Below are 138,140 nucleotides of genomic sequence, written 5' to 3' on the forward strand. Positions count from 1 at the left end.
CCGGTGTGGTCTTCTGCTGCTGTAGCCCATCTGCCTCAAGGTTCGACGTGTTGTGCGTTCAGAGATGCTCTTCTGCATACCTCGGTTGTAATGAGTGGTTATTTGAGTTACTGTTGCCTTTCTATCAGCTCGAACCAGTCTGGCCATTCTCCTCTGACCTCTGGCATCAACAAGGCATTTTCGCCCACAGAACTGCCGCTCACTGGATATTTTCTCTTTTTCGGACCATTCTCTGTAAACCCTAGAGATGGTTGTGCGTGAAAATCCCAGTAGATCAGCAGTTTCTGAAATATTCAGACCAGCCCGTCTGGCACCAACAACCATGCCACGTTCAAAGTCACTTAAATCACCTTTCTTCCCCATTCTGATGCTCGGTTTGAACTGCAGCAGATCGTCTTGACCATGTCTACATGCCTAAATGCATTGAGTTGCTGCCATGTGATTGGCTGATTAGAAATTTGCGTTAACGAGCAGTTGGACAGGTGTGCCTAATAAAGTGGCCGGTGAGTGTATATGGATGGGATTTAATAACAAAGAAGTGTGAAATGAAAATAAAGATACAGAAAAGCATACATCAGTATACAATACAAAATAGCTTACTCAAACTAGAGTTACATGATAACTAATCCTCAATTATTCAGGAAACAACGGTAAGTAAAAAACTAACAAACATTTTTCTTTGCATGAATAAAATGTAAGTTGTAACTAATCAGGAGTTGCATCAGACACTGTATTTACACTAGCATCAAACGTATAGTGTGAATGTCGTCATTAAAATGTGCTGTCATACATGTTACCAAAATTATATAAACTGTACCAAATATGTAAAAATACTTCAAAACAAACATTCTAGCAATGATGGATAATACTTTTACTTAAAGATATTGCCACTCAAAGGGGTAGAAACTAGGTGATGGCTAATGATGGAGCATAAATATTGCTACACTGAAGACACACCATTTTCTTTGTTGTCACAGGAAAAGGAAATGGCTGAAACTGCAGTACTTAACTATGCCACTAGAAGGCAAAAGACTCTAAAGCTAATGGAACTATGCTCCTAGTGGCAGGGAGGTTCTAAAAATAAAGGAAACCATTCAATTGCATGCTGAGTTTTTATCCAGCATAGTTTCTGCCAGCACAACAGCAGCAGGGAGTAGCAAGTCTTCAGCTAATCTAAATGCCTTTTTGGCTTTAGCTACGAACAAAGAGATCGCATAAGATAACTTGAGTGCTTTTCTCATTGTTTCCTGTGATGAACTGAAGTCAGAAAGTTTTCTCTTGAAAAAAATCTGGTTGCTTACCAACATGACATGGATGCTTTGTGATGAGGTGTCGTTGGAGGTGGGCTGGCTTCATGGAACTGTTGGCTAATTTCTCCCCGCAAAAAAAGCACAACGCTTGGGGAGGATTTGAGCTCGTGTTGGTGAAGCCCATAGAAATGTATTGTTCTTGATACTGATGATATTTTTTAGGGTCCGTTTTCTCTTTTTTGTGGGTTCTTCATCTGTTTGCTCACGATTTTCAGCTGCATTACAGCTGCTAAGTTTCAACCACCTATCCATGTTCTTTGCTTGCTAACGTTAATTCGAAAACTCTCATTCCAAGATTCAAAGTGAACGGCGTCAATCGACGTAACGTTAGCCTACTGATAACGTGATCGCATTCGCTGCTCTTGGAAACAACATTGTTCACATCAATGTTGCAGAAAGGTGATTATTGAACTTTAAAATATGGAACTTAATTGCATTTATTATATTGGTATATTCATTTTTGAATTATTCATGACTATGATAAAGACTCACACATTTAGAACGTTTCTTGCGTACCCCCACATACCCCAGGGGTCCGCGTACCCCCATTTGAGAATCACTGCTCAAAGGGCCTGTCATCGATCCAGATAGACAGTGTCCTCTCCACACACAAAAAAAGCCATTCTCTTAGGAAATGTTGAGGTTTTTGAGAAAAGTCACTCACTGATCAAAGGCGCTTACTGACAAGAGTACTCCATATGTTTTAAATGTTGTGCTTCGACAACACACCCGGCTAAGGAGTGTAAAGCCATCACCAATTGCTCAGAATACACCCGTGACCGACACACCTCAGCACTTCATGCAGGACCAGCACCTTTTGCTGCGAGTTCCAATGCGCCTGCTGCAGAACATGGTTGGAAGCCGACTGAACACACTCCAGATGTAGCAACTTCCTCATGCACAGGGATCTGTGGTAAGAGTCTTCAAGGCAAATCCTGTTCGAAAATATGTCTGCTCAGTGTCTATCCGAAGAGGCACCCTGAGCAAAAGATGAGGACATACGTGATACTAGATGATCAAAGCAATGTGTCACTAGCAAGATCAGCATTTTTGACGTTTGATATCCAGAGTGACACTAGTCCCTTCACTCTCAAAACGTGCTCAGTAACTACAGACACTGCTTGAAGGAGGGCCACTGGAGTCACGATGGAGTCAGTTGATGGGCAACTTCACCTACCACTGCCAATCCTTACTGAGTGCAACTTAATTCCCAATAATGAGGATGAAATCCCTACACCAGAGGCTGTACGTGTCACATACATCTCAAGCCTATAGCTGACAAGATTTCTCCTCTTGACTCTGCAGCTGAGATCCTTCTATTACTTGACAGAGACATCATTCATGTACACAAAGTGTGCAGCCCGTGCAATGGTCATCACAGTGCACCCTACGCCCAACGACTGGATCTAGGCTGGGTCATTGACCACTGACCAATTCTCAATACATTCAAGACCTATGTCCTGGACAATGGACGTCCCAGTTACTTCAGGCCTTGTGAAAGCAGAATCTTCCTAAAAGAGAAGATAGTAAGTGAGTGGTACAAACCTCCTAGCCCACTGGCTTCTGCCCAACCAGGCTTGGGCAAGCTGGTCTTCAGCCACTCTCAAGATGATGTCAAGCCACCACTCTCCATCAAAGATTAAATCTTCCTTCAGATCATCAACAGGGAGTTCATGAAAGATGATTCCAACAGCTGGGTGGCTCCTCTTCCATTTCTTACTCCGCTACCACATTCACCAAATAATAGCGAGCAAGCCCTCAGCCGACTGATGTCACTCCGCCGTACCCTGAATAGAAAACAGGAGATGAAACCCAATTTTGTGGACGTTATGGAGGACATCTTCAGAAATGAACATGCTGAGCCAGCTCCTCCACCAGAGATCGGCAAAGAGTATTGGTACCAAGCTTTGGTGTTTACCCACACCCAGAAACCCGGGAAAATAAGGACTGTCTTTGACTCAAGTGCACAGTTCAAGGGCATAGCATTGAATGATGTGCTCTTACAAGGTCCAGAACACCCACCAGATGCCTCACCTGAGGTCTCTGTCATTACCACTCTGGTCAGCGAGAGAGTAACTGCTCCTGAAGGAGTTCCTGAACACTTTCCGTACTGACAGGCCGCCAGATGTGAGAGCAGAGCCTCCACCTGCACTATGACGCTCTGTGAGGACAAGACAGGCTCCTGCTCATCTGAAAGACTAAGATAGTAGTGAGACCCCTCAAGAAAGAGCAAGACTATGCTCTGGGGCTCGCTGGAAGGCTGGAAATTGAGCTAGCTTCCTCGTTTCTAGTTTTTTGAGTTCACAGACTTGATATTTAAAAAAAATGTTTTACTATTCAATGCTTCGTTTTTTTTTAGTTAAGTGCCTTGGAGAGTTAAAGAAGGAAAGTTGTTGCCATTGCAGTAATCTAAGTTTGTTAAATGTAATGTCAAAGATGGTGTACCAAAACTGTTCTCAAGGCCAGTCTCTGAAGTTATCCTTCTATTACAAAGGGACTCAGTCAAGTGACTCAATAGGGGGTATAAACTATCTAGCTTACCTTTCAGTTTGACATCCTAAAGACGCCAAGTGGGAACTGTGATGGAACCAGATGTTTTTTTTTGTTTTTAAATGTATTAGCCACCCCCTGGTGGTTGTTCTGAGTAGTTCCTTTTGTTAACCCCGGGAACAGGAAGTGATCCACTTCCTCTCGAGATGGCGCTAGAAACGGCTGCATGTTACTGCCGGCTACAATGCAACGCAATATTTTCCTTCATAGCCTATACATGGCATCATCTGTAAGTTGATTTTTTTTTATTGGTATAAAAGTAACATGTATGCGTCATTATTTGTTCTTTGTTGTTTAGTACAGTAGTGTGACCTTTTCATTTGTATATCCTCGTTCTTTGTCCACATGTTCACACTTAACCTGATTAAACTGCCAGTTTCAACACATCTGTCCATTCCTTGGAGCTTGATTAGGAGAATAGTTAGTTGTCTGTAGTATAGCTGAGTATACTGGGGACAACACTTAGTGAGGACAGAACAACACTAAAACCCCATGTAATGCTAGAGAACAGTGGGATCTCCCTGTAGATCTAAGTCACCTGAGCGAAGATCAGAGGCAGGTAGTCAGACAGATACTTAGAGAGGTAATTCCTTCTCAAGATCAGACAATGACATTAGCTGTATTGAAAGGCTGCAAATAACCATCTCTCTAAAAGACCCTGTTGTACTGATAGCTATACTCCTTCTTCATGCTATTGTTCAGCGTCATGGCATTAACAGAGCTTCCTGGATTCCCACTCAGCAAGACTAAGGCCACCATTCCAGATCCCTGCCAAGACACCTTATCTATGCCTGGCAGTCTCCAGACAGGATGGGGGAGTGAACAGAGAGTATGGTGGGTGGGAGAGAGGGTGACGGCTATGGGATGGGATAGAGGAAAGAAAAGAGGGGGGTGAAGAGGAGAGAAAGGGATTTTTTTTAATTTTTTTTTTTATGGAAGTTAACAAGTGTAGTGCAGAAGTTTTGAATGAAGAAAGTGAATCAGTTCAGTTACAGTTAAACTTACTTTCCTCCCTGTTGGTAGCCCACCCAAGTATGACAAATGTTTTCCACCCAATAAGAGGTTCTGGATCCGTTGCCTTGCCGGGGTAACAGGAAAATGAATAGGAGTATACAATTATTACCTTGAACTTTTCATATGAACTTTTGTATTTGTTAAGGTGGGTGTGATCAAATTTTAAAAACACAATGAAAATAGTCGCTAGCATCAACTAGCTTAGCATTTAGAAATTTGATGCAGTTGTGGCTGTATGCAGTGAGAGAAATGGCAGCTTTGTGGGGGGTCAGCCCTATGTTCCCTCAGCCCTATGGTCCCTCAGCCCTATGTTCCCTCGGCCCCATATTCCCTCGGCCCTATGTTCCCTCGGCCCCATGTTCCCTCAGCCCAATATTCCCTCAGCCCAATATTCCCTTAGCCCTGTGTTCGCTCAGCTCTATGTTCCCTCATAAATTGATATAGTTAGGTTAGGGTTAGGTTAAGGTTAGGGTATGGGTTAGGATGAGGGAACATAAACATGCCCCCATTTTGTGGCATACAGCCACACTTAGTATGTTAGCAAATATGTATATTGAATTAAATTGTGTTGATAAAACGTATAAGGAATTCACCCTATGGTATTTCTAATGTCTCGGTTTCACATATTTAAAGGGGGAAAAATGATTTGTAAATGGGAAACAAAAAAAACCATCCTAATCTTTTTCACAATTAGCAAAAAAAAAAAGAAAAAAGAAAGATAAATAATGGATCCAGAAGTAATTCAGAAGCCATGAAATGACGACAACACTTTGGTGGTCTGTGATGAGAGGGCGTATGCATGTGTGTGTGTGTGTGTGTGTGTGTGTGTGTGTGTGTGTGTGTGTGTGTGTGTGTGTGTGTGTTTTTAGGAGCGATAGAGAGATAATATGATTAAAGTATGATATTATCCACCCACACTCAAAAGAGGAATTGTCCCATCTGTGGGCTTGCTCTTGCAACACCCCCTACTTCACAACACTACCAAACTGTAGTCTCAGCCCAAGTAAGACCTAGAGAAGGAGAAGACAGCAGGTGAGAAGAATGAAAGGAGGGAAGTAAACAAGTGGGGAGAATAGGAGCAGTTGTGGGTCAACAGGATGGCTGGAAAGGCCACTGAGGCCCAGCAGTGGGCCCTTGACATATCAGCGTTGCTTCTACATGCTCCTATTCTTCAGCATGATGAGGAAGTGAGGACCTGACCCATCCTTTGCCAGCTTTAGTTGCAACATCTAAGGACAGTATTCTGCTGTTTTTTGTTTTGGTTTTTTTCGTGCCTTCTCCAAGCCCATGTAGCAGTCTCCCATGTGACTTTTATGAAACGAATGTCTAAATAAGGGCACAAAGATATGCTGTTGTTTGTAGGTAACATGATTCATTTGTTCCATCTGCTTGAAAGTTGATTGATACAGTCAATTTTACTTCTCTTTACTTCAAGTCCAGACTGATCTGTGTTTGTTGTTTGTTTTGATAATGAGACATAACTTTTATGTGAAATTGATTTTTCTAGGTTCAAATGAAATGAAACCAAAACCTCTCTTTCAGCTCCTCATTTACATGCAACTTAAACTTTAGATTGACTCGATGTGTGTTTATTTGTGCCGAGGTGTTTGCACCTGGACTGTATGTCTATGTGTGAGGGAGACACACAGCAAGAGTCAGATAGACAGATAGACAGATACAGACAGCTAATCGACAGAGACAGACATGACAGAGATACAGACAGACAGAGACACAGACAGACAGTCAGAGACAGACAGACAGACAGACAGACAGACAGACAGACAGACAGACGGATAGAGACAGACAGAGACAGACAGGCAGACAGATGGACAGAGAAAGAGACAGCTAGACAGACACAGACAGAAAGAAACAGACAGACAGAGACAGACAGACAGACAGACAGACCGCTAAACAGACTGAATCAGACAGATAGGCAGACACATATAGACAGACAGAGACAGACAGACGGACAGAGATCGACAGACAGTTAAACAGGCAGACAGAGACAGATGGACAGATTCACAGACAGGGACACAGACAGACAGACAGACAGACAGACAGAAAAGATCTTCGCAAAGCCCTAAAAAAAGCTCTGAGGAGGACTTTATTTTCTTTCTTTGGGGTTTGGGGACAAGAAGTCAAATTCAAACAAGCTTGGCATGGCTTGAATCAGGAGCAGTGAGGACCGGCAGCCTCTTGAGTCCCTGGGTTTATATTGGTCTCGGGGATGAAAAATGGGGGCTGTCTATAGGTTGGAGTTTCAAGTGTGCCATAGTTTATGAATTTTTCAGCATTCCCAATGTTCTAAAAAACAGGCATACCATTCCCTTCCATGTTTTTCAAATGAATTTATTATGATGATGTTTTCATGATCCAAAATGCAGTTTACAGAATTTCTGCATTTGAAAAAAAATGTTTTAATGACCTGTGTGTGTATACTTTTTTTTTGTGCTTTTATTGTTTTCTCTGAAGAGCTCTACTACGGTGATGTAAAAACAATGGGCTTCCTCGAAAATCACAATGCAGTGTTGAAAACGATTTGTTATGGAATAGTCAGTGTTTAAAAAGTACAACTGGATTCATAAAATAAATTGCAATTGATATAGCAGATGCTAATGCTGCTGAAGTATAGTAAATGTTCTTGGCTGGAAATACAAAATCGCAGAACTGGTATTACTCTTTCTGAAATGGCACTGGACACTAATAGGCCAAAGTACTGTCATTCTTTTGTAAAAACCAAACTAATACTTACACTAGTCACCCACTGATCCTAAGAAGAACACAACTCTTTCTCATGAGAGAACGGGACTAGATGCTTATAGCTGTGGGTTCACAGAAGTTGGCCAAGAGGTTGTGTGTTGTGTAGTTAATTAACCATCTACACTCAAAATGCCGCAATGATGAGATGTATAAAATGAGAAACAGAGATGCCTAAAATGTGTGTCTGTGTGTGCGTGCGTGTGTGCGTGCGTGTGTGTGTGTTGATGAGGAATAGACAGAGCACTTTAAACACTGCTCTAAACACTGTCAAATCATTAGGCTGAGCTCTTAGCACCTGCTGAAACCAGCACATTTCACACACTCAGGCGTGGTAATGCACCACAGCCTGTCTCAACAAGCCGTGTGAATGCCGAGAAATCAAAATTAGCAACCCCTACAATTTGAACCCAGTTGGAGGTAGCATGCAGTTACAAAATGTGTCCAGTAGAGAGCAGTCAAGCTCCTCGTATATGTTTAAATTCCCACACTTGTACTCTGTTAGCAAAAAAAAAAAAAACAACTAAAAAAATAAAACTAACCTGGTAAAAAAAAACCAGCAAATAAATAAATAAATAAAATGCATATCGTTGAGAAATGTTTGTATGCCTATTTGAATTTGGTCGTCTTTGCTGTAATATGCAGATGGAGCAATTCAAGAAAAGTATGTGCGTGCACATAATTTCCGAATGACTTCAACAGATGCTGCTTTCATTCCATCTCTCGCTCTCTTTTTCTCTCTCTTTCTCTCTCTCTCTCTGACTGTCGGCCTGACAATTTGTGTTGTGTATCATGAAACATTATCAAAGACCGAATACAATGTTGAGACATGAAACTGATTCCCAGGGGTGAGATGTCCGCAATGTTTTGTATTCAGACTAGAAAGGAAAAGGAGAAAAGAGCCACATGGGGAAACTTTGAGAACATGGTGTGGCCTAATGTCACCAGCCTGTGTGTGTGTGTGGGGGGGGGGGGTTACACTTTGCTTTGGCTGAAGAGGTTTCTATGGCCTGAACAAATCAAATGCTTCTGGTCAAATCCAACCCAAAGCGGTGTTGAAAAATAAACCCTAATATTCAAATCTGCAGCTTATACTTTATTGAACTCAAGTTTTACTTGAAATTTATATATACTTTACCCTTTTTCATTATGTATCGATGGCAAATCATGTATGCATCATCATCATCACTCATGCCAGACTTCTAGATTCAATATTGCGGCTTACAGTGCACTTATGAGATGAAACAGATAAGTTGATTTCTGCTTTAAAAAGGGTTGTGGTCTCTATAAAAACTCTAACTCTTAGAAGTTTGTCTTAACATATACACATTTATATCGAGTATGAACGAACATTGAATTAATACATTTTCGTTTTTTGACTGTAATGCATGAAGTGAAATGGTAGAAACTCTCTCAAATGTCCCTTTATCAGACAGTATGGACCAAAGACTAGACAACAGTACGGTGTCTCTGATTTCTCTCTGTCCCATTCTGCCTCCATTTCGATCTCCATTCCTTCCTTCCTTCCTTCCTTCCTTCCTTCCTTCCTTCCATTTTCCCATCCCTTCCTTTCTTTCCTTCCTCCTGTTCTATTCATCCTCATCTTCCTCCTCTCAGGGGGAGCTCGTGTTAACACCACCCAAACACTGCTCTCTTGTTTAGGGTTGGGTGAGCTCTCCGTCTGGACACTCCCTGAGCCTAATCGCCACAAAGTTCTTTCCAAATTACAATTACTGATAAACAGAGCTTGGCTGATGGGGACGAGTGATTGCGGAGGCCATAGCGAGACAATATCTGGCATCAGCTTAATTGTCACAAACAACCTGCCTCATTCCTTTGCCCTCCCTAACTTGGAGTGATTGTGCTGAGCACACATGAGGGGCAAACCATTTATGTGCCTGCTCATTTGGGACCACTTTGAAGTGAGCTCCAGCATTTCTCAACCATTTCTATTCCCTGCCCCATCATCAACAACCTACATTTTAGGTTTGTCTCTAAACAGTTGTTTTAGTTCAACCCTGGAGATAAACAGCTCTCATTTAGGACTGTTTTGATTTGTCATCAGAGATGGAGGGGAAAATATTCAGACAGCGTGTCCTGAAATTCAGTGTTTGATGTGAAAACTAAATGGGTGCCCTGAAAAAGTCATCTTCAGAGTGGTACCCCTCTTCATCTGAACTCACTACTAGCTGCTCTATTCAGCAACACAGTGCTTAGCAGTCAACCAGTTATATGTGGGAATAAATGCCTACGTGGTAGATGGCTAGAACTCCATAGACATCTAGTTATGGCCTCTGAACTGGGACGTCTCTGGGTAGAACAGAAACTCATTTGCTGAGAAAGACTTAGGACACAAGGTAAAGTTCATAAAGGCAAAGTTATTACTGGAAAGCCAGGTGGTCATACACAGGTGATCAGTCTGAATGAAACAAACAAAGCCAGGCAGGGAGTAGGCAAAAAAAATCCAAAAAACAGAGTCAAACACCATGGAGACTCACATTAGGAAAGAATACAGGAAAACAATGAACACACGAGGATGATCGAAGACAATATGGCACGAGAACAGGGATGGGCAACATGATCCAGAAAGGGCCGGTGTGGGTGCAGGTCTTTGTTCCAACCAAGCAGTTACACACCTCAGTCTACAAATCAAGGTCCTTAGCAAAGACTATTGGTTGGCTGATAGGCTCAGGTGTATAACTGATCCTGTGTGTTACACGGAACATCAGGTGAAACGGAACAAGCTGAAAGAAGAAGAAGAAGAAGAAGATGTTACATGGAACATCAGAAAGTGCCTGGCTCAAGGGTACACTTTCATTAGCTATTCACAGGCACGAAAGCAGTACTCATCCCTTTTTTTCTTAAGTTCTGTGGAGCAATTCAAAACCAGGAGCCTTCCCATCACAAGCCTGTTCCTCTAACCTGTGTGCTGCTGCCATGCCCAAATTAAGGTTGTATGACTGCCATAATTTCACACGGCTTGATTCTGTCTAGACGTGTTGTAACAGAAACATGCTACATGGGACATGCATGTGGGGGGGGGGGACAACTTGGAAACTGAAACACTGGTTTGCTTTGTCTTTCTGTGAGAAGAGAAAGGGAGAGGGATGGAGGTTACAGGGTGGAGGTAATGAGACAGAGAATGAAAGAGAAAAGGAAGAGGGGTGATTGTGTTGGTGAGAGCGAAGGGAAGGGAGAGAAACACAGGAGGAGGTGGATAGAGTCCACTCCTCATCCCTACTGTTCTTCAGGCATAGTTGAAGCCTAAACCTTTGCCCCTTACCAAGGCGAGAGGAAACAGGAAATGGCTCTTTTCCAACAGGAAGTGCTGCAAGGTGACAAGTAGCGGAGCAATGTGCATTCTTTGCGCTTGTGTGTTCAGGAGGGAGACTTTGGTTTGTGTTGGCCCAACCCTGGCCCCACTACACCACTGTTTCAGCAGTTTGCGGGCAGGAAACAGCTGTGAAAAGGGAGGCAGGGGTAAAAGTCTGCAGACAGCCGTTGAGAGTTACAACAGTTTGCTGCTAGCCAATATCAATCAAGTAGCACAAAACCTGGACTTTATTGTGCATAAAACACCACACCGATGGTGCACATTCACACACAGTCTCACTGGAAAATACGGTTTACCACTGAATCAGTAATGACTTAATTGACAAAAGCTTCCATAGGGTCTCACATTATTTTAATGTCCACTCATTTTTACTTTGCATGTCAACGTGTGAAATATTATGCCTAACTGCAAATTTACAGAATAACTATTTTACAGAGCAGCAGTGGTATTTTTTGTTTTTGTCCATTTAGAATTACTTCACCCTTTAGAGATTGACAAATAGTGCTACAAACGTACATATAAGTATAAAGCAAATAAGGAGACAAGGAGAAATGAAGAAGTTTAAATTGATGAAATGCTGTGGCGCTTTACATCTGGCTTTGAGGACGTGTCACTCTCCGAGTCCTTCAGCCAGATCCCTCACCCAACACGCCACATCACCACAACCAGGCCCCGTGGCTGGGTGGCGTCTATGTGGCTTTTTAGCCTCAACAGTTAACATGTCCCTCACTAATGAAAACCATAACACTGCAATCTGATGGAAAACATTGTGTGTGTGTGTGCGTGTGTGAGCGTGTGCGCGCACGTGCGTGTGTGCATGTGTGGGTGGGTGCAAATAGTTGAATGTATATATGCACATAGTATATATGTGTGTGCTTATGCATGTGTGAGTCTGTGCATATTTATTCTGGCAACAAAGATATTTAAAAATAAAATCCAAATCCAGTCTTTTTGTTTGGTTATTAAAGTGAAGCCTGAGGAGAATATTAATTTTCCATCCCTGTGTTTTTGGCACCGTTCCACTGCTGCTAGTTCCTGCCACATCAATGGTATTTTGAGAATGTGAGTCCCAAGAGCCTGTTGTCAGTTCTGTCAATCAGAGGTGCCGCGAACATCAAGGCTGCACTCGGCTCATCTACTCAGAGGTGAAATATTTATGCAGTTCTTAATCCCAAGTCCCAAGTCCAAAACTGTTGACTGTTTTGCCGTTAAAATCAAAGAAAATGTGGCCCGCTGCCACATATTATGAGTGTTAAGTTATGTGAAAAGGAACAAAAACCTGGTTTGGGCCATAATTGTTGACTGAATAAACTTAAAGTATTTATGGTCTGCTGCCTGGTTTCAAAAGGTTTAATTGTGTCAATAAAACAAAACCTCAAATATGAAGGAATTATCAATTAAAAAGAGTATTTCTAAAGAATAATTATTTTTAAAAAATCCCTTTTATGAATCCTATGCATTGCCTTTGTGCACTGCCTGTTGACATGTCCTTTCAGACTTTAACCTAGTTTTTTGGTACTTACTTGCGTTGTCGCCTCCTGACTAGATCCTTGCTTGTGTTGTAGTAACTGCAGATGTACGTCGCTTTAGATAAAAGTGTCCGCTTAATGAAATTGTAACTCTGTAACTTTGTAACAATTGCAGCATTTCTATAATCACCACCTTCACCTTTTCAAAGTTTGTGTTGAGTATGATCACGACTGCACCGAGATCGAATTTTACACAAGACTTCTTCTGCTCATGTCGCTTTATGTGGTAAGTGTCTGAGATGCTTGCTTGTCTTGTCTGTCAAGGTAAGAAGGATGGACAGCAAGTGAGAGAGCAAAAAAAGAAAAGAAAATTGAAATCCTAAACCTTTCAATGTTTGGTTGAACCCCACAAATGAAGGAGCGCTGGTCCAGAAGGGAGGTGGGAGGCGGGAGGCGTTAGCACGGTAACAGGAGGAGGCCCTCTGGGAGCAGGGAGGGAGCTCATGGGCAGACCAATGAAAGATGCTGTCAGCTTCCACATCCATGACCTCAGCGTATTATTCCTCGTAAAACTCCACATAAAGCAACACAACAAGACAGACTCCGCAAAAACAAAAGCTGGGTCCCCTAGGAACCCCTTGAGTGGGCCAGGCAAAATACCTTGCAATCCGTTTCTTGTCAGATCAGTTTAAAATGCACATACATCACCACGGACCCCTCTTTGTCACCCTGTGCCCCCCGGTTCACTTTTAATGACTGCCTCGTCCAGAGAAAGGTAATTAATTACCCAGCGCCTGATAAGAAATGGCTAGTCAGTGGCATGGTTTAGTGATAATCTGAAGTTAATTGGAAGCAGTAGGCAGCAATATTTATAGAATGATCTAAAATTTCATTGTATCTGTCGTCCAACTGCCATGAGCGCATCTGGCAAGCAGCCTGTTACATCTTGGAAGACTGCTACACTTCTATTTCTCTTTCTCTACAATTCTCTCACTCTGTCTGCTTGCTTTTCTCTCTGCGTCTTTCCCTCATTCCCTTTAGTTGTTCATTTAAAAAGAAAAAAAAGAAAAGAAATTTAATTTTTGGAATGAATGCAATCTAAAGGTTCTGCCGATATTGGTACGTTTGTGCAACAATCACCAACTAGTTGAAATGCAAACTGTTTTATCTTGTCTTTTGCGCTTCCTCCGGTTGTTGAGGACAAATCAGAATCGGAATCAGAATCAGAACCATGTTTACTGGCCATGTAGATTTGCACATACATGGAATTTGACTTGGGTTGCGTGGCTCTCTCAGTGTACTTAACATAGAATAACAACACTACAACACAACAATCTTCAGTTATATACACAAGGATTGACTATATATTATATACAAAGGGAGTAAACAATAAAATGATTTGACTGAGCTAAAAACACAGCAGGCACACATATACATTGTACAGTTAGTGTTGTATTGGTGAAATAAGACCACTTCACTCTTCAGTGTCTATTATAATTATATGTGAATGTACTAAATAGCTGTAAGATACCAATAAATGTGATCCCTCCAGATATAAATGGCACATTATGTGTCTCATACATCATTATTTTCTCCAGTCAGAACATCTTAAGAGCAGACACTGGGGTGCTATTTTTATGTCCCAGCAGTAAATCGTGCTGCCAGTGTGTGGGTTTACTTGGATGCTGTCTTATGGCCCTCTGTCATGGTTTTATGGAACTGAGTTAAAATGGAAATGCATGCAGAAACCATATTCAAATATATTGCACCCGGCTAATCCTTGATCAGCGAACATGAAAAGGTCTCTCAGGCCGAAATGCAGAAATAGCTGGTGTTCTTATCCTCCATGTAATCAAGACATTGACGATGCATCAGGGTTGGACTCCCTGTAGACTGCTATTACCCACAGCCAGTTTGGAGGGATACGAGCACATTTTCATATTCAAAACCTAAGCACCCTTTTTAAATGTGGGTTTTTTGTTTTTTTGGGTTTTTTTTGTTTTTTTGGGTGGGGTGTAAAAGCTCAACAAAAATACTGTGTTCATGAGCTCAATCTGCCATTTATTGTCAACTGAATAGCTCTAATTGAACATCGTCCCATTTTATTCCCTATCAGTTTTTAGACGACATCGCAGACTGCGGTTGAGGTCATCTAGTCTCCAGTTATGGGAGAGCTGTCAGGAACTGAATGGTGCATGATTATGGAAAATATAGCACAATACAAATTCTGTATTAGGGTGGATTTTCCTTTCACAGCCTGTCCATTTGTCTAACTTGATTTTCTCTTTCCACAAGCTGTAAACAAGTAGGATGTAAGAACAAACATAAAATCTGTTTCTGGAGGGATAATGTATTACCTCCCAACACACACACACACACACACATACACACATACACACATACACACACACACACATAGTTGTGGATCAGGATACAAACACAGCATACTAAATGTGTCTAATATGTACCGACTGCCTGTTTGGTGAATCCGGCCAACCAGATTTGTTTGAATCCTCTTGGTGGTTGACAGAGTCACGCTCATCCTGGCCTCCCTCCCCCATAATGTCTTCTACTGGACAAGACTATCTTATACTTGTCCAATGACTTACACAAAGGCATGATAATTTATTTGTCCCTAATGGTGCAATTTACTTTCAACAGTATGTATGTACCTTTCACAGAATAAACAGTAAATAATACCAACCTTTTATAAAAGGAAAGAAAACAGGTGATTGGTTTGCCTTGTCTGACTCCTTTTCCTGCAATAAAAGATACAGTGGTTTGCTTTTCGCCAAGCATAAGTACTGAAGACGAGGCTCATGCCTACAATATGCTCTCCATATGAGTCCATCAGCAACTTTCCCATTTCAATAGTGAACTAGTATACTTTTATTTTGCAGTGTGTGTCTGCACTTCAGAATATTTTTGTTAAATGTGCCTCACATACCAACTATTACATGGATCATGTTATTATCTAGTTTTTACAAAAACTCATGCTGTACTTCTAGTATATGACTTGGGTGGTGGTTTCCGTTAAAGGAATTAGAATTGTTACCTCCAGCTTGGTCGGGCGTCCCTACAGACACAATTGTCCGTGTGTGCGGGTGGGAAGCTGGATGTGGGTATGTGTCCTGGTCATTGCACTAGCGCCTCCTCTGGTCGGTCGGGGCGCCTGTTCGGGGGAGAGGGGGAACTGGGGGGAATAGCATGATCCTCCCATGCGCTACGTCCCCCGAGTGAAACTCCTCACTGTCAGGTGAAAAGAAGCGGCTAGCGAACCCACATGTATCGGAGGAGGCATGTGGTAGTCTGCAGCCCTCCCCGGATCGGCAGAGGGGGTGGAGCAGCGACCGGGACAGCTCGGAAGAGTGGGGTAATTGGCCAAGTACAATTGGGAAGAAAAAGGGGTAGGAAAAAAAAGGAATTAGAATAATTGCAAGAAGATTTACAGGGGAAAAACTAATTGAGAAATTTTTTTATTTTTTATTTATTTTATTTTTTTGCCATTAACAAATTTCCTGAAAATATGAAGGAATTGTCCTGACCCAGATAGCAAAATTGCTGTGGCCTGAACCCGTCCCACACCCAGACACTTCATCTGGCTAACATACTACATGGAATGATGGCACTTGGGCGGTCCACTCCTGTTGGCCAGATCTGGGCCAGAACCAAGCCATAGCAATGCCACATGTGCCACGTATTTGCCAAATGTGGCCCATATTTGTTTTGTGATATTTGGGCCATATTCACCATTTACCACACAGCCCACTTCAGGGTCACATCCAGATTACATGTTGCCGAGAGCGCCATATCTTTGCCAAAAAAGGCCCACAATTGATTTGACATATTTGGGCCATATTTGCTATTATACATGTGGGCCAGTTCAGGCTCACATCCATTTTGTCAGGGCCAGAAGGCCATCAGTGCCGCATCATTGCCTGAAGTGGCCCACATCCGGATGTTATCTGGGGATGCAGCAAAGACAACCTATTTGGTTTCATTGTAGGTTAAAATTACTGTTGAGAATCACTTACAAGCGCACAACAGACTTCTATTTTGAACAGCCAGTATTTGTGTTGGCGTGAGTCAGAGCAACTTCACTGTGATTTTATTACATACAGATATTTTAATTCAGACACAACACTCCTTTTGTAATTCTCTGATTTGTGGTTCTCTGAGTCTGTGTACGTTTTTGCAATTAGATTTAGTCCAACATGAATGCTTTTTTTTCTGTCTTTCTTTCTTTCTTTCTTTAGGCTTTCAATAATGATTTACCACAGACTCATCCGTATAGTACTGTGACAGAGCTTCTGAAGAATGTGTGTTAGATTTTCGAACACGTGGCCCTGTCTGACTTAGTTTGGTGTCACGGAGGCGCGATCCACTGAGGTGCACATTAGGACCTGACTGGGGTACAATCTGTTTCTGTTGGACTGCTGGGCTGCATATTTGAGCCACATGTGTGTTTGAGACAGAGGGCCCAAATGAAACACACATTGGGACAAAGAAGTGCTGCGTCTGCAGTTGCATTCCTGGAAACACATTGCCAGGCTGACAAAGAAGGGATGACTGTCACGGATGACCATGAAATGGTATTCCTGGAATTGTGCCGTGGACTTCTCGTCGTTATATTTAAGCTTTTTTTTTTTCGACTCCTCAATGCCTGGCTGGTGTTTCTTTTCTTTTTTCTTCCCCCCCCCCCTTTTTTTAATTTCAGTTTCCTGTAATAACTGTTATTCTTGGATAGAGGGCAGCAGTGAGCCGTTTAAGCGCTGTGTGCCTTTTTTTCAGTGCGGTTCTCAAACTGCAGTCACATGCCAAAGTAGAAGCCATGAACTTGAGTGGATCACACTCCCAATTTGTCCAATTTACGTTTGTTTGATTCATCAGTGAAACATCATCTCTCAGAGAGGAGCCAAACCTCCATTTGCTCCATCTCCGAGCATATTTGACTGTCTGCCAGCCATATTTGGGGTTGCATGCACAGTACTGCAGCGAAACAATATGTCAGATTTGAGCACAACTTAACTTGAGCAATAAAGTATGTCACTTGAGTCATCTTGAAGTTGTGCAACGAGTCCCGTGTCACTGACATACAGCGTATCCAGTGTTAAAAGGCACTATATTCATAATTCTTTATGAAGTTTTTCTTTTTCTTTTTTTTTTTCATTAAATTGTTAGGATTTTTTGCATTGGCCTCTTGAGGCCTTTTCTTCTTTCCACAACCATCCATGTAGGAGAGTCCAGCAGTCTTAATATGTCCACAGGGCCACCTGTAGAGCTTATATCACGCCACAGACAAAAGCTGTGAAAGGTGATCCCATATATGGCAGGTAATAAAAACAGTCATTCACAGTGCTAGTTTTTATCTCAATGTATTTTGCTTGTAGCTCGGGAGTTTTCATTGCTGTTGGAGCTCAAGTGCAATTCACCAGAAATGTAGACCGCAAAAACTTGCTGTTTCAGATGAAAACCACACCACCTCAATTGACTGATTATCATATTTCCCCCCTGAAACCAAAGCTTACTTTAACAGCATGTTTGTGCGTGTAACGCATCTGAAACACGCTACATTCATACCCACTTTCATATACACATGTGTCAGACGTCTGATTTAACTGTTTACTGAAGCGCCGCTTTTCACGGATGCAAGTCTTTCATCAGACAAAAAAGGTTGGTCTATTATCAGCCAAGTATAATATATCTATCAGGAATCGAGAACCTAACTATTACAAGTAAATTTGATAGCTTTAAGAATTCATAATGGAAAAATATACACTCACTGGCCACTTTATTAGGTACACCTTGCTAGTACCGGGTTGGACCCCCCTTTTGCCTTCAGAACTGCCTTAATCCTTCGTGGCATAGATTCAACAAGGTACTGGAAACATTCCTCAGAGAGTTTGGTCCATATTGACATGATAGCATCACGCAGTTGCTGCAGATTTGTCTGCTGCACATCCATGATGCGAATCTCCCGGTCCACCACATCCCAAAGGTGCTCTATTGGATTGAGATCTGGTGACTGTGGAGGCCATTTGAGTACAGTGAACTCATTGTCATGTTCAAGAAACCAGTCTGAGATGATTCGAGCTTTATGACATGGCGCGTTATCCTGCTGGAAGTAGCCATCAGAAGATGGGAACACTGTGGTCATAAAGGGATGGACATGGTCAGCAACAATACTCAGGTAGGCTGTGGCGTTGACACGGTGCTCAATTGGTACTAAGGGGCCCAAAGTGTGCCAAGAAAATATCCCCCACACCATTACATCACCACCACCAGCCTGAACCGTTGATACAAGGCAGGATGGATCCATGCTTTCATGTTGTTGACGCCAAATTCTGACCCTACCATCCGAATGTCGCAGCAGAAATCGAGACTCATCAGACCAGGCAACGTTTTTCCAATCTTCTCTTCTCCAATTTTGGTGAGCCTGTGCGAATTGTAGCCTCCGTTTCCTGTTCTTAGCTGACAGGAGTGACACCCGGTGTGGTCTTCTGCTGCTGTAGCCCATCTGCCTCAAGGTTAGACGTGTTGTGCGTTCAGAGATGCTCTTCTGCATACCTCGGTTGTAATGAGTGGTTATTTGAGTTACTGTTGCCTTTCTATCAGCTCGAACCAGTCTGGCCATTCTCCTCTGACCTCTGGCATCAACAAGGCATTTTCGCCCACAGAACTGCCGCTCACTGGATATTTTCTCTTTTTCGGACCATTCTCTGTAAACCCTAGAGATGGTTGTGCGTGAAAATCCCAGTAGATCAGCAATTTCTGAAATACTCAGACCAGCCCGTCTGGCACCAACAACCATGCCACGTTCAAAGTCACTTAAATCACCTTTCTTCCCCATTCTGATGCTCGGTTTGAACTGCAGCAGATCGTCTTGACCATGTCTACATGCCTAAATGCATTGAGTTGCTGCCATGTGATTGGCTGATTAGAAATTTGCGTTAACGAGCAGTTGGACAGGTGTGCCTAATAAAGTGGCCGATGAGTGTATATATGTGTGTGTTTGTGCTGTGGTTTCTCTATGGCCTGACATCCAATCCTCAAGTCAAAGTGTCTAACAAGCACAGCTATCTGAGTGATCCATAGGCCCATCCATCACATCCTCCAGCTAATATGCATGTTATACTGTTTTTGGCTAAGCCCTACTTGAAGTGCTTGCACTCCTCTTCCCTTACCTCCCCTCTTTTGAACGGAGGAAGATGGATGCCGTGCTCCCTGTGCACCAAAATGGAAAAACAAAAAAAAAGAGGAGAGGAGAGGGAGGGCAAACGATTAAAATACTTGGGGAATCGGTCATTCTCGTCCAGGGCACAAAGTGGGGTTCCTACAGGCAAGGCCTCATGTTATTGACTGTCATTTTTCATTCTAACATTCCTAGATGGTCTCGGCAGATCCGTTTATCATACCCTCCAAATGTTTGTTTATGTCTTCATCATCTCCACAATTGCTTTTTCTCTCTCTCTCTCTCTTTCTCTCTCTCTCTCTCTCTCTCTCTCTCTCTCTCTCTCTCTCTCTCTCTCTCTCTCTCTCTCTCTCTCTCTCCACCCCCCATGTCTCTTTTGCAAGATGTATTCCACTCCGTGGCCTAAATTCAGAGATCCTCCAAGCAGAAAAACACTTTATAATATGTTTGTGTTTTAGCATCTGCACCTTACATTTTGACAAAGTGGCATTTCAGATACGCCGACTGAAGGGACGTGCACGACTACATGTGATGATGAGCAACTGGTTAAGACAGCATTACAAATGTTTTATAAAAAAAAAAAGAGGGGGGAAAAAAATGTAGCAGGCTGTTACGTCTCTGCAGGTACCCAAGACAGAAAGCAGATCTTGTGAGATTGCAACAGCACTTCAGTTCGCCTGACAAAGCTGTAAAAAGAAAAAAAGAAGAAAGAGAAAAAAAAGCCCCGAAATTTAGAAGCAGATCAATTTCCACCACGTTCAGTTTACTTTTAACTGTTTCAGCCGTCTGCCCCACACCTGGTATGTGCGTGTGTGTGTGTGTGTGTGTGTGTGTGTGTGTGTGTGTGTGTGTGTGTGTGTGTGTGTGTGTGTGTGTGTGTGTGTGAGCAGGCCACCGAACAGAGCACAGTCTGTTCTGCCCCCAGACAAAAACTGCAGAGCCGCGCGGAAAATAAATCAGCTCCACGTTGATTAAAAAAAAAAAGCTGTGGGCCGATTTATTTCCATTATTATTGGGTCTCTCTCATTTCCAATGTCCACTTAGCATTTTTTCACCTCTTTGTTCTGTCATTTCTAAAGTGGAGTGAACTCCTGAGAGAAATCCTCCATCTTCTCATTGCATAAAATGTTTGAAACATGCTTCTGCAGAGACATGTTCAAAGGGAAACTGTGTTTTGGTTTCATTGTTTATCTTTCTCTATTCTATGTCTCATGCTGTTTTTTTCTTTTTCTTCTTCTTCTTCTTTGGGCGGAGGGTGGGTAGGTTCTCTGTGAAAAACGATGACTGAGCCTACCAAGTTGCTGCATAATGTTCCTGAGAGATACCTCACCAGGGGTACCAGGGCTCTGATCAACACAGACCTGCAGTGAGGAACCAAAGCCCTCATGGAAATAATCAGCCTTTCAGAGTCACATATCTCAAAGTCTTGTTTTTTTCTTTTTTTTTCTTTTTGGGGTTGGTTGGTTGTTTGTTTTACCCCCTCTCATAATAATCTTTGATACAGTTTCCATTCCATGTCCCCCAGTAGCTCTCTGTCTCTCTCCATCTTTCACTCACTGCTGCACGGTGCATTGATGAATAGGGCAGATCTGTTAGTATGGTGTCTCTGTTATGCTGGTGCAGAGTTGAGGTCACCCAACACAGAAAACTGTGAAACCAAAACTGCTGAAACCTGCCATCAGTTCGAAAGTAAATATCATGGAGTTCCGGTTTTGATTCTCCCTCCTATTTCCCTCTTAAAACTACATCCAGTGCATTCACACAATCAGTTTGATTGATGAAAGCCAACATCCGATGGAACCAAATAGTCAGAGGGGTATTGAGTATAATTGTTACCGATGTGTAAGCAGATCACTGGAAGCCTCTGGACACATCACCTGTTTTCTTTGAGCCCCGCAGCGTTTTACTGCGCAGCGCCACTCGTCTAGCGTGCCGTCATTACAGCTAACTTGAGCCACTATCAGCACCACAGCGTCCTCTTAGGAAGGAAACAGGCAGCATTAGTGCCCCACTAGCTTTACACCACCATCTCCTGCAGGGACAGTGGTATATTTTTAGACCAAGGGCAGATCACATTACAACGATGAGAAGACCCCTCAGACAGGAAATCCCTCCAGCGCAACAACCAGCAGCTCCTGCATTCTTGGCCCTCAGCCTGGCGCACTGATGGCTGCTCGGTGATTCAGCCCCCATGCAGGCCGCTTCAAAGGGAGGAAAGCCCAGCAGAATGAGAGAGACAGCCATCTTTGCCTCAACTCCACACGACCTGCACCCCGCAGTAATCTCCACACCACCACCACACAGCCTCGTGTGACATGAGCCCATAACCACACCCAGCAGCCCAAGGCACAGTGTGGCCTGCTGCACTGGGCTGATTGATCTCACACACCAGCTGATACATATGCACACGCCATCGTCTCCATAGTTGATGTAATATCAATTAATACAACAAATGTTGCTTCTTTTTTTCATTTTTATTATCATTGTTGTTATTACTTTGTATTAACGCTGGTGAACACATTTAAGCCTAGAGACGACAGTCGTAGTACAACTCAGTGGGACACGTGCTTCACCTCTGCTTCTGCTGTCAGGCGTCCATAGGACAGTCTACGTTGCTATGACATTGAAAGTAAGATTATATCGGGCCTCTGCATGGCTGAAATATTTCCTGAATCGTTATAGCGTGGTGGCAAGACAGCATAAGGCCATGTGTTGTGCTATTTGTTTGGCATGAACATTCCTGGGGTTAGCTAGAAAAACCACATAGTTACTATGTGGGAAATATAAAAGGCGGAGCGGCCACCGGGGCTGAAGTGGAGAGCGTGGGAGGTTTGTGACAAACCCCTAATTCCTCTCCTTCAAACATACTGACACACATGCACACACACACACACACACACACACACACACGCTTGCTGTATGTATGTGTGTGTGTGTGTGTGTGTGTGTGCGCGTGCATGTTCAACTGCGAGAGTGAGAGGGAAATCTCTGTGCCCCTCACCTAAGGAGCCTGTTTAGCTGTTTAGTGGTGGACCTCCGCCCAATTTCAGTGAGGCTTCATCGCAACACCAGCCAGACACTTCCCAGAGGAAATCCTCAGAGCGGCCAGACACAACATGTACAGCACAGTCACAATCACAATGGACAATCTGGCCTTGCCTATTCAGACAGATGAATAAGTTTGTTCTAAAATGGGACACCTGCTGTCTCACTAAGCGTTATACTGAAACTGGTTGATATCACTTTCTCCAATAATGCCATCTGGTAGTTCACAAAAGTCCTAGGCTGACTATCTATCTATCTATCTATCTATCTATCTATCTATCTATCTATCTATCTATCTATCTATCTATCTATCTATCTATCTATCTATCTATCTATCTATCTATCTATCTATCTATCTATCTATCTATCTATCTATCTATCTATCTATCTATCTGTCTGTCTGTCTGTCTGTCTGTCTATCTATTGATTTGCTTATTCGTTCTCCCCATATTGGCTTGCAAGTGGGAATAACCCAACAGGATTCTCAGTCATTCATGGTGTGCAAAAGTCCTAGGCATCTATCTATCTATCTATCTATCTATCTATCTATCTATCTATCTATCTATCTATCTATCTATCTATCTATCTATCTATCTATCTATCTGTCTATCTGTCTGTCTGTCTGTCTGTCTGTCTGTCTATCTATCTCTCTGTCTCTATCTATCTATCTATCTATCTATCTATCTATCTATCTATCTATCTATCTATCTATCTATCTATCTATCTATCTATCTATCTATCTATCTATCTATCTATTGATTTGCTTATTCATTCTCCCCATATTGGCTTGAAAGTGGGAATAACCCAACAGGATTCTCAGTCATTCATGGTGTGCTTTTTCATCTGTGCCTCTGTGTGTGTGTGTGTGTGTGTGTGTGTGTGTGTGTGTGTGTGTGTGTGTGTGTGTGTGTGTGTGTGTGTATACGAGACAGAGAGAACTGGCATGTGCACTGGTGCTGCCATGATCCTTGTTTGTTGGTCTATCTGACCTCGGGGTGCGAAGGCTGTTTCTCCTTTGCTACATCACCAGCTCGGGTTACAACAACACCCATCTTCCTTCTGAGCAAGCAAGACAGAAGTGATCAGTCTGTGGAGCAGTCGCTCTCGCTAACATGTGTGCACATGCTTGCACATAAAAAAATACCAAATATCCACCACACAATACAGCATTTGGCTTCCATTACGGATTGTTATGTATGAGCACATAAAAAAAAGCCGATTTCAATTTTACTCTTTGCCCAAGACCCCCACCCCCACTACCACACACACACACACACACACACACACACACACACACACACACACACACACACACACTTCTCTGCCCAGACCAGATGCAGAAATGCAGGGGCCATTTGGGTAGGCTTAGGCGACACTTAAAATCAGCTCACTTTCTGAAAGGCTGCAGGGCAGAGTGTTAACAGCAAAACACTAAAGCACCACCGTCAACTCCTGTCCAACAGGGCTTAAAGCCACTAGAAGAACGCTTACAAAAAAGGCATGTTTTATGAATCGAGATCAAATACCGTCGCTTATCAAGTGGAGAGGAGGGATGTGTGACACATTGGTAAACGCCATGTATATGTCCTTATACAGCCCCAGTCGTCGAAAATGTATTCCCTGGTGTGGGATTTCATCTTAACAATGAAAGGGTCAACGAATGTTACCGTAACACATACTTCCAACAATGTATAGGTCTAGCTGAAGACTCAAACCACAATTCCCTCCCCCTCCTCAGTAATGTATGGGGGGGTACAGCTAACGTGCCAGCTATACCCATGGACTTTCTTTACACTCATTAGCTTAAACAAGGTTGTTGAGTTTTAATATTTTTGCAATCAATGGAAATCACATGCAGCCAAAAAATTAACAATGGCATGAAAAATTATGCATGAAATCAGATGGTAATACATAAGCAGAGAGTCAGCGTTTAACCCCAAAATTGTGCGGCATCCTTCTTTTCCCCTCCCCGTTTCATTTTGGTCTGCAGTGTTGTGTAATTTCCAACCATCTTGTCCAGAAGAGAGCAGGTGGAGTAATGGGCACACTTTGAACGAAGGCTGTAAATAGATGGATGAACGTCAGACTTATTGCCCATATAGAGGCTCAGGTATATAGTCGTGGCTCACGGGGTAGAGAGTGAGGAAGAGGGAGTCAACCCTATCTCCCTTTCATCACTTCCCCACTCCCACCACGCTGCTGCCCCAGAACCCACCTTCATTAAAACTCACTGGAGGGTTATGAATGGGCCTGTCTGGACCACTGCATGGCCTTGAAAGCCCAGCTGGTTCCCATTACTGACTCTCACAGCATGTGTGTGTGTGTGTGTGTGTGTGTGTGAGTGAGAGAGAGAGAGAGAGAGAGAGAGAGAGAGAGAGAGAGAGAGAGAGAGAGAGAGAGAGAGAGAGAGAGAGAGAGAGAGAGAGAGAGAGAGAGAGAGGGTGAAAGAGAAATAGAGAGCAAGAGTAATGTAAGAGAGCGAGCTGAGGGGTAACAGGTCCCAGTTAATCCCTGGCAGGTAACTATGATGAGACCCAGAATTCAAGTGCTGCCATGCAGGAGTGAGGAGCTTGGGGTGGGGGTGGGGGTGGGGGTTGGGAGGGACGCGGGGTGGTTTGAAGGAAGGACAGGAGAGAAATGTAACCCTCATTTCCGGCCCTTTAGGGTGTCCATCTCGACTTCCAAAACTCCACTCTCCACTCCTCTGCATCCACATTATCCACCTTCTTCCCCCTCTCCTCCCTGACCATTCACCTCCTCCTCCTCCTCCCTCTCTCTCTTCTATTCACATCACTCACCTCTTTCATTGGCTTTCCGCTCTTCTTCCTTCACCTGCCTGGCCTTTGTAATTTATAGTAATAAATGAAACGCGTTGTCTTTTCTTGCAGGACATTATTTTCCTGGCGGAGGTCCAAACATGCGGATGGGAGATTGGGCCCTAAGCCAGACATTTCTGGCCTGTTTTTATGAAAGCATATAAATCTGAGCATGCCATAGAGGGGAGGTGTATACACCGAGTCCCTTGGCTTTTTGTTCTCAAGTTGGTCCCTTATTGCACTGAGCGGTCGAGAAATAAAATAAAACTGTTATAACGAAAAAGCCATTTTACAGCGGTGTCATTTATCATCCAGATGAGGACGATACCTATTTCATGCATGTTTGAGATGTCATTGTAGATTTGTTGGGGGAGAGTAACGGGATTTACTAGATAACTATCATTATGAAAGATAATTGTGACATAAATCCATGTTATCCTATCATCTCTAAATTATATTCCCTAACAGCCTTTAATACTGTACATGGGAAGAACCATAAATGTGCAATGCAGCAAATTACCCAAATGAAAACCATGGTGGCTGGCCATTAAAAGGGACCATGAGTGGTGAATGGGCCGTGTTCAGACCATCTGCATGCATTTACCAATGTCAAGTTGCTTTGAGTGAAGGACGCTGCATATCAGTACATCACTGGATCATTGTGGTCATGGTGAACTGAGAGAGAGAGAGAGAGGGAGAGAGATTGTGTCTTTATTTATGGACTTATGTTAGCATATTGTTTATTGGACAATATGGTTTTCATTGAGTCCACTCACACATGCCCCCCCTCACTCTCTCGTGCATTCCCAGGGCTGAGTAAATCGCTTGACTTACATAGAGGTTTACGTTCTCATGCCCTCCCAGTCAACAGAGCCCCACCCCCCTCTCCACCCACTCCAACCAAACAGTTTTTTTTCCGTTTCTTTCTCTCATCTGTAACACCCTCATTCACAATAGTACCCCACACCCCCTCCACCCTCTCATACACATGCACACGCGCGCACACACACACACACACACACACACACCTCCATCCCACCCCCTCAGCCAAACTGCTGCACAGCGTAACACATGTGCTTCCAATTAGGTTTTCATTTGTGAAGAAGTGAGGGCCCCCCCCCCCATTATATTCGCACACCCCCACGTTAGTTCACATGCAGACATGATGGGTACAAAACATTGGGAACACCTTCCTAAAACTGAGCTCACCCCATTTGACATAAATCATGTTTCAGCTGTGTGTTGATCCGTATGTATGTCCCTCTCATGATCAATGATCAACATGGATTTCTATGGGTGAAATCAGAAAAGCAACATCAGTTTTGTTTTCAACCACATGATTTGTCGAGTTCAGCTAAATTGAGAGAGTAAATGTTCTCATTGTAGTAACAGTTGGTAAAAAAAAAAGATGTTCATAATCTCAATGTGCACAGTCTGTTGTACAGTTGGGTGTTGTGTTACACATATAAAGCATCTTAAAAACACCAGTAATACATCCATGGGAACTGTGACTAACATTGTTGGTCATAAAATAGGATGCATTGCATGAACATCTCAGAATGCACTGCAAATAGGACATGAAATTATTTTCACTGCCGGAGACACGCTGCCTAGAAAATAAAAATGTATCAAATTATGTATCAGACGTGTCGTTATCAGTGATGTCACGGCCATCATCTGATTTAATTTTGTGCTAAGAACAAGTTATTATTCAACAGCAAACCACTAAGAGGTGGTTTTAGTAACCGCACTTAAAATATGCAGTTTCCAATGTAGCCACTAGAGGAGCCCCTGCATCACCAGACTTCCACGGCGTGTTCACCGCTGAACATAAAAATCAAGTTTCACTGAGTAGATGGAAGAAATAACCTGTCATTCTTTCAAAGACGCGTTTTGTTTGGCACATTCTCACTTGATTTCAATCATTACTACAATCATCTCTTATTTACCCACGGATGTTTAATGTGGTCTCAGTGGGGCTCATCTTTACCTCAACAACAAATAGGTACAACAATTGCAAAAAAAATTTTTTTAAAGAATATATATATATATATATATATATATATATATATATACACTACCGTTCAAAAGTTTGGGATCACCCAAACAATTTTGTGTTTTCCATGAAAAGTCACACTTATTCACCACCATATGTTGTGAAATGAATAGAAAATAGAGTCAAGACATTGACAAGGTTAGAAATAATGATTTGTATTTGAAATAAGATTTTTTTTACATCAAACTTTGCTTTCGTCAAAGAATCCTCCATTTGCAGCAATTACAGCATTGCAGACCTTTGGCATTCTAGCTGTTAATTTGTTGAGGTAATCTGGAGAAATTGCACCCCACGCTTCCAGAAGCAGCTCCCACAAGTTGGATTGGTTGGATGGGCACTTCTTTGAGCAGATTGAGTTTCTGGAGCATCACATTTGTGGGGTCAATTAAACGCTCAAAATGGCCAGAAAAAGAGAACTTTCATCTGAAACTCGACAGTCTATTCTTGTTCTTAGAAATGAAGGCTATTCCATGCGAGAAATTGCTAAGAAATTGAAGATTTCCTACACCGGTGTGTACTACTCCCTTCAGAGGACAGCACAAACAGGCTCTAACCAGAGTAGAAAAAGAAGTGGGAGGCCGCGTTGCACAACTGAGCAAGAAGATAAGTACACTAGAGTCTCTAGTTTGAGAAACAGACGCCTCACAGGTCCCCAACTGGCATCTTCATTAAATAGTACCTGCAAAACACCAGTGTCAACATCTACAGTGAAGAGGCGGCTGCGGGATTCTGGGCTTCAGGGCAGAGTGGCAAAGAAAAAGCCATATCTGAGACTGACCAATAAAAGAAAAAGATTAAGATGGGCAAAAGAACACAGACATTGGACAGAGGAAGACTGGAAAAAAGTGTTGTGGACGGATGAATCCAAGTTTGAGGTGTTTGGATCACAAAGAAGAACGTTTGTGAGACGCAGAACAAATGAAAAGATGCTGGAAGAATGCCTGACGCCATCTGTTAAGCATGGTGGAGGTAATGTGATGGTCTGGGGTTGCTTTGGTGCTGGTAAGGTGGGAGATTTGTACAGGGTAAAAGGGATTCTGAATAAGGAAGGCTATCACTCCATTTTGCAACGCCATGCCATACCCAGTGGACAGCGCTTGATTGGAGCCAATTTCATCCTACAACAGGACAATGACCCTAAACACACCTCCAAATTGTGCAAGAACTATTTAGAGCGGAAGCAGGCAGCTGGTATTCTATCGGTAATGGAGTGGCCAGCGCAGTCACCAGATCTGAACCCCATTGAGCTGTTGTGGGAGCAGCTTGACCGTATGGTACGCAAGAAGTGCCCATCCAACCAATCCAACTTGTGGGAGCTGCTTCTGGAAGCGTGGGGTGCAATTTCTCCAGATTACCTCAACAAATTAACAGCTAGAATGCCAAAGGTCTGCAATGCTGTAATTGCTGCAAATGGAGGATTCTTTGACGAAAGCAAAGTTTGATGTAAAAAAAATCTTATTTCAAATACAAATCATTATTTCTAACCTTGTCAATGTCTTGACTCTATTTTCTATTCATTTCACAACATATGGTGGTGAATAAGTGTGACTTTTCATGGAAAACACAAAATTGTTTGGGTGATCCCAAACTTTTGAACGGTAGTGTATATATATATGTGTGTGTGTGTGTGTGTGTGTGTGTGTGTGTGTGTGTGTGTGTGTGTGTGTGTGTGTGTGTGTGTGTATGTCTTCACAGCTGCCCTGGATTTCTTTCATCAGACATTATTCAATATTAGACGTTTGCATTCAGTTTTGCAAAGGGAGCTACGTAAGTGTTTGCAAACATGCGTTTTCACATACTAGTATATACTCAAACATTCGCATACCCCACCCACCCAAACACACACGTACACATACACAGACACACCCACGCGGCAACACACACAGCTAGATACATGTAGATCATTGTTTATTCATATTTCAAATAACAGCATTGTTGTCTGAGTGACGTTATGTTGACTGTGCTGGTGACTGAAATTGCTGTTGCCTGGGTAGCACTCTAATTTGGTTTCATTGTACACATTGCGGTTTCAGCAACAGATGCTTTTTATTTTTGGTTGCTTTGTTGCAGAGTGCCATGTGTTCAAGTACCTGTTTGAGTGTGTATTGGCTTGTATGAGTGTGCGCACGCGCGTGTGTGTGTGTGTGTGTGTGTGTGTATGTGTGTCCCTGTGCATACCTGCATCTTTATGCGTGCAATCTTGTGTGCTGGTGTGTGTCCTAGCATGCTACCTTTGCATCTTCAGAGGGACAGAAATACACACCTGCAGCCTTAGACAAGAAGGCAAGGAGCAAATTAGGCTCTGCGGTTCACTGAGTATTTGTTTACCAGCTCTCCTTGAAGGTGTGAGATTAAAAAAAGAAAAGAAAAAAGTCTGAAAAACCTCCCTTCAGCTTACACAAGTATGTTAGGATGAAAAAGTATCGGGTAACTGGTGTTGTTGTGTGCTCTGAATCAACCGCCACACAAGTCAAGCTTTCAGTTTTTCCATTGCCCTGTAAAACTAAACTGACTTCTTTAGATAAGCCAGCTAGACTATGAATTTACACAAACATACATATATTTCTTATCCTATTTTCTTGACTTTATCACATTGGGAGACTATAACATATATTTCAAATCGTCAGCCAGAGATTAAAAGTACTTTATTTCATACTTTAAACATGAATTTGCAAAGTCAAAATAGCTACAATGATCTGTTGCATGTCAAGAGTTATTGCATGGAAAAGAATTTAATAATCTTTAATGCAGAACTACAAGGATTCTCATGGTTCTTGAGGAGAGCCTGTAATCTGCTTCCTGATTGCAGAGACTGGCACTGTGTCAGACATGCTCACTTAACCACAATGTTAAGATGGGTTCAGTTTTGTGTCTGCTGAAAAAAAAATGCCTTTACAGTTCAGTCTTTGCAGTGTTCTCAAATAGAAAGGACCAGCTAAATATATATATATGTATATATATGTGTGTGTGTGTGTGTGTGTGTGTGTGTGTGTGTGTGTGTGTGTGTGTGTGTGTGTGTGTGTGTGTGTGTGTGTGACGCCAGTGAGAGCCTGGCCGGCTTTTAATGCTATATAACCTTTGAATGCATATTGTTGAAAATGCTCAGGTCTCTTGGCTCAAGTTGAAAATATAAATGTCACACTGCAGTAGCTGGAGCTGCAATCACATGCCTGTTGACTGAGAAGATGAGCCTGAAGAGAAGGAGTGTGTTGTAGGGGCCCAGCAGCACCGGTTACACAGTTACAGCCCGGTTTTTGTGCTACTTTGGACACGGTTCTGCTCATGTAGTTAGGAACTTGTGTGTGTCCACCTTTTAACCTCTGTTGTCTTCCTCAAGGCCTGACATGTGCCTGTAACTCACACACACACACACACACACACACAAACACACACACACACACACACACACACACACACACACACACACACACACACACACACACACACACACACACACACACACACACACACACACACACACACACACACACACACACACACACACACACATACAAGTTCCCTTGCTTATCCAACACATCCAGTGATACGTCTTTCACAAAGGGAACTCTTTTGACCCAAGCCATCTTGTCCATCTTTTCTTGACCGCAGGGGGGCCTCTCTGGCTTGAATTGAAAGAGGGACAGGAAAATAGATAGAGAGAGAGAGAGAGAGAGAGAGAGAGAGAGAGAGAGAGAGAGAGAGAGAGAGAGAGAGAGAGAGGGTATTTTCCCCATGACCTCTCCCCAGGCTGAATAGGGAGCAGGTTTGGGCCCTCGCCACATGAGGCTGTGCTTGTGCTCTGTTATTCTAACTCTCTGGTTACAGTCCTAAACCCAAGGGGGTCTTTAATGGGGGCTTTGGGATCACGACCCTGACTGTTAACAGCTCCAAGGTGAAAGGCCTTGGACACTACCCTAAGCTTTCCATGTTACAGACTCACTCCCCGGACTTTGTCAATTCCTCAGAGATATAGCCTACTCCTTGGGATTCACTCCTTTGTGAGCATCGTCCCATTTGTGTTTCTTTAAAATCTGTGTCATTTGTGTTGCAGGATAACGCAAGGGAGCAACTTGACCAATGAATTCTATATCTGTCCCAACTATACGGATGTTTATGAACATCACAAGTTTGCTGTCTATGTAGAGAATAGAAGACAATCACACATTTTGGACATATTAATACCCAATGAGGTCCAAAGAACACAACATAAACACATGACAACGCATGTCAGTCATAAAGTGATGCTAACATAATAGCACAGAATCTCTCTTGTGTGTTTACATGACATTGTGATATTGCATTTTGAAGGCTGATCGCGTCAAAAGCATTAAGTAAGTAGTGATTAGCATTGTTGTTGCTAAATATATGAATAACATTGACCTTAAGGCTAGTCAACAAGTCATCTTACCAGGGAGTCCCTGTTTGTGACCATACCACATAAATCACCAAAACCACCATGAACTGTCAGTGTGGTTTCTCTTCAAATGATTGATTGCAGACGAGAAACTGAACTTATAATCATTCAAATATATGCATAGTTGTCAAGTAAATATTCAGCTTTTGTTTCGGACCCATCCCTGATCCTCCAATTTATCTTTTTGACAGTGCAGCAGGATTCAATTCAATAAAATTTCCATTATCTCGCAAGCCATTATCCTCTTATGTACCACATTTGAACTTGTCGCAGTCGATTGAAGTGCAATAATTGATGTTTGATCCGTTGCAGGCCTAAAGACCCTCTGCTCTTTGTGTCAAAATTACACCTGTCATTTTCTATCTCCAAACATGCCTCTCAAGACAACAATTGTGCTTTTCCCTCAGGCAGTGGGACATTTTCATTTTCATGTGAATCTTCTCCTAAGCCTTCCTCTTTGTATGGGAGTTGGCAGATTAGCTTTAATGCATTCAGAAAAATTAATTAAAACACCTTGAAGAAGTGCAACCTGTCTAAGAGATAGATGCATTAGGACTTGAAATAATTGATACACATAATATCAAAAATATAGATGGAACAATAACTGAAGCACATTTGTGAAATGTCCCTTTTTACTAAGTAGAGTTTGCCCAGTGCTTTTAAGTTCAGATGTCTAGCAGTGGTAGATAAAATAAAGGTGTTTGGAGAGAGTAAAATTACCTCAAATAGATTTGATTGATTTATTGATAACCACAGTCAAATTGGCTTGTCAACAAGTTAGGGTTAACCATAGAGATAATTCAGTCATAGCACGCGGCTTCTTGCAGCAACATGAGCTACACCCTGGCGGTTAGTATCATAACAATGTGGTTACCAACCTATGCAAAGGTACCAAGTAAGCAAAGATACAAGGGCTGCTGATCAGTGACTTCTACACGCTGCCTTCAGTTCTTCACTAAAAGGAATTCTACATCTGCCGTTATGTGCAACACTGAAGCTGGTCCAAAACGGACCACAAACACTTAACCTGTGTTCTCATCTAAAATGAGAGCCCCTTACTTATTTTCCAACTTGAGCAGTACACCCTAGATAGTACATTGTGCCGCTTATTGTTCTGTACATTTTGAATTGCATTCTGTCCACAGTATTATCCCACCTTGCACCCAATGCCTGCTGGGAAAGACTACAGACCCCACTGTGACCTGGAACTGGATTAGTTTGGGTATATAGAACATGAATGAATGAGCAAATGTATTTCATCTGGGCCAACAGAGAATTTCCTTCTAGAAGTATCTAAGTAGGAAAGGCTAAAAGGCAGTTAGCTACCTTAGTCATGAACCTGACTGTTTTCCCTCTGTCAGAGTCAAGCACACATGAAAACATATACAGATTTACATCGAAACTCATATGTGCACATGTTTTTTTTTTTCAAATATAGAGACATAACCACCTAATAATTTAAATTATTCACAGGGCTCGATATTATGAAACCTGCTTACTAACTCATTCATCAAAATGACTGTTCATGCTCATCACTGACTGATAACCTGCATGCAAAGAAAGCGCAAAGAAAGCAAAAAAAAGTGTTTTTGACAAGGCTTATTTGCAATTGATCATTAAGAAATAGACATCTCTCTGTGGGTGCAAACAGATGTTAAATGAGTAACCTGAAAAAACATCACGCTTGTTACGGGCCATCTCAAAGCTTTTTCTCCTTTTCTGGTGTTTGGACCTTTTTTTTTTTAATTGTCATTGCAGACACTTATGTCATCATATGCTACAGTCTAGTTGTACAATTGGCTCCTCACATCTGGTTTGACCCATGACCATCTACTATCTCCCTCACACAGACACGTCACACCTACAGTACAGTGTCCAGCCAGTGGCCTTGCTCTCCCATTGTCTCCCGTCCTTCAGCTGTGACCCTTTACACCACAACTGCAGGGATCTGTTCCTATTTGTGATGAGGGAGGTGGCAGGGGAGGAGGCGGGGGCAGGGATGGGGGGGGGATTTCCTCCTCTTGTATTGTCACCATTCTCCTCTCTCTGCACACCCCACTTCTTATTTTCATTCATTGTCCTTTTCTCTACTTCCTGTTTGTGTGGCGGGCTGGTGGTCATCTCGGGGTTTGTTTGGTTTAATTCTCCTTGTTACTTAGGGCTTCAAACCAGGGTTGGGTTGAAACAGCACAAAGTGAAGGAGCGTTTAGTCACTACTGGGTTTGCTACGATGTGTCCAAATGGAGACATGCGGCTTTCTCTTGGGACAAAATGAAGTCGCACAGCTAGGACTCAACACACCAAGCATAGGATGTAGTATGCTGCCATTTATTTATGCAGCAATCACAGAAAATTACGAGTGTCCTGTCTCAGTTTGTTGTGGATTACTACTGTAAACTTTCATTATTTCCGATAACTTTATTGCAAATGCTATTTGTGTTGAGTCTAGAAAATGTTCATGTTTAGGTAAGTGTAGCTTTAAGACTAAAATCACTGGCAGTCTTTTTTTTTTTTTTTGAGGGTTGGGGCAAATCATCCCAAACCTAATCATTTTCAAAGTTTAATTATTTCATAGCAGTCTCAATTAATGTTCTCTTCTATGTTGTTACCTTCATTATTTGGATTATGCATTTGCAAGCTTAATTGGGCAATTTTCTGTTTGAATAAATCTAAAAAAACTTCCCAGTAACTTTTTTTTAAATGTAATTTTATTTTATTTTTTTATGTCACCAAAGGCCTATTTTTTATCACTGCATCAAAATTCAGGGTATGGTTATGTAGTCGTCTCTGATTACAGAAGTCTGCATGAGTTCCACTTCAGATCTCATGTCCCAAGAGAGACCTTTTTATAGTTCAACAGGAACCAACCCTCCCCTGTGGCTTCTGTCTCATCTGTGTGGATGGCATACTTTTCTTTATATTTCATCTCTATTATGCTTCCCACAGTTTTGGGCTACTCACGCAAGCTAATCAACAGTCATTTGAGAAAAATAAGGGTTATTTCTTTATTGTGGTGACGATGGGAATAGCGTTAAAAAGTAGCAGGTAGTTTTATGGGTTTGACTGCAAGAAAGGGTCACATTAAAACAAGGAATGTTGTTTTCTTTTTTCATCACAAACTAAGGTTGCAAGCATGTAGATGAGCGATTGAAAATAAAGACTGCAAAGTTGACAATGAACTTCGGCACAGAACAGCCAGCAATACAACAATGAGCTTACGAATGGGCTGCATGTGTGAATGGCTGACTACTGATGTATATTTCACTTTGTCACCCGGCTGACAGTAAAACTATCACCGGAAATGATGTAAATGGTGACCTGGAGAGGCAAAACATTGTCTCAAGTTGGCCTCTTGAGAGTCTGGCTGACAATGGATCAAAATGAGACCAGGGACAATGGAAGCCATGTTACTAAAAACATTCACAGTCTCCAACCAGATGCTAGTGTGAGAAAAATAACTATGGTTTGATTATTTGGACCTTTGAGCTGCTGGAGCCAAGGCTACAGCCCACCTGGATGTTAAAAAAGTCCAATCAGAGAGAGATGGGCCGCTGAACTCCAACTCAGTCCTCTTATCTCATTCCGACATCTGTTAGTGTTGGGTCCCCCCCAGATGTTTCCTGCTTGGCTTCTGCTCATTCCTAGTTGGGCCTGAAGCCTGCACACTTGCCTGTCCTCCCAGCCCAGCAAGGGCGCTAGGCCTCCGGGTCCCATCAAATGTGTTTACCTAAGGCCTCACACTAATAATAACTTGGCGACGTAGTTGAACAAAATTCCAAATGTCATCATCCGTGAGTGGGAGAGATGGGTTATTTTTGATGTAAGGCAAGCATTGAGGCCACTGAGAGACACAAACAGGAGCAAAACCATTTTTCTTTGAGACACTTTCTTATTCATAGGACTTTATGCATTCACGCTCTCTGTATCTGATATACTAAGATTCAACGATGTATTCAATCAAAACTGATAATCTGCCAACTTCATTTTAGTCATGTGTTGCCTACGTGACTTCATACACTACACATTGCTCATACTGATAATGGCCTTTGTTATGTTTCATTCTGGGTGATAGCCAAGGTCACCTTGTCATTAAGTACACTTCCAGAGCTAGATGCAAATGGTGACTTATTTACTTGTATGTTTCATACAAATGAAGATGAACATTCTTATATCTGGTTTATTAAGCAGTGTCTGGACCCGAGCACACAACCTTATGAAAATGAGACACTATCATCATGTTTTCAAACCAACCATCTTCACAAAAACCAACGAAAGCTGCAAGCAACATTTGATCTTAACTCAATGGAGAGAGCACCAACAGTGTTAAGGTTTGGGGTTCAAATCCCACTTGGCTAACGTACCGAAAATGTGCACATACACAGTACTTTACGGATACAAATTTGGATAAAAACATTTACAAAATGGTGCATATTATGTCAGCATGCAGTAGATAACAAATTTGTCAAGTGCTTGTTTTTGGTTCATGTACTATTAAGAAAGCTGGATCATTTCAACTCTTACATTTGCATAATAGTGTGTGACATCTCATCACTCTTCTCTTGAATTCGCAGCCACTATTAATGGCAAACCAGTTCAAGTGTCATTAAGTACAGTTAGACTGTGTGAGGCTTTGAACTTTTGGTCATTCCCGTAACTGTTAGAGAACTGCTGGGTATGTCTCTGAGCAAGGCAGAGATTAGTTTTTTTACTGCTGTCTGATGATAGTGGGAGACGGGCTGAGGCGATATGCTGAGTCACTCTATCATCTCTGACAGCAGTGGAGCCTCACCGTCTATCTCCTATCTTGTTGTCCTTCTCCCAGCTCTCCATCACATCCTTCTCCTCCTTTTCATCTCATCCTCCATCTCTTTGTCACCCCTCTCCTTCTCTGTTTGGGTTCCTCCTATTTTTCCTACTTCCTCGCTTTCCTCCTTTCATTCCTCTCATCTGCTGTCTTCTCCTCCTCTAGGTCTTGCTTGGGCTGAGACTACAGTTTGGTAGTGTTGTGAAGCAGGAGGTGTTGAAGGGGCAAGGCCACAGACGGTACCATTCCTCTTTGGTATTCACTTTAATTCCTCATATTAACTAACCAGCAATGGGTTACATGCAAAACTAACCTAATGATTTACATGGTGATTTATCATACCAATGATTCACTTATGATTTGTGTTTTAAAATGTGCTGCCCCATGTTCTTTTCTCCACAAAAAAGACAAACATATTTTAAGTTTGTCTGGCTACCCTGCAGAAGACAGTCATTGCCGACTCCTACAGCTAGGCCATGTTCGTTTGCATGTACAAACATCATGCACTTTGTCTGTTCTACTTTTGAAAAACAACACCTGTTTGAATGCACAGCACAAGGTGGCTGTCACGCTAGGCTGCAGGGCTGCAAAGCGCGACAAAGTCAGGAGACAAGAGGCTCCGGCGCACATCACGTCTTGAAAAGAGCCTTTGCAACCTGTAGGCAGGTCGCCTTGTTTTGATGGTTTGGTGGATGTGCAGACATCATTTCTCCTCACCCACTCATGCACCAATGAACTCAAAACCCTCTACACCCCAAACAGACAGTGGTTCATGGTAATTTCCCCCCACCCCCACCCCAATTGCAGAACTCAGGAAATGTTGTGAGTGAGTCCAAAAGGTTATTGACCTGATATCCATGACAAGGAGAGATGTGGATGAATTCTCAACAACTAGAAACATCTCAACGGGCCATTGTTTGGCAGTGTTTTGTCATACTTATCCAGGCAGAGGTTTCTTTGAATCTTAACTTCACTGCAGTGCTTCAGTTGCATAATTTGTGCTTTTTTTCTCTTGACAACATTCCCAGGTACAGCCAATAGTGAACATGATTGCACTGAAGAGCAGCTGAGAAAGGCACTGACAAATGTGAATTATCCTGTCACTAACCTGCATTACCAATTGAAAGAACAAGACTGAATTTGTGCAAATGAAATGAATGCTTTGAGCTATCTTGGGTAGTTTTCCCTCATGGCTGAAAATAGTAACCTCTCTGGATCAGTATCTCTGCTGTCCATATAAATCTGTGATGGATTTTGAGTGATTTCAAGCAAGCATCTATTCCTGGTGAGTTACTGTACGTTCACACTGGCATTGATATGTATTGGCTTGCAGGGAATGGGATCTATTTAATATCCTCCCACGTTTCATTTGAATTATAAGGATCAGAGGATATTTATAGTCTGTACTGCCAAGACATGTGATTCTTTCCAGACAGTTTGGCACAAGGCTTACGGGAGTGCCCTGCAGATGGTTCCTTTATTCACCTTATCTGTCTTTCCCCCCCCTTTTTCTTTCATAAAATGCCTCTGCTTGGTCTTTTTTCTTCTTCTTTTTTTCATAGGGAATGAAAGCGGAAATCCAGCAGGTCTGCAGTGGTGCATCATGTCTCTTGGCTCATAAATTGTAGATGCCTCAAAGTGGCAGGAAGTACAGGCCTAATAGGGTGTATCCTCCAGGTTTCCTGTTAGGCTAACCCAATGGGCCTGGGGTATTCTACCCTGCCACTGGATCATAACCCATGACCCCTTGGCCCAACACTTAACCCACATGGGTCCATAATGTGGTCAGGCTGCCAAGTCACCATTTTGTCAGTCTCGACAACTATGTTTGTCCTATTGTGTTGTCCTGTTACTCTAGTGACACATGTCTGTGTCTAGTGACACAGGACAACTAAACAAAGGTCTCAGTGGGCCTGTGTGGTGAAAGTGCCATAGGTTTCCTAGCGGTTTTAGTCCTGTTATAGCCTAGTACCCTTGCTGGTGCTGGAAAGTGGGCAAGACTAGAGTCCATGCTATCTAAATCACCAGGCAGGCAGACCTTGATGGCACTGTTGATATCGTCTTGTGCACAATAAGAAAAAAATTGTGAAATGGCACCGGTGGAGTTTTAACTGGATTTCCATATCATAAAAGGGATCATACATGCACGCACGCACGCATACACACACACACACACACACACACACACACACACACACACACTTCTTCCCTTCTTCCACCCTTTGATTCAATTCACACCACTTCCCTCACTCTCCAGGGACTGTTGGCTGGCAGTGTAAGTGTTCAGTCTTACAGCTGGAAACTCCAACCCAGAACAGATAGCTAGATAGATAGAGAGAGAGAGAGAGAGAGAGAGAGAGAGAGAGAGAGAGAGAGAGAGAGAGAGAGAGAGAGAGAGAGAGAGAGAGGGAGGGAGAGAGAGAGGGGGAGAGAGGGAGAGAGGGGGAGCGGTGATCAGGTGCCCCATCTGGATCCAATCCCACCTGGGCCCAGATAAAAATAGAGCGGGGTGATGAGCCATAGCTAAGACAGGCCAGTGCTTCTTCTTCAGAGGTCCCTGGTTGGACGTAGAGGTGGATTTGGACTGATGATAGCAGGAGTTCATTGTGTTATGAGGTGATGGTTTGGAGCGCTACCTTTGTCCTTGTCCACAGCTTGCCTTTCTTCATGCTCCTTCAAACCATCTCACTGGATGGGTTGCTTTTCATTCTTTTGCACTCAGCCTAGCGGAGCTCGCTGGTGAGAAGGCGAGGAGTCTGCCACAGTTTCAGGGCTGAATTGAGTCAGGTCGTTTGAACTGTCGGGGTCAAACCCCGCCCCTGCCCCCACCACCACCAACCCTCTCACCTCGCCCCTTTCGCCCCTTTCAAGGATAAGACACGCAGATTAGACATGTTGAAAGAATATGTTTCCAATTTGACTCGTGCCACCTTTATCCCTCTCATCCCCTTCTACTCATCATTCTTCCTTTCTCCCTCCCTCTGTCTGCCTCCCCGTCTGCCCGGTGCATGTGTCCGACAGCTCTGATTAATTCCCTATAGGGAGAAGCGAGGGAGCGAGGGAGAAAGGGGAAGACAGGAGGTGCATCAATATATCATTTCTTTATTCATCCACAGGTAAATAAAAAAACATGGCCGTGCTTAAAATTACATGGATCTACTCCCTGACACCACACAGATGCTCTGCATTAATGTCTTCCTGGCCTTAGTGGAGCACTGTAATTCATAAACTGCTTTTACATGCAGACCCCAGGGACGGGTCTTATCTCTACCGTGTGTGTGTGTGTGTGTGTGTGTGTGTGTGTGTGTGTTCAGACCAGGGGATAGTGTTGTTATACCAAACCCTAGCCCAGTTCTGCTGATCATGCTGTTTTTTGGTTTTGTTTTGGGGTTTTTTTGGGTTTTTTTAAGCTACCTTGATGAATTGAGACTGGATACAACCCAACGACAACAAAAAGTTCCAGCAAGACATAATTGGGCCAAATAGTATTTGAAAATATTTCTCAGCGTTTGTTTCAACCGTCTTAGAATTCCAGGTGGATGGGGTCCATCACATCAGCTAAGATATAAATCACAGCGAAGCACTTTCTGTTGACTTTCCAATACATACAGTATCTATGAAAGTCTAGAGTTTCTGGCGTAATATCGCATCGCAAAGTGTGACAAACCCCATCTGGGTTTATTTAAGCGCTATTAGAAGCAAACCTTTTAAAATATTTGCACGCACTATTTGCTGCAAGTGTAGTTTTAGCTGTACAGTTTGTTTAAGTGTAACCCCCCCCCCGTATGACATGTTTCCTGTCTCTTTGTCGCTATCTTTGAATAATTATTCTTGGAGGTAACAAATGCATTTTTTGGCTTCTTTTTCCTGTAAACCTTTTACTAATTTCATTAAGCAAGAGCTGAAATGTGCAGCAGTGTGAGATCTGTGTTACGTCAACTCAGTGAGTTTTGATATCATATTCAGAGAAATGATTCATTTCTGGTGACAGGCATGGGTGCAAGTCCATGAGTACTGGATGGCATCCGGCGCTGTACCTGTGCCCCCGCCCATAGGGTTAGTGGTTGTGTCAGGAAGGGCATCTGACGTAATATTTTGCCAAATCAGTACGCCGATTGACGAGACCATACTGGATCAGTCAAGGCCCGGGATAACAACAACCGCCATTGGTGTGGTGCCCTCACATGGTACCGATGGAAACTATAAAATCCACCATTGGTACCATGTGAGGTATGTAATGGTGTGCACAGTCATAGTGAAAGTGATCAGTAACAGTAAGTTAATGAATACAAACGGTTTTTGTGAGGGGACGGGGGGGTTGAGACATTGTGTTTACACAACCAATGTACCATGCAATGTTCTTGCAGCAAATGAATGTGCAGCTCTTTGAACTTTAATAGTGTTGTTGGGAAAGAGTTGCTTCGAAGTTGCCTTATTTCTGCAAAACAATTCATCTTCAGTAAAAAGATCTTTTGACCGACCAAGTCAGAAATAAAAAAAAAATAAAACGCAGAAATCCCGAAATGCTGCCTGACATTTTCAAATGATTGCTGGCATATGGGTGAAAGGCTATGATGCTACTAATAGAGCAAGTCATCAAAAGAGCCTGGCTTACAAAATGCGTTTGCAAGTATTTGTTATGGAGTCTAACTTGGTGCCCCCCTCCACACCTCCATCCCCCGAACGCGAGTTCAAGGTTTTCAAATAAACCACTTTGTTTATGAACTCAGAAAACAATCAGTGGTAGTGATTTTCTTCACAGCCAGAAATGGTTTTAATCAAAATAAAAGTCTTCTTGGTTTGTGTTTTGCTGAACAAGTGTTAGGAGGAGCATTGTGGTTTAGGTCCCACACAGTGCTGCTGTCATAGTTCGACCTGGGCGATAACACTCAGATAGCTCTGCGGGCGCAGCAAAAGTGACTAGGGTGGAGATTGTGATAAAGGTGGTTTCCTGTCTGTGCTCTACTTAGAGAGAGAGAGAGAGAGAGAGAGAGAGAGAGAGAGAGGGGGGGGGGGGAGGGAGAGAGGGAGAGGGAGAGAAAGATAGAAAGATCACACAAGGGCAATCAGAACTAAAATGAAAGTTACTGAGGATGGCTTTTCAGATCACCGGAGCATGTCCTCTTTGCCATCCCAAAGTGAGCATATATTTGTGTGTTTACGTGTATGTGTGTGTGTGTGTGTGTGTGTGTGTGTGTGTGTGTGTGTGTGTGTGTGTGTGTGTGTGTGTGTGTGTGTGTGTGTGTGTGTCCACACCACGTTGACTGCTTTGTGTTTACAACATGAGAGTTGTAAGATAGTTGCTAATGGTTGCCTGGTCAGTGACCCCCAAAACAGACCCTTTGTCCCCCTTACAACAGCTCCTTCTGCACACTCTCACATTATCTCTGCTGCCACGGCCCTCGCTCTGTCTTGCAGGGAAGGATGATGGCGTACGTCTGCAGTTTTTTTTTTTTATCTGCTAGCTGTGGGTTTAACTACCACACAGGAGGTGTTTTCTTTTCCTGTATTCATTATCACCCTCAATTCAACTTTTGTATTCTATGCCAAGGTATTGCCACTAATATACCCAAATCTAACACAATTAAAACAGCGGACGGACACTAACTAAAAGCTGGCAATGAATCAGTAGTTTTTTGGAAGGCCTGTGCCAAACCACTAAAGAAAATTGAGTGCTGAGGTATTTTAATCTCTACATAAATATATCTTTTCTTGGATAATCATCCAGCTAAATGTTATAGCGCGCAGAAAAACAGAGATACCTCTGTTTCCCGGACAATTAGTCCAAGAAGAGGTATGTCTCATATACTATATATCACCAGACCACAAGCAGCTGACTACAGGGAGAGCAAGGTTCAAAACGAAACATCATCACACTGCAAGGTAGGAAATAAAAATGTTGGCAAAATACAAAAAAAACAAAAACAACAACACACACCGAGATTAATAATACAGACTAAGAGGTATAGAAGAAAGTTGTGAAAAAGGAGCAAGACTGGGTGTTAGTAGAAACAAAAGTGAAGGGAGAGGTGAAGAACACCGACATCAGTATCGTCTACTTGAGTTAAACCATTCACTTCCTTCTAATCTGCATAAAACTTTCTCTCCAAACGTCCATGAATGAAAACGACGCACTGATTGATTGATTTATTTATTTTTGCAAATTCAAGTCCACTGACAGTGGGTTTGTCTGGTTACTAGATTTTACTTTGTGACAGTCTGTTGACAATTGACAATGAGTCCTCTTCCATCATGCCGCAACTCTCCTCTGACTCAATACACTGGACACTGAGCTCTGGGTCACTTCCCATACCACAAATCTGCCTCGGGCATCTCTCTCTCTCTCTCTCTCTCTCTCTCTCTCTCTCTCTCTCTCTCTCTCTCTCTCTCTCTCTCTCTCTCTCTCCCTCTCTCTCTCTCTCTCTCTCTCTCTGCTTGGTTAGTAGTTACAAGGGAAGAGGGTGAGAACAGAGGACCCTAGCCTTTCCCAGCCACAGCCCAGGAGATCGCTGTGGAGCATAGAGCCCACCTCTCTCACTTCAGCCCCCGTCCCCCACGATGTGGGAAATGCCTGGGAGGGTGTCCCACTGAGCGTGCTCAGACAGCCGTCCCAGCTCCACTGCTATCCCAGCAGCCACAGCCATGACCAGACCAGACCAGACCAGCTAGGTGAAGATGGCTTGCCCCATGTGTGCTTTGTTTGTGCTGTTTCACTGCACCTCAAAAAAAGAAGAAAAAAAGAAAGAAAAAGAGGCACACAAAGTGGAGGCAGAAGTCGCCAAGGTTGAGCTGCTTACCACTTGAAAATATCTGTCTAAACATATGTTAGCACATTGTATCAGGAGAGGAATTATTGATTGACAATGCTGAGACGTTTGTTTTCCAGCCTTGACTCTCTGGTCTCTGTTTTCTTGTCCTTTTTTTTTTCCTCGTCTTGTCACTAGGGTTTGGTTTTGTCTGTTGCTGTTTTACAATAAACAACTGTCTGAATTATTATCCCAATGACAATCACTTCCACACCGTTTTGATCCCAAAACAACGGCCGGGATAACGATTAAGCATTGTGGATTACACCAGTGTTGTGTGAGACCACAGGGACTCCATGGTGGCTCAGTGAGTAATCTCTGGCTAGTCCCACTGTGTTACACTGATAGAGAACAGGAAGGTCTGTATAGTGTCAGATGCAAACACACACACACACACACACACACACACACACACACACACACACACACACACACACACACACACACTCACTCACTCACTCACACACAAACAAATGCACACACACATGCACGTGCACACACACACACACACATGCTAATGCATCTACAAAAATACATGGCAAAAGACCAAGACCATATACATACAAATGTGCATACACTTGTATACACACACCACCCTGATTTGTACCCTTGCAGAGATGGCTTGTGCCTTTTCTGACAAACTATAATAAGAGGATAAAAGGAAATGACTGGGGAGAGAGAGAGAGAGAGAGAGAGAGAGAGAGAGAGAGAGAGAGAGAGAGAGAGAGAGAGAGAGAGAGAGAGAGAGAGAGAGAGAGAAATGAAGAGGGATTATTGACCCTCATCTACGATTAGGGAGTAGGACTTTCAGATGCCTTGCATGTCTCCATCAGTACATCTTGCCATGGGAATGTGGACACTTCCAGTGCTTACACCTCTTCTGTCACAAAGCTGTCACGACAGGAACAGATCAAGATGAAGTAGAGCCAAACTGCTCTGGAGCTCCAACTTTAATGAATCCTCACTCAGGCATTCACATATCATACTATATATATAGATCAATGACTGCTGGGATAGGCTCCAGCATCCCCGCGACCCTGAGCAGGATAAGTGGTTTGGATATTAGATGGATATATACATATACATTCATATACTTATATACACACATACACACACACACACACACACACACACACACACACACACACACACACACACACACACACACACATACACACACACACACACACACACACACACACTTATGACCTCTACCAAAACGGCCAGTCTTATGCAAGGGAGGAACAGCTTTTGTATGTGTGGGAAACTATACGACCTGAGGTGAGCTCATCGCCTATGTGCCGTGTGAACATCCACTGCCCCCCCCAACACCCAACCCCATTGCCTCTGATGCTGAAGTGCAACATCTTGTCATCTTTAGGTTTCACTGACTCAATGTGGTGGTGCTCAATTTGGCACCAGGCCACCGTGTGTCTGCCTTACATTAACACTGAGTCACCACGAGGGCCCTGTCAAGCATGCTCGGGAAGAAAGCTGTGAGAGACTTGTCCTCCCTCAACATTTATTTTCTTCATTCTTTTTTTTCTTTTTGTATAATTTTGTGAGATAGTGTTGGCGTTTGTGTACTGTGCACACTGTGGTATGTTTGTGTTTGTGAAGGGAGTTGCTTTGTGGTTGACTTGAGTAGCAGCCACTCGGTGTTGTATGACTTGAATTTTTTCCTCACATGATGAGATGAGGATGTGAATATGTAGAGATTTGTTTTATGGTGGAAAAATGTTGCAGTATAAACAAATGACTGCACAGTGATTATTTGATTGTTTATTCTTTGCAAGTTTTTTTTGTGTGGATGTAGTTGAGGTACTGTGGACAGTGGTTTTGCTGTTTGGCACTCGTTAAAAGTAAAGGACAAAAACGCAGGACGTCATGTTTTTATTTTCTAGTGTCATCATGATTAAGGGAAATGTATTCTGCTGACTGACTGGATTGTATCCTCAACTGAAGTGTGGGAATTTCGATTCCAAAATTAGACTTGTAAACTTTTCCTTTTACAGGCCAGCAAGTCTACATTGTTAAACTTACCTGCCCACCAAGTCATTCACAATTTCAACATCATTACCAGAGGCCATTAGGCATAATTATTGTCAAAGGAAACCATATTGTTCCTATGGAGATTCCAACTTACAAAACATTCCAGACATCCATTTGTCATTACACAGCTGCTATCCATCCATCCATCCATTATCTGAACTGCTTATCCTGCTCTCAGGGTCGCGGGGATACTGGAGCCTATACAGTGCATCCGGAAAGTATTCACACCCCTTCACTTTCCCCACATTTTGTTATGTTACAGCCTTATTCCAAAATGGATTAAATTCCTTTTTTCTCTCATCAATCTACACACAATACCCCATAATGACAAAGTGAAAAAGGTTTTGTAAAAAATGTTTGCAAATTTATTAAAAATAAAAAACTGGAATATTGCATGTATATAAGTATTCACACACTTTGCTATGACACTCAAAATTGAGCACAGATTCATCCTGTTTCCACTGATCATCCTTGAGATGTTTCTACATCTTGATTGGAGTCCACCTGTAGTAAATTCAATTGATTGGACATGATTTGGAAAGGCACACACCTGTCTATATAAGGTCCCACTGTTGACAGTGCATGTCAGAGCAGAAACCAAGTCAGGAAGTCAAAGGAATTGTCTGTGGACCTCAGAGACAGGATTGTATCGAGGCACAGATCTGGGGAAGGGTACAAAAAAACGTCTACAGCTTTGAAGGTCCCGAAAAGCACAGTGGTCTCCATCATTCGTAAATGGAAGAAGTTTGGATCCACCAGGACTCTTCCTAGAGCTGGCCGCCCAACCAAACTGAGCAATCGGGGGAGAAGGGCCTTGGTCAGGGAGGTGACCAAGAACCCGATGGTCACTATGACAGAGCGCCAGCGTTCCTCTGTGGAGATGGGAGAACCATCTCTGCGGCACTCCACCAATCAGGCCTTTATGATAGAGTGGCCAGACGGAAGCCTCTGCTCAGTAAAAGGCACATGACAGCCCGCTTGGAGTTTGCCAGAAAGCACCTAAAAGACTCTCGGATCATGAGAAACAAGATTCTCTGGTCTGGTGAAACCAAGATCGAACTCTTTGGCCTGAATGCCAAACATCACATCTGGAAGAAACCAGGCACCTCTCATCACCTTGCTAATACCATCCCTACAGTGAAGCATGGTGGTGGCAGCCTCACGCTGTGGGGATGTTCTTCAGCGGCAGGAACTGGGAGACTAGTCAGGATCGAGGGAAAGATGAATGGAGCAAAGTACAGAGAGATCCTTGATGAAAACCTGCTCCAGAGTGCTCAGGACCTCAGACTGGGGCGAAGGTTTACCTTTCAACATGACAACGACCCTAAGCACACAGCCAAGACAACGAAGGAGTGGCTTCGCGACAAGTCTGTGAATGTCTTTGAGTGGCCCAGACTTGAACCCCATTGAGCATCTCTGGAAAGACCTGAAAATAGCTGTGCAGCAACGCTCCCCATCTAACCTTACAGAGCTCGAGAGGATCAGCAGAGAAGAATGGGAAAAATACCCCAAATATAGCTGTGCCAAGCTTGTAGCTTCATACTCAAGAGGACTTGAGGCTGTAATTGCTGCCAAGGGTGCCTCAACCAAGTACTCAGTAAAGGGTGTGAATACTTATGTACATGCAATATTTCAGTTTTTTATTTTTAATAAATTTGCAAAAATTTCTACAAAACCTTTTTCACATTGTCATTATGGGGTATTGTGTGTATATTGATGAGAAAAAAAAGGAATTTAATCCATTTTGGAATAAGACTGTAACATAACAAAATGTGGGGAAAGTGAAGGGGTGTGAATATTTTCTGGATGCACTGTATGTGGCCAAATTAGGGTAAGGACCACACAGGCCAGTGTTTCTTTAATGCCAGCACAGTTAGAGATAGCAACTAAACCAAAATGAAGTCTTGTAGTCCAATGTCCATTTTCTGTAAGAAAAGAAATTCAGAATCAGAATCATCTTTATTGGCTATGTGGATTTGCACATACATGGAAATTGACTCCTGCTTCGTGGTTCTCTCAGTGTACTCAACATAGAATAACAACACTACAACACAACAATCTTCAGATACACAAGGATTGACTTACATAGGCAAAATAAGAGGTGATAAAGTGCAATGGTGCAGAGAATATATCAGAGATGCTGAAATAGATGTTAGCCAGTTACAACAGTTCAACAGTTTTGCAACCCCATCAAGTACTACAGTTGTACTATGGTAGGTACTACTTACTGTATTACAAGTTATGTTTGTAAGCATCTGCTAATGGTGGCCCAGAGTGGCTCTGACAATGGTGCTGGATAGGTAAAGCATCGTGTCTGATGTCACCTGGCTCCTTTACCATGTGCAAGAGTCCCACAGTCACATGCTGCTTCCCACAATCTGGTCCTTATCCTTGCATCTAACAGTACAGAGGTGTTCTATACTAGTCCATCACTCACACATAGTGATGCAAAGTGGGTTGGAATATGTTAGCCCTGTATTACATTAAATCTCTACTGAAATAAAAGTAATTTTTCTAGAAACAAATTATAAAGTTAAAAGCAAAATGTTGTTTTATTCGCAAACTCCAATGACATATTAGAATTGGAGCAGATGGGGCGTCTGGGTGGCATGGCTGTCTATTCCGTTGCCTACCAACACGGGGATCTCCGGCTTGGTCAGGCATCCCTACAGTCTGTAGGACAGCTGCTGACCAAAAAATTATTGAAGCAACTAAATTAAAAAAAACAAAACAAAACAAAAAAAAGGCGCAGTGGCAATCTCACTTTTTATCTCCTGAATGGTAGCAGCAATGGCTTCAATCAGATCATTTTGGATGGTCTTAGACATCCCAGAAAACACAGTGAATGATTTCAGATGAGCAGCCAGAACATCACCATTGTGGGAAAACACTTATACTGTCTATGTAGTTTCCTTTACTTTTGGGCTTTTCCCTCTCATCATGCCACCTAAATGCCTGCTCCTGATGACCCAATAATGATACTGAATCATTCAACCTTTTCAGAATGTCACAGGTTTTTCCGGACCGTGTCGTTATGTTTTGCAAGTATCAATCCTCACATTTCCCAACAGATTTGATTGCACGGCTTCACCGACATGCTCCTTTGATTTTTCATGAAGCTTAACAGATCTGTCAAAATTTTGTAGATCCTCAAATCCATCTCTTGCAAACTTCGAAGAACACACATCTCCTGCAGCAAGCAGCACACTTAAACATCACGCAAGGCCAGCAATACAAGCAATTTGTTAGCAAACTCCCCATTAGCCACTCCACCTTGTCACACCTAGAACACTTAAACCTCCGACTTACCGAGCCCACTCTTTGCACCAACTTGATGGGGGTCTTTGGTCTCTTCTGTGCCTTCACTCCTAGTTTTTCCTCATAGGAGAAAGTGTGAAAAGATTCCCGTAGGATCCAGTCTATGATGTTTGCATCCATCATAATTCTTCATTACAAAAATTATGAAAGACAGGACAGGAGCTAGCTAGGCTAGTAGCTAGCTAGCAAGCTAAGCTAGTTAGAACAACGAATGTTAGCCTACAGTACAAGGCTACTACATGAGGTCAAGATCAAAAATGCAAATATAAAGATGAACAATAAAGTTGAACAATAAAGCTCTGAACAGATTAATTATTATAATATTTACAATATATACACAAGAACCACCAAAAACAACTATAGTAACCAATAATGTATCTCAGGCTAATCTCTTTTTCTTATCTTTCTTATCTAATTTTTCACCGTGCTTTGAATACCAAAAGGTATGATGAAGATTGAAGAACAAGTCAAGGATCGGAAAGGTTGAACTGGTGTCCTCTGATTGGTTAGATGGCTGTCAATCATTTTCAGGTCGAGGAAAGACCAGAGCCCTAGAAAGACAGAGTTACGTCAATGAGGGGTCAGAACGCGAGAGGGTCACGTGGTTCATGTAGCCGCTGAATAGTTCCAAACGAAGCTTGGCGGGTCATTTAAATGAACTGCTTAGCCGCGATTTCTGGTAACTACTAACCAATATTTTCAGACTTTTACATTTATATATAGATATAGATATATTCCAACGTGACACATATTCTATGCGCATGTGTAGGAATTGACGAGCTGTCAAGCTTTAAATTACATCGTTAATTTGATTCAAACGTGCTTGTAAAATGGTCATCATTAAAATGTCAACTGTAGCTTCTTACCTGTAAATTAACCTTTGATTAATGCGAGAAACATACCTTCGCCATAGAAATCCTATTGCCCCGGGTCGCACTGTTTGGAACTATCCGGGGCTCCCATGATCCGCCATTGCTGTTAATTGGCCCATTGAGGTCTACGGAGTTGACGTAACTCTCTCTTTCTAGGGCTCTGGGAAAGACTAGGTGAAGCAGCTTCACTAGGTGGGCATTAAAACGCGTCATAGACCATAACTGTCCAATCAACAACGTGTAGGTACTTTTTCAACTCACATTCACTTACATTGGGTTAGTGAAGAAGAACACTCCCTTGTGTCACCTGAAGAGGGCACTGTGTTGTACAATAACCACAACACTTTTTTTTTTAACAGCGACACTTTTTTTGATTCACAGGGGAAATAGTCATTCTAATGAAATGTTGGCATCTAAAAAAAGAGGTTTAATGTGTTATGTGTTTTGTTTGTTTGTTTTTTGGTGAAGCACTGCTTCACCTGTTGTCTTATTGAAACCTCCCCTGCTAGACACAATTGGCCATGTCTGTGGGTGGGAAGCCAGACGCAGATATGTGTCCTGGTCGCTGCACTAGCGCCTCCTCTGGTCGGTCGGGGCGCCTGTTCGGGGGGGGAGGGGGAACTGAGGGGAATAGCGTGATCCTCCCACACGCTACACCCCTCTGGCGAAACTCCTCACTGTCAGGTGAAAAGAAGCGGCTAGCGACTCCACATGTATCGGAGGAAGCATGTGGTAGTCTGCTGCCCTCCCTGGATCAGCAGAGGGGGTGAAGCAGAGACCGGGACAGCTCGGGGGAGTGGGGTAATTAAGCAAGTACAATTGGGTAGAAAATCGGAGAAAAATCCAAAAAAGAAAAAAAGAATTGGAGCAGAGGTAATTTGTGATGATTCTGCTCATAGCTTCTGTTCAGCTGTTCATTTCTGATGTTGCCATTTCTCCAAAGACGTCCCCCATGGTCCCAGTGGCCTTCACCCTGTGTGCCAGGGGAGCTGATCTCATCACTGGTCAGGCCAGCAGCCAACCGGCTGATAGGGTAGTCAGTGTTCTTCTCTAGCTTCCATGGTTTAAGGCTCAACGCCAACTGAGGATATTTACTGAGTGATTACATCCAAGTAGTTCATTCATGTTGTATACACATGGATTCAAACAAACCCTGGGTTTTAGTGTATTTTCCCACAAAACTTTAACCTCTAAAATGCCAAAGGTTGTAGCAGCTTATTTCACTCATGGTGGCCATTGGTGAAGAGTGGGTGGGCGTGTATTCTTCGTACACACATGATATTTTGCAATTGCTGTAAGTGTTTCTAATCACAAGCAGTTTCAGCTATCAGTATTTTTTTCATGTCATGTAGTATGTTATATCTGGTTAGGTAGTGTTATTCCCGAGTCTGACTTGTATGGTTAAGCTCTGGCAGTTACTGTGCCTTTAAGAAGGGCAGGGGGCAGTGTGAATTACGGTAAGGTGAAAAGTGTCATAAGTTGATGTTGGGGATGTAAAAGTTATAAACGTGGCTCCCGGTGTGGTCATTGACTGAACATAATAGTTGGCTAACGGGGATAGCTGGCTTCGTTCTATCGCCACCGCCACCTTTCCTACCCGTTCCCGGCGATCCAGCTGTTCCCTGGGACCGATGGATATCGTCGTTTGATGAATATTTACTGGCTCTGGGGCATTCGGATTTAGCAGCAGCTAGAAAGTGTGCGCTCCTGCGGCACTGCCTCGGTCAGGAGGGGCAACGTATTTTCGCCTCACTCTCGGTGGCGGATGACACCTACGCTGCGACTACCAACGCACTACAGTCCCATTTCAGCTCAGAAAGGAGCCGACGCATGCACCGGTTTGAGTTTCGTCAGAAAGCCCAGAAGTCTGGTGAGTCAGTGGGCCAGTCCGTCTCTGCCTTATGTGGGCTAGCAAAGCATTGTGACTTCGGGGCTTTGGAGGATGGACTTATAGTTGATCAGCTAACAGAGAAAATGTCTTGTGCCCGGGTAAGGGAAAGACTGTTACTCGAACCAGACTCCATGTTACTCCTGTGACTGTTACTCGAACCAGACTCCATGACATTATCTGACGCTATAGTGATTGGGAAGCAGTTGCAACCGGCTCTGCTGGAAGCGCACAAGTTCTCTCGCGCTGTGCAGGAGCCCGTGACGTCACTGCTACTTGCAGTTCACTGCTTAAACGCGTCTCCGCTTAAAGTACCTGCTGTTGCCCAGGAGATGGCAGGGGCGGCTGATATGGACAGTGACAGGTTTGATGTGCAAAGAGTGGCAGACAGGGGGTCTAGGGAGAGTGGACCCAAGCGTTGTACTAACTGTGGCTCCACAAAGCATGTATCTTGGGACAAATCATGTCCTGCCCTGGGCAAGCGCTGTCATAACTGCAACAAGATGAATCAATTTGCACGCTGGTGCCGCTCCCCCCCTGCAGACTCGCAGGCTGCTGTAGTTCCTATCAACACAATTCAGAGCCAGCGGGCCTCATTCAGCCACTGCGCATGCCTTGTGGGCGGAGCCTACATACTGCTCCTTGTTGACACGGGGGCAAAGGTGTCACTCCTGAACAAACCCACATATGACCGGCTCTTCCGTCACGTGCCCCTGGAAGTGACAGCCACTTTGGGAGTAGTCTGCCTTCCTGTGGAGTATTATCACCAGTACGTCCCTGAAACCAGGTTCTACATCACACAGAAAGAGGCTAGACTTGTTCCATGCTCTGGGCTTTATACTGACTGACTGACGCTGTGGGCCTGCATGTCCTGCAGGTCTCCACCTCCTGGCCCGAACGTTACCCAGAACTGTTCGGAGGACTGGGCTGCATGTCTGGGCTTGTGCACCAGCCCACTGTGGACTCATTGGTCCGCCCGGTAATCCAGCCACTACGACGCATTCCCCTGGCCCTCCAGGATGGTGTGGAAGAGAGATACACCGCCTGGTGAAAGAGGACATCATCGAACCAGTCAATGCCTCACCCAGGATTTTCAACCTGGTGATAGCCAAGAAGCGGGGTGGTGGACTGCGCCTCTGCGTGGATCTGACAGACACCAACAAAGCCATCATCCCCAACAGATACCCCCTCCCCACAGCTGAGGAGCTGAGTAGCCATTTCCATGGCTCCACAGTTTTCAGCAAAATGGATTTATGCCACGGATACCTGCAGGTTCCCCTGGCACCGGCCAGCATGGACCTCACAGCTTTCATCTCACATGTGGGGGTGTTCAGATACAAGCACATGGCTTTCAGGCTGTCATCAACCCTAAGCTCTTTTCAGAAAATAATGTCACTCATCCTAGCTGGCATTCAGGGGGTTGCCATCTACCTGGACGACATGGTGGTACACGCACCCTCCACCACACTGCTCGCCTGAAACAGGTCTTCCAGCGCTTCAAGCAACACGGGGTCACACTGAACACTGAAAAGTCTGTGTTAAGTGCCAAGAAGGTCGAGTTCCTGGGTTTCCGGCTCTCCAAGGGGGATATCAACCGAATCATGTCCCACACGGAGGCCGTTCTGTCCCTGCCGGACCCACAGCTGTCCTTTTTTCTGGGGATGGCTGCCTACTATCTTCATTTCATGCCACACTACTCTGACTCAACGCCCCCCCCTGCGCCAGCTGCTACGGAAAGATGCTGTATGGGATTGGACCCCAGCATGCCGGGAGGCTGTGGGCATCATCAAACAGCAGCTCAGATCCCCGCCCACTTTGGCCCATTTCAGCCTGACTGTGCCCCTATGGTCACCAGTGACGCGTCCGGGGTGGCACTTGGTGCAGTGCTTCCCAGGTCCATGAGGGGGTAGAGCATCCAGTGGCTTTCACCTCGCGGGCACTCACTCTGGCGGAGCAGAAGTACTCAGTGGGGGAGAGGGAAGCTCTTGCCTGCCTGTGGGCATGCGAGTGCCGGCATGTCTACCTGTATGGCAGGGCTTTCACTATCTGCACAGATCATCAGGCGCTGATGGCTCTGCTGGTGACCCGAGGTTCGGGGCACAGGCCCATGAGACTACTGAGATGGGTGGATAGGCTGAATCAGTACAACTTCAGACTCGAGTTTATGGCCAGGGCGTACCAATACAGTGGCAGACCTCCTGTCCCGAGTCATCTCTCTGGCCAAAGAGGTAAGAGGGGCGACGCAAGAGGATGACGATGATGACGGTGTCCACATGCTGCATGCCCCCCTGCTGTCAGTTGGCAGCCCAGACCGGAGGCAAACCGGGTGGGTGGTAACCCACCGCCATTGCCAGGCCCTGCTCCCCAGCCTGCTCGCCCTCAGAGGGTGAGGGTTCCGCCTGTCTGGCACAGGGACTATGTTACTTTCTCAAGAGGGATGGGGGGAGAAAATGTTATAGCTGGTTAGGTAGTGTTATGCCTAAGTCTGACTTGAGTGGTTAAGCACTAGCAGTTACTGTGCCTTTAAGAAGGGCAGGGGGTAGTGTGAATTACGGCAAGGTGAAAAGTGTCGTGAGTTGATGTTGGGGAAGTAAAACTTACAAACGTTGCTCCGGTGTGGTCATTGACTGAACATAATAATGTATATAAATAGTTTTTATTTTCCTGTATTACAATACAAAAGTCCTAAACTTAAACACAACTGTGTAGGCCAGGGTAGACTCACAAGTCAGTCTCTAAACGTTTCGCTCAACTAGAGACTGAGGACATTCTCCCAGTTTTCGTTGCTAAAACTGGGTGGAAACAATTAGAGTTAACAAAAAAACGTTAATTGCAGAACCAATCCAAAGTCTTTAGGGCGGGGCCGTCACACTGGGGCGGTGACATGCAGAAGTCGTGTGCTTGTAAACGCTCGTACCAGCAACACTTGCGTTATAGGATGGTTCAGGCGCAGTCACCGAAGAAAACTAGACAAACAATACACAGTCAGCGAGCTAACATTAATTATGGTTTCAAACTCACCATTGCACTACAGTGTGTAGCTCGTCAACAGCCACTCCCGAAATAACGATGTTTGTAGAAGCCGTCTCCACCTTGATTGGCCAACAAAAGTTTCTGGTGTGCCAAACACAAGGGCGGAAGCACCGGCGGCGATCTGGTCACCGATGTCCTCGCTTTGTCCCGCGTATGCGGCAGGAAGCCTTTTGCTTTCAGAAACTGCACCTGCTCCTCCATTATCGACAGCAAAGGGCACATGACCAGCACCATAGATTAATGTCCCTGTGCGGACAACAAGTCGCAGACAGTTGGCCAGGCTTGGTAGACCAAGATTCTCCCCGTAACCAGTTGGTAAACAAACAAACACGTCTTTCTTGTCCTGGGTAAAACGTTTTAAACAAAGCCGCTGTAAATCCTTAATTGCACCAATCTTGTGGACTGAGCACACATTCGGTAAAACTGAATCAAATGATCTAACGTTACTCGGGACATCCATGTTCAGTGTTTTAAAAAGCTCTCTCCGCGTTACAGTGATTCGCTATATTGCCAGTTTGTTTCACTTCGGAGGAAGATGGGGAGAGAGCTTAGTTTCCGGTAAGGCGTGTCCTTGACAAACTGTAAGGGGCGTAGCAGTAGGCGTAGGCTTGTTAGCGGCCGTTCTCGCCGCCGTTCTAGCAACCATCTTGCATTTCGAAATCCCCAGACGATTGGTAGGCGGAGATCTCCGATTCTCTGGTATCGCGAGACTAAGGCCAGGGTACCTTTTCTACTGACCACCTCCAGTTACACCTACAGCCTCGAGTCCAGTTCAGTCTTACAGAGTGCAGATATCTACAGAGTGCAGATATCTATTGCACTAGGTAAGGATAGATCATGAACCTGCAACAAGTCCCCAGGACAAGTCTTTTCCACTGACTCAAAGAAAATAGCAGGACCGAAGATGTTGGGTTCCTGCTTTTCTTTCTTTCTTGTATTTTTTTTCTCCTGCATTTGGAGTTCGCTTTGCAGGCTTTAAGTCAGGTAATTCAGTAGGTATGAAGCAGCAGAAGAGGATTAAAGCTGGGTGTCAAGAAGAACCATAGTGCAGAGTAGACAGACCATAGAGGTGAGATTCAATTACGGTATACACAAGACTTGTTTTTTATTTTTTATTTTTAGTCATCCCATTGTGTTAAAGGAAAAAAAACACGCACATTAGCATGAGGGTCCGGGTAGCGTAGCAGTCTATTCCGTTGCCTACCTGCGGGTGGAAGCCGGATATGGGTATGTGTCTTGGTCGCTGCACTAGCGCCTCCTCTGGTTGGTCGGGGCACCTTTTCGGGGGAGGGGGAACTGTGGGGAATAGCGTGATCCTCCCACGCGCTACGTCCCCCTGACAAAACTCCTTACTGTCAGGTGAAAAGAAGTAGCTAGCGACTCCACATGTGTCGGAGGAAGCGTGTGGTAGTCTGCAGCCCTCCCAGAATAGGCAGTGGGGCTGGAGCAGAGACCGGGATGGCTCCTAAGAGTGGGGTAATTGGCCAAGTACAATTGGGGAGAAAACAGGGAAAATTCCTATATATATATATATATTAGCATATATTAGCATATATATTAGCATATATATTAGCATAAAGCACCTTAATGGGAATCTTGGCGTTAAACTTTTTTGCATGTTGCATTGTTGCTCTGGTGTCTCAGATTTTCTCTCTATTTCAATATATTTTAATGATATCTAGTAAAGTTCTTAAAATGGATCTAAGCGTTACAAGCTTTGCAGTAGCAGCTATATGCAAACAAGCCCCTAGAAGCCTCTCCCGATTTGCCCTAATTTTACTCAAACACAACCTAACCTTAAAAAAAATGCAAAAATCTAAATATTGGTGGATACCAACAGCGTAGGCAGAAATCACAGTGTGGGTGGGCACGGAGAAAATCAGGTGGGCCTAGCCTCGTCCATACGTAATAGGTTCTGAGACGAACATGTTAACCAAAATAGGCCGTTACAACTATATCTGCCTGAATGCCACACAGTTTAATCACACAATGCTTATCAGAGATAATGCACCAAGCTCCGAGATGAACATTAACAGCATCACATAGGCTGGCACGGTAGCCACACACACACACACACACTCGTTTCACTATCCTTATGAGGAACCCTCATTGACTACATTCATTTCCTAGCCCTTAACCCTAACCTCAACCACGCAAACTACATGCCTAACCCTAACCCTTACCCTAACCCTAGTTCTAACCTTAACCCTAAAACCAAGTCCTAACCCTAAAATAGACCCTTTTACTTGCGAGGACCTCTAAAATGTCCACACAAGGTAGGTGGTTTCTATTTTTTCTATCCTAATGAGGACATTTGGTCCACATTAGGATAGTTAAACATGTACACACACACACACACACACACACACACACACACACACACACACACACACACACACACACACACACACACACACACAGCTGACAGACGCAACAGCATCAGTAATCATTATCTATGGATAGAGGTACCCCAGCACCAACATCCTCAGTAACGTTAAAGATGACACTTGAACATAGCTTGGCTCGGGGGCCACATAAACCGCATGTGTGCACAGCAACACCAGCATAAAATCCAAGTGTACACCCAACAAAAACTTTACCCAATAAACGATAATATTGAAATTGGCAATAGGCCACTACAGTCCAAAATTGTAAATTAGCTTACTTTAGAAATAATTACAGCAGGAGGCAATGGGGCTTTGTGTTGAACGCTGAAATTATTTCATTATAGTCCAACGATTCAGTCAGTTCCCTGTCAAAGGACAGCAGGGACAAAGAGTTCAGTCTGTTGCCATCGCTGATACTCTGGTACCGGTTTTTATCTGACCCACAGTGGGAAAAAGAGTCTTTCAAGAGTACAGCTGCTGACGGGGAAAGGCCTGAATTAGCAGCCACATACATGTCGTTACTGCTTGGCACTTGAGGGGAAACTGTTTATCTTGATCTACATTAAAGGCAGCTTAGCAATCAGAAAGTAGGCATCTGTTCCGCTGCAATGCGCGGCCTGTACACCTAGTGAACGAGGAGGGGCTGCTCACAGCCTGACATTAGGGAAACACTGCCATTTTTCTTTTAAAATTAATTTCAATAGTATGATAAATAATAAATAATACTAACATTTTTTTTTTATTTGCAGCTAACTCATACATTTTCTTATGATTATGCTAGGCCGGGTGTGCCGGCTTGAGATTCAGATGGCACAGGCACATCCGGGCACACCCGTGGCTATGCGGTTGGTGGATTCACGTAACAAAATGTAAACCATGTACAAATATTTATGCACTTTGTATCGTGAGGAAATATAACCTTTAACTGTTTGTCATTCATTCCTATCCATTGTTGAAGCAAGGGTACCTGCTTAAAGAACAATTTACAGCCTGGGTCTTGTTTTCATAGTTTTTGCAAATTTGCATGTATTTTATGATATGATTTTATCCACTGGCTTAATTATGGAGATTTTGGACGCGGGACCACTGCTAGACACAGCTGTCCAACTGTGTCTTATGGGACATTGAAAGACGAGTCTTAGACCCATCCTTTTAAATAAAAGCCGGTGTCTCAGTCAGACTGTCCATGACTGTCCATTATCTATGACTTCTCTATGGTGCTGGCCGGCTAGTTTATGGATGGTTATTACTACCTATGGTAGGCTGCTACATCCTGGTCCTGCAGGTTGAACCAGGAAGTAGATCAGCGATTTGGTTGACCATTGATAATATTGGACATTTCAGGTAATAACTTTTAACTTTCAATTTAATTTTGACTTCATGATATATACGTTTTAAATAAGTGGTTGAACTGAACTTGTTTAAACATGTCTGATGCTTGTGAGCCAATGCCCCTTAAGAAATGCCATGTCCCATAAAGATGTGACTATAGCCGTGGTCCCATGTCCAAAATCCTCAAAATAGCACGGGTAAGTAAAATGATATGTATGATGGGAAAAACTACAAAAATAAGACCCAGGTAGTAGTGACTACCAGCATCTGACTGTACAATTTAGCTTAATGACAATAAGATGAGCAAAAAGAAAAAAATATATAATAATATTTTTTCTGAAGAAAAAAAAAGTTTTCGCTTCTATTCACATACAATAAATATGAGTTAAGTTTCTTAAATTTTTCAGCTTGTCAGGAAAATGAAAATATGTATGTAGGGGCTCTAAACATTTCTCTGAACTCTCTGAATCATCTGTAAATAGTTGATGGTGCTGAGTCTTCGCCACAGTAAAGTTTAGCTTAGTTGTGACCCTCTCCGGGAGTGGTATGCTATAGATTTATTAGCCTGGTCTGACCTAGGATTACTGTGGAAGGCCAGTCAGCACTACTGGGCTGTAAATCAGGCCTTCCTCAGCAGGAACAGGACCAGAGAGCTGACTGTGTTAAAGGTCAAAGGTCAATGGGAAGGAAGCTCAACATCAGGCCTCCGCTATCACTACGATTATCTTTATCTACTCCAGAGGTTTCTGTTCTTTCATTAGTTAGACACTTACTACCTGGTTTCGACTGCTTGGGAAAATTCATTGTTAGAAGATGTGGTAATTATTTGCTGAGTATCGTACAAATTATGATATGCTGGATGATCACCTGTTTCTCATTACAATGAATTTTGCTGTGTGGTACATATTATACACGTCAGATGTGGCCTCTGTGTATCAGATTTGAGAGAACAATATTAGCGATGTGATCGTGAGGGATGTCCGAAATAGTCCATGAACGTTTTTACCCTCCAAAGATCTCTCTCCCATGATTGTTTAACTGCGGGGGCCCCAAGCCTTTAAAGCGGTTTGTTGGCAGAAACAACACGGTCAGCCGAACTGCTAAAAGTATGTTCGGGCTACGAACCGAAGTAAAAGCTGCTTACTTTGCCTGTTTCCTTTTGACTACAGTGATTCAGTGCTCTTATTTCAGAATATCTGTGGAAAGTACCTGCTATTATAAATAAGTAGGGTTTCTGCTGTTTGTTGACTTGTTGCAGTTGAAAGTCATGCAGGAGGAGCCATGTCGATGACCACACAGGAGGCTGAAGCTGCATAATGACGAATGAAGCGTTAAAAGATGAAAGACAAGAAAGAAAGAAAGAAAGAAAGAAAGAAAGAAAGAAAGAAAGAAAGAAAGAAAGAAAGAAAGAAAGAAAGAAAGAAAGAAAGAAAGGAACACTGGTCACACAGTCTTGATGTGTATGTGAGATTGGTTGCCTTCGTGTCTGTATAAGCAGAATGTAAGGGATTTAGTTTCACCTCCTCGCTCTTTCTTCCTGTCCATCCCAATGCCACCCATTTGATTCAGTCAAGATCAGGTGTGTTCCTCACTGTTCATAATCAACATGGCCTCTTTGGATTCATGGCTGAGGAAGAATAATGATAATCTGAACCTATCCACTTGCACACAAATCTGTATGTAGTACACTACTGCATATGTGGGAAACAGCACTGAAATAAGCTTTGGGAGTCAGTCACAGATAAGACATTACATGTACACCACATGTTAAAAGTTCCCCTTGATGATGTAAAACCTCTTAAGGCTGTTTTGTTAAGAGTGTAAAGGACAGTAACAAGAGGCCATCCATAGGAAAAATAAAGTAAAATCTGAAATTGTGAGGCTACAGGCCTTGGAGGGTTTGAGGGGGTGGTCTGCTGTGGGTGTGTATTGGTGTGCTGTTCTGTGTGTGTGTGTGTGTGTGTGTGTGTGTGTGTGTGTGTGTGGCTGCATATTCCAGACAGCAGGGAGAAGGAGAAGGGGTCTGTTCACTAACAGTGATTGGAAGCAGATGCTGGCGAGAGCCAAGACAGAGAAGAAATTTTTTCGGAAAGTTCTCAGGCCTCAGCCTTCCCTTTCTGGGCTTTGGCCTGGACAGCCAATCAGTGCGCAGCACCCTCTGGTCTGAGAGGTGACTGAGGCTTTCTTATTGGCCGCGCATTCAAACGTGGGCGTTTGGAGCAGATGTCCTGGGAAAGTTGCTGAATCCCAGTCGACTCACAGTAAAAGAGAACTGAAAACATTTGCTTGTACAACTGGACAGTGACCAAAACCTGTTTTAATCCAGCTGCTCTCCCCCATCCCCCCATCTCTTTGTCTCTCTACCGCTCTCTGCTTGTACATACAGAAGAGCATATGCGCGAACCTGCTTCTGAGTCCTACAACAGCACATATGGACCTATAAATATCAAATGCAACATCCTCGAACTGTTAAGTCGTAGAGTTGCCTCACAAAAAGAAAGCCTGGAAATACTGCAACTTTTGGTAAGAAGAGAAAGACTTATCATTCTCCAGTCTTCGTTCACATGGTCTGGAGAAGACATTTGAAATGAATGCAGCTGAGGGTCCCTGCACCATGCTACCCCTTGCCATCGCTCTAGCCAGCCCTCCACACCTCTTAACCTCTCATGTCTTCTATGCCGCTTTTCATCCTCTAACCTTTGCTCTCCATACGTTTGTACTTTTATTCCACTTCTCCTCATCGCTACTACCCCTCCCCCATCATGAACCACCCTCACCCCTTACTCCCTGTGACCACTGCCCTGATCCAGTCACACACCACCTCACATGCAGTTTCACCCTCACACAAAGCCCCATCTCACCATTTTATTGTGCCAGTCCATTGCCTATTCACAGCAGCACCACAACCCAAATCAATCATCTTTCCTAATGGAAAGTCCACATTAGCATGAGAGGACACCCCATTTCCGTCCCAGAATGCCAGGTCGACCGGTACATGGGTTATGTTCAATGCAGATTCAGCGGCCGGCAGGCGCTCTCGTTTCAGGTGGGATAGCAAGGTGACGCCATTAGGTCCAGGGGTGGCCCTGGAAGTCAATGGTGTATTAACTGGGGATGTGACAACAGCAATAAAAATGCAAATTGCCATCCAAAGCTGGTGATGGCTTGGGTCAGCCCCTCACAATACTGAATAAAACAGTCGCCGCACCAACCAAGACATGTGGGTCAGCACATCTCAGTCTCAATGATATGATGAATGAGAAGAGAAACAGAAAAGGTAAGATTGAGCAGCGGGCAAACCTTCAGGATGCAGGGGGTGTCAGTAAGACGCATTCTTCATCACAGTGACATTTTATCAATTTGCTCTGTGTTAAGTAGTCACTATATGAGTTCAGCTGGTTATGATTTAAGTACATTTGCAAGTTAATGTATGGCCTTAAGAAAAACGGAATTATACTTGTTTGCCAACAAATGTAGAAGCCGTGAATACTAAAAAGACAGTTAGCAAGGAGCTCTGGCAACTTCCCTGATCAGTATAAGGCAGCTTAACCCCAACAAGTTTGCATCCTCGATCTCTTTATTTCTCTCTTCCTCTGACTCTGCAGGATCCATGAGAAGGGTCAGGTTTGAGAAGACACTGTAAATGCAACTGCATTTATGTTACTCCCTGGACACCACTATTGCCTGGAGTCCATATTGACCCAACCAGGCTCAGCTATAAAGAACAATAAGACCAGAATAGATCCCAAGTCGATTGTCTCTCTCTAACAGTTGGACCATCAGGGACTTGAGGGACGTATTGGTCATATTTCACATCTTGTCTGCGTAATGGAACCAGTGAGTGTGACTCTTGTGCGTCATAAGTATTCTCCATCTGTGAGGAGGGGGATCATTTCAAGTGAAGAGCAGGGATGTAGTGACAGTAAAAACTAAAATGAATATACCCATATTAAGCAAAATCAAAATCATGCACCTCTTTGAGAGAATAGGAGTATTTCATAATGTAAAATGACAAGATCATTTACATAAATGATCAGATGATGCAGTTAAATGAAAATAATATATCACACAAAAATGTAAATACATAAAAAACGTTCTTTTTTCTGTTTGCATGTGTTGTTGTTTTTTTTTTGTAGTTGTTGCGGTTGTGGCCTAATGTGAGACATTTACTGCGGTTTCCACACTTTTTTGTTCACTACCGAAGCAAGCAAGACTTCAGACCATTCACTGATGGATGCTCTGTTGTGATTAAAGTCCAGCTGAAATGACATTCTTTTTTTTCTTTTTTTAGCTGAAATAGCATTCAGAGTATCTGGTTTCTGTATTGTGATGTATTTCCAAGTGAAATGGGATAGATGGGTTAAATATTATGTTGGGAGGAATTTGATTTGAACCTTGAAACGTGTGTGTTGCTAGCTAGCTAACTAATGAATCTAAGCTCCATGCTGCTAAAAGTTGAAGACTGATTGATTGGTGGGTGCCATGATATTATTGGTTGAAATATGTTTGTTCAAGCCTACAGAGGCACAAGTCCTATTTTATTTTACAGGAAGAAAACATGATTAGATTGTGATATTAAAATACAAAGAAATTTATTATTTTGTTTTTTTTGGCATATATTTTTAAATAGGGTGGCACAGTGGTTAACACAGTTGTCTCACAGTAAGAAGGTCCTGGGTTCGAGCCCCGGGGTAGTCCAATCTTGATGGGTTGCCCTGGGTTGTCCTCTGTGTGGAGTTTGCATGTTCTCCTTGTGTCTGCGTGAGTTTCCTCTGGGGGTGCCGGTTTCCTCCCACAATCCAAAGACATGTAGGTCAGGTGAATTGGCCTTACTAAATAGTCCCTAGATATGAATGTGTGTGTGTGTGGGGGTTCTGTGATGGCCTGTTGGCCTGTCCAGTGTGTCTCCCCACCCACCGACTGCTGGGATAGGCTCCAGCATCCCCGCGGCCCTGAGAGCAGGATAAGTGGTTCGGATAATGGATGGATGGATATTGTTAAATAGGTGCAAAATATGACTGGGGATGTGATATAAAAGGGTTAAAAAAGTATTTTTTTTCATTTCATCTTGGCTTTAAGTTAACATCTTTTAGTTTTGTAGTATGTTTCAAAAAACAAATTTACAAAGTGCTTCACCGTAAAGCACAACAAAAAGGTAGAAATAGGTTTATGCCAGGACACAGCAACAGTAGACACTGATTGGATCAGCCGGTGTTCCTCACTGAGGACATTCAGAAGAGAGACGGGCCCTGACCGCAAAGCCTTGACCTCTCCAAGACTTAAAAGTAGATTTAGGGATGACATGAAAGCCCATGCTCAGAGGTCTGAGGGGGCACACTGGCCCCTAAGTGGTTAAGATATCAGAAAAAAAAATCAACGCGGGGGACAAAACTACCCATGCTTTAAAACTAATCTTTACGCAGATCTAAAAATGGTGAACAGATTTGAGATAGTGGTGTTTGGTGATTTCTTCAGCTGGCAACATCTCCATCTAATTCTAGTTAAATGTCCACCGTTGCATGCTATAAAAATCCACTTAATGTTGGAAAAAAGTAAAGAAAGCATTTTTTTTTTAATGAAACAGACTTGCCAGGTGAATCCACGTGACAGTTGATTGTTTCTGTTTAATTCACTCCATTCATGAAAGGCAGTCAAGAAGTAGAGATGTTGATGAAAGGACACTTTAAAGTAAGGGTTTGTATGACTTGGAACAATTGAGGCAAGTATTGGAGGAAAAGAGGTACAAGTCAATATTGGATAAGTGCTCCTAATGTCTTGCACCATGAGTTTACATCGGCCTCAATGCCACGCCACTTCATCCAACAATCTCCTCCGCACTGTCTTAGCTATGTTAAGACTACATGCAGAAGACAGATGTAGCTTGGTAAAACCACTTAGATAAATATTTAGGCTTGAAGTCTGACAAATGAGTCTCTCTCTGGTGTCAGAGGTGCTGTGAGCTGCAGATGAGAGGCGGCTCTGCAAAATGCAGAAATCCTCTGACATCTTTCTGCGACTGCCAGGAGTGACATTTCTCATTTTCCATAAGGTTTTTCTCTTTTCTTAATCTCACTCTCCCTCTTTCAGTTTCCAAACATGGCTTAAAGAGAGTGGAAACCTTTTTTGAATGAGACCAACAAAAAAAGAGAACCTTGGGTGAAATGGGTGAGCCAGCTTTGTGTCTGGGTTTGGATGTGAAATAAGCAGGTATGAGTGGTATCATAATGGTTTTGGATTTTGTTCCAGGTTTGTTGGAACTCATAGCGTCGGGCAGGTTTTTTTTTTCTTTTTTCTTTTTTTTTATACACGTTGGACGGCAATCATGTCTGGCCTGGATCATAGAGCTAGTATGAGGGGATCGAGGGAGGTGGAATGGGAGAAGAACCACCTGTGTAACCTCGGCCTACTCTCTGCCAAAAGCACCATTACTAACTCCAGTGGCAGAATGCAGGCTTGATTTTCACTCAAAACTGCTATACAGAGTAAGAGGTCGGCTCACGCGTGTGCATGCTTGCTTGCTTGCACATTTTTGTGTGTATAGGGCAGTGTTTATGTATGTGCAGGTGTGCAAATTAAATTCGTATGTATTCTATTAATGGAGCATTTCAAGGTGAAGCAGAATTGGTGTTCACATCCTATTTATTCTTGACTGCAGTAGCTGATTGTTCTTGATGGGGTTTGATTTTGTAAATACAAAATTAACTCGTACGTGAATACGATTTCATTTGATAAATGATTACTTCTCAATTCCTATTTTCTGTAACTATAAATCTCTAGAACATTCCATATCAGACTAGCTTCGTCTAGTCAGAAAGGCACAAACTGAGTAAGCCTCTTGGATGAGAGGCGAAATGTCTTCATGGATATATACCAAGTCCAGTTGCACTTGATTCAACTCCTTTGGATAACCATGACCTGGAAGAATGAGAACATTCACAGACATTCCATATCAATGCTGTTTTTATTGTCTATCTGGACTTGTAAGTAAATTACTGATCTATAGCATTGGTTTGCATTGGCCTTATGTTTTGGCCTTTTGAGCAGACTGCTGCTGCAATGGGGCCTAACAGCTGTGCTGTGTGGGGCAGCAGGCCATGCTCCTGTATGTTTCCTATCTACAGTGGAATTTATATGAGCCTATACAAGCACATGAATGAGGCCCAGTGTGCTTGTTGTGCTTAGACGTCATCCCAACACTGCACAAGGGACATGTTCATTTAAAAATGAACACTGCAACAATTCCCAGCATGCATTTCAAAAGGGGGACGGTCGTCATCCTTGAGCAGTAGAAGCAAGGTAAGCCAACTTGAACAAGGGTCTGGGGAGGTGTAGGCTTTTTCATTAATCACCATGAACTAGGGATGAACATAGCACCAGGCAACCAATACATCAATCAACAAACATCAGTCGATGCCTTGATCAGCTGATTGGTAGTTCCATCAAGGCTATTTTGATGTAGAAGCTCGCCCTCATAGTTTAAAAAGGGAAGCTTGAGCTCTGAAAAGACCACTACATCTAGATGAAGGGTGTGTGAACATTCTTTGGCTTCCCATAGAAAAATAACTTGATGTTGTACTGCACATTCTCCATGTCTTTTGTGTCGTGTTGTAGTGCTTATCATGGACTAATATAGATGAGTTAACATCATAACTCTGATGATAATGATGATGGCCACGTACTGCAGGGACAAAGCTGTGTACACTACTGACTCATCATCTAATGATGGGAAAGACTCTGGAAGAACAGAAGAATAATTTGCAGTACAAGAATATGTTAATCAATGCTATTCAGTTATTAATAAACACTGACACAACAGACGGCAACACTTATGAAATCTTTGTTCACATATATTTTATGACATAACATTTTGAAGTACAATAAGTACATTTTTAGAAATAGAAGCTACAGTTTATAAAACTTTCCAGCAGAAATCATTGATGGGCCAGCATCAGCCTTTTTTCTCTAGCAGACAGGTCTATTTTCTGTATATAAAAAAAAGAAAACAAAGAAAAAAACAAACAAAACAAAAAAAAAACCGCTACATTTTGTTGCCCTGCGCTACCTTTTCAGTTTCCCATGAAAGCACCAGCTGTCTGCATCTGTCTTTTATAAAATATAAATTATTGAAAAATATTCAAATGTTTGTGAACTAAATACATTAGAAATGATCTCAATAACAAAAATACAGAGACACTATAAAATATACAAAAAAACAACATCCAAAAAAAAAAAAGTTTTCCTACTGTGTCCATTCTGAGAAATGCATATGTCACAAAGTATTGGTATGTATATATTTGTCCAAGTAAGGTTCACTAGTAAGACCTGTGCAATTAACTGTTTACTGTAATCTATTACATTTATCAACAGGATTTTATCTTAACAATTACGCAGAATTCACTTTCAAATTTCTTATCAATACAGGCTATAGATGGTCCACTTTCAGCACACTGAGCCCACAGTATTAACATTCTGACCTTAGGACAACAGGAAGTGGCTTCCCGGCAGGATCAGCAACGACAAACCATGAAGAATATGTTTGAATACATATGAAGTCTGCTCTACTGTAAAACATTGTCTGACATTTGAAAATAAACACCTGAATGTTACAAAAAAAACACAAACAAACAATCAAACAAACAGCGTTTTTGAGTTCAACATGTGAATGCATCCAACAGCTGGTTCAGACAGAATGGGTCGTTGAGCTGTTGAAGTGTCTTCAGTTCCCTGTGTAGGAGGACTAGGATGGGTGTGTAGGAGGACCAGGATGGTTGCCTGCTTGTTAGTACTATGGTAGATGACCAAGCTTATTGCCCATTAAAAAAAATATATAAAAACGTGTACATTATCTATTTTCTACAGATGAGAAACAGACAAGCAATGCATTCTCATCCGCCCTAAAGCTGCATGAGTCCCATCCATCAAACCCATGATGAAAATCAACACTTTTTGAAAACCACTGTGAGAGAATCTGGTCTGTCTTCCAACGTTGTGGACGGCACTCAAAGCAACCGTGGCTGACGACCTCACAGGATTTTTTGGTTATTTTTCCTGCTTTGTCTCTTGCTTATTTGTTTAGTTTGGATTTCAATAAAGCATTATGAAATACAATCTGTATAAATAGACATTTGGAAAGCTATTCTCATTTTTATGGGTAACATTCAGCCACTGTAAACAATAACATTTGTATTTTATGAAGATATTTCTTGACTTTGGCTTTTCCCATAAGACCAGTGTACAGCCACTGTTCCCACTGATAACTTAGGAGGAAAATGTTGTCATTTTGCTCAAATTGAAACCAGTGGGGTTAAAAAAAAATTGAATCATACAAAAGATTCTGTTACCCATTACTCAGTGAGACGAGTACTATCTTTGTATAAGAATAAGAAATGCACATATTTAAGAAGTAAATACAGATATCGACCACAAGTCCTGTATACCTTACCATTTGTGATAATGCTGCTGCTGAATGTTGCAAAAATCACCGATCGCAGTGGCACATAAGCCCTCCACATACAAGCCACATAATGCAAACCTTCAAGTGCTGAGAAATCCAATAGAACTACAGCTGCATGCTTTCTATTTTCCTCTGCCAGTAACCGTTCACCTTCAGTATCCATGTCATACTTGTTTTTTTTTAATATAACCCATCTTATACAGCTTTCCATCCACCTTCAGCTTATCTTTATTCCTTCCCCATTCCTCTAAACTGTACCTCTTTAGCTTCCAACAAATAAATGCCCTGCATGACAAAATGACAAAAAAAACCTCTAAAAACATTCTTAGGCATTCATAAAGTCATTTCCCTCAACTACTCTACTGCGTTCCTCTTTGAAGTGATTAATGGATAACAAAACACTCCAATGAAGTGTGTTCGAAACCAATGCTAAAAGTGTCTAGAAATGATCTATGCAATAAATTGTGCTCACTGGTCTGTATATCAGGCAACTCATGGTCAAACACTCAAAATGTTAACTATAGAGATTGTCAATAGTTTGCTTTTACTTTCTGGTAAGCACTCTATACACAAAAGCCAACATTATAGTAACAAGACATTTTCTCCAACGAGATGGCAGCGCTATGCTAAGGTGAAACATGTCGGTTTCAAAAGCAACGGTTACTTTCAGTTGTCTGTCTTTCAGACATTCTCGGTATGAGCAAGTGGCAGGCACTTAAACCCTAATATATGGAAATTGCCTATAGTGTTGTCTGATAAAGAAATCAGCACATTTCAGTTACTGGTCTCTGAACAGAGGGGAGAAAGAAAAACCGAAAAGCATCTTGACATTTAGTTTCACCGTAATACCTTCATTGACAAAAAAAAACAGTTGAACTTTCCAATGTATGCTTGATATGCTTTCACTGGGAGTTCTTAACAAAAATAATACTGCTGCAAGCGTATGAACATATGCTTCTCAAACAATCGATTAAAAAAAAAAAAAGACATTTTTTGGTCCAAGCTGTGAACTCTGCCTTTGTCTATGGTGTGCAGCGAGGCAGAGAAACAGTGAGCATGTAAATGTGACATTATTTTCTCCTTGGTTCCATTTTTAATCATGGCAACAGTTTTCATAGCAGGAACTTTCCACCCATGCTCTGTTCACCCAACTAGGAATCGTTCTTTTGCGCTCTCTTCCTCCCGTCTTCCTCCTCTCTTACACTCTTTTCCCCCATGCTCATGGATTCTTACGCTACTTGGGCAGCATGGAACCTCTACTTTACCAGATCGCGTTCCAGCTCCCTTAAGCTGTAAAGTAATACCTGTACATAACACACACAATACTGTCTCCATCACTCTCTCCCTCGCTTTCTCTCTCTCTCCCACACACACACACTCACTCCACACACACACACACACACACACACACACACACACACACACACACACACACACACACACACACACACACACACACACACACACACACACACACACACACACACACACACACACCTCCAATGCAACAGAGAACAGAGTATGAATTTGCACTTATGGCATGTGCTTCCTTTTAAAACGCTGTCTGATGGATGAGAGCTTGAAAATTACAAAGACCACAGTAAGTGGTTAGAAACATTTTGGTCACCAAAAAAAAAAAAAAAACGGTTACCCATTCTACCAGACAGTTAAGACCACTTTATGAGCCCCCAGTCCCCACAACTCCTTCACTCTCCACTTCCTTTCTCTCAGCTCTCCGTTTTCACTCATCTGTATCAGGCTTAACGTCCAGCATGGTGTGCAGCTCCTCGGGGGTGTACCCCAGCAGGCTTTTTAAGTCACAGACAAAGCGGTAGACGTAGCGTTTCCCTGACGTCTTATGAATGATGTTCTTGTCATAGTAGTAGCGCAGGCCACGGCTCAGCTTCTCATAGTTCATCTTGGGCTTGTTTTTCCTTTTTCCCCACCTTCGAGCAACCTGTTATGACATATAAGAAGAGGCTATGGTCACACTGTACTATTCACTCTAGAATAAAAACAACAGATGTGCAACAAATTAAAAGCTTAATTTCCACACCAGACTTTAGGTTGTAAGCTCTTGTAAGCCCCTCACTGAAGAATCCATGACATCTGAGATCATTTAACATCAGCATCTCCTAAATTTTGTTTATGAACTTGATATATAGAACTTTGAGATGAGATTTACAAAATGTTTAACAAACACGGAGTTAAGCCCCATAAAATGTTGCAAGTGGCCAAAAATGTGTGTAAATATTTTGAAGAGGTAGAGAGACATCAAGCTCATCTGACTAACCAATTAAGACCTCACATCACATGGACCCATGGCCAGTGTGCGTTTGACCTCTCACCTCATCTGGGTCAGAAAGCTTGAACTCCCAACCGTCGCCTGTCCAGCTGATGAAGGACTGGCAGGACTTGTCAGTCAGGAGCTCCAAAAGGAACTGCCAGAGCTGGATGGGGCCGCTGCCTGTGAAACAGATGGAAAAATACAATTTAACAATGGGCTTCATTGTTTTGTTCAATGATGCTTTGATATGACACATTATTATCGACATGTGTTAGCAGACAATGGTTTTTTGTGAGATTGCACCTTTGACCATTGAGTAAAGGATTGTTCTGTCAAACCCTTGGGCCACCCTGATACCCTTCAAAAGTGGTTGGGTAATTCGTAAAAATTTTGACTGCACAACTAAGCTTACAGAGAAAGGTTTAAGAAAATGACAGGGTCAAGAAATAAAATGAAGGCGAAACTACTCTGGTCAAGTTATTGAATGGGTATAATACTCTACTTCCATGCATCTTAGAAAGTTAACACTGCCAAGCACTTCCAAAGCTAAGGGCAAAACGGCCAATCCAAGAGCTTGAAAAGTGATTGATATACAATCCCTTTCTTCTCAGGGAGAACAAAAGGAGGTGCATGTCAAATATGCTTACATCTAATGTAGCACAAGGATAATGGGACCGGATACATTTTATAGCAGTGAGACGAGACCATGTGATGTACATTTCAGGTCAACAAGAGAAATGCATTACATGAGTGTATATTATTTTACAAGGTCCAAAACCTTTGGACTTTCATCTTAGATATTCGGAGTTCAAAAGAGAGACAAAGTAATCCTTCTAATCTGGGTCAGACTGAAGGAAAGCAGTGGAACTAAATGTCCTCCCCAAAACAAGAGTCCCATTCATCAACATACTTCTTTGTCTGCCATTCTCTCTGTGCAACATGCAATGGTTATAGAGGATATCTATGTGCCTGTACGAGATCCATACTGATGAAATCACTGGCTGAAAATAAGATGGGTTGCCTTCGGACTTTGAGAAACAGACCTCGGAGTCTTGTGTGTTCAACAATATCCTAAATCAGTCCAGTCGAAGCTAACCCTCCAAAACAAGTCAAACTTTACCTTCCAAACTGTATGTGCCGTGGTATGTAACTATCATTAGCTTATTAGAAATTGCATTTACTTCAAGTGAGAGAAAGTAGCTGCTTAGTACAATATTGTGGAGCGTATTTAACTAAAAACAAAGAGCACAGATTCATCGACTGTGCTGCTTGTTGGTAAACTAAGCAAGTAAGTGCACTACCATTCAACTAATTTTAAGTTATTGCATAACAATAAATGTTTATTACATATGGTAGAAAAGGAGCACAGCCACCACCAGAAAAAAGGCGGTTTACTCTCTGCACTACTTCGCTGGTTCTTAACACTTTGATCTTGTGGCTTTCAGTAAGCACAGACCTACCCAGTCTTTAGGCTTGCATGCTGAAGTCACACCTGCCTGTACAGCATGCTGCCTTAGCAAAACCGGAGCTAGCAAAAGTCTCATCTCTGATTTACCTATAAATGCAAGATGTAACCTTGCACAACCCAAATATGACATTTTAGGAAAACAGATAGGTTGGCTGTACATTTAAAAGGGAGAAAGTCATTTCTGAGACCTCTGTACTCTTTCAAAAGCACAGAACAAAGTAAAGGAGAAGGCATATGTCAAACAGCCACACCAATGATTTACAAGAGGCTGTGCAACACTGGGTCCTCTTCATATTGAAAGTTTTGACTTGCATTCCAAAAAGTCTGCTACTGTAACAGTAGGCCCACATAAGGGAAATACAGTACCCATTTATCAGCCCCCCGAGCTCTCACACCAGGATGTAGGCGACCCCTCCCCAAGAAGTTTCCAAAAATATGTTGAGAGCCCCCATACACAATGGGCCTCATTGAAAAGGCATACAGTGTAGCAGAAGAGTGGGGCACTCACATTTGTGGCACTGTTAGAGCCTTGACCTGAGCATGTGCAGGGTGCTACAGTGAATGAGAGGGGTGGCAAAAAGTGCATCTCCTTACAGTATATTTGTGTATGTCCACGAGAGATCAACAGAGAACAGAGAGAGAGAGAGAGAGAGAGAGAGAGAGAGAGAGAGAGAGAGAGAGAGAGAGAGAGAGAGAGAGAGAGAGAGAGAGAGAGAGAGAGAGAGAGAGAGAGAGAGAGAGAGATAGAGAGAGAGAGAGAGACGGATGGATGGCGAGAACACTGAGAAAGCAAAAAGACAGTGACAGGTAAAGATGAACTGAGATACGGGATACATGGTCATACAAATGGAGATATGCTCTGTAGCTAGCGGTTGTTAGTCACAACACAGCACACTAGACAGAGGTGTGGATGGTTAAGAGACACCTCAGAAATGACAGTGAAGAGCTTCACTTATCTCTCAGTAACCTTATCAGGCTCCTGTCTTCATTTCAAGTGTCTGCCTTTCAGCCTATGACTATGACAGGAAACCAAGTGGAGCAGGCTGCAAAGCTGTCATAACTTTGGGATGTTACAAAAAGCTGTTTTTCTATTTTGAGGTTGGGTTTTCTCATCATTTCTCTCTCTCTCTCTCTCTCTGTCAATCTTTGCCTGTCAATCTTTCTCTCTCTTTCAGTCTATCGCTTGCTGTCTATCTCTGCCCAAGTCTTTCTTTGTCTGACACGCTTACACACTCGCACAACAAAAAGAGAAACTACTGTGACACACTGAACAAAAATGCAACCATCATTGAGGGGGCTAATGGTTCATTGAGGGGGCTAATGGCTCTGGTGCAAACCATTTACAATAACAGCTAAAGCCGCTGGAAAATTGGGGTCTTTTAGTCTACTTTTTCTTTCTTCCACTTTTCTATTGTGCAATAGCTTCAAGAAAACACATTATTGGGCATTAAGTCTGAGAAATACATCAGGCTTTCACAACTTAAGCCCTCATTCTTTCTGGAGACTTCTGTCACATCATGACAACTGGTGCTTGCATTTCTGATTCAAGCTCTGCCTTGTTTCTGATCACTTTCATGTTGGAACTTATGTGTATTTGTACTAGGGCTGCACTGACACAATACTGACATGAGATACCAGGACATTACCAGGCTAACATGGAGTAGCAGTATCGGAGAGGTTACCCAAGACTAAAATCCATCACCAACAATGTCATAAATAAATCCACAATAGCTTGATTTACTGCATTTTTTTGGCCCATGGAAGCTTGTATTTTTTAAAGGGAAGGAAAAAAAAAACTGATTCTATCTCAATTATTTTGCACGTTGACCCCAAACTAATGGTTGAAGTCGGCACTGCTCAGCAAAAGTAATATATGGGATCAGTTCTCAGTATCAGCCCATACTTAAAGATTAGTACTCAGAACCGGTATTGGCAGTGAAAAAGTGATATTGGTGCTTCCCTTGTTTGTACTACTAAATATACTGGAGATTTGCTAAGGAAGTGGTGGGAAACGTTAAGGCCATAAATATCCTTGCACGCACGCACGCACGCACGCACGCACGCACGCACGCACGCACGCACGCACGCACACACACACACACACACACACACACACACACACACACACACACACACACACACACACACACACACACACACACCTTATCCTTGATTGCTTTGTTGGAAATCAAAACTGCATTAAAAAGGAAAACTGCATGCAGCAAGAAGCATTTTGAATGGATGAAGGTCTGACATAAACCTTTGTTCACACAAGTCCTGGTTAATGGCAGACAATATAAACTTAAAACCATATAAATTACTTTCATATGATATTCATTCATTACTTCCTATCAACATCCTTGTTGATCAATGCTAACGTATGATGTATGCTATGTATGGATATGAGGCCACAGCAAAGACTTCACAAATGAATGACCAATTGTTCAATAGGCATCTTTTGAACTGAAAACTGTACAGATGAACAATTAACTTGTGTATGCCAACTTTGGGTCACAGTGTGTTGACATCTGAGGTATGCATACTTTGCGAACGGGAGAAATTTATTTGGAATTTCCCTTTTACCATTTTAACAGTCTTGCAACCTTGTGACTGCAATTTAACAAAGGGGTGGGGGTTGGAGGGGTTAAAATGCTTATATTTGAAGAGGCAATAAAATAATGTGATTTTGTTTTTCCTCAGGGAAGGCATTTATGTTATTAATGTCCACCAGCTAGCACTTGTCCTCCACTTGGCTACAAACAATGAATGCTCCATTCAGCAGTGAATGAAGTTGAAAATGAATTTCCTTAACCAACCTATGACTTGATAGGTATTTCAAGATAATGTGAAATGATATTCAAAGTGTACCTTGCTCCTGTAATGTGACGTATTTCCAAGAAAGACAGGATATTAGGGCTGGACTCTGGGTGTAAAAAAAAAAAAGGTAGGGAGGGAAGTGATTTGATCCTTCACGATTGAATGGATTGTGCAATTTTGCTCAATGCAAGTTTTATATGATGCTGGAAGGGGGAGAGAAAACATTTAATTGTATTATTGGTCAGGATGTTGCTCTCACACACGCTTTGACTTGGTGACAACCAAACTTGTCTATTTTAGCAAGAAGTTAAGGGGATTAGATTTTGATGTAAAAGAAGTTAAAACTTGAATTTTTGTTTGGGGTTTTTTTGGTGCAAGTTGTTGAATAAGTGCATCACATGACTAGGAAATGAGTTAAGGTAAAAAAGTCAATTTTGATTTCACATTGTCTTTAATTCAAGAGGGAAAGTGAGCAATATTTAAAATTAGAAGAATGACCACTCAAAGACCATATCACACAATATAAATGCATTACAAATAGCACAATTTAGATTGGTGTGCTATGTGGCTACACAGATTAATATGTTTGTAATGTTATTCCTTGAGGGTGAGTGTCAATATATCTTGAACCAAATAGCAAGTAGAAAACATTCAAATTCAAATTTCTCCCCATTTAAAACCACCATTTGAAAGGAAACATCTTGACACTACAATCATTTTTGCACTAATTTTGCTTGGCTTATAGATGTATATACTTCTTGTTAAACATAGGGAAGATAAACAAATGTGCTTTTCAGGATGTACCAAAACGGAGGCCTAGTGAGATGAAGAGATAATGTTAATGTGAGGTTATATGCAGGCCCTATGTCCTATGTTGTAGCAGCGTTGCTAAGACAACCTGGAAAATATAGGTTGAGATGTGGGCTGCAGATAACAAGGGGGTAGATGAGAAATGAAGATGGAACAAAAATGCAAAGAAAAGAACCAACGTACAAAATCTAGTTTGCTTCCTGTACTGAACACAAGCCGAGCACATAGGTACATGACTTTTGTTTTTGTGCCAGCTCTAGAAGCAGTGCACCCCTACAAATGTGGCTTTTGAACAGCATCAAAAAAGGTGTGCCATGGCCACATTTTTCACAACTTTTTCTCAAACTGGTGATAAGAACAAAATCCCATGTGAGATTATTTCACAGGAACATGAAATACAGACAATTAGATGAGTTTGTTAGCAAAGACATTTTCTAATAGGCAATTCCATCTTAAGCTGGTTTCAAAGCAGTGCTGAGTGATAAGTGTTGTTTTGAGTTCAGCTCGATTTTCCATTCAATTTTGGAAATAAAGGTTGATTATGATTTTTTTTCCCCCTCCCATTTATTTTGACTATGACTATGCATCAATTGGAAAGCCCTTTGGGACTACATTGTGATTCTGGGCTATAAAAATGGGCTATAAAAATAAACTTGACTTGACTAGAACTGCAAACACTGCGCCAACTGTTTAATTTAAAAGGACATTTAAAAGCTCAAAATACCATGAAAATACCATAAATTTTAGCCAATAATTATAAACTTGATGAATGTAAACAAAACTTCAAACATCAAAAAGAATGAACAGATTAAGGTTTGGGCAGCAGTCGGTACCTACTATTGCCAAGAGCTCACTCATGCCGATTTGAGAATGGCAAAATAAAATCTTAAAACCCAGTATTTGGCTTTCATTGGTGGGGTGACTAGTTTGTTTCCATTTGGATTACAGATTGTACCTTTAACAACAATACCGACGCTGCCACATCTCTTCCTCTTTGACTCTGCTCCTCTCTCTCCTCTCCCTACTTACGTCATCTCTTTCTCTCATCTCTCCCTCAGCCGACAGGTCCGCTACCTCCTGCAGATTCTCCATTTACCAAAACTAAGATATGAAACAGTCACATATTACAGACATGGACCCGTGAAGTAAAAACTGGAACATGCCGGTGTGTACAATGGAATGTAGTTTGTGTTGCTATTGCAGTGCCGAACTGTATTGAATATCTCCCTTTTGAAACTAAAACTTCCAGCGTGCTAGACACCGCATCGTGTATTGCAGCACTCCACAGACAACAGTATGCACTGTGCGTAATTTTCATCATTTGCATCAAGTTCAGAAAAAAAAAAACACAAACCCAGTTTCAGTGTCACTAATAACTGAACTTGATCAGTTAGTTTTTTTAAATATCGAAAATAAACCAACATTTTGATTAATCACTCTGGACTATTTAAGATACATTTAAATTTGTTTTTGACCAATTTATCGAATATATATTTTTTCTGTTTAGTTATTTAGGTATAGGTCATAGGATGTGCCTGTAAATTTCCATCTACAGACAGCTTTTTGGGGAAAATGTTAATTAATGATTGGTAAGTTTTAATCATGCTAATTTAGCATATCTACCATCCAAGACTATGGATTTCTGCCCATTCCATATTAAATCATAATCAGAGTCAAAACTCCCCCAATCTTTGTTCTTGGACCTTCAAATCAAAAGAATAGATACCTCAAGAGTCAACATTTGTTTGTTACGAAAGTCTGCCGGACAACCAACCTGTGTATCCTGCAAGTGCAGCAGCAGGAATGACGGGTTTGTCCTTGCTGAGGTCCGAGCGCTCCCTAACGTAGTCTTTGAAGGTGCCCTTGGGTTTGTGCCCATGCAGGGCAGTAGAGTACTCCTCGGATTCAAAGCTGTCATATGAGGGTACCCGCTGCAGGCTGTTGAATGAGGACTGGCTGCTCCATGACTGGGTCAGTCGGTCACAGCTCTCAAAACTCTCAATGCTCTCAAAGGAGTCCTGGCCACCAAGCTTACCTGGATGGGATGGTGGAACAGACAAAGGGGGAAAAGGTCAGATGGAAAGGAGAAAGGGTTAAATGGAAGGACATAAGTAGAGGTATAAAGTAGTGGTTACGATAACTGCTACTGCATGCTGTAATTTTAAAAAGTTAAAGCAAAAGAACTTTTTAACACCTGATCCAATTAGAGATCTGTGCAGAGAAACATGTTTATCACTCAGAATGGAGCAGTGATTTCTCATTGTAAAAATATATCACAATCAAACATTATTCCTAGTTTGTAAATGTGCTTAATGCACCTATGTATAGTTCATGTCAACTGTTTGAAGTTGTCCATACCCTCCAACAGTGTTATAGTTACACATATCAGTCTCAAGTGTTGTACAAAGTGCATCTCAGACAGGCTGTCTAGACAACATTGGTTTGTACAGGTATGTTGGTAGGCCCCACAAAGACAGGTAAGTAACATCTGCTAGCAATACAGGAAAATAACCTGCGCATTTGCCTACTACTTGACATTTAATTCTGTAATTTTGTAGCAAAGCTTTTGAAATACAGCTAATATTGATAAGAAATGCAGTCCTTTAGCATGATATCGAGTTTGTTAAATCAATGCAATATGTGATTTTTGTGCTGAAGTTGGGTAAACAAGTAGTGATTACCACAGCAAGACATATGAACTATGCAGTTAGCTAGCTAACTAGCTGCTTTGTGTGTTGCATCAGCTTTTCACAAAACAGACATGGGCATGTGGACTTGAATAGCTTGTACCTTTATAATGCAACATTTCTCAATGACTAAAATAACCTAATCCATCTTACAAATTGATTAATTTTTCAACACAAAAGATATTCAAAAGGAAAAATTAAATTGTGGCTAACTTAGCCAAAAAATACTAAATCCTTAATTTAACAAATACATTAAGAGGAATATATACAATTCAAAAAATAAACGATACATTACTTGATTTATGTATTTTTTCCATGCAAATGTAAATGTATTTATATAAAAATATATTTTGTTTTATGTTGCACTTTGATAATTGATAAAGTACCACTCATCGCCTCCCCTAACCCTTTGTGGTTTCTCAGAAAACACTTGGTGAATTCCAATTGGGGCTGTCTAGTAAACGGACTATGTACTCCCTTTAAACTCTTTCCCACAACGTCATGTTCACGTCATTTGGTATTAGGGGATTGTCACAGTGACAGTCAGTTTGTCAACACAGGCCAATCAATACTTGAATGACTGTAGCTCCAGTAATGCGGCAAAATAGTGTGTGAATGTTTATGTGAGTGCCATAATGGATTTTGTGAATATATGCAGAAATAGCATGTATATTTCCAAATGTTGGGTATCCATAAATGATACACAAAAACATTTTTGTTATCAGATATTCTTGATTTATTCACTGGGCTAAGTATGGAACTAGTGCTTCTGTGTGAAGCTACTTTCAGCTGCTTATAATACAATTTTGGTTTTGTTTTGTTCTCCACCCCACATGTTCTGTTAACATAAATTAGGAAACATTACTGTGAACTCCTTTTAGCCCATTTCAAGGGGGAGGGATATAGATCAACAATGATCAAATGTTTCATATTGCATATATGGAAAGAACAATAAAATACCACATACACAAGAATAGCTCAATAAAACTGATCAAAAAAGAAAAATAAAGTGACATCCTTAACCATTCAAATATGTAGACATATGCATACTACTTTGTTCACTGTTTTTTTTAATAAATTAATATTTACATATGGAAATCTCAATTAGGCAAGAGATGATCAACACAACTGTTTAGAAAAAATATATATAAAAATCCCGATATAAAGATAATTATTCCAGACAATATTTGTCTCCAGTGACCCTGAATTTGATTAAGTGAGTGTATATAATGGATGTATAGATAACAATATTTCTCATAAGTGTGAATCCTGCCATAGTAAGACCTCATTTTAAGTGGAATGTACATTAACATTAGTGCGTTTAACTCTGATATAAATATAATATATACCTATACCTATAATATAAAAGACTGTAAATTATAATTGGACTTGAACTTTGTAATGGTCTTGTCTTGGTCTCGACTGAGATGGTTTTGAGTACAAGCCTGCCCAGTGACAAAGAAGCAATGTGTATGACTGTAATTTCCATTACACAGTTTGTTTCATTTGTATAACTGCTATTTGTTTTTGGCTTCAAATGGAAGACGTTCACACAAATTGCCTTGCTATTTTCAGACTCTGGAAAGATAAGGAGTCTTTCAATTGAGACTTATTAACAAATGACAGATAAAACTGCAATTTGATTGATAGTGAAATCTTCAATTGCTGAAATTGAAGCCACATGTGGGTTTGAGCAGTGCCACATAAACTTTCCCACGTTAGGGGAGAATAACACGATGCCAAGAGGCCTGGAATGGATGATGCACAAGGATTGGACCTTGGACCTTGCAAAGAAATGCTCATGACATTGGTAGGAGGTCTATGTAGTTTAACAACATGATATCCACTGTTCATTTGCGCAGCTGGGGGATTCTGAGAAGAAAATCCTTGCTTTATGGTTAGAAATGTAAACATTACCCCTAATTCTATGGTAAACTATCAGCGGTAGAGCAAACAATCCTGTGCGTTTTGCAAAGCAAACAAGAGTTTCATGAGAAAGGCCCGCACTGGTTGAGTAGAGCTGACACCTCTATGTCCTTACCAAGAACCTCAAGGTTCAGTGCAGAAAGATGGGGCTGTGTGACAAAGAAGAAAAAAAAAGGACTTTTTTTTTAAGAAGGTTACACCACATCAGCTGTTTTACATAGAAGCTAGGAGGGCAAAGTGCGAGAGGAGAAGACTGTGGCTTTGTTCGCATTTCACTCTGACAAAAACAAGTGAATTTTCTTTTCTTTCCCTAACCAACTCTACAGAATGTGAAGCGGACATTTTGAACCGCAACCCAACCATAAGCCCTGCTTTTCTTCTCTTCTTCTCGCAAAATTATGTGGCATGACAGGATTTTTAGTAGCATCAGCAAAATCTCACTCACTCACAGACACATTCATACATGGGGGCAAACACAAAAACATGCCGATGGCAGTCCACATACACATGGATTTTTCGCAACGACTCAATTCAAACAATCAAATTACTGCTAAGGATCATAAGAGAAATATTGTCTGTGAATGTTCTCATTCATCCAGGTCATGGTTATCCAAAGGAGTTGAATCAAGTGCAACTGGACTTGGTATATACACTACCGTTCAAAAGTTTGGGATCACCCAAACAATTTTGTGTTTTCCATGAAAAGTCACACTTATTCACCACCATATGTTGTGAAATGAATAGAAAATAGAGTCAAGATATTGACAAGGTTAGAAATAATGATTTGTATTTGAAATAAGATTTTTTTTACATCAAACTTTGCTTTCGTCAAAGAATCCTCCATTTGCAGCAATTACAGCATTGCAGACCTTTGGCATTCTAGCTGTTAATTTGTTGAGGTAATCTGGAGAAATTGCACCCCACGCTTCCAGAAGCAGCTCCCACAAGTTGGATTGGTTGGATGGGCACTTCTTTGAGCAGATTGAGTTTCTGGAGCATCACATTTGTGGGGTCAATTAAACGCTCAAAATGGCCAGAAAAAGAGAACTTTCATCTGAAACTCGACAGTCTATTCTTGTTCTTAGAAATGAAGGCTATTCCATGCGAGAAATTGCGAAGAAATTGAAGATTTCCTACACCGGTGTGTACTACTCCCTTCAGAGGACAGCACAAACAGGCTCTAACCAGAGTAGAAAAAGAAGTGGGAGGCCGCGTTGCACAACTGAGCAAGAAGATAAGTACATTAGAGTCTCTAGTTTGAGAAACAGACGCCTCACAGGTCCCCAACTGGCATCTTCATTAAATAGTACCTGTTAGAGCCTGTTTGTGCTGTCCTCTGAAGGGAGTAGTACACACCGGTGTAGGAAATCTTCAATTTCTTCGCAATTTCTCGCATGGAATAGCCTTCATTTCTAAGAACAAGAATAGACTGTCGAGTTTCAGATGAAAGTTCTCTTTTTCTGGCCATTTTGAGCGTTTAATTGACCCCACAAATGTGATGCTCCAGAAACTCAATCTGCTCAAAGAAGTGCCCATCCAACCAATCCAACTTGTGGGAGCTGCTTCTGGAAGCGTGGGGTGCAATTTCTCCAGATTACCTCAACAAATTAACAGCTAGAATGCCAAAGGTCTGCAATGCTGTAATTGCTGCAAATGGAGGATTCTTTGACGAAAGCAAAGTTTGATGTAAAAAAAATCTTATTTCAAATACAAATCATTATTTCTAACCTTGTCAATGTCTTGACTCTATTTTCTATTCATTTCACAACATATGGTGGTGAATAAGTGTGACTTTTCATGGAAAACACAAAATTGTTTGGGTGATCCCAAACTTTTGAACGGTAGTGTATCCGTGAAGACGTTTCGCCTCTCATCCAAGAGGCTTCCTCAGTTCGTGCCTTTCTGACTAGACCAAGCTAGTCTGACTGGCTGGTGATGAGACTCAGAATTTATCCTCTTTGGAGTCATTGTCAGAGCTATAGAGTCGTTGTCAGAGCTATAGATGTCCATGGCCATCGCCATCTATAGCTCTGACAACAACTCCAAAGAGGATAAATTCTGAGTCTCATCACCAGCCAGTCAGACTAGCTTGGTCTAGTCAGAAAGGCACGAACTGAGGAAGCCTCTTGGATGAGAGGCGAAACATCTTCATGGATATATACCAAGTCCAGTTGCACTTGATTCAACTCCTTTGGATAAGAGAAATATAGTACTCTCCACCTGAGAGTGCTACTACATGCGATTGTTCCTCTGACCTCTGCTCATCCTGTACATTTTGACTGATGTCCACTCAAATCTTCTCTCAAAAAGAACTTAATAATTAAGATTGTGTGACCCCTCACCTCTGCTGATGCGTCCCACACACATGTTGTCAGGGGACACCACCTCCTGCTTAACAGAGAAGTAGTCCCCTTGCAGAGGATTTAGGGGTGCGTCCCGTAGAATAACGTTAGGGTATTCATTCTCATACTTGAGCGACAGCAGGTCCTCTGAGCTGATTGGGTGAAGTGTCTGATAAGACTCTGTGATGAAGCCAGGCTCTGAGTATTCAGATGGGGGCACACACTGGGCATGCTCAATGCCATAGCCTAGAAAAACAGGGGGTAAGGAGCACAGAAAATGGGGGGCAAAATAAAAATTAATAAAAGAAAAAAGAGCTTGAATAGTGTGATGATGACAGGAATGTAATGCCTTTGATGCAATATGCTTTTATGTCATAACATTAAAGTGATACTGACATCAAAATCTGAAAATTCCTATTGATAGGCTATGTTCCGAGTTGGAATGTGACCACGGAGAAATTCAGTGGCCAAAAGAGAGCGTCTGCAGCCACTCGAAAGAGATTTGTGATTGACTGTAGATGGTGTCCAATGACAAATTGTGCCGGTGGATACATAGACACCAGTCAATTTGCATATAGGGTGTGTCTGTACTACGTATGAGAGCTGTGGGATAACTGGATCCATGTCAAATGTCACCGTGTTACCGCTCATGTTTAAAACCCTAAAATAAAAACGTTATAACCACGTACCTGTGTGTTATTGCTGTTTGTAACAGATTTTGAGTTATGAAGTCAAAATACTCACCGAACTGTGATATTAATCGACGTTTATCGGTCAGTTATCATGTCGGCAGACATGAGCGGTAGTGCAATGACGTTTGACATGGATCCAGAAAGACAGTAGCCAATAGCTTTGAATTCATAAAACCACGCCTATTTTCGGTTATGATTCAAACTCCCAATGTTAAAAAATGTGTTCAGAAAGGGCATGGCAGTCTCTCTTTAAGATCAAATAAATGCAACCTAAATGAGCCTATAGGAATAATTGATTACATGCATAACATGGCCATGTGCATTCGATTAACTCTGTACATTCTGGTTACATTTTTTTATCTTAAAAAAAGGCACATATGTAATAAAGAAAATCTTAAAAATCAATCAATTTTGATACCTATATAGAGCCAATATACACTACACATGATCTATGAAGAATATTCATTACACATGCATAGGAAATCATGTTTTTCAAGCTGTGCAGAGGAGCCATGTCAAAAAAAAAAAATGCCGTCAAATGAAATTTATAAGGTTTTAGGTCCAACTTGTATAGATTGCTCCGATCTGCATTTAAATTCACATTTTTAGATTATAAGTTGATGTTTTTACGCACGGCAATTTAAAAAGAGTACTTACTGACAAAGTAGTCTGAGGTATAACGGGATTCCTGGAAGTTGGAGGTTAGTCCGTTGATGGGGAAATGCTTCGTGTCTTCTTCATGAAAAATAAATAAGAATGAGCATCAGAGACTTCATGATTGATTTTATGTATCAGGTAACTGCATCCAGCGTTATAAAAAATTAATGATCTCCTCTTTGGCTCCTATTACTATCGCAACTGCTAAAAATGTTCTAAATTGGGCCTTTTGCAATCAACAGAGAGACAGATGCTGTGACTGCACCATGGAGCGTGTCTGTGATTTGTCAACTGTTGTATGTCTCTGAAGGTTAAGTAAGCACATAGTTTACATCATTAAATCCACCATGGTGTCTTGGTGGCTCAGAGAGCGAAGGTATAAACTCTATACAGCCAGCATCACTGGTTTAGAATCGGCTTCACACCTGGTTGTACCCTCTCTCACACGCTTTCACTTAACCCAGAGAAGTCAGAAGAAATGAACAGTCTCTCGACTTCTCGTCAGACCAATGTGACCTCACCTTTCTGAAGCATCTCTAAATGTTCCCAGAGAATGTCACCCACAAAGTCAGGTGCTAAATCCAAGAAGCGTTCCTTCCCCAGTGCACACAAACTGGCCCCATTCATACGGAACTTGTGGAAGTCCACGTTCTTCAGGCTGAACTCATTCACGGTCCACATTAGCCACTCAGCCACATGGTTTTCTGTCCACTGCCTGGGGTCTTAAAGGAATCAAAAGTGACAATGATTATGAGCATAATTCTTTAAATACCATTTGGATGCTGTTAAGCGTCTTACTGCCATAAGCACACATATTTGTAGTCTGCAGAGCCCTATTTGGAACTAAAACAGTACTTCTAGATAGATAGATAGATAAGACTTTGTCCTACAAGAGGAGATTTGTTTTCACCCTTGTAGAGAGCCTCACATACAGTGACTACATGGACACAAATACATACCACACAATATCCATAGAGAACAGGGAGATAACAATACATTAACACAAGAGGGTCTTCCGTATCCTATTCAGGAGCACATAGGGTATGTTGCCAGAATGCAGTCAGTTTTATTTTTTACACCAAGCCTTTGTGTGTTTTTGAGTGCATCAAGGAATACTCACAAGTATAACAATACACTTTGGTCATTCCTCTTGTACTACACAGTATGACCTTCAGCACACATCATGCTTTTTTACCATTGGAGAAAACTTCAAATTCTTCAGTTATGCCACCAACTTTCAAACTTGCAAGCACGCTCACACATTGTCTGCAGTCAAAGCAACTGTCCTTAAAATGCTGTCAGAGGCAAGCAGGCAGCTAGAGATGAATGTAAAAATAAGAGACCAACTAAAGTCAGAACCAAATTATTGTACTGCTACTACATGAAGTAAAAATCCTGATATTTCTAACAGCCCACGCAGGGAGGCTCTGTGGGCATCCTCAATTTAGGAAAATGTATTACTATCACTGTCTGCCTCTGCGCCTACATTCTGTGGATCAGACAGACCGCCTGTCTTGACTTAAATGTATGTCATATAAGGTCATTTTTAAAATTAGTGGGTGTCTCTCAGTTATGAGTGAATCCTCCTCAGAAACAGAATTCTACACAGCAGGCTGCAATGTAAATGTAAACCAATGACTGGAAGTAGAACAGGTGACAACTTAGGGCTACTTTGAGGGCTCACGAAATGTAATACAAAGTTGTTTTTTTTGCTAACAGAAGAATTTATAAGTATACTGAGGGAAGCAGCTACTAGACTTACCTTTTGGAATACCAAGCCGCTGCTGCTCCTTTGTGAAGCCGCTGAAGGTGGCCTTCAGGGCCTGGGACATCATTTCTTTACTTCCCGGAGTGAGCAGGGGTACATCTCCGCACTCCAGATCTGTCCATCACACAGAAGAAAAGAAGGCAAGAGTAATTAGTTGCTTTGGAAATACAACAAAATGCCAATGAGGATGAGCGAATGGATTTTTTTTTTTGAGGGGGGGGGCATGACTCTCCTTTTCCTCCTAATTTTTGGCATGTCCATTTGCCTGTTCTCCTAAGGTCTTGCTATTGCACAACGCCTATGGTGGGGGTGGAAGGTCATCTACCATGTCCATATTGCAATCCACATGGAGTCACCAGCCTTGTCTTCTCACCTGCCAACTGTAGGTTTCTCTGAGGGAATGTAAACATGTGGGGAGATCCAAGCCATTTCCGCCAGATCTGAACTGCAGCTATACGGGCGTCCTACCAACTGTAGGAGTTGCTAATTGCAACAGTGGGACACATTTCCCCCTCAGAGGCATCCCACCCAGAAAAAGGACATGCTGATAGTGTGCCCTGGGACACCTGGCCGAGCTGGACCTAGTTTGAATCTCAGTATTAAAACACTAGCCTATTAATCCGCCGCACCACATGAACACCCCGCAAATGGAACTCTAGCCAAGAGAGAAAGTAAATCTGTATCTGACCTGATCACAATTTCCGCTCAACAATTACATGCTGTCAAGACAGACAACATTTTGATGTTTGATCCAATCTCTAGCATGTATAAACAGAAGCGTTATCACTCTCTCACCAAAAGTTTTCAATGCAACGGTTATATACACATACTCCAGCTTCCTTATTGTTTTCCAGCAGGTAATATTTAACATAAAGGTTTAATTTTTTTCTAAATCCCATTTAATGCTAGGTAAGTGGGGTGTGCTGCATCTGGACAATTCAGATGGTGTCATGTTAAATTGTGTTATTAGGAAAAGTTACATAGTTGACTTCCAGCTTTTCCCCTTTTCTTTTTTTGAACCATTTCTATACAGCCTGGTGTTTACTCAGCTATCCCAAATCTCATCCTTGTGGTAATCCAATTAGATCACAATAAATCCTAAGATTTATATGCAAATACTATTCAACCCTAGGAATTACATCCCCTGCAGAATATGTCCTGGGTGGGAGACCTGGATCTGCTGCCCATCAGTGACACTGTGACCCCTACCAACTCTCCTAATAGGCTGCCCCTACATATAGTGGGCCCACTGTCACCGGACCCAGCATGGGGTCAAACACTCCAGGGTTCAAGGGTCAAGGGATGAGGTGATGATGTCACCAGGGCTGTTGGCAAGAGGGTTGGCTAAATGGGGGGCAGACTGTCTTGAGGGTCCTTAACACACACTAGACTGACTGTTCTCTGCTTACAGCCAGTGGGCACCCAGCGGGAAACAGAACACCCTTTGTTGACTTTAAACAGTGCCTGATGACTTGCACTGATCTAATTAGATTGACTAGGGTATGGGAGGGGTTGGATAAGGAGGTAAAGCAGGGGCGATCAGTAAGGGAGGAGGGTAACAGCCCCCAGGCTAGTTGCACTGGAATAGATTGCTAAAATGTACTCTGAGGAAGACTCAGAAATAAAAAAATAAAAAAGACATGTAAATAGAGACAAAGAAGGGCTGGGGAATCCCAACGAACTGACCCTCTTATTACTGGAAAGTGGCCACATTGATTTAGAATTGAAAAGACCGACACAGATCATAAATCTGTTAGCATTCCCAAAATGACAGTGTGACATCATACAGCCAAATCAGTTTGTGAGGGTTAAAACTTCAACATTCAACACACCATAGCTGGTGTTTTGCAGCTTAGTGGGCTGACGGACATACCGTCTACTGACAAAGGCATGGGTTTAATTCAGCCATAAGACCTTCGTCACCCCACCACATCCCACCCCCCAACCCCACGGGGTGCATGAGGTAGCCCAATGAGACCAGTTGGTCTCGGTACTATATGTGCTTAAGAAGATTTAGTTGGGTCTTGGTACACTTAATATCACTGCCATTTAGTTGCACTTCCATTTAGGTGTGTTGATAAAGTTTTTTAGATAATGATGCCTTCTGACCATGCACATTACTGAATTATAAAATTATTAGTAGTGAGAATTTTAGGCCAACAGAAATGGAGTAAGGATATATCACTACCGTCCCAAGCACCTACTCCATTAGTTCATACAAATGATGACAAGAAGTCATGTCTCCAGCAATTTTTCCAAATATTAAAACAAATGCTAAGTGAATGTTTAAAAAATATGACTCAAATAGTTGGGTTCAAAAGATCAAACAATCATCCTGTGTGCAGGCATGACAAGATGGCAAGGCAGGGCTATTAAAAACATTTGATTAAAAATTAGAGAAGGGTGTTTAAAAATCACTTGCCATCAGAAAAACTCAATCCATCGCTTCTATAGATCATTTCTGCCTATCTTTTTTTCCCTTTTATTGAGGAATCTTCAAAATTTACCTGTCCATACAAATCTCAATAGTCACTTTATAATTGGCATGAAAATTGACACATAGCTTCTCCTAGGGCCACTTTTTAAACCCAAATGTCTTCCTTACTGTTGGTAGGGTTCATCGGCCAGCAGTACAGTCAGGGAATATAAAGTTTATGCCCATTTTCACTTTTCACTGATGTCTCGACCTCGTCTGGAATGCACAGCAGCTGTCCCTCCTTGGCCTGAGTAAATCAATGTCTGGCCGGCTGCCTGCAAAATTAGATCTTTTGATTTCTTTTTTTTTTTGTCTTCCAGTCTCGTTCTCCCCCTCTTTAAGAGAGAGCCCAATTTGAAGTGCAAAGTAACTCTTTGCTTTTCTATGTGGTTCAATTAGGTCTATGCAAGTCTGGTATCTTTATCTGTCACTCTATCCCATTTTGTAGATTACATATGATTATGCACAAATCCCTATTAAGTCTGGCACATAGCAAAATCAAAAGGTAGGAAAAGATGAAAGTGATTTCTATGATATATCAATCAGTATTTCTTCTACTCCTCTAACACAGGGTTGTCTTGGTGCATAGCCTTTGACCCTAACGGGGGGGGGGGGTGTCTTAGTTTCCACTGCATGCTCACATCTGTTAAGCTGCATTCAGAGCTCAAAAACTTAAATGCTGCGATTGGTTGCAAACTGAGAAAGGGCTGGAGCTCAGACAGTCTGGGCTTTGATGTGAAAGCACCGGCAAAGTGCAGCGGTTTTCGTTGACACTTCTCAACCATTTAGGCTCCTACCTCCCTGACTCTTTCATCAACCATGCCACACCTTGTAATCGCCCACGCAGACTTGAACTTGCTTTAGCACTAAATTCCTTATCAGACACTAAAACCCTGTGGCCTCACACCTACAACCAGCATAAAGTAAAAGCAGCAATATAGTTTAAGCTTTGCTTGCACAGTGTTGATGTAACCTTTTGTTTTCACTCCAAATCCCTTTCTGCGATGCAAAAAGCACAGTGTCTTTGATCATTTGACGTGTTTGGTTTTGCCAATGTTATATCTTACAAGACATTTGTCAAATCAATAAAAATGTCAATGCTGTTGATTCCTGCAAAGATAGCATAAGCAAAATAGTTAATGCTACCTTATTGAGATGTAAACCCTGTCAGATAAACGTCCTGTATAAACAAAGAGCAGATCTGAACACCACATTGTGATAATTATTGTGGCAAAATATCACAACAAAAGTTACACTATGTCACATTTGAACTATAGACTAAAGAATAAACCAAAACCAACATTCAGTAGATGACTACCATGTAAAATTATTTTTATTATTGCAAGAAGTTTATGTGCCTTATAATAATATAGCTGCTATGCACAGAAAAATAATTGTGGTAACATCTGTAAGAGAGCCAACGTACAATGTGCATCCATTATTGAGAGAGGCTTGCCTGGATCTTGACAATCTCTCATCTCTCTAAATGATGAACTCCTGATAGAATTTCAATGCCTGTGAGTCCCATTAGCTATAGCAAGGTCAGTATATAATGACTCAGAACATCCGCAAGCCATCATCTTCCAAATTAGAGATGGTGTAGGTCTATCCACAAAGTGATGACCATCCATTTAGCTCACAGAGTGGGACTGGCTATAAATTACAAGGAAGATTACGGTATTTACATTTCAATAACAAGGTTTAGAATAAAAAAGAACACCTTTAGTGAAAATTTGAAATGACCCTAGTTCCTCCTAATGATTTATAGTGTAATTAATCAATCCATCTATTCTAAGAACTCCTGATGAAGTGGGAATGATGTGTAGCCTAGGTGTACAGTAAAAGCTATTGATTAGCCACTACCTGATGTCATCACATGAGTAATGGACATGAGTGGTGCTGAGTACCATGATGATATCTGTCCCTCGGGACCCTCATTGAGACACTGTATGCCTGAACTGCCACCATCCCCCACCCGAGAAACCGGCCCACCAACCCAAAATTAACAACGTAGCTTATTCTCTGCACCTTGGTCATCCAGGAGGGGGTTGCTAAACTGACACACGTACCCACCCAAACACCCGCACACACATGAATCAAACTAGCAGCCTTCTTCGCCTGTGTGCCGGAGCGAGGGCGTGAAATTGGGATTTTCGTGGCTGAGGTCTGTAGGAGGAGTGGAGCCAGGTCAGGCAGGGTTGGGTAGGACAGGGAAGGGCTGGGTTAGGTTAGCAAGGGAGTGTGTGCATGGTGGGTGAGGGGTGATTGAATTTGGGGGATGGGGTGGGTGGTGGGGCTGGGTGGAGATGAGTCATCAGGCTGTAACATGATCCCAAAACAGGGCAAGAGAATTGGTGAGAAAAAGAGTGGGAGATATGGGAGAGTGAAAGAGTGAGCGAGAGATATGGATGAATGGGACTCTCATAGAGCTTCCTCTCCTCTCCCTGTCACTGGAGTGACATCACACTGGGATCTGTGCCATCTCTCAGCCTCTGGCCAAGGACTCTGTTCATTCATAAAGCCTGAGCTGCTGCCTCCACTCTGAATGATGCAATGACACAAGCAGAACAGGCAACCAGACCCAATAAATAGGAGACAATATGCTTTCTATCGGACCATCCAGCTATAAATAGTCCTATAGAATCTAGTCTGTGTGTGGGTCTGTGCGGGCATGGGGAAAGGGTGTTTGTGATTTAAATGAGCACTGCAGCTATGGGGCTATTGAATAAGAGGTAGTTGAAAAGTGAAATAGTTTTGGGTCATTACATGCTGATTTATGTCTATCTGAATGCCAGCACAACTGATAGTTCCTTATATTACTCTCCGTCTCTGTGTAGCACAGCGCTTGGGGAGGGGTTTATTTATCGACGCAAGAGTCCATTTCCTGTGGCTAAGTTGCCACTTCCTTTTGGGAAGTGAAGCGAGTTGTGGGTTGAGGTAAGAGTCAGGTATGTCAAACCACCCTTGTTGGGCATCAAAATCTTGCTAAACATCCCTACGTGTTTACAGGTACACATCAGTGGGGTCACAACAAGCTGTTTAGAAGAAAAGAAGGGAGGGGGATCTTGGGTAGCTGCCAGGGAGTTATAATTGGCTCTTTAAACCAGACCAGTCCACCCACGATGGACCAGAGGTGACGGTAGTATCTGAGAAAGCCTTTGATGGAGATCGCTATCTGACCCCCCCCCCAATCCCACCCCAACCCAGTCTGAGAACGCAAGGTCATAAACTCTACCAACATGAAGGCAGACCATTCACCACCACGGGGTGATAAAGTGGTGGCAGGGGGCTGCAGCGAATGAGAGGGAAGAGGAGGGGAAGGAGGAGGAGTGGGTAGTAGACTGGTTTTGAGAGGACCACTTGTTCAGCCTGCCCTTCTGCTGTTTGGATTTCCATTTCAATGCCTCGGACTAGGAATAGAAGAAGTGGACATGCTCAAATAAGACCGGCTGACCGTGGGCTGAGGTTGGACCAGACCCGACCAGTTCCAATAGTGTTAATTCGTAGATACTTCAGCGCACAGGCCGCGGCCATCCCACCATCCTACACAGCAGTGCTGAAAACACTGGCGCTATTCTTAGGTCTCCGCCAATGTCTTTTGGCTGCCCTCTTGAAGCGCAAGCCTGTGGTGGTGTAAGAGGCTGCATGGGGCTAGGCAACTGCTGCTGACAACCGCCATAAAAATGGTTCTCCAGGAGCCCCACCACAGACACACAGGCTACTAAGGTAGACATTAAGTGAGACTAATGCCCCATAGCTGCCTTTTCTCTGTCTTTTCCCCCCTCCCTCTATCTCTGAAATCACATTAGCATATGATGTGAAAGTGAATTATATCTCCTCTATATTGTTTATGCCAAAGTTTCAGTTCTTGTGATGACATTACCTGTGAGTTTGAATTGATCTCCAGGCTTCGTGAATGATGCTGAATGGCCTTCTGCTGAGAGCTTGGTGGAAATTCCCTCCTTTAAAGAGGAATGACGAGAAATTTAAGAAAAAGAGCCTTCTGGAGAATTTGGCTCTTTTTTTTTTTGGAGAGTGACGATCTTGTATACTTATTGTGTACAGATTTAAAAATCCCATTTTTATTAGGTTTGCTACAGGGAAGACTGGGCAACAACAATGCATTGCTGATAAATGTTCATTATGCAACGTACAAGTTCTCTAGAACCACAATCACGATGTTCGAATCAAGGTGACCACGGCCACCTCAGACAACCATTGCACAACTTCTAGATTTGTCAGCGAACCTTTTTTTTTTATTATCGTAAGCAGTCTTGATGCCACAGATTTGAATCTCTTGTCATCTCAGGACTGGGAACTGATGAGTGTGCAGGTGGTGTTAGCTCAGCGATGTGTTTGCTAGCTGCCCTCCAAGGCGCTATCTGTTTTGTAAACAAAAATGAGATGATCCGGGGGAACTGTTTAGGCATTAAACCAAACAACCGACATATCTGACAAACAGTTTACTCTCTCCATTGCATTTTTTCCACAAAACATGGTGCCTGCCCCACTTTTTTAGTCCAAACTGCAACATTCCACAACCGCAGGTTCTAGAAATGAGTGTCAATTATTTGGGATGGAGTAGAGGATTCATAGACACTGATGAGTCACGTATCGTTCATCATTTGCTAATCTTTTCACTTACAAGCATTTAAGGCTAGTAATCCGTGAATTTAATTAGACATTACACATCTTAATGCCCAACACTTGTTTGAAGGCAAGCTATGGCCTACAGATGTATGCCTGATAAATAAATTCCCTCCTGACCACAATGTTTTTTTATGTTGCATGCCTCACATTCCAGTTCTGTTTTACAATCACTAATGTGTTTCTTGCAAGGTTTTTTCACCCCTTTTTGTTTTCTTCTAATGTGACCAAAATTTACTTGTGGTCCAAGTGGTGAAATAGTTTCAACTCAAGATGATGAATTACTATTCTATTTTAAGTGCAGCGTTCTCTGTTCATAGGCACTATGTGTTGTCGCTGAAAACACTAAACATCTGTGTTCGGATTTTTTTTTCTTTATCTCAATTCAAGATGTGTGTGATTTTTTTTTTAACAGAAAGTAACACTTTAGTATTGGCTGTATCTGTAGAGCCAAAAGATGTAACAGTAGACTGATAACAACTGTGGAAAAATTTAACTCAGCTCAGCTCTTTTTCAATAAGAGATAGAGGATATTTCACAAATGTGCACACAGCAAGTGTATACAAACACGTACTTGGCCAGCGTGCTCATGCATACCCAGACATGCATACGCGGGTCATAAACGTGCACACACGCACGGACAACTGTAACATGCACATGAAACTGCTGTGACTCACTCCATCAAAGAATGACTGGACGTTCAGAGCTGTTTGACATGTGACTCTTCATGACGTAAGCAAAAGGCCCATCTTGAAAAATTCCAGCTCATTTACTCAACATTTGTCATTCTTGCGTTCTAATGAAAAAAACATGGTTCTGAGACATCATTGTAAGGCCTCTGTCAAAAAGGCATTTATGAGTAACGGGTAGATAAAAGCACTGTCCCACTAGTACTCTGGTGAAATATATAGTATTTAAAGTCAAGTTCTGATTAGATCCCGGCATGTAGTAGGCCATATGTTGACAACATAACTAACTTAATTTGGTAAAATGTCACTCTTCTATGTTGCAAATATGCAGACACTGGGAAAGATAGGCCAAGCAGGCAAAGCTGAAGAATCCAACTGCTCTGCCTATCACAGCTCCAACTTTTGTGACAGCCTTAACTCAAAGGCCAATATCCCAGACCTCAACCTCCCTTATGGCAGCCAGAACACATGTGCCTCCCATTTGACTGCACATCACGGAGCCCCAGCTTGTCATGAGGGAGCCACAGACAGAGTCGCTACAACACAGCACAGCTCACCTCCCACGCTTTACAAAGGCATTATTGCTTATTGATCTCTGCTCTGGTGGGGCCAATCTGCCAAATATGTCAATAAAACTCAGACGTAGTAGCTTTGACATGCATAAAGCCTGATCCTGTAGGGTAGACGTTAAGCAGATTAAAAAAGCAGCACACCAAGCATGCTGACTCCAAAAACAGGTGTTCTGCTGAAAACAGTTTCAAAAGGAAAAGGGAAAGAAATCTGGTGCATGCACTGAGAGAAAGACTAATGCCGATCTCATTCTAGGGGGCTGAACATCAGAGCTGGAACAAAACCACCATCATTCAGGCAAGTAGACTGATTCTTAAAGCAGGCGTGTCTCTGAACAAGCCTAGTTTCCTTTCCGTTATAGGAAAGATGGCTCCCAAATGTAGAACTGTTAAACAGTAACAACAACAGAGCAGGGGGACCAAAATAGTTTTAACGCACATGGGACACTGCAGAGATGCGTGGGTGGATATGGAGCCGATTTGGGGCCGTTTGAAGCCCATTAAGGCTCTCAGTCAAACTGTTAATGTGAGGTTATTGGGCAAGGGGAGAGGCCTGTGGTAGCAGAATCCAGTCAGCCAGCAAGGCAGTCATTCAGACAGACAGCCAGCGCTGTGTGGTGTGGGTAGGCGCCTGGCATTGTGACTCAGTGATTACAAGTGAAGAATGGCTCAGGATGAGACAGGGGGCATACACCAGGAAGACGCCACATCAAGGACCAAGGTGACGTGCGAGGAACTCATATGGCTAACAGAGAAGATGGAACAGAGGAAAGTGGAAAATGGAAGGAGGAATGCGGTGGGTGGGTGAATGAGTGGAGAGCACGTCTATTAAAAAAAAAAAAGAAGCTAAGCTAGTTACTGCTCTGTTTCTCAAGCATTAGGATGTGTTTATTCCTCTGTTTAGGTTGCTATTGGTTTGTGGAATGTAGGCTGGAGCACTGTAGGAGGCACCAGAAGTTTGATGCTGAGAAAAGTGTTGTAGTTATTGAAATCTCTCATGATCACATCACTGATTATAATAAACCCCCCAAAAAGGAACAATACGTGTTTACACGTATCTGATTCTCTTGCCACCGTGATATCAGCCAAACCTTGGACAACTTCAGCTGGTGCTGCTCGCTCCTTTTCCACATATGCTTACTATTTAGGGCACCGCTGTATCTGGTGCTAACACACCTCATTTTATGACTAAGCTTTGTAAAGAAAAATTAAGGCTCCTAGTCACCAGGAAGGCATCCAGATAGGACCCGCACATCATAATGGTTTTATTTTTATATGGACAACACTGTGAGAAGGGGATGAATGAGAAAAATGAATGAGAGACCAACTGGGAATAGCCCATTTGATGTAACACAGTGACATCATTGAGCAGCGTAGGAAAGACAGACAAGGTCATTGTGGAAACATACAGACATACGCTTCACTAGCAGCAGCCCGGCCTGTTGAAAAGTCTGCCCGGCATGAGGATGTGTGAGGCCCATTGAGGACACAGGCATCCATAACCCTCTGGGCACAACCACAGGCTGGCATGTAGACACGGCCTAGTCAAACACCACCTAATGACATACGGGCAACACACTAAACACTGCACCAACCGACCAAGGTTTTGATCTGGCAAACCAGATCTGCCTCGCTTTGACACTGTGCACATCAGATGAAAAACGGACCTGTTCTCTCTGTTTGTCCCGACAAATCTCCAGCCCACATCAGAGGAGGCTTGATCACCCAAATGTTGTTTGCACAGCTGCCAGGCAGCCACGCACACTCAAACACTGGCATATATAACACAGTGCTACTAAAGGAGTGCTGACACTGACAAACCAAAGCAACAATCTGAAGCTTATGTAACATTCCCTGCCCGGAGGGGAAACTACACCTCACCTCACCATGCCAGCCTGAGAGCACCATGGGGGAGAAATGTGATGGAAACCTTTTGAGAGTTTAGCTCTTTGGCTAAGGCTTGAGTGAGTGAGTGACTCTGAGTGTGTGGGGGGGTGGGGGTTGGATGGTTAGTAAAAAGGTGCCATATATGGGCTCTCAGGAGAGGCATTAGGCATGCCAGTTATGACAAGCAACAGCATTTTAATCAGATAAAACTGAGCCTCCCCCGCCATCTCTCTCCTCCTCTCCTTCTTTGCCTCCATCCCACCCCAGCAGGGCATGCTCACAGACATTCCTGTCAGTCACTGAAGCTTTACCTTCAGGCATGACAGATAGAGAGGCAATTAAAAGGGACTACCCACTCAGATTATAACAACAGAAAATATTTTATACTATGCATGTCCAACAACAAAAATACATACCACATAGACTCATACATTTACATTTCTGACTCATTAAAGGATAATGCTGCTGGAATTTAATTCATTATCCTGAGCCAACATATTGCAAAAGATTTAAAAAAAAACAACCTCAAGCAACATGGTGTATTTGGCAATCCAACACCTTCCATGTTGAGAAAACCCAGCGTCCTTATCTCTGCAGCTCCTCTCTTCTGAACTAATAGTTTTGTTATGGCTACATGATACTTTCAATAACAAGCTACCATGAACCGGGTTTTACTGAAGTATTATCAAGCATGCTGTGTGTCAAGAGATGGACTGTAAGACACAAGTCACAGGAACGTGATCTTGGTGGAATGTTAGAAGCCTCATTAAGGTCCATCTCTGACACTAACGATGTGCAAGGGCTTTGAGAGGCATTAAACTCATAGAGGCCTTAAGAAAGCTGACACTGGCTGTACTAGCTTCCTTTCAAAAAAGAAAAAACAAACAATACCTATGACACCTCTTGAGTCTCTAGCTGCTGTGTGTGAGAGAGAGAGAGAGAGAGAGAGAGAGAGAGAGAGAGAGAGAGAGAGAGAGAGAGAGAGAGAGAGAGAGAGAGAGAGAGAGAGAGAGAGATGAGAGAGAGAGAGAGAGAGAGAGAGAGAGAGAGAGAGAGAGAGAGAGAGAGAGAGAGTGTTTAGGTCATGCTAAACAAGAAAATTCACTGTTTTCCCCCAAAATACCAAATCTCTATTTTTGTTGAAAGCAGAGTAGACATGTCCAGTGAGACATCATCAAATGCCAATCTGGTTTTGTAAAGACTTTAACTCTTTCAGCAAGTGAAAGACAGAGTCTCTTGTTAACATCAAACAGCATGCATCTATAAAACTCATATAAAAAAACGTTTTGCATCAACAAACTAGTGGAGTTCTAGTGCATCAGCAGTACAATTGTGTGCACTGTGGAGTAACTGTTCTCTGTGTGTTTGTGTGTGTGTATGACTGAGGAAAAAAAGAAGTCTTTTCGAGATAGAGTGAAATGCTGCATGGAAGCATCAGCTCAACTTAAGTACGAGCAAACGTCATCCTGAGTAGGAGCTAGCATTGTGAAATGGTTTTGCAAGATAGCAGTATGTTTTGTCAGCTTAACCACAGTTGTCAGCCCTTTTTATATGATGATAGATAGTATGTGTAGGAGTGACTTCTGCAGGTTTTGTCTGTGATGTTGCGGTGATAAAAGTGGAGAGCACAACCTGTATGTTAGTCTGCCCGGTGGGTTAACAAAATTTTAAGTTGGTATCATGTTTCCATGACGTATCAGAGCCTTTGCCCCCTTAACCGCTCGTTCAACACCACCAAAGCTGCAAGCATGAACCATAGAATCAATATGGTAATTGAAAAAGCAACTACTGTAAATGCAAGTCAGCCCAACAGGCCACTAAGTGCAAAATCACTTTGTGCAAAGCTAAGGTCACAAAAAAGGGAAATGAAACCACAAGAGGAGTTAAACCCAGACACAAACACAGTTCATGTGGGCTTTCAGCTCCATGCCCTGAACAACCCCTGGAGCCAGCCAAGTCTTCCAGGCAGCAGGGTCAGAGAGACAAGCCTCAGGACTGCAGATTCATCACCTCAGCCTCTCTTTGCCTCTGGAAAATCTGTCTAAACCACCAAAGAGGAGGGGTACATACAGATAAAGAGAAAATAGGAGGTAGGGAAGGTGGTGCTGGGTAGGCAAAGAGGATGACTAGGTACTGGTGCCAGTCTCCCATTTCAGATAGGCAGAATGTCCTTCCTCCCACAAAACGGGACGGACCAAATACTGCAAGTCAGATATGTGAGCTTAGACGCGGAGGAAAGAGGAGATGGCAATGGGAGCAAAGAGAGAACAAGACAGCATGAAAGATAGGAAGACAGATTGTACTTTACAAATGTTTACACTCATAATCTACTCACAATTTTATCTGACAAAAGTTAAGTTGTTTTAGTGTTGTAAACAGAGACTATATGCAGATCCATAGGCTACATACACAGCTGCAAAACGTGGATGCAGATGAAAGAGTAGGCTAAATAGAAAGCAACTGATGTTTTACAATTCAGATGAGTTTAAACAGAAGAGAAGCAATTCAAAAATGAAATGAAAAATCAAACAAAAAATAGTGTTCTTGTTTGAAGTCTATCCTGAAAGGAAAATCACAAGTCCAGAGTCTTACTAGCACAGCAATAACAAAGTGTCGTGTGCTGGCCATCGCAGAACTAACGTAAGGTTAACGCCGGTCTGTGTTCAGCATGTTTATCTCGTCGGTAAGGATTCATTAAGCACACCTCGGAGTGGGATATCAGTGCATGAATAAAACAGTGATAGAAGCGGACGGCGGCGTTACGAGCCAGCGTCGCCGCTACGCAATTCTCAAACTTACGAGGCGACAACTACCGTTAACTCATGTACAACTCATGCGAACCGTGAAGCTCCTCCACTGTAGTTTATTTACTCACCGTCCATCTTTTCAGCCTTTATGATCGTTAACGTCGGTTTCATATCGACAGCTGCCGTCATGATCATCAGATCAGTCTGTTTAATGACGCCGCGCCCCTTATTTTCACTCTGATAACTCTTCAAACAACAGCGGGGGGGTATTATCTTCCTTTTTGGGAACCCGGCTAAATGATATATGTTTCCTCGTCCCGCCTTTTCAGCGGCCAAAACAAAAAAAAGGTTCAAACAACTGACGAACAACTTCTTTTCGTGAGCTGTCTCTCCTCTTCCCTCTCTCTCTCCCTCCCTCTCTCTCTCCCCGGTAGATGCACACACTTTGTCACTCACTCACTCACTCCTTCCGTCTGCTTCTGGCTTCGTCGCTGGTTTGGGCGTGTCTGTTCACGGCATGTGGAGGGGCGGGGCTTAGCCCGGCGCTGACTGTGACTGATTCACCGCTCGGCTACGTTGGTGCCTTCTGCGCCTCCGCCGCAACGTCATCGGAGATAATAGCAGGACTGCGCATGTTGGAGCGGAGCGCTTCGGTGCTCAGGGTGTCAAGTTTGGAAACGTGTATGGGAGCTGATCGGAGTAAAAAATTAAAATAATAAAAAAAGAAATAAACATTCCGGCTAGAGCCTTCTAGTTGGGTCGGAGCGTCCTCATAACCTGTATCTCGCCCTCATAAACACCTCGGAGTATTTCCTGCTCAGCTTGTGCAGATCAATAAAAACCATGCCTGTCCTTTTAAAAGAGCTGCCTCTCGGGCATTTTAAAAGAATGACGTATATGTGAAAAAGCACACAACTGACTGGAAATGCGTCTCTTCAAGCGGAGAAAAATGATGCGAATGAGGATGAAAGAGTGAATGAGAAAGATGGGCCGTAAGATATAAACATAATCAAATTGAGTCTTCTATCAATGTGGCCGTCACTGATAATCTGATTTAACATGTTTGTATTCTCCCGTTTGAATTTCCAGGTCTCATTCGGGCCTTCACTTTTTCTTGTCCACTGGAATCAGAAAAATAAATAAATAAATAAAATCAGCATGCATAGGCGTCAGTTGCGCTGGGGGCATGTCCCCACCACTTTTTTTTTGCCTAGCCCATTTTGACCCCGTCACTTTTCTTTTTTTTTTTGCAAACCTTTGGTCAGTCGAACTTAGTATTTGGAAAACATAAATACGGTTGTGTAAATATTGTCATTAAAAGAGATACCGAAAATCACTATGATCCAGGTAAATCTAAATCGAAACAAAATATCCTTGAGCACTTATCTTCTACACCCATATATGTTGCTGCTGTTCACGTGAGACCTGCCAACAGATTCAAGGTCAAATCGAAAATCAACGGAACCGTAACGGGGGAAAAATGATTCTTTCTTCATCAATGTGGTTCACATATTTATGATTTTACGTCAAGTCCGTGATTGGTGGAATTCACTCGTGACCTTTGATGAGATGACCCTAACACACACGGAAGCCAGCCATTTACTTTAGTCCGCGTCTGAAAACCGCATTACTTTCGGAAGGTAATCGAGAAACTTATTATGAAAACAATTATGGACACAAAAACAACGCCGTGCTACATGGATGATTTTTAGAGGACCATTTAAAGGTAAGACATGTTTATTAATAAACTTTGCTGCTGTTAGCTAAATTCGGTGTGTATTTGCTCAACTGTTTGGGTTATTTCAACTCTAGCTATTAGCTGCTAAACTCTACTGCCAACTGGAGGTAGCTAACGTTAGCTAAACTGGGTATGTGTTACAGACAACAATTAGAGAAATATGGCGCTATTTAGTGTACAGTCACGGACCGTTGCGTATAGCAAGGCTAGATGATTTTCATATTGGAACATAGGGATGGGAAAAATAACACTAGTAACTTTGGTATCCCGAACCTCAAGTTACCCTTGCTCGCATTGGCCTCTGGGAACGGGGCTGTATTTGCACTTGGCTATTACTCTCTCACATCATCGTGTTTGGGGGATGACGGTGGATGAGCGCTACCAGTGGCAACGTTGTTCATGTTGGCACTGATTTCAACATTGCTTGTTTTTAATGTGCTGCAATTATGGCTTGGGGTAGCAATGCCCATAGGTCAAAGGTCCCCGTATTGGGGAAACATGCTGGTGTGCTTGACAGACTTAAACATGTCGGTTATGTGGATTTCATAAACTTTTTATTGTTTTACATGACAGTGACTTGCAGAACACTAGAATGAATGACACACCATTATGTAGGCTATGTCATCCATTTAGGCTAAGCAGGTTGACGTGACAGCATTGTAACACATAAAAGGTGTAGCTTTTAAAGACCATGTACATCCCTCAATCGACATTATGTGGCCGGCCCACTGAAAAAAGCTGTGAACATGTCAAACCCGTCATAGTCCCCAGCACTTTTCAAAACTCACTGGTGCTCATGGTAAATGTCCCCAGCACTTTTTCCGCTTTCATTCGTCATTTTCCACAGGCATACAAGTTTTCGTCAGTTTGTTTTGAAGACTGGGTTCCCTTCCCATGTAAAACTCCCTTTGAATACAACTTCAACCATCACAACCAACTACAATGAGAATCAAAACAACCAGGCTGGAGAAAATAATATTTTCCAAGGAGACAATCATCATTAACAAAGCCAAAATATGATAGTGGAACAATGGAATTAAAGTATCTACTGCTAGCAGAGTGCTTGTAGCAGCTGTCATAGTCACTTCTTATATATTAACTCCATACTGACTTCATATTTATCAGATCTCAGAGCAGCTAAGTGAAATGTGCTCTACGTGTGCTTTCCTGTTAATATTCTAATAATGCAACCAGTCACATTCTTGCAGAGATTGTGCACAAAGACCCCTCCATTTATTTCTGAAGTTCCATTTTTCATTATTCCATCCATCCATTATCCAAACCGCTTATCCTGCTCTAAGGGTCACGGGAACGCTGGAGGCCCCGCAGTCATTTGGCGGCAGGTGGGGAGAAACCCTGGACAGGCCACCAGGCCATTACAGGCCAGGCCATCACAGGATTTTTCATTATTACTTTACTTATTATAAATTTGTTGGATTATATTTAATGTCCCTCATGAATCAAATTAACATGAAAAGTCATTTGAATCAGCCCATCAACTGAAATGACTTGTACATTATAAAGTTGAAGCTCATCAAATTGACTGAGAGTCATCTACAGTAAATAATAAGAAAAAAAAACTTGTGACAGCAAAATGGGTATAACCACAGTTTTTACCTCAGCTCTATGTCTTAATGCTTTTAACAAAAGTGAGTCATACTGCAGAAATTAAATAGACTTGTTCAAACATGCATATATACAAATACTCTGAAAGAACATAATTTCAACTCTTTCAAATGATCCACTCATAATATAGAATGCAGTGTAAATGTTTATATTTAAGGCGTCAGCCTTCTCTTTCTTTGCATCCACCCACATCCCTAGTAACCTTGTTAAAGGTAAGTCAATACCTACACCTCAATATGCAGGTACATGTGATACCTCTGTATGCACTAGTCACATGTAACTCAAAATGGGATGATCAGGATGGAGAATGGGGAACTAGGGATATTGATCACATATGGATTTTTAGGCCGGTGGTCCTTCACCAGCTTCCATTAGCAGCCCTGGATCGTGTTTCACTGGCTAGATGGAGGCCTGGGTGGAAACGTCTGAAAGGAGTGCTGGTGGGTTCTGTGGTCAAAGGAGCTGCTTCACAAGAGGCTGATGTGTGTGTGTGTGTGTGTGTGTGTGTGTGTGTGTGTGTGTGTGTGTGTGTGTGTGTGTGTGTGTGTGTGTGAGAGAGAGAGAGAGAGCGAGAGAGAGAGAGAGAGAGAGAGAGAGAGAGAGAGAGAGAGAGAGAGAGAGAGAGAGAGAGAGAGAGAGAGAGAGCGAGAGAGCGAGAGAGAGAGAGAGATGGGGTGATGGAGGAGAGCAGGGGAAGGGTAGTGAATGGAACAGTACCTCTCACTTCATCTCAGTCTATCAGTCACATTCCCACTCTCTCTGACTGGCCCTCTTTGTTTTCTGTTAATGAACTCCAGGGTATCTGTTCTTGAAAGGACAGTCCAGGTCTTTTATGTGCCTGAAGGTAGCCATTAGGGGCTTAATGGTGCTGAGTAATATCTGGGCTGGAGCTGGACGTCACAGTAATTTCAGTTTGAGGGAAATGTTATCCCTCTCCAAAACATATATTCTGATTTTAAACTGTGTCTGATTTTCATTCCTCCCATAAGCATGAGGTATTATTACACTGTCATGATTTACAAAGGAATCACAGAAGGTTGGATCAGTTCATCTGGACACAATGTTCATTGAGAGCAAAGAAAAGAGAAAAGTTTCATCACTCATCTAAGTGACCGCTTCAGTCTAAACTGACTGCAGGTATCCTCACCCTTATAAACAATACAATTGCATAACGACCAAAACCAACGATCAGTTTCATATGCATATATGGGCATGACCATTAACTAGCGTTTCAATGGCCATGTGTACTATTCACAGAGGATTGGGGAATGTTTGCAGTTTGCAATCACAGCATTGGAAGATGGCGACAGATGTACTCTTAGGCCCCCCCTCCCCTCATTTAGGGATGGTCATTTCCTCTTCACATAGACGGCCTCTTTGACTCCCCGTTCAAACCAGCGTTCCTCCCTATCAAGAATGTGCACATCCTCATACTTGAAAGAGTGGATGAAGATGTGCATTACTCTAAAAAGTAATGCATCTTTATGGAAAGAGGAATAAACCAACCTTGAGGAGGGGCTACACACACACACACACACACACACACACACACACACACATTTTTCCACAAATATAGTCAGACAGACAGACAGACAGATAGATAGATAGATAGATAGATAGATAGATAGATAGATAGATAGATAGATAGATAGATAGATAGATAGATAGATAGATAGATAGATAGATAGATAGATAGATAGATAGATAGATAGATAGATAGATAGATAGATAGATAGAAATAAGCTATTAGAGTTGCATAATATCATACAGTATAATAATATGAAGCTTCACAAAATAACCATAAAGCATTGAATGGGCAAGTGGATTACCGATTTCTTTTACACCCATAGAACAAATGTTGTTGTATCAGTACAGTACATTCAACTACCAATGTCCTGCATCAGACAGTATCGAGCTTTGGTTGACGATGTCTCATTCCTTCAAGTGGCGGATGCTGTTGCCATGGTTCTGATAGTTAGCAGGTTTCACATATTTGCCCTGCAGTTTAGCAGGCATAGCCTAAGCATCTCTCTCTCTCTCTCTCTCTCTCTCTCTCTCTCTCTCTCTCTCTCTCTCTCTCTCTCTCTCTCTCTCTCTCTCTCTCTCTCTCTCTCTCTCTCTCTCTCTCTCTCTCTCTCTCTCTCTCTCTCTCTCTCTCTCTCTATATCTCTCTCTCCCTCTAGTTTTCCTCTCTTTCTGGCCCTCCCTCCATCTCTGTGTAGTAAATGTTTGTTGTCCACCTGTTCCTAATCCATAGCTGTAGCCATAGAATCATGATGGAAGCAATTGAAAGTGTATTCTATATAGAGCATTGCACACAGCTGTCAAATTATGGCTGTCCTTTTACATTCACCAGTGGTCCCTTTCCAACAAATGCAAAGGCATATATTCAGGCTTCTGAATGCCCAAAAGGAGATAAAGTTCCAAATTAAACTATATTTCTTATTTATAATATATTAATAAGGCATAATGTTCAAAGTAATGATTTTGGAATGGCCCCATGCTAATGATACCCACCACGGGATAAACTGAGGCATAGTACATATCAGGCGGTCAGTGTGTTCTCATTGGGATGGCATGTGCTGTGAATGACATTTGACATGAGAACGATCAGTCATTACTTTACACATACTGTGCAAGTGTAAACACACATACAAACAGATGAGTATAAAACACACATACACGCATGCACACATGCGCACGCACGCACGCACGCACGCACGCACGCACGCACGCACACACACACACACACACACACACACACATTCAAATCCACACAAACATTGAGCAGACAGCAGAACAGTAAAACAGTGGGGTCCTTGTGGCCCCTGTCTAGTAGCCCAGTCACAACTCTATCTATAGCGGCTGCTGTCTGAAAGATGCCACAGGCTGGATGCTCTCCTGCTGAGATCACAGGGTTAGCAAGGACAGGAGTGTTTTGTGTGTGTGCGGGCATGCGTGTGCGCGTGCATACATGCGTGTGAGTGTGTGTGTGTGTGCCTCAATACTCGTGTGCACCAGTGTGATTGTATTAAGACACTGGTGTGAGCGTATCCTTGTGCATGGTTAGAAGCAGGGCCTCCCTGAACAAAGGCTGAGCTCTTTTCTGAACAATTAGCTTTGCTAAAAAGGACATCTCTCCCTCCATTAGCAGCACCACGTGCCCCCATCACTCCATTGTGTAGATAATTCAATTATCCCCACCCCCTGAGCCTTTCTGCCTCTCAGACCTCCTCTCTTCATCTCCCTTCTCTTCGTCTTCCCTCCCTCCCTGCCTCCCTCTTGCAACTACCAAGCTCACAGATAAAGCTCCACCACCCCTCACAGCTAGAGGAAAGAAAAATCATGTCACCGCAAAAGGAACAGACGTTTTAATTTGTTCCTCACAAGGGACACAGTTCAGGCTTCAATGAGCTGAGACTTTCATTTACACTTACATCTAGTGGATATAAAAAGTCTACACACCCCTATTAAAATTTAAGGTTGTAGTGTCTTTATGCATGCTCAGTAATCCAGGTAAGAAAATCAAAGACAGTTGAATCAGTTCATCTGGATACAACATTTATTGGCAGATACGTTTCATCACTCATCTAAGTGACCTCTTCAGTCTAAACTGACTGCAGGCATCCCACCCACCCTTATAAACAATCAGTTGCATAACGACCAAAACCAGTGATCAGTTTCATATGCAAATATGGGTGTGACCATTAACTAGAGTTTCAATGGCCATGTGTACTATTCACAGGAGATTGGGGAATAGTTGCAATCACAGCGTTGTAAGTTGGTGACAGATGTACTCTTAGCCCCCCCCCCCCAGTTCAAGGATGGTCATTCCCTCTTAACATAGAAGGCCTCCTTGACTCCCCATTCAAACCAGCATTTCTCCCTATCAAGGATGTGCACATCGCCATCCTTGAAAGAGTGGCCACTGGCCTGTAGATGGGGGTAAGGTTTTAGTGACGTAAAAAAGTGAACACAAGATAAATCATGTCACAATTTTTTTCCGCTTGTTTTTTGAATTTGAAACCTATAAAATTGACAATCAGAAAGAAAATTTAATTACACCACTCAGTCTTGAGGAAGAGTCAATCAGCTTGACACAACTTGACTTGGCAATATTTTACCACTCTTCCTTGCAAAAACGTTCTAGATCCATTCAATTGCAAAGGCATCTCCTGTGCACAGCCCTCTTTAGGTCATTATGGGCCTCCCGGCGGTATCTCCAGTTGTTTTTTCCCTTTTCCCCTGCGTCTCCTGTTTTCCCCTGTGTGTGTGTGTGTGTGTGTGTGTGTGTGTGTGTGTGTGTGTGTGTGTGTGTGTGTGTGTGCGCGTGTGTGTGCGTGTTTGGGCGTGGCTCCCTTCCCTGGAACTCTCCAGCACCCTCCTGATTTGTGGCTCATTCACCTTACCCACCCAGCCTGCACACCTGCCTTCCATCAACTCATCAATTCAACAGTAGATCTACACTGGTTTTCCATCCATTTACCACCAGATCGTGGTGTTGACCACTGTGGTAGTATCTCACTCTTGACAATTGCATATTCAGAGTTATTCCTCATGTTACCTGTATTTACCATGTCTCCATGTACTTCCAGGGTCAGTACTCTGCGGTTCCCCTGCCTGCCCCGGCTATCCTCAGCCAGCCACGTTCACTCCCTCATCCATCTGTCCCGCTCAGCTCGGCTCAGCTCAGCCACCCACCATTGCCTCTCAATTTCTGCCTTGCTTGCCATCCTACTGATTATAACAGACCCACAGGTCTTCAATTGGATTCAAGTCTGGGCTCTGGCTGGGCCATCCCATAATGGTGATCTTCTTTTGGTGAAGCCATTCCTTTGATCTGGATGTATGCTTTGGGCTCTTGTCTTGCTGAAAGGTTCAAGTCCTCTTCAACTTTCTAGCAGATTAGTATTTGGAGCTATTCATGATTCCTCCACCTTGGCTAAAGCCCCAGTTGTGGCTGAAGAAAAGCAGCCCCCAAAGACTGATGCTGCCACCACCATGCAAGACCTGTGAAAGGCAGCAGGAGGCTTGAAACCTTGCCACAACAACCAGACACTGTGACAGTTTACACAGTACACGGAATGACATAGGACGGATGTCTGCAGTGACAACTGGCATAGTCTACTATAGTGGGTGTGCGTGTGTTAAACCCAGGGTGATATTTCTCATAATCTCTAGGCTCTTGTTTAACCCCCCCCAAAAAAGAGTTTATTGTTGATATTGGTGGCTGCTTCATCATTATTACCCATCATATTCACCATATCATTGCTTAAAGTTGATTTGTGTAAATACAAAAACAGGTAGGATATAACTATGAGGGTAGATTACAAGCTGCCAGAACTGAGACACTCTGAGTCATTGCTGTCAACAGTGATAGGTTATTACTAAGCTCACAATAGGTGATTACTAAGCTCACAATATGTACCGTAAAACAATGCAAGGTCACTCTTTGGCGTCTTTGAACAGCGTCTATTCCAAAATGCTGGCATCTGTTGAGTCATTGGCTCTTGCCGATTGTATGTGCTTCAGAACTGCATGTTCTGTAACTGAAGTGATTTGTAATTTTTCATTGAGCAGAAGAGGAACTCACCACACAAACACTTACGAGAAAATATTTGACTTACTTAAGAGGACTTGTCTCGAAACTCACGCGGGTAAAAAGCGCCTTACTACAAAGGTTGATCGTGTAGATAAAAGGAAGATACTGTTCATTTATCAAATAAAATAAGTGATCTCGTACAAATAAATTTAATAATCTGAAAATCTACTGAAGTACACTTCTGTTACTTCTGCCTATTGACTTTTAGCCCATTCCCCATGTACTGCACCATCGTCACACAGAGGCACAGATTGGTTGTGCGAGGTAGGGCCATAGCTGTGGTATCGCCCATTCCTCCACAGTTGTCTGTCGCTTTTCCCTCTTTTTCCTCTTGTTTTGTTTTATTGTTGGAGGGGGAAGTGTGCACCGTCCTGATTAGCATCACTGTTTCCTCCTTTCCCATAACCCCCCAGACCCCCACAGGCTGCCTGTTTACTTTTAGAAATAAAAAATGGGCCTGCGCCCGTGAGGACGTGCCCCTCATCAGAGGCGAAGCTCCCCCCCGCTCCCCCCTCTCCTCCAGCTCCACGTCTCAGATCCTCCTCCCTTCCTCTGTTCCCCTCCCACCAGCGCTGGTTGCAGTGCTGTGACTTATCCCACTCCTCTCTTCAAGATATAAGCCCCCCACCACCACCACCACTCTCTTCTTTGCACCCCTTCTCCCCTCCTTTTCCAACTGTCCAGCTGTCAAATCACATCAAATAAAACACAGGCCAATGGTCCCTGAGTGCCAGATCACAGCTGTGTTTGCGTGTACTAAATGGGAGCGCATGTTTAAATGTACAGTGAACTCGCTGGTGCCTGGGCGTGTGATAAGTGTGTGTGTGTGTGTGTGTGTGTGTGTGTGTGTGTGTGTGTGTGTGTGTGTTTGAGTGTCTGCTTGCTGCTGTACTGAATGGGATAATTCTGCAACAACACAATACACAGCAGAGCGCAGGGTGTAAATTTAATGAATGAACATATGGAGTGTGCATCGCTGCAGGACACAAGCAGGCATGGCGAGTATATGAAGGTGCATGTTAATTTGTGTTCTTGCCTTGTGTGATATCTGCACTTTTCAAAGATTGCACCTATATATGCATACATTAATTCACGCAGACAGTACAAATTGAGACACACAGGCAAGAACGCACATGTACACACTCGGAGACACGCCCAACGGTAAATTTCCACCATTAAACCGGTGCTGGTTGGTGTGAATGTCAAACTTGGGGCTGTAGCAGCAGATTAGTGTAAACAGCACCATGGCATGGCTGTTGTCAGGAAGCAGTGTGTGTGACAGTGGGCTCTGGGCCAAACATGCAAAGGTCCATTAACATACAACATCCCCGCCTCGCATCTGCTCTGTACTCTCTCTCTCGCTTTCAAACACACGTTTAACTCGGTCTACACCCAATCTATTACCAAAGCTAGGAAAATGTTTTCATTCCAAAAGTTAAAGTTATGAGTTATTTATTTTTCTTTATCAACTGAAGACTTAAACACGTTCACATCAGATTAGTTTTGATAAAGGGGGCCCCGTAAAGTAAAATTTTAACTACCAGGGGTGTAATTGTAGAGGGCTATTTTTACAGGATGGAGAATCTCTTTGAGCTCCCTCCAATTACTGCTAATAGAGTAGGGAAGATGTGAAGCATCCTGATCTAAAGTTGTTATTCGCTGGTCAGCAAAAACACAATGTGTTATTAGGATACAGACGAGTCCATTCAAACTTCCATTTTAAAATAAAGAGTTAGTGCAGACTAGGAAGAATTTATATTTGGATGTACTTTTTCATGTTGGTCCAGACACACTTATGGCATCAGTTTTTATTGCTAAGCCAGCAGGTTGAGTACAAGTTTAACAGACGCTTCCTAATTTGTGCACTTTGGAAATGATGACCCATTCAGTTCAAGTAATACTACTTTACGTCTTAGTGTATTTTCAGGGTGGTTAAATGGCATTTAGTCTTCAAAGGATGGAGAGAAAACAGGTCGGAAAATGTTCACGGGCAAAGGTATGGCATTAGTTAACAGAGGCCTGTGACTCTGGTGGTAAAACCAAAGACATGCACGTGTGGGTTTGATCAGAGAAATTTTACTTTAAGGTGCCGAATCAATGGCAAAAAGCAGGCAAGCCAAAACTTTAACACAAATTCAGTTATTTCCTGATGGCAGCATACAGTGTTTCCATCCATCCATTAGCCAAACCGCTTGTCCCTACCCGGGGTTGTGGGGATGCTGGGGCCTAGATATTGTATTAATTGAATCAATCTAAAAAAACAACAACATATGCACAAGAGTTTTGCTTTGCTATAATGTTTCAAAGTAATGTTTTCGCAGTGGTTACTGAGCAAGCTGTGTGTACATGAGGAGGCTGTGAGCTGTTAAATGTGGTAGACCTGCAGCCAGCCACCCAACTACGTGACACTCCCAAAGTCACCAAATGACAAAACACTGTCCACAGGTGGCTAGGAGGCACTGCTTCTTGCGGTCTAGCACGATCTACTATTTTAGGTATGGGGAGAAGAAGAAAAAAAAGGTCATCTCTTGGTCATTTTTTTCCACTCGACAATGTTTATGTCAACGGTTTAGCACTGGGACAGATGAAGATAGGGCTGCGAAGGAGTTAGTCTCTGGCAACAAACATCAGCAAATCCCATCAAATCTTGATTCGCTCTCACACAGATACATAAGTACACACACACACACACACACACACACACACACACACACATACACACACACACACGCGGTCACCCACCCACACACTTACAAACACTCAGGCCCCCTCTATCTCCCTTGAGACTGAACTAGAGGCTTGGGAAAAAGATGGCCGCCCTTTGGCCCCCTGGCTTGCCCCCTGCATCCAGCCAAGGGAGGTGACGGAAGAAAGCTGGTGCCCCCCGGCACCCCTACCCTACTTCTGTGGCGTGCGTCCCAGTCCACCAGCATCAATCACTCTTGAGGATGAGGGGAGGCCACAGTCAAACACAGGCAAATGCACTGGAAGGAATGTTCCAGTTTAAAATAAACCTCATTTGAAAAAAAAAGAGCAGAAAGAGAGAGTTGCAGGCAAAGAAATGCAGGGCATTTGGCTGTCCCTTGACAAGGAGGAGCAGGAGGAGGCAAGAAAGAAAGAGAGAGAGAGAGAAACAGGGATCGAGACAGAGGCAGTGAGATAGATAGAGAGAGAGAGAGATAGAGAGAGAGAGAGAGAGAGAGAGAGAGAGAGAGAGAGAGAGAGAGAGAGAGAGAGAGAGAGAGAGAGAGAGAGAGTTGCAATGGGAGGCATCTGGTAAAGGCATTGCCCTCAGGGTCGGCATCCCAGCATCCCTTGAGAGGGTGACCCACAACACCAAGCCAAGAAGAGGCTCTGTGTGTGTGTGTGTGTGTGTGTGTGTGTGTGTGTGTCTGTGTGTGTGTCTGTGTGTGTGTGTGTGTGTGTGTGTGTGTGTGTGTGTGTGTGTGTGTGTGTGGAGAGAGAACGAGAGGGAGAGAGAGTACAAAGAGCTAAATGAGAGAACATTTGCAAGCTTTTGTACAGAGACATGTATGTTAGTACTTGCCTGGGGACATGAGGGGCAGTGTGTGAGTCACAATTCACTTATCGTTCCCATTTACACAAAGCCTTTTGTGTGCTCCAAGCTGTTTATTCACAATGAACAATCTTTTGTCCAGTGCTGTTTTTGGTTGTAGGAATTCCACTTGCTCTTTGTACAGGGTACAGTTATTAAAGTAGAAAGATGAATGTAAGTTGCCTTAAGGTGGTCTTTCATGCTGATGAACATGCTGTACTTGTTGTAACTGGGCAGAGAAGACAGCATGTCAAAGATCGCTTAAGTGGTGTGTGATAAGTATGTAAGCCGTAATTTTTCATATAACGTTTCCCATGCTTCCCACTGACCAAGCAGATGTTGATCTAAGTTTGAAAATAGGCCCTGACGAATTTATGGAAATGTCTTATTTGGTTCTTCCTCCAAAGTTGCTAACCAGCATTTTAGCACTTTTCTTTTCAGAATGAGACTGAGCATCCATGTCTTACCTGTTGGGCTGAGGTCATGTCCATTGGGCACCTCCTGCAGGGGTATGTCCTGGGGATGGAGAGGCTGAGATGGACAGTACTGTTGCTGAGGGTGGACCACTCCAGGGAGCTGGGTCTGGGGTCCAACTGCTGCACCTCCACTCTGCTTCTGAAGACAATACATGCACACTCAGCTTAATTGAACTGAGAAGCATGACATGGCTTTGTACATAACACATGTTGATGTTACCTAATAAATCAAGATACTGTCAATGGCAAGTGCTTAATTTAGAGCAACAAAGTTATCATTTCACATCAAAGAGTTATTATAACAGATTAATCTGTTGTAATAGATTATGACCTGTGTGTTCTTTGCATTGATCATGACTTCACCATAATACCTATACTTATATACTTATATACCTATACCAACCTATACCTATACATATATGGATACCTACCTATATCTATACATGTGCCTATACCTATGTATGTATGTGTGTGTGTATACACACCTATACCTAGCTATACCTATACCTATAACTAAGTATACCTATACCTACACCTACCTATACCTATACCTACCTATACATATACCATCCATCCATTATCTTAACCGCTTATCCTGCTCTCAGGGCCGCGGAATGCCTATTCCAGCAGTCATTGGGCGGCAGGTGGGGAGACACCGTGGACAGGCTGCCAAGCCATCATAGGGCCCACACACACACACACTCACACACACACGTTCATTCCTAGGGACAATTTAGTATGGCCAATTCACCTGACCTACATGTCTTTGGACTGTGGGAGGAAACCAGAGCCCCTGGAGGAAACCCACGCAGACATGGGGAGAACATGCAAACTCCACACAGAGGATGACCCGAGATGACCCACCAAGGTTGGACTACCCCAGGGCTCAAACCCAGGACCTTCTCACTGTGAGGCGACCATGCTAACTACTGCACCACTGTGCCACCATATAAATACCATATACATATGCCATACCTATCTATACATATACCCACACCTACATATAAATATACCTACCTACCTACACCTATACCTACCTATACCATACCTACATATACATATATATACACACACACATATATATATATATACCTACACCTACCTATATATATACCTTGCTATACATATACCTATACCTACACCTTCCTAGACATATACCTATATATATAGACACCTAAATATACATACCTATACCATACCTACCTATACGTATATCGATACCTACACCTATATATAGCTATATCTATACCTACACCTATATATACATAGCTATACCTATACCTACCTATGGATATACCATACCTACCTACACCTACCTATACATATATCATACCTACCTATACATATACATACACCTACCTATACCTATATCTATACCTACCTACGCCCATACCTACCTATACCTATATCTATACCTACCTACACACATACATACCTATACCATACCTACCTATACCTATCTATATCTACATATATATATATGCCTATACCTACCTACCTATACCAAACTAAATCTATACCAATACCTATATCAGCAACTGTAACCTGATGAACATGTTAATCTGATGAACGTGTGAGTTAATCGGATGGATGTGTTAGTTTCTAATAAACCAGTTGTATTTGCTGAAATCAAATGATTTCCGTTGAAGTCCCAAATACTAAAACCATGTTTGAGCCATTCATATGGAAGGGAGAGTGCTGTCCTGAAGTTCTTATACCCATTCACTTTTCAGCCTGCTTTTGACTCATGAATGAAAAGATCCATCTATCAAATCTGGCGAATTAGATGAACTGAAACTAAAAAGAATGGATCAAAAATCAGTTTGTTTGTTTTTTGTGTGTATATTTGCTTTTACCTTACCATGAAAATAAACTGCAAGGCTGAATTTGACTCACATTTTATCTGTGCTACATAGTTTTTAATCCAGTTTATCACAGAAATGTTCGCGTTCAAGAGGTTACACAGAGTCAAAGGTCAACCAATGGCAGGCAGTAAATCTCAATAGATATGGTGAGACATTTCCACCAAAGAAACTATGGGAAAGGAGTGGCCTAGCGTGATAAATTATCAAAGGAATAACCACATTGTTGGGTGACTCAACATTGAAAAGAAAAGAGACAGATTGGCACACTCAGTAAGTTGTACTATGCAATTCTACAACTTGACTTGCTACTGGATGGTTTCACATGACAGTAGGGTTCTGCGGACCCCCTTGCTGTCAAAAGACTGCCAGCCACATCAATGGAAATAGATAACTCATGATCTCATTCATAAAGAAAGATTTCTAACTGACATACCCTGCAAAGGATGGTGCATGTTTGACTATATTTATACTGATAGCACAGACAGGAGAGTTGAGGCATTGTGCATGCCCGAGGGACAGGCTGGCTGACTAATTGACTGACTGGCTAGTGAACTGACTGATAAACTGACATACTGACAGTCTGATTGACTGCCAATCTGATAAGAAGTCTCTGTTTAAGTGCTGCTACATTTATCAGTAGCTGGCCAGCTTTATGGATGGCTAACATGACCAAGGAAATGGGGGTAGTCTATTTATGGGGTCTTCCAAGACTAGCCTGGGGAGAGGAGTGAAGGAGCATAGATAGGCATAGAAAGAGCCACATGGGTGATTTATGAGTTATTATAGACTGATGCTGCCGATAACATGCACCCTGGTGGAATTACAGTATAACCAAATCACCACCTTTGGTCATTCATGGTAACACAGATGTCAGCCAGCAGTTTAGCAAATGATTGAAGATGTTTTGGGGTTTATACAGAGACTAATTTCCGGGGATTTCTGATATTCTTGTATGTTTTATTTCTTTCTGTAAAACTAGTTAATGAAATAAATACATGTGGTTATTATTGTGAACAATTTGTCTTAAATGGTCTTTTTGGGATTTGCAACCACTAAATCTGCTCTTCATATATGAGCCCATATAAACCTGGTATTGAGAGGAAAAAAAGGTTTTAAGCTGCCAACAGAAGTAGTTTTTTTTTTTATGCAAAGCAACTCATAGACATGGAGAGTAACTCACTCACTCACATCCCCACAGTCAACTGATGGTTAGTCCATCTCTGCTGGGAAGGGCAGAAGTTGAGAAACAGAAAATTGACAGCAGGACTCTAAAGTTATGAAATGTGTTCAGCAATGCTTGAGAGGCTTGAAAATGAAGTCAACAATGTTACAAAAAACATTAAACAATCTCAAGTGCAACATTAAAATAAACAAGTCAGGGTTCTGCCTCCTGCGGGTCCCTTCATATGGACTGTACTGTTTTCCCTCCTACTGTTGAGCTGCTTGCTTGGTGGTTATTTTGCCTGGTTTAGTAACTTTTCGGCCCTCCTTAATGATTTTTTCCGTTGAAAGTTACTAAGACAAAACTAGAAACTTTTTTTTCTGATCTTGGGGAAATACTTGTTTTGAAATAAAGAAGGCCACTTAATTTTACCATTGTACAAGGTTACAATGAAATTTGTTCTCTGCATTTAACCCATCCTATTGTATACGAGCAGTGGGCAGCTGCAGTGCCCTGGGACCAACTCCATTTATTCTTTCCATTGCCTTGGTCAGGGGCACAGACAAGAGTATTAACCCTAAAATGCATGGTTTTTTTTGATGGTGGGAGGAAAGCACAGCATCCAGAGAAAAACTCACGTGGACAACATGCAAACTCCACACAGAAAGGACCTGGGACAGCCTGGGGTTCGAACCCAAGACCTTCTTGCTGTGAGGCAACAGTGCTAACCACTGGGCCACCATGATCCTCCCACGCGCTATGTCGCCCTGGTGAAACTCCTCACTGTCAGGTGAAAAGAAGCGGCTGGCAACTCCACATGTATCGGAGGAGACATGTGGTAGTCTGCAGCCCTCTCTGGATCAGCAGAGAGGGTGGGGTAGCGACCGAGACAGCTCAGGAGCGTGGGCTAATTGGCCGGATACAATTGGAGTGGAAAAGGGAGAAACCCCCCCCCCCAAAAAATAAAAAAAATTAAAAGGAAAAAAAAAGATTTTCACGAACAAATTATAAACCATGTGTATTGTCGGCCACAGCCTGATGTAGAGAGTTGAATAGCGAATGGGATGTGGGATGCCTCGCGTATTTCATGTTGTAGTTATGGGCTTGTCAAACAATTCCGTTATGAATAATGTCATAATAATACATGTAATTAGATGTTAGCTTGTCAACGTGTTGCAATAAATTGTAAACGGAGGTTTTGACTGTCTGGGCCATGTTTAAAGCCTCTATTGTAGATGTGGCAGGCAGGAGCTGTGGTCAAAAGGTCATCAACCCGCTGGTGGACTCCGGTGGTGAGGGAAGCCGTCAGGCTGAAAAAGGAGGCCTCTAGGCCAACCAAGTCCATGTCTGCTGCTTTAGGACTCCTGAAGCAGCAGACATGTACCGGGAGGCCAGAAGGGCTGCTGCGGTCGTGAAAGCAAAAATGTGGGTGTGGGAGGAGTTCGGCGAGGCTATGGAGGAGGACTTTCGGTTGGCCTCAAGGAAGTTCTGGCAAACCATCCAGCAACTCAGGAAGGGGAAGCAGGGCTTGACTCAGGCTGTGTTCAGCTGGGGAGGGGAACTGTTGACTGGGGATGTTGTCGAGTGGTGGAAAGAACACTTTGAGGAGCTCCTGAACCCGACTAACACGTCCTCAGTGGGGAAGGTGGAGTCTGAAGACTCAGGGGATGCCCCACCCATATCCCTGGCAGAGGTCTCTGAGGTAGTTAAAAAGCTCCTCGGTGGCAAGGTGCCAGGTGTTGATGAGATTCACCCCGAGATGCTGAAGGCTCTGGACATTGTTGGGCTGTCTTGGTTGACACGCCTCTTTAGTGTTGCGTGGAGGTCGGGGACAGTACCTGTGGAGTGGAAGACTGGGGTGGTGGTTCCCATATTGAAAAAGGGGGACCGAAGGGTGTGCTCCAATTATTGGAGCATCACATTGCTCAGCCTCCCTGGGAAAGTCTACTCTAGGGTGCTCGAAAGGAGGCTCCTACCGATTGTCGAACCTCAGATCCAGGAGGAACAATGCGGATTCTGTCCTGGCCGTTGAACAACGGATCAACTCTTTACCCTTGAGGAAGTGCTGAGGGGGGCATGGGAGTTTGACCAGTCAGTCTACATGTGTTTTTAGGACTTGGAGAAGGCTTACGACCGTGTACCCTGGAACAGTCTGTGGGAGGTAATGCGGGAGTATGGGGTACCGGGGCAGTTGCTACAAGCCATCCAGTCCTTGTATAACCAAAGTGAGAGCTGTGCCCGCATTCTCGGCACAAAGTCAAACACGTTTTCGGTGGGTGTCGGACTCCACCAAAGTTGTCCCTTGTCTCCGATTCTGTTTGTTATATTCATGGACAGGATCTCAAGGTGCAGCTAAGGTGAGGAGTGTGTCCATTTTGGACACCTCAGAATTGCATCTCTCCTCTTCGCAGATGATGTGGTTTTGTTGGCTTCATCAGAACCCAACCTCTGGCACACACTGAGGCAGGTTGCAGCTGAGTGTGAAATGGCTGGGATGAGAATCAGTATCTCCAAGTCTGACATCATGGTTCTCTACCAGAAAATTGGTGGTTTGCTCCCTCCGGGTTAAGGATGAGTTGTTGTCTCAAGTGAAGGAGTTCAAGTATCTCGGGGTCTTGTTCACGAGTGAGGGTAGGATGGAGCGGGAGATTGACAGGTGGATTGGTGCAGCATCAGCAGTAATGCGGACGATGTACTGGACCGTTGTGGTGAAGAAGGAGCTGAGTCGGCAGGCAAAGCTCTCAATTTACCAGTCAATCTTCATTCCAACCCTCCCCTTTGATCATGAGCTTTGGGTAGTGACCAAAAGGGTGAGATTGCGGATACAAGAGGCTAAAATGAGTTTCCTCCGTAGGGTGTCTGGGCTCAGCCTTAGAGATAGGGTGAGGAGCTCAGACATCCAGAGGGAGCTTGGAGTAGAGCCGCTGCTCCTTCACATCAAAAGGAGCCAGTTGAGATGGTTCTGGCATCTGATTAGGATGCGTCCTGGGCGCCTTCCTTTGGAGGTTTACCAGGCACGGCCAACTGGGAGGAGACCCCAGGGTAGACCCAGAATGTGCTGGAGGGACTACATGTCCAATCTGGCCTGGGAACGCCCTGGGATCCACCAGGAGGAGCTGGAGGACGTTGCTGGGGAGAGGGACATCTGTAGTACCCTACTTAGCTTGCTGACACCGCGACCCAACCCCGGAAAAGCGGCTGAAGATGAGATGAGATGAGATGCTTTGATGGTGTCCTTGTTGCCATGGTTACTCATTTTAGCCAGCATATTACTTTAGAACGGTGAACAGAAGGTTTCGCTTTAACTACTTAGTCGGTGTCCATTATTAGGAATTAATGGACACTGGCAATCGGGGTTCAGTAGAGTGACCACTCTTAAATCCAGCCTAATTTGGATTTAGTGGGTTATTGTGGGAGAGAATGGAGGAGAATGGATTGTATGCTGCTCATTCAAGAGTTTTGGCTAGGGAGCTACCAGACACATATATCCTTTTGGAGCAGAGTAAATTCAAGTGATGCTTTTTTTCAGCAGCTGGGAACTCGAGCTAGTTTACAGTCAGATGGGAAGATATCAGATTGGAAGGAGTAATAAATTGAAAGTGTAGATTAGATTTGTGTTTTGTTTTGAGATACTTTATTGATCCCCGTAGGTAAATTACCCTCTGCATTTAACCCATCCAAGTTGTGTAGCTAGGAGCAGTGGGCAGCCACTGTGCAACACCTGGGGACTAACTCCAGTTTGTCTTGCCATGCCTCAGTCAGGAATACTAACCCTAACATGCATGTCTTTTTTTATGGTGGGGGGAAACCAGAGCAACCCCGCTGCAGACATAGGGAGAACATGCAAACTCAACACATAGGACCACCTGGGATGACCCCCAAAGTTTGACAGTCCCAGGATTCAAACCCATGACCTTCTTGCTGTGAGGCAACAGTGCTAACCACTCCGCCACTGTACCGCCCAAATAGGAGGACAAGAATTAAACATCATGTGACTCATCACTCAGGTGATGTCTAATTCCTGTTAACATCTAGACTATATTGTAGTTCTGTCTCTCCCTCTCTCTCTGCCAATGTAGCTTGTTCTCTGGCATGTGACATCATATGCAGATTAGTATGCACATTATTTGATAATATCATCTGGCAAGTTATTGTATTCTTTTGGGAGCAGCCAATAACTACTTTTTTTGATTTAGTTTCTTTTCTTTTATTTTTATTCTCTGCTTTGACATTGTAGATCTAGCTTTTCTTTCCTCTCTTGTATCGCCCCTGCTTCATTTTTATTGGTTGGTGGCACTAGAAGAGACATTAATGAGCTGTGCACTTTATCGCTTGTTAAAGCTGCTCCGGCTTTGGAAAGTGATGGAACTCTCACTGTGCTAAGCTAAGATAGCCTGTCCCTGCGTTCGGTTGAGAGCACTTAAAGCGTGGCCTTTTCTTAGATTTTTTTTTTTTAAATACAGAGGAAGCACTTTCTTTTACAGGTCTCCAGTGGACACACAGCCTAAGTCTGCTGAACACAAATTCACTAAGTCCTTACTTGCTTGGACTCAACAACAGTATTGCTTTTCATCTGTGACACTGTGTCCTTGTTATAAAACAATTCTGCAGTCTTGCAGCCAGCAGCAGTTGGAAAATTAAGTGTAAATGAGAAACAAAAAAACAAAAAAACAACAAAACAAAACATGAGACCCCCCTCTGGTGTTCTTTGCTAATGCATGTAAATTCAGGAGAATAGCACTAGCAGGGCTGACCTAGGTTCACCTTTTGACCATGTCTGCCCTGGTATACAGTAATCTCAATTTCAAAAGCAAGCCCCAACACCTGAGCCAATTAGGACTAGGGGAGTTATATCCTTCTGTGTTTTATATCACAGCAAGGTGGGGTTGAAATTTGCATATAACCTCAGCCTCTCTTCCTAATGTGGCAGCGCTCTGCATACAAATCGAAGCATTTCTTTCTGCACTTCTTGGCCTCCACCCCTCAAATCCTCACCTGACAGGAATCCCAATGTCCCCAGCTACTACCATCTCTGACTCTGTATTCATCAATCTCTTTCATTTGGTGGGAATAAAAGACTTGGTGTGCTTGCAAACAGACTGTTATGAAGCCCAGTGTGAGTGGCTGAAGTGTCAGAATTGGTATGAATCCAACCCGACTTGATAAGGGATGGGGTTTGCAGAAGGAAGCGCATCTTTAGTACAAGGTGGTTGTGCAATCCTGTGAAATTTATTGGAGTGATTTCACAGCTTTTCACATGATGAACAAATTTCTGTTGTTCAACAGCTCACTTTCTTAACGTTTGATGAAATCATGAAAGAACTATGTGTACAGAGACTATTTTGCAATTTTTGTTTACAAAACTCAACAGGTAAAATTTTATGATACTGTGTTCATACGAGGTGATGGAATCCAGGCTGGTGAAGTACTTCTCACTCATTTACACACACACACACACACACACACACACACACACACACACACACACACACACACACACACACACACACACACACACACACACACAGTGTTTCTCTATATCTATGGGGACCCTAACTCTAACCCCTCATTCATTCCCTAGCCCTTAACCCTAACCTTAACCGTCATAACTACATGCCTAACCTTAACCCTTAACCTAATCCTAATTCTAACCTTAACCCTAAACCCAATTCCTAACCCTCAAATGGACCCTTTTCCTCATGGGGACCTATAAAATGTCCCCACAAGGTAGGTGGTTTCTGGTTTTACTATCCTAATGGGGACATTTGGTCAACATTAGGATAGAAAAACCTGGTATACACACACACACACACACACGCACACACACACCTCTAGCTGGCTGTGTGGTACATGTACCTATAAGGCAGCCTATAACATGGAGGTAATTTATGGGGGAGGTCTTACCATTGCGCCCAGACGGTCACAGGGGTGAAGGGCCGGGTAGGGAGAAACTGGATCTATGTAGTAACTCATCATTGGCTCTCTGGACTGGCGGAACAGGGTCTGCCATGGGGATCAATGCATAAAGTAGACAAGGTGGGGTGATACCAGCTGTCTCACATTGTTTACACTTGATAAACATGGTGTATAACTGGTGTGTGTTAAATGTAACGTGTGTTAAAGAGACAGAAATGGATGGGGAGAGAGCGAGAGAGAGAGAGTGAGAGAAAGAGAGAGAGAGAGAGAGAGAGAGAGAGAGAGAGAGAGAGAGAGAGAGAGAGAGAGAGAGAGAGAGAGAGAGAGAGAGAGAGAGAGAGAGAGAGAGAGAGAGAGAGAGAGAGGGAGAGGGACAGGGACAGTAGGCGAGAAAGAGAGGGGGCAGACAAAGAGAAATTGAGCTGGGTGTGAATAGTTTCAAGAGGTCCAACTAACTTACCATCAAGAGTAATTAAAAAAAAGAATATTAAATGTTTTTATAGGATTTGAAATAACATTCAAGTGAAACCACTCAGACCCCCCCCCCTTTATCCTCCACCTCTCCCCTCGACTCCTTCTCTCCTTGTGCCAAGCTGCTCCCTCCTCTTCCTCGTCTTCCTCTCATACCCCACTCCTTCCTCCTCCTCTCCTCCCACTCACTTCGCTTATCTCTTGGCAGTGTTTACGTACAGCAGCGTCGGCGTGGAGACGGGTTAAGTTGTTGGAGGAACGCAGTTATGTGGGCAGGGACACGACGCATCTACTGACACGCGTTGCATTGCCTCGTCTCATATTCATATGCTAATCCCGTCATCTTCCCCGGTCTATAAGCAGCTGTTAACACGCGGCTGTGCAGGTCCTGCAGATGTTGACGCGCTCGGCTCATACGGGACTCGCGTGCTCTCAGGTTGGGGAGTAAGAGAGAGCCCGTGCGTGAAGGGAACAGTAAAGGGAACAACGAGCAAATGCATTCATTCATTCATTCACTTGGAGGGTAAAAAGGTACAAAATGAAAGAAAAAAAAGATGAATGGAGGTTTATAGAGTTAACAAAGCTGTAAGAATTACAATGATAAAATATGTTTTGCGTGTTTGTAATTCGCAATGTGTAATGTGATGTAATTAAAAAAAGAGGATATAATCTAGGGGGGGGGACGCGCTCACAAAATATACGGGCGGTATTTCAAAGTTTTTCAGGAAAAAAAACAAAACAACCCGACTTCTTCATATGACATATAATTTATTATATGATGTTAGGATGAGGAGAGGTGCACACAGTCTTTAATCCTGTGCGTCAACTTCACATGAAAAAAAAGAAAAAAAGAAACTGACGCATCGCAACTGTGAAAATCACGACGACAGTAGGCTACAGTAGGTCTTTCCTTATCATATTGATACCGACTAGCAGTGTAAGACTGTAAGTATGTGGACTTACCGAGTGTTGTGAGAGAAGTTTGCAGGAGACAGCTGCCGGTGGACTGCAGAGATGCTGTATACCTGCAGCGAGTCCAGAGAGGAAGGAATATAATGCTCACTCCTAGTCCCTCCCTCACCCATACAGGCAACCGCTTCACCCCATATCACACGCTCTTTTAGTATCTATCCCCTGACCCTCTGTTCTGTGGCACACAGGCAGCTCCACGTGCTCTCACCATAACAGGTGTGAGAAATATTGCACGCATTAATAATGTGGCATTGATAGAAGACCTAATAAATCTCACTTTTACCTCACCTCTTGTCTTAAATTTGCACAGTGGCAGTATTTAAGATGTGTTATTCAAGATACAATATTTTGCGTCTACAAGTGTGTTCAAATTCCAAGGATACCATATGAGAAAGAGAGAGAGAGAGAGAGAGAGAGAGAGAGAGAGAGAGAGAGAGAGAGAGAGAGAGAGAGAGAGAGAGAGAGAGAGAGAGAGAGAGAGAGAGAGTTTTCACTCATTTCTTCTCAGAGATAAGTCCTCTAAGGGCGTTGAAAAGACAGGAAAACATTACATGGGGTAGGGTCTAATGATAGTTACAATGGCTGAACTTCCTATGATGTTGTCATTTGAAAAAAACAAAACTTGCCTAAGTGTGTGTGCACGCATATGAGCGTGTGTATGTTTGTTTGTGTGTGTGTGTGTTTATGTGTGTGTGTGTGTGTGTGTGTGTGTGTGTGTGTGTGTGTGTGTGTGTGTGTGTGTGTGTGTGTGTGTGTGTGTGTGTCACACTCAGGCAAGTCATCAAAGCCAAAATTCATTCCATGTTTCACCAAGAGTCATAAAATTGCACATACTGTGTGAAGACACTCAACTCACTGTTGAATTTCGTGCGTTGTTTCTTGCAATGCAAATTTATACAACCCCCCTTCAAGGATAAGTACAGTTTATCTTATCTTGATATGCTTAAATGTCCTCTTCCTTCTATCTTTAGCTCTTGGGGTTGTATGCCACTGCCCTCTCTCACTGTCCTCCTTGCAGTGACAGAATCGCTGCACTCTGCGAGAGCAAACTTTCTCTCCTCTGTCCTGATACTCCTGGACCTGTCAGCTGCTTTCGACACAGTGAACCACCAGATCCTCCTCTCTACCCTCGAGGGGCTGGGTGTCACAGGCTCTGCACTCTCAATGTTTGCAACCTACCTGAATGGTCGCTCCTACCAGGTGACATGGAGGGGATCTGTGTCGGAGCCTCGCAGACTGACTGCAGGCGTTCCACAGGGTTCAGTTCTGGGTCCTCTCCTTTTCTCCCTGTACACAACATCCCTGGGTTCTGTTATTCACTCGCTTGACTTCTCTTACCATTGTTATGCCGATGACACCCAGCTGATCTTGTCCTTCCCTCCCTCTGACACACAAGTAGAGACATGCATTGCTGCGGGCTTGACTGACATCTCGGAGTGGATGGCGACACACCACCTGAAGCTCAATCTGGACAAAACAGAGCTGATGTTCCTCCCGGGGAAAGGTTGCCCACGCTGAGACCTGGCCATCACCATTGACAACACCATGGTGATGCCAAATCGGACTGTGATGAATCTGGGTGTGATCCTGGACGACCAACTGTCATTTGCTGCAAACGTTGCATCGGTTGCTCACTCCTGCAGATTTCTCCTCTATAACATCAGGAGGATTCGCCCATTCCTCACCAACGAGATGGCACAGGTGCTCATCCAGGCTCTGGTCATCTCCCAGCTGGACTACGGCAACTTCCTCCTTGCTGGCACTCCGGTGTCGGCCATCAGACCTCTGGAGCTTGTTCAGAAAGCTGCAGCTCGTCTGGTGTTCAACCGCCCTAAGTTCTCCCATACAACTCCCCTACTCATGTCCCTACACTGGCTCCCAGTAGCTGCTCGCATCCAGTTTAAGACTCTGATGCTAGCCTACAGGGCAGTGAAAGGAACAGCGCTTTCCTATCTCCAGGCCATGGTCAAGCTCTACACCCCCGCCCGACCACTTCGCTCTGCCGCCTCGGGATGCCTGGTTGCCCCATCGCTCAGAGGCCCCTGCTGCCGATCGACCCGGTCACGGCTCTTCTGTGTCCTGGCCCCACAGTGGTGGAATGAACTCTCCACTGATGTCAGGACAGTGGAGTCGCTGCCCATCTTTTGGCGCAGGTTGAAAACTCACCTCTTTAAGAAGTACTACCCTGTTACTTGTTCTTAGCACTTAATGTATTCACTCATTAAGAAAAAAAATCTCTTTCTTGCACTTTTACTTTAGTACTGGTTTTCCACTTAGATGCTTGTTTAGATGCACTTATGACCACTGATGACTAGTAGTTCGCCTGATTTCCTACATTAAATGCACTTATTGTAAGTCGCTTTGGATAAAAGCGTCGGCTAAATGACTGTAACGTAATGTAATGTAAAATATGGAGGAGTTGCTGTTGTTGTTGTTGTTTTTACATTACATAGTGAGCCACAAACAAGATTTTGCAATGTAATGTTTGCCATATCATATATGTTATGTTTGTAATATATATATATTTTTTATATGAAGGGGCATGCTCCTTGCATCTGGGGATCAGACATGTCAAATAGTATTTTCACCAGTTATCACTCCAGTTGGTTTAACTCACTACAGCTACCTGACAGTATTTACTACATGAGAAAATATTTCCCAGGAGGTGTCACGCAAACTTCTAGAATTTGATTTCCAATACTTAATGGTGGTATACCCTCTAGTTATGCTGTTCTAGTAAACAAAACCAACACATCTTGTAGCCAGTCTATTCGATGTTGCATTTGCAGAAATGTATCTCACGTCTACCAGTGTTACCGTTGGGAAGCACCTGATTCTCATACAAAGTACATTTAGTGTACATCAGTGACTGGTGTGCCTACATCTGTCCCACCTCCACCACCAAAGCATGTGTGTTGCTGATTAGGACCCGGCCGAAAAGATGACCAGTCGTGTGCGAAATGAGAAGAGGTTTCACCCAGTGCCGTATAACATACAATCCTACACCTACCTGATAGGTCTGATAGAGGTTAGTGCTATCCAGGTAAGTGTGTGAGCGGTATTTATCTGCCAGTTTGATTGAATTTATCGCTTTATTTGTTTATTTATTTACATGCTTGCTTCAGCTGGATCGCTGCCCTGTGAGATGTGGTGGTGGTGGTGGGGAGGGGGGGGCTCTTCCCTCAGTTTTTCCCTCTGTTTCGCCATCTATCGCAACCCTCCATCCCCGGCCCCCATGTCTCCCTCTTTCTCTCTCACTGTCTCTGTCTGTCTCTCCTTCTTCCTCAGCTAACACTCAACACTTGGGAGCCATCTGAAACACCTTGCAGCTCCATGATAATTCTGTGACCCCGGTGCAGCGTTTGTTTGAATTAGAAAGTGCACGGTTCACCCCCCCCACCCCCCACCCCCGACAGCCACCCCTGTTAAAAGTAAATCTTGCTGGGACAGGGGGTAAGGCTGCTTGTGTGTGTGTGTGTGTGTGTGTGTGTGTGTGTGTGTGTGTGTGTGTGTGTGTGTGTGTGTGTGTGTGTGTGTGTGTGTGTGTGTGTGTGTGTGTGTGTATCAGAGGAGGGGGTTCAAGTCCAAGGTGAGAGGTGTGAAGAAGTACCATGAGAAGATCAGTGGCAGGCAGGCAGCCTGGGCTTTCTCAAGAGCCCATCTGAAGCCCTCCAAATGTTGTGGGGCCTCTAGCGCCCACAGCCCCCAGGGGACACAGATGGGCAACACATCGAGGGCCAAAGGGGAGGGCATGACTTATTGCCTTGTGGAGTGAAAAGCACTGTCCATGCCCCTGTGATGAGACCAAATTGAATAAAGTGAGGACGAATGCAGTCCAGATTTTGAGACCGTGCCCCACCAGTGCTGTTTGAGTCAGCAGTCTTTGCCAGTTCGACGGCGAGCAACTCAATAAACTTCTGATGTGCATGAAGGCTGTTATCATCCCTTTGTCCCATGCCATTTGCCTCCCTAGTGTGATGCCACCTTCATCCCCCTCTTCTGTGCAGAGGAACCTATGCCTGGCCTGACCTCTTTGTAGAAAATCTACAGTCAATGACCTGCAGGAGCTTCATGCCTCCACCTCCTCCATAAACATGTCTGTTGAACACCTTAAGTGTTGTTCTGTTTTTATTTGTTTTACTGTTTTAGCAAACATTGAACCAACCTGTTACTGGTCCTAGGTTTTAAAATCCAGACAGTCAGAGCAGTAGGTACAATCCATAATTGATGAACACAGTGGCTGTATGCCCCATTTCTGCTGCTGTTTTTAGTCGGACTTGGTAAGTATTGTTTGCTTTATTACTTGTGCATGAGAAAAGCAGCCAATGCGGCACTGCTTTCAATTACTTTAGAAACCGTGTCTCCATTTCTCACACAAATATTACAATGTCAACCTGGTGACCAGGTATTTGTCACGTTTCCTGTCATGTTGTTGCAGTACTCCACATAACTCTAACTGATATGTGACATATAGGTATGAACAGTGATCAATGCTTCTTGCCTAGATTCTAAACAACAAGTCACTATCCATCCATCCATCCATCCATCTATTATCCAAACCGCTTATCCTGCTCAGGGTCGTGGGGATGCTGGAGCCTATCCCAGCAGTCATTGGGCGGCAGGCGGGGAGACACTCTGGACAGGCCGCAAGTCCATCACAGGGACAAGTCACTATGTCTTATACAATGTTAAAGAGATAAGCTGTACCCCTTGTATTGAAACTGTCCTGGTCAGTCCTTTCCTAGAAAGGTATTCAGAGTCATAAAAAGGTTGTATCCTAACCCATCAGACCTGTTAGGGAGGAACAATCCTACTTTAAATAAAATATAGGCATTGGCAATGTGGAAATAAGGCCGAAGTAGGAAGTGTAATTTAGTCAGATTATCATTTGAAAAAAATCAATTGAAAGATATTGTTTTCTTTTGACCTCATCGTGATGACAGGGGACAGACATGGGTGCAAGTCCATGAATACTGGGATGGCATCCAGCGCTTTACCTGTGCCCCTGTCCATAGGGTTAGTGGTCATGCCAGGAAGGGCATGACCACCAATGTAACATTTTGCCGAATCGTTAAGCGGATTGACAAGACCATACCAGATCGGTCGAGGCCCGGTTAACAACAGCCACCATTGGTGCTGTGCCCTCACACAGTCCCGATGGAAACTGTAAAATCTGCTGTGGCAACCCCTGAGAAACAGGGAACAAGCTGAAAGAAGAATAAGATGACAGGTGAGCCATACATTGAGGCAACAAAAAAGACACACAAAAAAAGACACCATCAGTTTATTTGCTAAAATCCCTCCTAACCCTTATTAGATAAAAGGTCTGTTACACACAATAGTAGTTTTTCACAGCCATTGCATTGTCTTGATCTTTTGTTATTGATGGTGGGCTTCTGTCATGCTTAATGCTGTTTTAATCACCCCCCCCCCAACTTCATCTAAACTCTCTCTCCTTCCAACATCACCATGTGGCTCGGTGAGCAACTCCTCACTGTGGATCCTTTTGTCTCATTTTCTCCTTTTGGACCTTCCAAAGATAGCGCTGACAGGTGATATTAATGCTCTTTTATTAGCATCGTCCTGATTGCTGCAGATTTTTGGAAGGGGGAGAGAAAGAGAGAGAGAGAAAGAGAGAGAGCGAGAGAGCGAGAGAGCGAGAATATGGAAGTCCTCCACCCACCCCTTCTCACAGATCGCCTCTCTCTTTGATAGTCTGCCCAAATCTGCCCCCCCACCCAAAAAAAGAAAGAAAAAAAAGAAACTGCCCTGCAGATGTTGTTGCTGAACGCCGACTACAAAGAAGGAGCCCTTTATGAGGAGAACATCTATTTTGGGCCGCAGTGTTTCCAAGCTGTGGCGCTCAGAGAGAGGAGAGGTATGGCGCTATTCTTTCTGACGCTAAAACCCCTGTTTCATTCCCTGCCCAAGGTATTTTTAGATTAAAGTCTTGGTTCTGAAGAATAAAGTGAGGATGTAATATTTTATGACAGTATCAATATGCTATCACCATGGTGGGCTTGGGACTAAAAAAAAATAAAAGCCTGGGATGCTACCGCTACTGGCACCAGCAGAAAGAAAGCAGGGGAACTGGAGCGATGCGTGGTTCATGTAGGAGCGCTGTTGTATTGGTCTGACTGGGTTCATTCAGTAGTGCTGGTGGAGAGGGCTCTCACTCTCACCCCCAAAACTGTGACTTTGTTGCACTGTTGACTATGAGGCAGAGGTCTAGGGGGCCATATTAGCTCTTGATATTATCTTTAATTAAAGCACCAATCCCTCAGCCAAGTTGTCCAAACAGTCCTAAATAGGCCCAGTAAATCAGACAAACATCCTCAGTATTTGATGGGCTGAGAGTGTGCACTATAGCCTCCAGATGGTTTGTGTTTCTCAAGCATTTCACGAGGGACGGTACAGGACAACGATTTTCTGTTTGAGTGTGCCTCTTGACAGAACAAGTTCCTCTGAATCCAATGCCGAGTCTCGGGGTTTCTGCTGAGGTCTTTTCTTTCCTTTTGCTCCTCAGTTTCCACTTTGTGTGTGTGTGTATGTGTGTGTGTGTGTGTGTGTGTGTGTGTGTGTGTGTGTGTGTGTGTGTGTGTGTGTGTGTGTGTGTGTGTGTGTGTGTGTGTGTGTGTGTGGTGGTCTTAAGAGCACTGTTCACTAGTCCCGAACCAAACACCAGTGAATAAGAGTCGTTTTTGTTCTTTGTCCCACTGTTGTTTTGAATTATTAGTATCAAGCCAAGGACCCGGATGATAGTATTACTTCAGGCAACGGTACTCATATGCTGAAGTAAAGGCACTCTTGGAGATACTTAGAGAGCCAACTCTACCAAAGCTGAAGCGAGAATTTCTGGCCCTTTTTTTAGAAGGATTTCGTTCAACTATACATAGAAAGCTTTACATTTCCATATCTGCGAACATCATAAATGTGTTACTGTTATGCCCATTCAGAGATGTACTCCGTCCTGTGTATTACTTACAAAGAAACGTGTTCACTCCACTGTGCTGTTTAAAAAGACGAGAGCATATTGAGATGAGAGGGAAAAGGGGAGGGGGGGGGGGGAAGAACAAGCTGCTGAGTCCAGCATGCTCTGGCTGATAAGCTGCCGGCCAGGCGCCAAAATACACCCCCACCCCCACACACACCCCCTCACCCGCCAGCTTGTTATTCCTCTTCATTAGCGTTCCAGAACGAGATGCTTGTCATGTAATTAGCAGAGCAACGATATGGGAATGCCTGTGTAACACACACTCTCATTACAGAAGTTGGAGGAGGCTGGCAAAAGAGAGAGAGAGAGAGAGAGAGAGAGAGAGAGAGAGAGAGAGAGAGAGAGAGAGAGAGAGAGAGAGAGAGAGAGAGAGAGAGAGAGAGAGAGAGAGAGAGAGAGAGAGAGAGAGAGACAGAGACAGAGACAGAGACAGAGACAGAGACAGAGACAGAGACAGAGACAGGACAGAGACAGAGACAGAGACAGAGACAGAGACAGAGACGGAGATCATAATCCAGGCAGATGAGAGGGATAGATAGATAGATAGATAGAGAGAGAGAGAGAGAGAGAGAGAGAGAGAGAGAGAGAGAGAGAGAGAGAGAGAGAGAGAGAGAGAGAGAGAGAGAGAGAGAGAGAGAGAGAGAGAGAGAGAGAGAGAGAGAGAGAGATCATAATCAAGACAGATGAGAGGGATAGATAGATAGATAGAGAGAGAGAGAGAGAGAGAGAGAGAGAGAGAGAGAGAGAGAGAGAGAGAGAGAGAGAGAGAGAGAGAGAGAGAGACAGACAGACAGACAGACAGACAGACAGACAGACAGACAGACAGACAGACAGACAGACAGACAGACAGACAGAGACAGAGACAGAGACAGAGAGACAGAGAGAGAGATCATAATCAAGACAGATGAGAGGGATAGAGAGAGAGAGAGAGAGAGAGAGAGAGAGAGAGAGAGAGAGAGAGAGAGAGAGAGAGAGAGAGAGAGAGAGAGAGAGATAGATAGATAGATAGATAGATAGATAGATAGATAGATAGATAGATAGATAGATAGATAGATAGATAGATAGATAGATAGATAGATAGATAGATAGATAGATAGATAGATAGATAGATAGATAGATAGATAGATAGATAGATAGAGAGTAAAGGAAAACAACTTACAATGCATAGTAAATGACTATAGAAACTGGAGCTACATCCAGTTGGTCGGCCCAGTGTGTAGCCAATATTCCAGTTGTTTAATAAGTAAGTGTGTGTTGTGTCCAGTCTACTTGCCAGTTTAGTAATCAGACCAAAATCATCATTGAATTAAATCAAGAGAATAAGGCGAATTGAAAACACTAAGAGGTTGCTTGTCATGAATTATAAGCAGAACAACAAGTGTCCGCCGTGGGCTGTAGTTTCTGTCAGATCTCCTCTGTCTGTCTCCACGGGGTGAGTCCACCCTCAGACTGTGTGTGATGTCCTACCAGGACAGTGTCGTCCATCTGTGTTGTGGGTTTCTCACCCGGAGTGTTAACTTGCGCTGTAGCTCGGTACTGCCATTATGTTCGCACTGATAATAACATCAGCACCATGCAGTTCATGGAGCCTGCAATCGGAGGTCCATCGAGCCGTCGACAGCTTATCAGTGACAGGGTGATGAGAGGGAGAAGGGGGTCGCTTGTCAGGGTTGGTTCTTTTGCCGGAGTCTGTATTGTGTCCTGAGTCTGTTTCCTCCCTCGACTCCATGTGTCGATACATCGCTCGACCATCCGTTCCCACCATCCCAGTCTTCAATACTTACAAGATCTGGGACCAAAGAGTATTTGCAAATACTTTTCAAGGTTTGTCTTAACCAAGGTGATGGATGGTTGCCACCCAGGTTTGGGAAAGTTCACATTTGTTTGGAGCCTACCTGATACTATCTGAACTGTCCTGATCTTTAACAAACTTTGTTGATATAGTTTTTCAAGTGTGATAAAAAAAATGTAAAACTATGTGAAAATGCTATTTGGCCCATGTCTAACAGCACCCCTTACTTTACTGTAAGCACTGGCTTTGAACAAATTTCTCAAATTGGAGTGGTCATGAATCAGACTCCTCTGTACTTTATACTGACAAGAGATTCATGGTTCAAGAGCATCAGGACTCCTTTCCTAGACGACCTCAGTAGATCTGTAGAATTGCCTATATAATCTAGCCTGCATGAGCTTAATAGAGATGGCTGCAGGTCCCATATCTGTAAATCAGATTGACAGGTCACAGTAGAATCCAGCAGAGATACGTAGTTTGTCTGCTGCTGCCCTTCTTGGGAGACAGGCACAACCGCTCAGTACATTTGCCTTCACAATACGGGCAAAAAATGAGCTGACCAACCCAGGCTACTGTATTAACAAGACAAGAGGGATAGCCTGGCTCTAAGGTTTTCATTAGTGTTTTCACTGTCTGTCTGTCTGTTGGCCGGTCTGTCGGTCCACCAGCCTGTCGGTCTGTAGGTCTGTCAGTCTGTTGGTCTGTCAATCAGTCTGTCTGTCAGTCTGTCTGTCTGTCTCTCTCTCGTTTGCATTATTATGTCTTTGTCTCTCACAAAAAACAGACAAACATGCAAGCTCCAACTCAGCCTGCCACTACTTTTCAGCAGTGTTGTGTTTCTTCTCTGTCTCTTTCCAGCCTTTCACTGTTGGGTGTGCAAAAACTTCCCTCCGCTCCTCACAGCTCCCCTTTCCATTTTCACCACGCCCTCTTTTGTCCCCCGGCCCACCTCTGGCTGTGCAGAAACACAGTTATTTTTAGAACTCGGTTGATGTTTTAAGGATGTTAAGTCCATCTTGCTTTTCTTTCTTCTTGTTTTCTAAGGAAACGGGTTGATCTCTCGGTATCTGAGTCTTTACCTCTTGCCCTTCACTTACCCTTTTTCACAACCCATCTCCCAACCAAGCCTCACCTCCTTCTTACGCTTGCCATGGCGCTCTCTCTCTCTCTCTCTCTCTCTCTCTCTCTCTCTCTCTCTCTCTCTCTCTCCCTCTCTCTCTCCCTCTCTCTTCACTAGAGGTGTCACGGTGTTGTTTTTTTCTTCATCTGCATGCCATCTGGGCCTCTCATCATTCAGAGTGCTTACCGCCTCCATTGTGTGTCTATGGAGATGAGGCTCTGTCAGTTCAGCACCTTACTGTACTTACTGCACTGTGTGCAGCAGGGCTGTGCATACTTACATACATTATTCTGTCTAGGGGGTTTCAGCGTGTTTGTCCTCATGGGGATGTCATAGAGTTTTCCTGTAAATGCAGGCAGTTATGCACGTCACAAAGTGTAGTCATGCTAGTGGGGAAATTTTAGTTTGACTGCCAGGCTGAGATCAAATCAAACTGCCTAGATATGTGCTGTCTTTTGAGTTTGAATGTCTTTATGCATGCTCAGTAATCCAGGTAAGGAAATCACAGAAAGTTGAATCAGCTCATCTGGACACAGCATTTATTGAGAGAAATATTTCATCACTCATCTAAGTGACTTTGTGTCTGGGGATACCTGCAATCAATCAATCAATCAATCAATCAATCAATCAATCAATCAATCAATCATGTTGCAATCAGTTGAGACTGAGGAGGTCACTTAGGTGAAACCTTTCTTCCAATAAACGTTGTGTCCACATGAACTTTCTGTGACTTTTGTTTTTTTTGGGGTTTGCAGAGAACTGATTTATAGTTACCATTTCAAACATGCAAAATAGTAATTCATAATGATTCATGTATCTTGACTAGAACTCCTGTTTTTACTTCTGCCCCTGAAGCTGACTCCACATGAAGCCTTTGGTATGTGCATGTGCATGGTATATGCATATGTGGTGTTGATGGCACAATATGGTAAATGTTCCATATAATACCACAAAATGAAGCCTGACAGATATTCAGTTCTAAGTTTTATTGAATAGACTTTGAAATTCAAACATTACTGACAGCCGCTGCATATTCCATCTTGAGTGCTGCCACTTTGAAATTTATCTAACGCCACAACATTCATGTTTTGAACCAATGTGTTTGTTGCAAATCCCATAGCGCAACTGCGCCCTCTAACCCTTAATATCTGCACTGCAGGGTAGACTGCATCATTTGCTCTCGTTTCCAGCCAAAGCACGAGGTAATCCAGAGACAGTGCCTTGCTGCATTTTGATTTTTTTTTAAAATCCTAATTTAGAAGCTACAACGAGATTTTATCCATTTGTGCCATCTTTACCCCAATAAGGGGCTTCCAACCTGCCTTTGTCGGATACACCATCAGACAACCGACACTTCTGTCGAAAAGCAATCAGAGAACTTGCACAGCCACCTACCGGCTTCTGGCAGTTTTGCGACCGGTCTTAAATAGACTTCGCCATGTGTTAACACTTTACTCTCCAAAACACCCGCGATGACAGCGTCCCTCTGTCTCTTTAAGAAGCGGCCTGGAATGCTGCGGTTTCTTCCCCGGCGTTTGGGGCAGTGCCCTCACCCTCACATAAACACTACCCTGCTAGTCTCTCTCTCTCTCTCTCTCTCTCTCTCTCTCTCTGTCTCTCTCTCTCTCTCTCTCTCTCTCTCTCTCTCTCTCTCTCTCTCTCTCTCTCTCTCTCTCTCTCTCTCTCTCTCTCTCTCTCTCTCTCTCTCTCATATGTCTCTACAGCCTTGTCTCCAATAGGGATGTGTGTGTATTTTGTTTGTACTAGAGTGTTTTAAGGCTGCTTTAGTATTATGCATTTCTTGTTGTTGTTGTTGATGTTTACCAACAAAAACTGTCCTTTCCTTTTGCTGGCTCATGTGTGTGGCACCATATGTTTCCTGTTTCACATGTTTGTTTGTGCCAAAGGCAAAGGGGGTGCCGTTGCTGTCTAAATCCCTCTTCGGTCCCTCAAGGCCGGAGTCTGTGAACGTAAAACGGTGTCAAATAGGAATAAAACTTCTTCATAAAAAGCTTACAGTTGACAAGGAGCCAGGAGAGGGATTGTCTGACATTTGAACATCATATTGTAAGCATTGTTCATAGTTGGGTTTTTTTATGTGTTTATGTTGACATTTGAACGAGGTACAGAGAAACAGTGTCACGGTATAAAAAGCACATTCACAGTTGCTGGCATTGAACGTGTTAATTGAAAAAAAATATTTTCGAAATCATTAAACACACAAATTTACACAGAGTTCATCGATATGTCAGCGGGAGACGCGGGACAGCCCTCATGAAGGATCTTTTGTTCAGACGGCTGCTGGTGTGTCGCGGGCCTCCGCCAGTAGCTTGGGACAGAGAGCCCTCTAGTGGACAGACGGCGCCTCGCCCGCCCCTCAGTGGGATCAATAGGCAGGCTGCCTTTATTAGATCCAGATTTGACCGTCTGAAGGCACAGATGAATGATTTTTGTAGTCTGGTGAACAGCCCACATCGAGTTCAGCCTGTCAGACATGTCTGGGGGGACATGGGGGAGGGAGGGGAGACGTGGGCCTCAAAGTAAAAGCCTTGAGAATGCGGGACAGGGGTAAACCCTAAACCTGAGAACTCGGCCTGGGCTAGCAGCCTTCCAGGGAACAACACTTTTCTTATTGAGCTGGTGGGCCAGACCCAAATGAGAGGTGACAGCATATTCATTTCAACCAGTGTTTTTCTTTAAGGGCTTTTTAAAATGTTGCTGAATGATGAGCGGTCAATGGATTTATAGTTCAAGGGATGATTTAGGCTTTCTAAATGGCACCACTTTCCTCCCACTCCAGCCCTCCTTGTTGTTTTTTTTGTTGTTTTTTTTTCCACAAGAGTAGTCCATTTCATAGACTTATTTCATCTTCACATTGCAAATGCAGGGATGAACCATTGCCCTCACCCCACCCCACCTCTCCACCCCTGGGCAACTAAGACTGATTTAACGTGAAATGAACACCTTGGTTCCTCTCCGTGCCTGCCGGACAAGTGGCAGGGTGTGTCCCCACTTCACATCTGAATTGCCATAAACACGCAGGGTAAGTGCTTCTACTTCTCACATTCCAAACTGCTTGACTCACAGTTTGTGGTGAGGGAGTCAATCTATATTCCCTTTAGAAATTAGAGATTCACTGAATTTTGCTGAATTGTGGAAATCTGGGCACAAACACAGCTGCATAAACCATACACACACACACACACACACACACACACAATGCAGACAAACACACACACAGGCACCAACACAGTCTTTTTGATTAAGTGCATACCAGAACATATTGTGTGTAATAAGATTATGCGTTTTGTCTCGACACCACATGTCATTCCCAAATGTCCACCCTCCTCTCGCCTCCGCCAAGCTCTCATCTGAGAGGTACCTTCAGGGCCACGATCCCCAGACTAAACCGAATGAGGTCATATAGTGAACATATCAGCACTTTGCTCTAAACCTGATGAGTGCTAACACATCGGTAGGCATTGGGAGGTCGTGAATTTATTGGGATGCTATTACCTTTCATAAAAAAAGCAGCCTCATAAAATGAATGCCTTGCTTTAATTTAATACGTCCCCCCTGCTAATTAGCAGGACACGCACGAGAGGCCTGCAGTCTGCACTCTGCATGGGATGTGTTCAATTGGAGGGCAGCCGGGTTCATGTTGTTTACCTTTATTCCGAGGAGATTGTGTTTCTTCACCCATTCTTGCACTCTGCTGAACCACCTTGGCGAAGCTGCAACGGTGGCCACCGAGTTAGCTTAACACTTTCACATGCACACGCTCACACAGCTCCCAGAGCCTGCAACCTCTGCAGCTCTACCAACGCTTGCTGAATGACGGACGAGTCTCGGAGGGGGTTTTCCCCCCCATTTGTTTTTCTGTCTCCCGTAGTCATCCTCTTTTCTTTCAGCCTTAAAACTGTCGAAACACCAACAATAATGTAGCCGACTTTCCGATCGCACCGAAGGAAACACGTTTCTATGGACACATACTGTTTCTCATCCGTCTTCGTCCGGCCCAGGGTTAGCGTGAAAAGAGTTGACATTTTGCCCTGCCTTCCCTGGTGCCACACTCCCATTTACCCCCTCCCCGAGGAGCAGAATAAGGGCTGGAATGGAACCAATCTCCATCTCCAGATCATCTCTCTCGGTAGCCCCCCTTCAACTAAATAAATAACTCATTACAGTTCAGAGTGAGGAGCTTCATTTACTCTGGTCGATGTAATCGCAGATGTCTGTAGGTTGCCCACATCATCCCAAATACAAGCATTTTTTTTTATGAAGTCCCAGGAGAGGGCGGGCAGCTCTGTTAACATACCAGTGAGGAGAGCCTGGCGATAGACTGTATATGGTATGCTGTTGATGGCAGACTGCTGGACCTTACCACAGGGCAGGATTAACTTGGTTTATTGCCTTGCACGGGGAGGTTCTGTCTAGAGAAAGTTTTTTTTTTGAAGATATATGTGGCAAATAACCCCAACGTACAACGGTCAGCATAAATGATAAGAAAAGTGGACCCCTCTGCAGGAAGCATACATTGCTTGCAAAACCACATCCCTGCAAAAAAATGTCATGTCACTGACTGACAGGGTAGTCAGCAATCCATAGAGGATGAGCGTTCATTTTCAAAAGCATTTGCAAAGTTTTGTTGTTTTTTTTTTCACCTCACTATAAAAACCAGAATGAGGAATTTGGCCACATGACACAATGCCAGAAAGCTTAGACAGTCACCTAAAGTGTAGTCTATTGTTTGAGAATAAATGGATTTAACATACTGTACTGTAAATACAAAATTATCTGAGAGGCCTGATGATGATGTGACCCGTGTCTGGTAGACAGATGTAGGGGGACGAGGGAAAGACATCTAGTAAAAGCTACCTGCCAATATCTCATTCACTTGTTTCCAGCGACGATTTCAAATGTGAGTCTGAACCGAGCCCCAGTTTGAGCTGATAGGGACACAGAGATCTTTAAGCCGCTGTATGGCCCGACTCTTCCTGATGACGGCATGCTGTGCCCTCCTTATTTCCTCCTGTTAAAGGTTAACTTGTTTGACTTACGTGGCGACTGGGGCATTTCACTCTCAGAATCAGAGTTTGAGACACATTTCTTAGCCAGGTAATACAGAGACTCTGAAACCCCTTGGTGCTGCCAACTCACTGAAATACATTCTGAGTAGAGGCATGGAAGCTCTGTCCAAAGCCGGATGGTTCGGCTGGTGTCCGGTGTGTTCTCCTCCCGGTGTGTTCTCCTCCCAGTGTGTCCTCCTCCCGGTGTGTCCTCCTCCCGGTGTGTCCTCCTCCCGGTGTGTCCTCCTCCCGGTGTGTCCTCCTCCCGGTGTGTCCTCCTCCGGTGTGTCCTCCTCCCGGTGTGTCCTCCTCCGGTGTGTTCTCCTCCCGGTGTGTTCTCCTCCCGGTTCCTCTCTGTAGGAGGCACTTTGATGTTCATGCATGATCAGGTGTGCAATGCTGAAGCGGTATGTTTTCATCCACAATGGTCCCTAAAACCTCCAGTACACCTCGGTCACCATACAACTATTACTGAGAGAGAGAGAGGCAAAGATGTATTCTTGTGTTTGTTTGTTTGTTTATTTTTTTGTTTGTTTGTCTGCTGAAAATGTTACCGTTCACATGTGTTAGAAACTTCTCTTACAGTATCCTGAGGAAGGCAACGCAGCAAGGGCTTGAATGCTATTTTTCAGCGAAACGGATGTTAGGATTTCCGTCAATTGTTCCATGCTGGGAACACCATCATCAGTGTTGTTGTTCTTAATCATTGTATTAGGAAATGGTTTAACAAACATAACGTCTCACGAATGATGAAAACTAACACTTTTCCAAGGTGACCTCTGTGAGCCCAGGAAAAGCCTCAGCCGACCGCACGCTGGTGGGTAGCTGCGAGTTAGGGGCCCTCATTGTGAGGGAACTGAACATGGGCACACACTGCATGTGTTGGGGTGCATCAGGCTGAAAGTTAAGGGGCTGTGTGCCTTTCACTCGGCATGTTGCTCAGAGTGTGAAAGAGCCATGAGGCTATAAAATGCCACGGTTGGGCGACTTTCTTCACCGTGAATTACCCTTACATCCTTCAGGAGAGTCTTGGTGGAGGACGAGGGCAACGTGAGGGAAATGAAGTTAGCGGAGTGAATGGGGTCAAATGAACAGGAAAGGAAAACTTAGGAGGGACGCGTGTCTCTGTCGAGGCCACCAAGCGCACATCCCATAAGAGGGTTTTTATTATTACTGCTGCAGCTCTCACTACGGGGGTCCAGTCAGCTCAAAGACCTGCGCTGCATGGCAATGTCTTTCAAGATAATTGGAGGGATGCTGTTAGCAATTAGCTACATATTAAACCCGGTCTAACTGCTGTTATAAATGTATAGTACAGTACATAGTAGACCATAACCTATGTAATTTACAAATGCGATTGCGATTATTTTTTCCACGAATCAAGGTGTTGAATTGTGGCTGGAAACTAA

General features: G+C 43.1%; 1 protein-coding gene across 3 annotated transcripts; it reads right to left on the reverse strand.

The window, feature by feature from the left end:
- Positions 1-66,285: 66,285 nt before the first annotated feature.
- ets1 (v-ets avian erythroblastosis virus E26 oncogene homolog 1) lies at positions 66,286-121,133 on the reverse strand. 3 transcript variants are annotated; one of them, XM_056283350.1, is made up of 10 exons: positions 121,004-121,133; positions 120,302-120,400; positions 111,362-111,509; positions 85,352-85,471; positions 84,111-84,311; positions 83,590-83,667; positions 82,241-82,486; positions 77,060-77,320; positions 70,252-70,370; positions 66,286-69,860 (listed from the first exon to the last, which is right to left on the reverse strand). In XM_056283350.1, the coding sequence occupies exons 2-10, from the start codon at positions 120,371-120,373 to the stop codon at positions 69,645-69,647; spliced, it is 1,461 nt and encodes a 486-aa protein (XP_056139325.1). In that variant the 5' UTR covers positions 120,374-120,400; positions 121,004-121,133; the 3' UTR covers positions 66,286-69,644. The 3 variants fall into 3 exon arrangements, with proteins under 3 accessions (XP_056139325.1, XP_056139324.1, XP_056139322.1); XM_056283349.1 differs by lacking the exons at positions 111,362-111,509; positions 120,302-120,400; positions 121,004-121,133 and adding an exon at positions 98,501-98,830 and having other exon boundaries at positions 83,590-83,664; XM_056283347.1 differs by lacking the exons at positions 111,362-111,509; positions 120,302-120,400; positions 121,004-121,133 and adding an exon at positions 98,501-98,830.
- Between the last annotated feature and the right edge of the window lie 17,007 nt (positions 121,134-138,140).

This window comes from Lampris incognitus, chromosome 7, assembly GCF_029633865.1.
Source record: "Lampris incognitus isolate fLamInc1 chromosome 7, fLamInc1.hap2, whole genome shotgun sequence".
Classification (NCBI taxonomy): domain Eukaryota; kingdom Metazoa; phylum Chordata; class Actinopteri; order Lampriformes; family Lampridae; genus Lampris; species Lampris incognitus.

Excerpts from the sequence above, each read along its gene's own strand:
- ets1 (XM_056283350.1), bottom strand. The coding sequence starts at position 120,373 with ATGATGAGTTACTACATAGATCCAGTTTCTCCCTACCCGGCCCTTCAC. Across the intron at positions 84,312-85,351 it reads GCGGCTTGGTATTCCAAAAG|ACCCCAGGCAGTGGACAGAA; the intron begins GTAAGTCTAGTA and ends GATTCCTTTAAG. Across the intron at positions 69,861-70,251 it reads AGCTTTCTGACCCAGATGAG|GTTGCTCGAAGGTGGGGAAA; the intron begins GTGAGAGGTCAA and ends ATGTCATAACAG.